General features: G+C 46.9%; 3 protein-coding genes and 2 long non-coding RNA genes across 13 annotated transcripts; 3 read left to right on the plus strand and 2 right to left on the minus strand.

Annotated features, from left to right (window-relative positions):
• Positions 1-2,956: 2,956 nt before the first annotated feature.
• On the plus strand, positions 2,957-16,341 carry Lrrc75b (leucine rich repeat containing 75B). Of its 3 annotated transcripts, XR_008219803.1 has the most exons (5): positions 2,957-3,205; positions 6,176-6,304; positions 7,768-7,868; positions 9,523-10,341; positions 12,457-16,341. XR_008219803.1 is itself a non-coding variant. In XM_052744682.1 (4 exons), exons 1-4 carry the CDS (start codon positions 2,993-2,995, stop codon positions 10,046-10,048), a joined length of 969 nt encoding a protein of 322 aa, XP_052600642.1. In that variant the 5' UTR covers positions 2,957-2,992; the 3' UTR covers positions 10,049-16,341. The 3 variants fall into 3 exon arrangements, 2 of the variants coding, with proteins under 2 accessions (XP_052600642.1, XP_052600643.1); XM_052744682.1 differs by having other exon boundaries at positions 9,523-16,341; XM_052744683.1 differs by having other exon boundaries at positions 2,963-3,169; positions 9,523-16,341.
• Positions 16,342-28,690: 12,349 nt separating this feature from the next.
• Snrpd3 (small nuclear ribonucleoprotein D3 polypeptide) lies at positions 28,691-46,598 on the minus strand. 4 transcript variants are annotated; one of them, XM_052744690.1, is made up of 5 exons: positions 46,521-46,598; positions 46,164-46,256; positions 44,674-44,820; positions 33,914-34,106; positions 28,691-30,816 (listed from the first exon to the last, which is right to left on the minus strand). In XM_052744690.1, exons 3-5 carry the CDS (start codon positions 44,797-44,799, stop codon positions 30,755-30,757), a joined length of 381 nt encoding a protein of 126 aa, XP_052600650.1. In that variant the 5' UTR covers positions 44,800-44,820; positions 46,164-46,256; positions 46,521-46,598; the 3' UTR covers positions 28,691-30,754. The 4 variants fall into 4 exon arrangements, with proteins under 4 accessions (XP_052600650.1, XP_052600651.1, XP_052600649.1 ...); XM_052744691.1 differs by lacking the exon at positions 46,164-46,256 and having other exon boundaries at positions 46,287-46,565; XM_052744689.1 differs by lacking the exon at positions 46,521-46,598 and having other exon boundaries at positions 46,164-46,272.
• On the plus strand, positions 46,283-58,645 carry Gucd1 (guanylyl cyclase domain containing 1). 3 transcript variants are annotated; one of them, XM_052744686.1, is made up of 6 exons: positions 46,283-46,398; positions 53,308-53,392; positions 54,127-54,292; positions 55,363-55,454; positions 55,655-55,896; positions 56,505-58,645. In XM_052744686.1, the coding sequence occupies exons 2-6, from the start codon at positions 53,382-53,384 to the stop codon at positions 56,594-56,596; spliced, it is 603 nt and encodes a 200-aa protein (XP_052600646.1). In that variant the 5' UTR covers positions 46,283-46,398; positions 53,308-53,381; the 3' UTR covers positions 56,597-58,645. The 3 variants fall into 3 exon arrangements, with proteins under 3 accessions (XP_052600646.1, XP_052600644.1, XP_052600647.1); XM_052744684.1 differs by lacking the exon at positions 46,283-46,398 and adding an exon at positions 46,831-46,982; XM_052744687.1 differs by lacking the exon at positions 46,283-46,398 and adding an exon at positions 47,101-47,125.
• A 5,003-nt stretch (positions 58,646-63,648) lies between these two features.
• Positions 63,649-77,246, minus strand: LOC128114582 (uncharacterized). The gene is made up of 3 exons (XR_008219806.1): positions 77,135-77,246; positions 73,125-73,208; positions 63,649-64,555 (listed from the first exon to the last, which is right to left on the minus strand). It is a non-coding gene; the product is annotated as an uncharacterized LOC128114582 (long non-coding RNA).
• On the plus strand, positions 68,522-99,863 carry LOC128114580 (uncharacterized). 2 transcript variants are annotated; one of them, XR_008219804.1, is made up of 4 exons: positions 68,522-70,452; positions 77,197-77,324; positions 79,432-79,622; positions 99,374-99,863. It is a non-coding gene; the product is annotated as an uncharacterized LOC128114580 (long non-coding RNA). The 2 variants fall into 2 exon arrangements; XR_008219805.1 differs by lacking the exon at positions 77,197-77,324 and having other exon boundaries at positions 68,523-70,452.
• Positions 99,864-110,887: the final 11,024 nt, after the last annotated feature.

Consider the following 110,887-nt stretch of genomic DNA (forward strand, 5'->3'; position numbering starts at 1 on the left):
GGCCTGTGAAGATGGAAGCTGAGGTCGGAGGGACCCAAGCACAAGCCAAACAGCCCCAAGGATTGCCAGAAAGCTCCGAAAAAGAGGAAGGGGGGAAAAAAAGATGGCCCTACAGTCTTCAAGGGAGCATGGCTTTGCTAACATTTGGATTCCAGGCTTCCAATACCAGAACTTGGCTCTTTTAAGCCGCTGAACTGGCTGCTGTGATTGGTTGTAGCGACCACAGGAAAGTAACAGTTCTTCCTCCCTTGTCTATGACTGCGCATTCAGGAAAGAGCGAGCAGGGGATCTGAATCCTGTCTGGTGCCTCCTTTACCTCCGTGGCGATTCCTGCTGAAGGCGGAGAACCCACTCCTGATAGAGTAAGACCAGGGAAAGTGTCTCTGTAGAGGACCTAGCTGCCTCCTTCCTCCCAGGGAAGGTTTCAAGACCATTCTGTGGCTGGACGTGGTGGCTCTAATCTGTAATCCCCAAGCTTCGGAGGCGGGCAGGGGAAGATCAGGAGTTCAAATCCGTCCTCAGCTGACATGACTGAGACCAGCCTAGGTTATGTGAGACTCTGTCTCAACAAACAAACAAAAACATCAAAGATTGTGTCCTTTGTCCTGGCTACCGGGAAGCTCGGCTCTGGATCACATGGTTTCTCGCTGAGATAACAGCCTTGAGTGGGCTTTGTGTGTGTGTGTGTGTGTTTGGGTTTTCTCATTGGGTGGATGGAAAAAGAGCCCAAAGGAGGGGCTGGTTCAGGTCCATGCCCTTCCGTAGCCCTCCACTCTACTTGCTGGCTCACCCAGACCTCGGACTCCTGTCCACTCCCAATGGGTTACCACACTGGTAGTTAAGGGCTTAGAACACCCAAGATGTAACTGCTGCCAACACTTATCTCCAGGCGATTCCCACTGGAGCCTTATACGTCCCATCAAGGCCTGGAGTCTGACGGAGTGTCCTCCCTTTCATACTCACTGCTTCACATTTTTTTTTTTATATCCCCGCGGGCTTTGTAAGGGTGGCCAGGCCGCCCTGAAGGACCCAGGTCAAACCCCCATGCCCTACATCATTCCTAGAGATTGATCCACTAGTCTGCCTCACCACGAGCTTGCCACAAACCCTGATGCCCAGGACGACTCCAGGGAGAAGGGCCAGCAGCCTTTAGTTCAGTATACCTGGAGACTGGTGAGGTGGAATGATGTCCCCACTCCCGAGGGGACAGCTCTGTCTACGGGGATTCTTGTCTAAGTTAGGTTAAGCCAAAAACAGCGCCCAAGGGCCAGCTCACCTAGGCACCCAGGCAGCAGGCTAAGGGAAGCTCACCCAGGGATCTGGGGCCAGATACCAAGCTTCCTCTTTTCTTGGAAAAAGTCCTTTAGGAATCCCTCAGCTAGGGAGGGCCACAGAGAAGGGGCTGGGGGCAGCTCTCTACCTGCCACAGGACTAAGGCACTGCCTAGCTTGTTCCTTTCCAGCGTGGTGCTCAGCCCACCCTCCTTTCTCCTCCCCCTTCATCTTCTCATACTCCAAGGTATGACACTTAGCCCTGGCTTAGCCTCCGGAAACAACGTGGTCAGGATCTGGGAGGCATCCAGGTCTGTCTCCAGCCCAGAGGGTGCAGGAAGGAAGAGAGAGGATGAGCGCTTACCTGGCCTCCAGCTCTGGGCAAGGGGTCTGAGACGTCCCTGGGACACTTGGACTGCTGCTCCAAGCTCTGGCTTTCACACACTGTCAATTCAGCAAGAGCCTTGGCCCTAGGGGAGGGCAGGCTGGGTAGTCATGCAGGTTTGCCAGGGAGGAAACCTGTCGTGCCAAGGTGGCCCTAGGACAATACTGCTGCAGAGGAGGGGGCGGGAGGCTGCTGGGGAAAAGGAAGCCTAGGAATCAGCCTAAAACTGGTTAGGGGGTATCAGTGAGTGATCAGAACTACCCACTCTGCTGACTTCTGGCTAGTCTTTAGGGTCTCAGCCCCAGGGGACCACAAAGCCTGGCATCCAGTCTCCCACTGCCACCTCCAGTTTCTGGTCAAGCAATGCTTGACCCAAATGAAGGATCCTGGCAGGCATCCCTCACTACATGCCCTGGAATAGGTCTTTCCCCCGCATGTTTCAACTAGGCTTGCACACTTGCCCAGCCAGGCATCCCAGCAGACTCAGGCTGGACACGTTCCTTAACTAAGGGTGGAGGTGGGAGGCTAGAGTGCAGGGCCATAAATGCCCCCTCCTACGTATTGTGAGAAGCTTAGAACTGGGACCAGGTAGGGCTTGCAGCAGGCTTCCAACAGAATCTGCTGAGGAAACCCGTCTAGAGCTAGATGGTCCTGAGCTCAAATGTGGTCTTCAGAGGAGCCAGCGACCCCCCCCCCCCCCTCACGCACTACCATCCCCTTTTGTTAGGCAGGAAAAGTAGGACCAGGAACATATGCAGGGCTGGTGCCAGGCTGCCCAGAGGTGGGCTTAGTCTAGTCATCTCTCAGACATGGGGGTCAGAGGAGGCCAACCATGCTCAACCTGTCCAGGTCTGTCTGTCCCCCTCAAAGCAGAAAGTGTCATTCGGGATTTGCCAAGGCTAGCAGTAACATCCACAGAGTGGACCAGTCAGACACACTTGCTCGCAGGGGCGATCTCTGAAAGCGGGTGCTGTCACTGCCTAAAGCACCCTCACCCGCCTGAAGCACTTTTTTGTACAGTCGGACGACTATCCCCCCCCAAAGACAGTCAGCGCTGGGGCCACATGATGGAGAGGTGCCAAATGCCACCTTGTCCTCAGCGTCTCCCCTGGCCGCCTCGGGGAAGAGCTCTAACGCCAGGTCCTTCGCGGGCGGGCGGGGCCCTCGACAGGGAAACCTCTGCCAAAGAGGAGTGATCCTGGGCTCCACGCTGGCGGCCAGTGCCTGGGCGCGCAGCCGTAGACCCGGCGCTGCCCACCCCGCGCATCCCGGGCGGGGCGCGGGCCGCAGATAGCCCGCCTCCCTTCCACCGTCTCGGCGCCCGCCCGCGGCAGCCATGGGGGCGCGGCTGGGGCGGCGGGCAAGGGCAGCGGCCGGCTCAGATGCCCCTGCGGCGACAGGGGCCGGGCCCGCGCCCTACGAGCGCCGGGTGCGCTGGCTGCGAGAGATCCAGTCCACTCTCCGCGAGCGGCGGCCGGAGCGCGCCCGGCAGCTGCTGCGCCTCCTGCGCCAGGCGAGAGAAGGAGCGGGGCGGCCCGGGATTGCGGGGGTCAGGGAGGAGCCGGGGCTGCGGGCTTCTGGGCGGGTGGGTTCCTAGCGTGCACCTCGGGGTTTTGCAGGCGTTGAGGTTCTTGCGTGGAGGGAGGGCGCGGATTAAAGTGAGGGCCAGGTGGGGCTGGGGGATTGCTTGCCAAAGATGGGGCTGGCATGTTGGGGCACTGGCATTTGAAGTCTGGTGTGCTGTGTGTGTGTGTGTTGAGGGACCACCAGTCAGGAGCTAAGAGCCCGTATTTGGACCTTCTCAAGAGTTGGAGTGGGTGAGGGTAGGGGCATCTCATGCTGAAGGACAATGGGAAGAGCACAGCTCCCCATCCTGCAGGAAGAAAGGAAGCACCAGATCCGGGAGAAAGGGTCCTGGGAGGCACAGCCCAGATGGTCGGCGGCGGGTGCGCCAGGAGACAGACATCATGACAGGACAGACAAAGCCACAGCGCGGGCACCACCCATTCTAACAGGCAGCTTGAACCCACTGAGAATACACAACCACCTTTGCACACGGCAGTGCCACATCTGGCTCTTGGGAGACACATTTGGTACCCTAGCTGGAGACCCTGAGCTCTGAGTTGCCCTGGGATGCCTGTTCCAGCACTACCCCGGGGGCAAATCACTCCCCATTCAGCCTCCTTACGCCCTGCAGTAGCTGCTGCCCCCGCCATGAAGGTAGACGGTGCTTAGAGCTGGAGAAGTGATGAGCCAGGGCACGGACAAAACACTGAGAGAAGAGGTCGAGGGAGGTAGCTCAGTGTTAGAGCATTTGAGAGTCCTGAGCTCTATGTATCTTAGCACTATTTTATAAAAAGAAAAAGAAAGAAAGAAAACAGGATAAGCTGGGCATGGTGGTCCACACCTATATTCCCAGCCCTTGGGAGATGGAGGCAGACAATCAGGGGTCCAAGGTTATCTTCAGCTACATAGTAAGTTCAGGACCAACTTATAATGGGGGGGGGGGAGACAAAGAGAGAGAGAGATAGAAAGAGAGAGAGAGAAAGAGAAAGGAGGGAGAGAGAGAGAGAGAGAGAGAGAGAGAGAGAGAGAGAGCGCCTCAGAGAGGTGGTGATCCAGGGCTGGATACTTCCAGTCCTGCTCTTCCTCCACCACTGCCCTCTCTGTAGACTCAGCAATCTGGAAAAGTGGAGCTGTCACTTTAAGAGGCACTGACCAGGCCAGTGGAAGGTAGGCTGCTGTCTGGGGCTCTGTCTGGGTCTGCCCAGACTCACCAGCCTGCTTCCTCCTGGATCCTCCCCCCTTGCTGGCATCTGTAGCTTGAACCATACTGAAAATACAAACAGGAGAGAACTGCCAAGCAGCACCCAGCCAGGCATATTGCCTAGAAATACAGATCACTATCGGTGATGGTGGAGCCCAAGGCATTGACTTGCATTTTTCCTGGAAGCATCTGGGAGGGGATCAACCTCAGAGAGCGGCTAAGTCCCCTCCTTGTATCCTAGAAGTTGAGATTGGAGGCATATTCAGGCCCCCATCCTGCCCCATACCCTGCAGAACTCTGTAACCGCAGTCCTGTAAATGCGTGCCTGCTGCCTGGCCTGACTTCCTGTGTGCTCAGGACAGCACAGGGCATACATGTCCTCTGGCTGAGGGGTTAGAGGATGGCACATGGAGGCTGGGCACTAGGAGGCTGCCTGCATATCCTCTAAAACACCCTTTGTGCACATGCCTTTAATCTCGGGATACAGGAGGCTGAGGCAGATAGATCCCTGAGTTCCAAGTCAGCCTGGTGTATAAAGCGAGTTCCAGGCCACTCAGGGCTATACAGTGAGGCCCTATCTTTCTTTCTTTCTTTCTTTCTTTCTTTCTTTCTTTCTTTCTTTCTTTCTTTCTTTCTTTATTCGTTTATAATTAATTAATTAATTTTTGGTTTTTCGAGACAGGGTTTCTCCATGTAGTTTTGGTGCCTGTCCTGGATCTTGCGCTGTAGACCAGGTTGGCCTCGAACTCACAGAGATCCACCTGGCTCTGCCTCCCAAGTGCTGGGATTAAAGGCGTGTACCACCGCCGCCTGGCCGAGGCCCTATCTTGAAAAGTAAAAACAAATCAAGATGCTCAGCCTTACATCAGGTCTATAGGTATGGACTGGAGAAGGCCAAGGGGTGAAGGGTCAGGGCCCTGACCCCGAGGTCTGGGTGAAGAGAAGAAAGCTGGTAGGCTGGGAAGGCTGTGATGGCTAAGTCCGGGGAATCATGGCTCTGCACATTCTGTGAGTCTCTGATGGCACAACTTGTAGGTGTTTCGTCTCCACCAGTGGAATGAAGGGTAAAGGTCATGTGTGTTTCATAGAGTGGCCCTGGGAACCCAGGGAGGAACGCAGAAGGCTGGGAGCCCTGAGCAAAGGTGACTAGGTCTGAGGTCTGAACCTTGGCAGCAGCAGTGGGAGAAGGGAGACCCACCTGCTGAGCTGAGGACAGAGGGAAAGGACCCTAGGTGATCCCTACAGAGGTGGACAGGGTGGGATCCCCTACTGCACTCTGGAAAGGGACATAAGGCCGGCAAATGAGCAGGCTGAGTTTGAGCTGTTTTTGGGAACACGGTCTGGGGAAGGGGCTCACTCCCAGAGGAGAAGAGGGTAGCACAATTCAAGAGACCTCAGGGACAGGGAGGAAACAAAGGACCCAAAGGGGGTGCTAGGGACATTAGCGTTCAGGGTGATTAGAGCATCAAGCAAGACATTACACAGCCAACAACTAGTGTGAGTAACCTGATTATCACACACACACACACACACACACACACACACACACACACACACACACACACAGAGAGGCCTTACTATGCCCTCTCTCTCTAGACACGTGGCTGCCACCATATGTTGAGAGATTCCAGCAAACCAAGTGTGGGGGGGAATCATTAGAAATATGTGAACCATCAGGGGGTGTATCTGTCTGGCCGGGAGAAGGAGAACCCTGACCTCTGCCTTACTCAACTATCACTTCACCAACCACAGGACCTGGGCCTTGAAGGGAACCTCCTCACTGACATCCTCTACAGGAATGTGGCTTTGCTTAACCTGGTGGACCCCATCTCCCATGACTTGCTGGTGAACCTGGCCCGGGACCTGCAGTGTCCCAAGAAGGTAAGGTCAGAGGGCATAGGCCCGGGGAACTTGGGTTCTCATGCTTGCTTAGGCCTTAGGCTAGTCACTATCCCTCTTCAGAACAGCTTCAGGAGCAGGTGTAAACTGTTTTGCTGAGCTCTAAAACCATGCTCTTAGGTAGACCTGTTTCCCCACTGGTGGTATGCACCCCACCTGAGCAGAAGACCTATAGAGGCCGGGCGGTGGTGGCACACGCCTTTGATCCCAACACTCAGGAGGCAGAGGCAGGTGGATCTCTATGAGTTCGAGGCCAGCCTGGTCTACAGAGCGAGTTCCAGGACAGGCTCCAAAAGCTGCACAGAGAAACCCTGTCTCCCAAAGAAAACCAAAACCAAAACCAAAAACACCCTATGGGGACACAGAACACAGCCTGTCTTGATACGTCCTCTGTCAGAACCACGTGTTCTTGTTCCTGGGTCAGAAGAGAGACGCCCTAGGCTGGGGCCCCTGGTCTCTATCCTGCTTGGACACCTTTGGGGAAGGGGGTCACAGTCCCTTCCACTGCTACTTGGGTCACAAACGAATCCTATGTCATGCTAACTTGGAACCTGCTACCTGCAGCTTCTACCTCCTCGGACCCTGTTCTGACAACACCTGCAGATGTCCCATTGTGAATATGGACACAGCACTGGCCTGTAGGTCTGTGGTCAGCCGAGAATCTTGGACACAATGGGCACCCCCCCACATGAAATAAGGGGGTCCACTGTAGGCCCTGTCAGCTCTGAATCCCACATCGGTACTTAGCTGGCTAGTCCACAGCCATCCCAGTAGCCGCCTAATCGACTGTCACTGTGTGTGTGTGTGTCTGTGTGTGTGTGTGTGTGTGTGTGTGTGTGTGTGTGTGTGTGTGTGTGTGTGTGTGTGTGTTGCAAGCTCTGGGGGCTGCTTATAGTATAAAAGAAGGTTCTGGGTAATGGAGCCTGCTCAGTGCCAGCTGTGTGGAAAGCATACCTCGTGTGCCCCAAGCTGGACCTCTTTGGGGATGCAATTAGGACCAATAGAGAACCGTGTGGTGTAGTAAAACATCAATCCCCGGCCCTGTCAGCCCAGACCCAGGCCCCACGGGCGCAGCGCAGCGCAGCTTGGAGAATGAGAGGAAGAATATGCTGACCTGACTCGCTCCTATTCTCTGGGACTGGCGTCTCTGGAATAGGGCTCCCTCAAGGGGCCTGGTCTGGCCTCCTCCTTGTGGCAAGTCCCCTGGGGGTGTTGAGGGTGGCAAGCTGCCGGCTGATAGCTTGAGCTACTGGCCTTAGGCCTGAGGACAGAGAACAAGGGCCCATTGTCTGGGCTTCCTCCCACCGGGCACTGCGGGCCTCAGACTAGCCTGTCCAGCTCCCAGCAGGCAGCCTCTCCTGGCTCTGTGCCAGGATACAGCCAGGGCAGAATGGAAGGGGCTCAGGCTCATCCTCACCATAACGTTCCCCTCCCCGCCCCTGTAGGACCACGAGCCCTGGAAGTCATCCGATAAGATCTGTCGGCAGCTCATCTACCACCTTACCCCTCACTCCAAGCGAAAGCCCCACAGGAAAACCCAAAACAGGTAAGGAGAGCCCAGCAACACAGCCCTTGCACACTGTCTTTCAGGGTCCCTTCTCTGAGAGCTGAGTGGGCAAAAATCTCACTCTGTTGCTCCCTTGCCTTCGTCCACATTAAGGCTCCAGCCGTGGCCACTACCCTGGTCCACAGCAACAGATGCCCCTACGCCAAGCTGAGTGCTCCCTATGAGTTGCTTCCCGTTTCTTCCAGGACAGTGACACCTCCTGCCATTCCCTGGTCCCTCCATCCCTGTCCCTTCCCAGGACCTGTGCCTCCTTGGGTCCCAGGTACATCAGGTGAAATCTTCATCAGGACAGATTCTATAAGCCTCCCATTTCACAGGGAAGAACACTGAGTTAGGAGAGGGAGAGTAGCTTGCCTAAGGCCATTCCCTCCCTGATTACCCTGCAGCCCTTTGGGAACTCATCAGCTCCAGGCGTCCTGATGCTGGAGACTTCCACAGCCTCTTGATAGCTTACTCTGCGTGGGGTCTCCTGTTTGGGGGACCTCATGACACAGTCTCAGCCCGGAACCAAGGGCCTAGCACCACAGCTGGGGGTTGACCTGAGCTCTGTGTATCCCCCACCTTATTTTATTCTTACACCTCGTGGCCCAAGACGAACTCAGAACCCATGAGACTGCTTCCTGCCACAGTAGATGGGGTCCTGGCCATGTCCTCACTGCTCTCAGTGACCTACCACCCAAAGCAGTCCTATCTTCCCACAGGGCTGTGGATAAAGAACAGGAGAGAGAGAGGGAAAGTGTGCCAAGGGCCCTGGAGGACTGACCCTCCTCCCTCAGGCTCCAAGTGCCTCTTTCAGCTTAACACAGGGAGGCCTGCCCTAGCTAGCTCTTAGCCCACACTATCCGCTTCCTTCCCCCTTTACTATCCTGGGCCCGTCCCGTCTCTAGGCCCCAAACGCTGAGAGGACCAGAATGATCCCATAGCCGCTCATGGCAAAGGTTTTCATTATCTTAAAGGACGCTGCTTCTAGAGGGGCACAGGGGTCAGCGCGTTGGGATTTAGAGCCCTGGTTCCCACTTAGTGATGGACAGCCAAGGGACCTTGTCACCTCTCTTAGTTCCTTTGTAGAATGGGCCATCACCTATACACTCCTTGGGCTGTCGTGAAAATAATATTAACAGATGCAAGAAGCACAATAATAATAGTCCACACATAGAGCCTTAATGCATGTATGTAGTCCTCACCACAACCCTGTTCCCGTTTCACCAGAAGGGAAACTGAGCTCAGAGAGATTCCTAGCATTGCCTCTGGCCATCAACTTTATAAAAAATGGCTTTAAAAAATAGTTTACTTATTTTTATTTTTTAAGTGTTATGAGTGTTTTCCCTGCATGCATGTATGCGCACTGTGCCTGTACTTGGTGCCTGAAAAGGCCAGAGGGTGTTGGAACCGCAGTCACAGACAGTTGTTAGTCATTATGTGGGTGCTAAGGACCGAACTTGGGTCCTCTGAAAGAGCAGCAAGTACTCTTGACTGCTGAGCCATCTCTCCAGTCCCAGAAATGGCATTTTTAAACCAGGCTTTGCCAGGCCAGAGGACCTAGGTTGCCCTTGGTGGGTAACTGTCTGTGGTGGGTGGGGTCCTGCCTGGGCCTGGGCCCTGGTTCAGTGCACCCACCCGCATCCTTCCATAGCCTCAAGAGCAGCCTCCAGAAGACCCCGCTGGTAGGGGAGACCGTGGACCTTTCCGGCATCCCGCTATCCGCCCGAGATGTGCAGCACATAACACGCTACCTGGGCAGCCATGGTGTGGAGCTGGTGGTTTTAGACCTGAGCTTCACGGAGCTGAGTGATGAGCTACTGCACCGCTTGCTGCCCAGCCTTTGGGCTCTGCCCCGCCTCACCCAGCTGCTGCTCAATGGCAATCGGCTGACGCGAGCGGCTGCCCGGGAACTCACCGAGGCTATCAAGGACACCACCAAATTCCCTGTGTTGGCCTGGATAGATCTGGGAAACAACGTGGACGTGTCCTCACTGCCCCAGCCGCTGCTGGTTGGCCTGCGACGGCGCCTGAGTCAGCACACCTCGCTCCCTACCATCTACGAGGGGCTGGACCTTGAGCCTGGGGGAGGCATGGCTGAGACCACTGGGGCCGTCTCCACCTGGGGCTCTGCGGCTCCTGAGCCAGGACCAGAGCCGCAGGGCTGCTGTGCTAGGTGACTAACGACTGGTCTGGTTCACTGCTACTGAGTGAGGTCTTTTAAGAACGAGGTATTGGGGGCCCTCCATGTCCCACAGAGAGACAGTGGAAATGCTCGACTTGGGGTGAAGCGGTGGAAGAAGGGGTTCACGGAAGACAGGCCAGCCAGCCCAGGCTCAGGGCTCCACCTCACCCAGCAAAGAGGGGCCCCAGCACCCATAGCCCAGACCTTCCAGGAAAGGATGGTATCCCTCGCCTCAGGCTTTATATACCACCGACTTCAGACTCACTGAGCTCCAGGCTTGCTGCAGAGGTAGGAAAACCCCACCTGCCCAGAGCGGGTGGACCTCACAGCCATACTGGTGGCCCCTTGGCGCTCACTGGCAGGACTCCGTGGAAACCAAGGTGCAGGGGTCATGGGTTCAATGGTGTGGGCTTAGGAGTCAGAGGAGACACGACATCTGGGCAGCATTTGAGTTCTATATATTTGGGGACTTTAGGGGGGGCAGGTCGGGAGTCACAGGCAGGCGGAGCTCTGCATGGAGCCCCACAGCAAGTGCCATCAGGGCCCTTCAGTGTACACTGGGCTGGGGACAAGGCTTCACACACCAAAGGCAAGGCCACAGTGGTTCTGAGGGGGTTGACACTGTGTTTGTCTTCCACAGGGCACAGCACCGCCCACTCTCCCCAGCTCCAGGCCCTAGGCTTCCTGTAGAGGGTGAGGAGATCTGGCTGGCTAGAGATGAAGAGCTACAGTGTTTTCTCTAGTTCTGGGGTCACACACGGCATGTAAGGGGTGTGGGTGGGCCTAGCTAGCAACCGGAGTTACAGACTTAAGGGTATCTCTATAGGGAGTTACTGTCTTCCTACCCCAAATCCCTCAAGGTGGATTCCTAACTAGAAGCCTCATGTCTGGTCACCCTCCTTGCCCCATTTAGGAGACTAGAGTTTTTAGCTCAACCAGGAGATAGGCAGAGCATGTGGAGAAGGGACTCAGAGAAGCCCAGGGTGGCGAAGCCAGTGGCCTAAGTCCTCTGTGTAGAGCTAAGACTTAAGGCCTGGTGACAGCAGAGAGACCCAGCAACAGAGGGCAGCCTCAGGGACAAGGTAAAGGCTGGGGTTGGGGGATTCGCCCTGGACCCGTGTGCCCAGAGCCCACCAGTTCTGACCCCCCCCCCCAACTCCCTGTCTGTCTCCAAGTGGACTATGGACAGTACATTTAGCACCCCTCCAAAAAACCATCAATTCCAGCACATCCCCAGACCAGTGGCCAAGAAGGGAGAGGGCTGGATTACATCAGCTCCTAGGCCAGGGAGAGAGGTCAGGTGAGGAAAGGGATTTCACCTCATGCCCCACTGCTTCAGACAGCTGCTTCTCAGGGGGCAGGGAGAAGAGAGCAGGGCCTCCGGCTCTGCTCTGCCCTTGCCGGGGGACCTGGCCAGGTCCTCTTCTTCTTTGGGCCTGGGACCCAACTTCCCCCTCTCTGTTAAACAGAACTTGCTATCCTGGATCCTGGCGCTCAGAGCTTCATCTAGAGGTACTAACCTCCCCCTCCCCCCCCCCCCCCCCCATCCGCCCTCCTCTCCTGCTTGTTTTAAAGACATGGCTTGGAGTTACGAACTTTCACTGTGCCTTACCCACTCAGGACAAGGATTTGGGCTTTCTGGAGCCAGACAAAGCAGAGTGGAGTACGGGCCAGCAGAGGAGGAAGGGAGGGCCAGCTTTGGGCCCAGCAGACTGATAACCCCATCACATGCTCAGGCAGTCAAGTTCTCCCTGTACCTCTTTGCTGTAGGAAAGCAGAGCTCAGGGTCTCCCCTGCCCTTCTTACTTTGTGCCCACAGCTGGCCTGAAGCCAGCCCACATACCTTTAGATATCCCCGTGCAGCGACATTCCTCCTAGGATGATGGGTGAGGACTGGAGCCAGGTGTCCCAGGCAGTTTCCAGGCAAATCCAGGTGGCAGCAGATGGTCTCAATTTCTCCACCTTTTGGAGGCATGTGATGCAATAGCTGAGCCGGATTCTGCAACGGCTTTAGGAGATGTGGGCAAAGTTGATCTTGCTGCTACGCAAGTGGTCCTGACCCTTCACGGAATTCTCACGACTACCAGCAGGGAGATTCCATGGGCAGGGACGGAGATTTCCAGAAGTGAGGGCTGTGTCTCTGTGCTACTGTAACAGAACACCACATCCTGGTAATTTATAAACAACAGAAGTTTACTTAGCTCGTGGTTCTGGAGGCTGGGAAGTCTGACAGAAGGAGTCCATCTGGTGAGGGCTTCCTTGCTCTGTCATTGTATGTATCACACGCCTAGAGAGCACGAGAGCGGCCCCACTGTGGCAATCAGGACGACTTCCATCATGAGGGCAGAGCCCTGCTGACCTAATCCCTCTTCAAATCATCTCTCTTACCTGTTGGGTTTTCAGTGCATGCATTCTGAGGGAGGCAGGCATTCAAGCCTGTAGTATGCTTCATTCAGCTTGGTGGTGAAGAGAGCATCGGCCAGGAGAGAAGGAAGCATGTGGGGCCTTGCTCCGGTGCCAACTTGGAGACCTACAAACCCATCCATCCACGGTCCAGATCCATCACTTCCTGTCAGTGTGGTCCATTTGGGAACTAAGTACAAAAATCCTCCTTGTCCTGCTGAGGTGAGGAGGGAATGAGGTTTGAAAAGAGCCTGCCATATGGGGGGTACAGGCCAGCTTACTGTAGTGTTAGTGAGTCCATCCAGGCTCTCTGTGTGGTGAGGTTTGGCAAGAGGTAGGCTGCAAACACATCTGTCTGTCTATCATTTATCTATCTATCTACTATCTATCTATCTATCTATCTGTCTATCTATCTTCATCATCATCATCATATATGTATGTATGTATGGATCGATCTGTCTACTATATCTGTGTACTGTATGTATGTATGTATGTACCTGTCTATCTATCTATCTATCTGTGGGAGCCCGTTCTCGGGTTCCTCGTGGCTTTACCCAGCAGGTCCACATAGAGGATGATTAGGACCACGGGCCTGAGTGCAGGTGTCTGGGATGGTCTGCACTTGGCTGTGCTGGGGGAGGAGGTCTTTTGTTCCACCCCTTGGCGTCTCTATAAAAACCCTGGGGCAGAGACAGTCGGGGGCCGTTGGAATAGGTTCCAGACCCTCTCAAGGCTATCCTTTATTTTCTATCTGTTCATCTCCGCAAGATTCTCCGCAATAAATCCTTCTATCTAATATTTCCTGCTGCTCGCACTCAAGAAAACCCTGGGGAACTGTGGGGGTGGTGGGTAAATGCCCCACATCTATCTATCTATCTATCTATCTATCTATCTATCTATCTATCTATCTATCTAATCTATCTTCATCATCATCATCATATATGTATGTATGTATGGATCGATCTGTCTACTATATCTGTGTACTGTATGTATGTATGTATGTATGTATGTACCTGTCTGTCTGTCTATCTATCTATCTATCTATCTATCTATCTATCTATCTATCTATCTATCTATGCACTGAAGCACACTAGGCAAGTGCTTTTTCACTGCACTCTACCCCAGCTCTCCATTGATTCACTTACTCATTTAGCCAGAGTCTTGTGATGCAGCCTACCCTGGGCTTGACCATTGAATCATCCTGCTTCCACCTTCTGAGTGCTGGAGTGACAAGCCCGTGCCACTGTGTCTAGCACAGCCTTTCTGAGAGTCCAGAATCTGGCAACTGGCCCCTGCTGCACCGAGGTCTCTCTGGGTGGCGAGGGAAAGCACACTTGTCCTGGGAGACCGTTGCCGATTGCCACCACCACGACTGTCATCTCCACCAACAGAAACCTCCAGTATTTTCTTCCCAACTGCAGATTTCTTGTTGTTGTTTGGAAACAGTCATTTATTTAAAAAGCAAGCTGTTATGAGCTGGGTGTGGTGACACATGCCTGCAGGCCAGCCTTGGCTATGTAATAAGCATCCGTAAAATTGCAACATAATAAAGCAAACACACTGTGACAAGTTTAAAGTGTGCGCCATAGTTTTGTCATATTTACACAGACATGAAAACCACGGCAGTAAATGTGTCTGTCACCCCAAGCTTGCGGTGTTCCCTACTGACTCCCTTCCACTGCTACCTCTCAGAAACCATTGGTCTGTGTTATGCCCCATAAATTAGTTTCCATTTTCTAGATTTTAGACCAGCTTATGGGATCATACAAATATACCCTCTCTCTCTCTCTCTCTCTCTCACATATATATATATTAAAAACAGCATAATTATTTTGAGACTCACCTATATTATTGTATGTATCAAGAATTGTGTTTTGAATAGTATTTCATGGGTGTACCAGAGTTTATCCATGAATCTGTTGATGGATATTTGGTTGTTTCTAGATTCTGGCTATGACGGATAAGGCTGCTATGAAAATTCATGTACTAGCTGTGGCATGAGCATTTCATTTCTCTAGTAAGCACCTAGGAATGTATATTAATTAGTCTTTCATTGCTATGAGAAAATACCTAAGAAAAACAACTTAGGAGAGGAAGAATTTGTTTGTTATTTCAAGGGTGTCTGACCATGATAACTTGGTCTCTTGGGCCTGAGCGAAGGCTGAACATGTTCAAGCAAAGCCATTCACCTTGTGGCTGCTGGAAAAGAGAGAAGAGGTTAGGGGAGGAAAAGATAGACTCTGGGTGAGCTTCTTCCTCCAATAACCCATCCGACTGTAAACCCATTGATGAGTTAGCCCACTAATAATCCAGTCACCTCTGTGGAGCATCACCAGCTGTGAAGCAAGCCATCAGTATATCAGCCTTTAGGGGCCACAGTTCATATCCCAACCACCTAGAGTAGAACGGCTAGGTCACATGGCAGGTGTCTCTAACACTTTAAGAAAGTGTCGCCAGGCGGTGGTAGCACACGCCTTTAATCCCAGCACTTGGGAGGCAGAGCCAGGCAGATCTCTGTGAGTTCGAGGCCAGCCCGGGCTACCAAGTGAGTTCCAGGAAAGGCACAAAGCTACATGGAGAAACCCTGTCTCGAAAAACCAAAGGAAAAGAAAGAAAGAAAGAAAGAAAGAAAGAAAGAAAGAAAGAAAGGAAGGAAGGAAGGAAGGAAGGAAGGAAGGAAGAAAAAGAAAGAAAGAAAGAAAGAAAGAAAGAAAGAAAGAAAGAAAGAAAGAAAGAAAGAAAGAAAGAAAGAAAGAAAGAAAGAAAGAAAGTGTCACACTGATTTGCAAGGTCTTCATATAATTTCACAGTCTTACCAGCAATGTGCAGGATTTCAGGTCCTCCCCTTTATAGTTGCTAACTGAAAACATTGATAATTATTAGTGTGGTGTGTAGGGGTGGGTGGGTACATGTTCCACAACGCACATGTCGGGGTCAGAAGACAAGTATATGGACTTAGTTTTTTCCTTCAATTCCTACATGGGCTCCAGGAATTGAACTCATTACCAGGCTTGTACAGCAAGCTGCTGGCCCTATGGTTTTTAATTTAATTTCACTATTGTCTGAGAATGCAGTATGGCTCTGTACTGTTGGAATTTTTTAATTAATTTTACAGCTCACCATATGGCCAATATTGGTAAATGCGTGTGCTTGTAAAGAATGTATATTTTATTGCTCCTGGGTAAAAGTGTTAATCAAAGTCAGGATGATGATAGTATTGTTTAAGTCTAGGCTATGCTTGCAGATTTTCTCTCTGTTTATTTTATCTGTTGAGAGGGAACACTGAAGTCTCTGACTATAATTGTGGATTTGTCTATTTCTTACTGATGTTCTACCATTTTTTTTTTCTGTGTATGTTCTGAAGATTAATTATTGGGAGCATACATGTTTAAGTCTGTCATGGACACCTTGATTAACTGCCTTGCTATCATTATGAAAGGACCTTATCATAGCCTGGTGGTATTTCTTCTTCTGAAATGTGCCTAACTGATATTAATTAGCCACATGATACTTAACAATCACAGCTAGACTGTTATTAATGGCTAGGTTTTATGTCAACTTGATACAAGCTAGAGTCATTTTGGAAGAAGGAATCGGTTGAGAAGATGTGCCCACCAGATTGGCCTATACACAAGACTGTGGTACATTTTGTTAATTCGTGATTGATGGGGGAGAGCCCAGCCCATTGTGGGTGGGGTCACCCCTGGGCTGATGGTCCTGGGTTCTATAAGAAAGCAGGCTGAGCAAGCCATGAGGAGCAAGCCAGTAAGCAGCTCCCCTCCATAGCTTCTGCTTCAGCTCCTGCCTCCAGATTCCTGTCCTGACTTTCCTCAGTGATGGACTGTGATGTCGAAGTGAAAGCTGAAATAAACCCTTTGTCTCCAAGTTGCTTTTGGTTGTGGTGTTTTATCACAGTAAGAGAAAACCTAACTAAGACAGATAGTAAATATGCTTTTTCATCTTTTTATTTTCAAGATTTATTTTTATTACTTTTAATTGTGTGTGTGTGCATGTGTGTATGTGTGTTATGGGATCCCCTTGGAGATCTAGTTACAGATGACTGTAACCCACGGAATGTGGGTGTTGGGAACTGAACTCAGATCCTCTGCAAGAGTGCTCTTAAACACTGAGGCTTCTCCAGCCTCCCCCAGCCCCCTTTCATCCTTTTTTCCCCCTTTGATATTTATTTTGTTTTTTCTTACAATATATTTTGATCATATCCTTCCCCTCCTCAACTCCTCCCAATTACTCTCTGCCTCCTTACATACTTAACTTCATGTTCTTTCTATCTTTATAAAAGCAAAAACAAAAACAAAAAATTGAAACAAAAACCAGTAAGATAAAAAAAATACCAAAATGATGCTAGACAGTGGTGGCACACGCCTTTAATTCCAGCACTGAGAGGCAGAGCCAGGCAGATCTCTGTGAGTTCAAGGCCAGCCTGGGCTACAGAGTGAGTTCCAGGACAGGCTCCAAAGCTACACAGAGAAACCCTGTCTCAAAAAACCAAAAAAAAAACAAAAAAAAAAACCCACAACCCAAAATGGAACAAAAAGCAACCCCCAAACACACACAAAATGGACTCCATTTTGTGTTGGCCAACTGCTCCTGAGCATGCAGCCTGTCCTGGGGTGTGATTGATAGACTGACTCAGTGACACTGCACTGGAGAAATCTGGTTTTCCCTTTCCCGGAAGGCATCCGCTGCAAATAACTTCCTGGTGAGGGGTGGGACTATTTATCTACCTCCTGTCTCTGTGCTGACCCTGTGCAGGTCCTATGTATGCTGTCACAGTCTCTGTGAGTGCATGTGTGTGTCAGCCCCTTGTGCTGGGCAGACACTCTTTCCTTAGGGTCATCCACCATGGCACCTACAGTCTCCCACTTCTTCTTCTGTATAGGTCCCTGAGCTTTGAGAGGAGGTGTTCGGCAAAGACATCCCACTTAGGAGTAAGTGCTCCAAAGTCTCTCAACGTCTGCACATTGATTGCCCAGTGGTGGGTCTCCGTGTTAATCACCACCCACTGAAAAAAGGAAGTTCTTGGATGAGGGTTGAGCAATGTACTGATCTATGGGCATACTAACATGTCATTAGAAGTCACTTTATTGCTATGTTCCTTTAGCAGAGGAACAGTAGTAGATTTTCTCCTGGAGCTCATGGCCTGCCTAGAAAAGCATGTCATTAGAAGTCACTTTATTGCTATGTTCCTTTAGCAGAAAAACAGTAGTAGATTTTCTCCTGGAGCTTCTTGGCTACTTCAGCAGTGTAAAGTATGGATTCCACTGAGTGGTGGGTCAATCAAAAAGTGGTTGGTTATTCCTATAACGTTTATCTACTATTGCACCAGTAGAAGGGGGTTTGTAGTTGGGTGGGTTTTGTTTTGTTTTGTTTTTTGTTTATTTTTTTGGGACAGGGTTTCTCTGTGTAGCCTTGGCCATCTTGGAACTTGCTCTGTAGACCAGGCTGGCCTCAAACTCACTGAGATCCACCTGCCTCTGCCTCCCCAGTGCTGGGACTAAAGGTGTGCGCCATCACCCCCTGGTTATGTAGCTGGGTGATATTGATGATTACTTTTCTTCTTTGGTAGCATGTAGAGTACCTTCCAGTAACATCGATGCTAATCTGTAGGGTTGAAGCTTCTATTTAGGCATCATCTTGATTTTACCATGTTTGATGACATAAGCAAGTGCCATCTTCAAGCCTTACTGTCAGGTTGTGGAGAGTAACCAACAGCTGTGACAATGCCCTGTAATGTCTGGGCAAGGGTTGGGAGGGTGTCCATGGGACCCCTTTGGCCAGGGGCTCAACAAGATGTAATCCACTCCTTTCACTGGGAGTTTTATTTGGTGGCATAAGATGTCTAGTTGGGGCATTGTCTCCTCATTATACGGTGACTTCATTCAAATACTTTCCATAGATGTATATATATTTAGGAAGCTTCTACAATAATAGGCTTTGTCTAAATTTTCAAAAGACCTTTCATGTTAGTTCTCCCTCCCCACATTCCCTCTTTCACCCTGCCCTCTCATCCCCCTCCATTTAATCCTCCTGTACTAGTTTTCTCTTTACTTCTTTATAACGCTGTACACTGGTTCCCCTTCCTTGGGAGAGGCCCCTCCCCCAAGTCCATTTCTAGATGCCTCCGTGGTTATTCAGAGTGAAGCACACATATTGAAAGCTTAAAAGTCAACATCCAAAGTGAAGAGAAAACATGCACTATTTGCTTTTTAGGTATGGGTTACCTCACTCAGGAGGATTGCTTTTCTAGCTCCATTTACCTGCAGATTTTATTTTTCTTAGCAGCTGAATAATATTACATAGTGTAACTGTACCACATTTTCACTATCCATTCATCAATTAATGGTTATGTAGGCTGTTTCCAATTTCTGGCAATTTATATTTTTGGTTGTGAGCCTAGCCTTTAACAGCTGAGCCATCTCTCCAGCCCTCTGGCAATTATGAGTAGAGAAACAATGAACATGGATGAGCAAGTAACTGTAGAAAGACATAGGGTCCTCTGGATATATGCCCAAGAGTGGTATAGCTGGATCATACAGTAGATTAATTCCCAGCTTCCTGAGAAACCATCATACTGATTTCCATAGTGGCTGTACAAGTTTGCAGTCTCATCAAGTAAATGTTCCTTTTTCTCAAAATCCTTGCCAGCATGTACTATCTTTTTTTTTTTTTTTTTTTTTTAAACTGATCTTGGCCATTCTGACCAGCCAAGACGAAATCTCAAAGAGGATCTAATTTGCATTTCCCTGGAAGCTAAAGATGTTCACCATTAAAAAAAAAAAGTTTCTCACTGGGTAGTTGTGCATGTCTTTAATCCCAGCACTCAAGAGGCAGAGGCAGGTGAATCTCTGAATTTGAGGCCATCCTGGTCTACAGAGAGAGTTCCAGAACAGCCAGGGCTACACAGAGAAACCCTGTCTTGAAAAACAAAACAAACAAACAATAACAACAAAAATGTTTCTCAGTCATTTGTATTTCATCTTTTGAGAACTTTCTGCTTAGTTGTACATACCATTTTTAAATTGGGTTGTTATCTTGATGTTTATTTTTTTTTTAGTTTTTTATATATTGTAAATATTAACCCTCTATCAGATGAATAGTTGGTAAATACTTTCTCTCCCATTCTGCGGGCTGACACTTTGCTTCAATGATGGCATTTTTTGCTATACAGAAGCTTTTCAGCTTCATGAGGCCCAATTTATTCATTGTTGGTCTTAATGTCTATGCTATCAGTGTCCTTTTCAGAAAGTCCTTTCCTATTCCCATGAGTTCAAGACCATTCTCTACATTCTCTCTATCAGATTCAGAGTATCTGGTCTGACGTTGAGGTCCTAGAATCATTTGTAGTTATGTGCAGGGTGATAGGTATGGATCTGTTTTTATTCTTGTACATGCAGCTACACAGCTTGACCAGCACCATTTGCTGAAGATGCTGTCTTTTCTCCAGTGTGTATTTTTTGCTTCTTTGTCAAAAATTATGTCTGTAGGTGTGTGGAATTGTGTCTAAATTTTCAATTCTATCCCATTGATCAACATTTTTGGGTTTTTTAAAATTATTTTTTATTTTTATTTTATGAGCATTCATGTTTTGCCTGTATGTATCTCTGTGTGAGGGTGTCAGATCTTGGATTTACAGACAGTTGTGAGCTGACACGTGGGTGCTGGGAATTGAACCTGGGTCCTCTGGAAGAGCAGTCAGTGCTCTTAACCCCTGAGCCATCACTCCAGCCCCCACATGTCTGTTTTTATGCTAATACCATATTGTTTTTAGCACTGTAATACTGTAGTACAACTTGAAACCTGGGATGGTGATACCTCAGCAGTTCCTTTATTATTCATATTTTTGTTAGTTTGTTTTTGCTATCCTGGATTATGTGTGTGTGTGTGTGTGTGTGTGTGTGTGTGTGTGTGTGTGTGTGTGTGTGTTCCCTATGAAGCTGAAGATTGTTTTGCAATTTCTGTGAAGAACTGTGTTGGAATTTTGATGAGGACTACATTGAATCTATAGATGCTTTTGGTAGGATGATCATTTTCACAATATTATTCCTACAAGTTGATGAGCACGTGTGGTCTTTCCATCTTCTGAGGTCTTCTTCAATTTCTTTCTTCAGTGTCTTAAAGTTTTATTATACAAGTCTTTTACTTGGTTAGAGTTATTTCAAGGTAGTTTTTTTCCTTCCTTCCTTCCTTCCTTCTAGAGGCTGCTATGAAAGGTTCTATTCCCTGCTTTCTTTCTGTTTGTCATTTGTATATGGGAAGGCTACTGTTTTTTGTGTGTTAATTTTGGATTCTGCTACCTAGCTGAAAGTGTTTAGAATTCTAGAAGATTCCTGGTTGTTTTTAGGGTCTTCTATACATAAAATAAAATCACACCATCTGCAAATAAAGATACGTTGACTTCTTCCTTCCTTATTTGTATCCCCTTGATCTCCTTCAGTTGTCTTATTATTCTAGCTAAGACTTCAAGTACTGTATTGAGTAGGTATGGAGAGAGTGAACAATTTTGTTCCTGATTTTAGTGGATATACTTTGGGTTTCTCCCCATTTAGAATGATGTTGGCTGTGGGCTTGCTGTAGACTGCTTTTATTATGTTGAGGTATTTGTCTTGTAATTTCTAGTCTCTCCAGGGACTTTTATCAAGAAGGGGTGTTGGATTTTGTCAAAGGCCTTTCCTCCATTTCATCTGATGATCATGCGTTTTTTTGTCTTTGAATTCTTTTATGTGGTGAATTATATTTATTGATTTATGTATGTTGAACCATTCCTGCATCTCTGAGATAAAATCAATTTTACCATGGTGGATAATGTTTTTAATGTGTTCTTGAACCCTGTTTGCCAAGAATTTTATTGAGAGTTTTTGCATGTATGTTCATAAGGGATATTGGTATACAATTTTCTTTTTTTGTTGGGTCTTGGTGGAATTTTGATATCAGGGTAATAGAACCTTATAAAAAGAATTAGGAAATGTTCCTTCAGCTTCTATTTTATAGAATCCACACTCAGCTCTTACTTCTACTATTTATATTTTTACATGTAAAGTTTATTTCTGAACTGGGCATGGTGGTGTGCCTACAATCCTAGCATTTGGGAGGCTAAGGCAGGAAGATTGAAACTTTGAGGCCAGCCTCAGCTTCACCACAAATTCCAGGCCAATCTGGGATACAGAATGAGATCCTGTCAAAAACAAATGATAAATACACTTAAAAAAAAAAAAAAAGATGGCCAGATGGTGGTGGTGGTATACACCTTTAATCCCAGCACTCCGGAGGCAGAGGCAGGTAGATCTCTGTGAGTTTGAGGTCAGCCTAGTCTACAAAGTGATTTCCAGGACAACCAGGGCTGTTACATAGAGACAACATCTCAAAAAAAAAAAAAAAAAAAAAAAAAAAAAGAAAAAAAAAAAAAAACAAAACAAAAAAACAGAAAAAAAAATGATGATGATGATGATGTATGGTGTGTGTGTGTGTGTATAGGTGGGTGGGAGTGTTAGCATGCATGCCATGGGTTTCCAGGGATCAAATTGAGGCTTCAGGTTTGCATGGCAAACTCTATTAGCCATTTTTCTTGAGACAGTATCCTCTTGTGTAGTCCAGGCTGGGTATGGAACTCAAAGTTGCAATCTTCCTGCTTCAGCCTTCCTAGTGAGTGTATGTGCCACAGTGCTTATGTGGAGATCAGAGGACATCACTGTAGAGCTGATTCTCTCCTTCCACCACGTGGGTACCGGGGGATTGAACATAGGTCGTTAGGCTTGGTGGAAATCATCTTTACATGAGCCCTCTTGCTGGCCCTACATTTCTCCTTTAATTACTAAGAATACTCCACTACCTTCTTGCTTATGTTTCAAATGAGAAAGCTGCCATCCTTATCTTTGGTCCTTGGATCTTAGCTTTTATTTCCAGGCTACTTTTAAAGATTTTTCTACTTACCACTTGTTTTGAGTTTTGGTGTCTTCTCATGTTTCTTCTGCTTGGAGTTCATTTAACTTGTTCAATCTATGGGTTTGTTTAGTTTTCATCAAGTTTGGAAAAATTCTGGCCATTATTTTTTCAAATAATTCTTTTGTTCTTCCTTTGGGTATTCCAGTTACTCCTTTGGGTCATCTGAAGTACCCCACAGTTCACTCTTTCCCCAACTTTTTTTCTCTGTTGCACAATTTCTTTTAGTTGTGTCTTTCTTTGTTACTTTGATATTGCTGTGATAAAACACCATGTCCAAGGCAACTTATAAAAGAAAGCATTTAATTTGGCTTACAGTTTCAGAGGTTTAAGAGTCCATGATAGGAAGCAAAGGAAAAACTGAGAGCTCACATCTTGATCCACAACCATGAAGCAGGGTGAGAACACTAGGAATGAGTCCTTTCCTCCCCACACAAGTTCCACCAGCTGTGGACCAAGTGTAGAAATATATGGGCCTAAGGGCTCCTTTTCATTCAAACCACCACATGCCTCAAATTCAAAATCTTTCTTTACCTGTGCTGGAGATTGAACCTGGGGCTCAATGCATGCTAGGCAAGCCTCTACCACTGAGCTGTATTCCCAGACCTTTGTTTCTCTCCATTTTTGAGATGTAGGTCTTATGTAACCTAGGCAGGTCTTGAACTCACTGTATATTGGAGGATGACCTTTAACTCCTGCTCCTTCTGCCTCTATCTTCCAAGGTCTGGGATTACAGGCATGAACCACTACACCACACCTGCCTCTGACTTTTTGGAGACAAGATGCTATTAAATTACTCAGTCTTAGAACTTTTGACCTTCCTGCTTCAGTTTCCTGGGTAAATGGGATTACAGGTCTGAGCTGCCAGGTTCAGCTTTTATTTATTGTGAAATGAGTAATCTGCTGTTAATCACATCTAGAAATTCAATTTGGATTTTTCTTCCTCTTCCTCCTTTCTCTAACCACATTCCTTTCAAAACTTTCCACTTAATATTTATTTTATGTGTATGAATGTTGTGCACCATGTGCATAGTGTCTCTGGAGACCAGAAGAAGGTGTGGATTCCCTGGAACTGGAGTTACAAATGGTTAGAAGCCACCATGTCCTGGGAACTGAACCTGGGTCCTCTGCAAGTGCAAGAAGCACTATTAACTGCTGATCCATCTCTCCAACTCCTCTATTTAACTATTTAAATATATGGAATGCAGTTGAAACAATTCTATTGAGGTCACTGTCTGCTAGTGGCACCTCCTTATCAGTTTGGACTTTTTTGGGTTACTCTCATTATTGTGCTTTCCTGTCTCCTGCAGGCCTACCAGTTTTTGAGTGGACGCCAGACATTTTACCAAGATGCTGGATATCTTTATATTCTTATAGCATCTTTTTAGTCTTATTCTGCTATATCCATTTTAAAACTGCTTTGCTTTGAGCCAGAGTCTCATTCTAGCCCAAGCAGACCTGGCAATTACTCTGTAACCCAGTCTGGCCTAGAGCTCATCTTGATGCTACAGGCATGAATCACCATACCCAGCTTAATCTAGGATATACTTAATAGGCTTGGAAAAACAATCTGATTTTTTCAAGTCTTGTTTTTGTGACTTGTTAGGCAGGTCCACCACAGTGCTTGTCCAAGCTAATTGTTCTTCACTTATGAGACAAGACCTTCATGGGTACTGATAATTAGTCTGTTTTTGTTTGTTTTTCAAATGTAACACCCTCCTTATTTTCCAATTACTGAAACCAGTCAAATATTAACTAATTTCATATCAAAGTGTTACTTATACATATAAACGACATGTAATAGTGTAACCTTTTACTTGAAAAGTAAAAGATGAAATATTATATTTACTTCCTTGCATATTGTCCATAACACTGACAGTCTTTTATGTGGGGGTGGTATGTACACGTGTGTAGGTGTGCTTATGGCTCTCTGCCATATTTCCTTGAGACAAGGTCTCTCACTGAACCTGGTGCTAGGCTGGTGCCAGCAAATCCCTGTCTACTCCCTACAATATGTCAGAGACTTACACGGCCATGCGTAGCTTTTTACATGTACTGGGTATTTGAACTCAGGTCTTCATTTGTGTGAAGTAAGCATTTTTACTCACAGTCGTCTTCCCAACTCTGCAAAGCTTTCTAAATACTTTGTTGTTTTTATGAAAGTACATTTGGAAAGAAGCATACTAGTACCACTAAAGGTCACATCACATCACCAGACATTATTATCCTTACAATTCAACTCAAATTTAAGTCTCAACTTTATCCTAAAGCATTAAACCCCAAATTTGGGGCTAGAGAGATGGCTCAGCAGTTTTTAGCACTTGTTGCTCTTCTAGAGGATACAGGTTTGGTTCCCAGAATCCACATGGTGATTCACAACCATCCCTAGCTCCAGTTCTAGATCAGATGCCCTTGTTTGACCTCAATGGGCACTGAGCATGCACACAGTGCACCTACATACATTGATGAAAAAACACTCCCATACATAAAATAACGTATGTAAATCTAAAAGAAAATCTGAGCAAATAAACTTTTCCATATTGAACCCCCCCCCCCAATTTAGCCAATTAAATATAGTAAATCGAGATTTCATAAGAGTAACTTTTAAGTTGGGTGATAGTGGTGCACGCCTTTAATCCCAGCACTTGTGAGGCAGAGCCAGGCAGTAACTGTGAGTTCGAGACCAGCCTGTCTACAGAGCGAGATCCAGGACAGGCACCAAAAACTACACAGAGAAACCCTGTCTTGAAAAACCAAGTGAGAGAGAGAGAAGCAGTAAAGATTTTTTTTTTTTTTACTTTCCCTGACAATACTGAATGTTAACTGTCAGTTTTGATGGGTTTGAGAGATAGCTCAATGGGTAAAAGGATCTTAGTTTGATCCCTGGATCCCATCCATGTGGAAGGAGAACCAACTCCTGAAAGCTGTCCTCCGACCTTCATATGTACCCCCATGGCACCCACACCTCCACACTCAATACTAAAACATTAAAATTAACAAGACTGGCCAGGCGGTGGTGTCGCACGCCTTTAATCCCAGCACTCAGGAGACAGAGCCAGGTGGATCTCTGTGAGTTCGAGGCCAGCCTAGTCTAGAGAGCAAGATCCAGGACAGGCACAAAGCTACACAGAAACCCTGTCTCAAAAAACCAAAAAAAGGGGCTGGAGAGATGGCTCAGAGGTTAAGAGCACTGCTTGCTCTTCCAAAGGTCCTGAGTTCAATTCCCAGCAACCACATGGTGGCTCACAACCATCTGTAATGAGATCTGGTGCCCTCTTCTGGCCTGAAGGGATACATGCAGACAGAACACTGTATACATAATAAATAAATCTTAAAAAAAAAATTAATAAGACTGGATTAAAAAAACCATTTCTTTGCTTATAGACATGTTTTCTTCCTAAATAACACAAAGAGCCTTGTGTTTTAGTGTTCTCTGTGACTAATCATTTTTTTTAACTTTATGAATGTATGCTTTGATATTTTGGGTTCTTGCTAATCCCAGAGTGCTGCTCTCAGGATCAGCTACTTCCTAATGACTGTAAACACTGTGCCTGCCAGTGTGTTTTTCATATACGGACCAATCAATCCTGGATCCGTCCCCTCCTTTATCTGACATGTACACAAAGCCCAGGGCCAATAGCTTGAGTGCTGAAGAGCACTCCTGTTACCCAGAGCCCATTGAAATTAAACTTGTCTCACATAGAAATCATCAAGGTTCTGAGCCACATTCTCCCCTTGTTCCCTCTGCTTCCTAACTCGACCTTAGTGAGTCTCCAGGCAAACTGACTTTTCCAGAAAAATCCCATGCCTGTTAAAGATTCAAGACTGGCTGTGGAGATCTGTTATTTGTGAGATCCAGAGCCAAATTATCTCCGTTTATCTTTGGTCCACTTAATAGCCACCTATTGTTCACCTCTGTGTCTGGCCTAATATCCTGTGATTAAACCTTCTGGAATGTATTGCTAGACTACGAGCCTTCAACAACTCAAAAGCTAACAGTGTCATCAAACAGCACTTGAGATCTACAGTAAGAGACTTTCCTGCTTACTGTGGCCTTTTCTTTTCTTTTCTTTTTTTTTTTCCTCGAGACAGGGTTTCTGTGTAGCTTTGCGCCTTTCCTGGATCTTGCTCTGTAGCCCAGGCTGGCCGCCTCTGTCTCCCGAGGGCTGGGATTAAAGGCATGCGCCACCACCGCCCTGCTTACTGTGGTCTTTTCGCAGTCCTGCGCTGATCCATGTTCTGTGAACTACTCAAGACCAACCTGCAGATATCCTGGGTTCTTCAGGCTTCTATTTCTTAACTTTGATTCTTCATGAAGGCAGGCTCCAGTAAGGCTCAGTCCCTGCTTTCTGGTCAACACGGTGGAATCTCCTTGTAAAGCGTAGCTGGACAATGGGTAACTCCCTATTTGTTAGGAATCAGTTTCTTTCAATATCTGAGGCCTGGGATTTTGAAAACGAATTTCATGTATTTTGTCTGCTTTCTTTTTTTCAGGGACAGTTGTAAATCTAATTATCTTTTGCCAATAGCAGAAAAAAAATCCTATACACTTAATTTAAATATAGAATCTCAGTAAGAAACTTGCTGGGATAGTTGGTACCACAGATTCGTGAGGAATCTAAACTTTCCTGTATCTAGGAAGGTAATAGCTGTGGTAGTCAGAACCAACGTCACATGTTGGCCTTTTGGGGGGACGAATTACTGTTTTATGGTGTCACATTTTATTCTTTTTTTTTTTTTAAAAAATTACTTTTTATTTTGAGACAGGATCTTACTATCTCTGGCTGGCTGATCTCAAGTTCATAAATCTGCCTGCCTTTGTCTCTCAAGTGTGATTAAAGGCATGTACCATCACAGCTGGTCTAAAACTGGCCATGTTCCCCAAAGAATGTCTAACTCAAGAAAGCCTTAAGACAATGGGCTGAGCACTAGCTCAATGGTAGAGCACTTCCTTAGCATGTGTAAGGCTCTGTATTCAGTTCCTAGCACTCAACCAGACCACCCTACAGATATTCCTTTTACTACTACTACTACACATATGTAATACATTTTAGTACTATATACACATATTAGCAATCATCAGTAATCTGTGGGATTACTAATGATTGTCAGGCAAGCTAAAATCTGTAACAAGGAATCCCCAAAACCAAAAAGGTAGAAAAACTTATGTAAGGAAACAAAAGCATCAGATACATTAATGTTTCCAAAGAGAAGACACTACCATCAAGGAACAGGGAACCATTACCCTCAAAACACCATTTCAGGATGTTCAGAAAACCAACTCGGGGTTATCATCTTTCCTAATGGCTGGCTAGATGATTCAGTGGGTAAAAGTGCTTGCTGCCAAACCTGATGACCCGAGTTTGACCCCCAGAATCCAAAAGTTGCCCCTAGACTATCACAGGCGTATCACGGAAGGAAATTACTAACAAATAAGGCAAGAAAGGTTTCCCAGGAAAGGGCAGGATCCCTTCCGAGTTCATCATGGCTTGCACAACACATGCACATTTGTCTCAAGGTATGTACACAGTGACATTTCCTAACACCTGCAAAATTACAAAGTATCAATGCCTTCAAAATTCTGAAGTGTTGTATAGTAATGTCCTCGGGGATAAAACATCCTGTTGATGGAAGCTCATGGGATATTCGAAGGGGAGACTGAACCCTCCATCCTTTGGGAAGCTCCTTAAGCTCAGGAACTGAACAACTCAAAAGGATTCAGGGTGTCCCTGAAACTGACTCACCATGCTCCTACCTTCCTAAGCACATGCAAGCAGTAAGGACTGCTGCCACACTTAGACAAGCTGAGTTGCCTAGAAGAGGCTCAAAGCAGTCCAGGTGAGCTGCCTGTGGGCCATGCAGTACACTCTGGGTTTCCTAAGCTGTCACCCATACTGGGGTGAGTCTTGGTGGTGCATCTGTCATTTTCTGCTCCTTTAAGTAACCCTTCATCCATACTCCTATGAACAGCCCTAATAAAATCCACTGGCTCACCAAGTTGGACTCTAATATCTGTACTTTGGTCTGTTGTTGGCTCCCTATCTGGGATGCTTGCTCATGTATCCCCAGGAATAGAGTCATTCAATATGATGGAAAACTGGTTCCAACTTTGAATACCTTCAGATAGGTAGTCTTCAAAATACAAAACAATAAATCAAGAGGAAGAAGCTGCACAGAAAACAGGAGCTAGGCTGAGGAAGGGCATGGCAGGAACTTGGGATGACACCAATGAGGCAGAGCAGCTCAGACTGGACAGATAAAGAATAACTGATACAGATAATGACTCAAGGCCTTTATTTGAGTTAGGAATATACAGAAACTAAAACCGAGAGGAGTATTGGCAAGGATATGATTACTCCTTGGGAAAGAAAGTTCTTCAGCAATCTACTCCGTGGCTCACCAGTAAGACTTTAACCAGTCACAATCTATCAACCAATATGGCAGTAGTAGAATTACAATCAGGAAGACAGGTAATGAGGAATACACACAATAACCAGGAGAAGGAATCCAAGATAATGTAGAAAAATGGGACAGCAGGAGTAAGCACATGGACACACTAGAGGGGAATCAGTTGAGTTGAAAGCAGAAAGAAAAAAATGAGGGAGACGGGCAGAATTGCTTATTGTTTGCAAGGGAAACCCTGACAACCTAAGTTTGATTCCCAAGAGGTATAGAAGAACCAACTCCCAAAAGCTGTCCTCTGACTTCCACATGTGTGCTGGCATGCATCCTCAACAAAAGTGTATTAAAAAAAACCCACAAAAACCCAAACTCACAATATCTGTAACTTTAAATATACTTAAAAAAAAAATCTTTTAGGAAAGGTATCTAACCCAGGCTGGTCTGGAACTAAGTAGCGAGCCCTGAACTCACAGACATCCACCTGCCTCTGCCTCTTGAGTGCTGGGGTTGTGTACCACACACACAACCTGAAAGAAGTGGTTTCCAACACAAAGTAGATCCTGTTAGAAAGGAAGACTCAGTCTGTCCCTTCTGAATGGAGTTCTACAGAGGCAAAGGCTAGGGTGAAATCAAGGTTTTGCTTTTAGCTGGGCATGGTGGCACACACCTTTACTCACAGCACTCGGGAAGCAGATGCAAGTGCATCTCTGAATTTGAGGCCTCTTGGTGTACAGAGCAAGTAGGATTACTTAGCCAGGAAGGACTAGAGAGAAACCGTTTCCACTGCCCTCTCCACCTCACCCCTGCTTTTTGCAACCCACAACCATGGCTGAGAGTAGAAGGCATTACTGCTGGTGTGTAAGGATGTTAGCATTTCACCACACAAGCAGCGAGTGACTACGCTCATCCATGATGGCTTACTGGGTGGAGCTTGCCTACTAATGCTGCAAGCTCATGCTTGATTCCAACCCCAAGGAGAGAGCCAATGCATGTCAAGTTGGGGGAGGTAACAAATCAATTAATTATTAAAGCTGTCATGAAACTACTGAAAAGGAAGCCTGTAAGGTGATCCATTGCAGCTGTGTGGCAAAGGAATACGGCCAAATAGATAAATAAACAAACAAACTTAGGCCGAGGATCTCAAGAGTACTACAAATCTAAGAAGTGACCAAATAAACAAAGAGTGACTGACCCCTTTCCTCTTGAGGGTTTCTGCTACAGCTCATCCCAGAATGAACCTTTGGCAACACTTTCTTTCCAATAGCTGAGTGATTCAGGCTGTTTTCCCCATTTGTGTCTATGTCAAATACTCACTCTGCATACTTTATCCTCCCTTGTTATCTTCCTCATGTTAATAATTAATGTGCTGTGTGGAGCCAGCAGAGGAGCCACAGATGGGGTCCTCCAGGAGCCTCTGGATTACTTTTTAGTATCAGAAGCCCGTCCTCCAATGCTGAGGGGCTGGGGTAACTAGAGTACCGATCAGAGTCTGAGCTATCTTCCCAGGTCAGGCTGATGGTGTTCCACAAAGGTTAACTGAGCAAAGTGCCACACTGAGTGCACGTGTCAAAGATAACACAGTTCCTGGAGCCTCTCCAAGTTAGCCTTCTCCGAGGCTCTCACTGGCCTCAACAGCACCTAACCGCTTATCAATAACTGCTATTTGAAAAGTACTGGCATTCTCCCAGTCCAAGGGTGTCAGATTTTAACCTGCTGCCAAAGCAAACTACAGAATGAACACAGAGTTCTTATTTCCTTAAAAACAAAACAAACCCTCACATAAACAAACCACAAAACAACCAGTTTTATTAAACTTAACAGTTTCTGATACAAAGAGAAATACCAAAAGAAAATCTACGACATATGCACATGTAGCCCCCCCACCCCCCAATCTCCAATAACCTAAGAGAAAGGGACAAAATTCTCTTCACAGAGAAAGTTATCTTCGCTTTTGGAAGATGTTTCCACGCCCCATGCCACGTCCTCTTCCTCTGGCAGCCACTGAAAGGAAGAAGAGAGGTCAGAGTGCTTGGGAATCTCATGACAAGCTAGAGCCTGGGCACCAGCTCTGAATCACCATCTGTCACGTGGTGGGAGGGGGAGGAGTGGCGTTGGCACCGATCCCTGGTATCAGGGTGGTAGGGGTGCTGACAGTAGTCTGAGTGCAACAGCAAAGACAAATTCTCAGGGCTGGTCCACGGCACACTAACAGGCCACTACAGATGCATTCAATTCACTCTGCATGGTGTAAGGGGAGGGCATGTGCCTGTGTGTGTGTGAACACATAGAAGACGGGAAAACCTCTAGTGTTGTTCCTCATGTACCAGCCACTCCTTTGTTTCTTGAGACAAGGTCTGTCACTGGCATGGGGCTTGCCAAGTAGACTAGACTGGCTGGCTGGGATTACAAGCAGGTGCCACCACGCCGGACTGAACTCAGGTACTCATACTGTGTGGCAAGCTCTTTACCTACTGAGCTATACTGCCCTGGCCCTCAATTCCCTCTGAAACTCTCAAACAGTATACGAAACGCTAGCATCTGTTAATTCTGGGTAAGGGGTTTTATTATTCTTTTGACTCTTTCTGCATGAAAGAAATGCTTAATAACAAAAAAAAAATAACACTACTCATAAAAAGGCAAAGTGCTGTGGGATGCTCTGTATGGCAAATGTGTTGCTGATTGGTTGGTAAATAAAACACTGATTGGCCAGTAGTCAGGCAGGAGGAAGTGTAGGCGGGACAAGGAGGAGAATAAAGCTGGGAAGTGGAAGGCTGAGTGAGAGACACTGCCAGGCACCACGATGACAAACAGCATGTGAAGATGCCGGTAAGCCACGAGCCACGTGGCAAGGTATAGATTTATAGAAATGGATTAATTTAAGCTGTAAGAACAGTTAGCAAGAAGCCTGCCACGGCCATACAGTTTGTAACCAATATAAGTCTCTGTGTTACTTGGTCGGATCTGAACGGCTGTGGGACTTTCAGGTGAGAGAGATTTGTCCTGACTGTGGGCCAGGCAGGAAAACTCTAGCTACAGCAAAGACTACCACTCTGTGACCCAATGTGCCTAGGAACCTGGAGCAGTCCTGAAGGAGGAGTTTGATGGGAACCTGTGCACCTGCTGATAGGGACCAGAGCCAGGGGTGGGAAAGGCACAGGTGGCCAGGCAGCAGTCGGTGGGGCTGGAAGACTCAATGTCTGAGGTGCACAACAATCTGACCGGAAGACTCAAAGTCTGAGGTGCACAACAATCTGACCGGAAGACTCAATGTCTGAGGTGCACAACAATCTGACCGGAGACTCAAAGTCTGAGGTGCACAACAATCTGACCGGAAGACTCAATGTCTGAGGTGCACAACAATCTGACCAGAGACTCAATGTCTGAGGTGCACAACAATCTGACCGGCAAAGACGGACAGCTAGTGTCACTATGGCAGCAAGAGCAGCCCTCCTGGAGGCAAAGGGAAAAAATTTCTCTCTCAGACTTTTTGGTGTTTATTTATTCATCTGTGTGTGTATTATGTGCATGTAGAGGTCAGAGGACAACTTCTATCAGGCTTATGTGACAACCACCTTTACCACCAAGCCATCACTGGTCCCAAGATTTTCTTGACAGCTTTTTTTAGAGGTCTTAAAACAAAAACAAAAAAACCAAAAGAGAAAAGAAAAAAAAATCAAACCATTCTATCTTTAAACACCGAAGTACCTCACATATAAAACACATGAAATATGCTGCTAAAGATACTGATGGAGGACCCATGGCCTTCCATGCCATCTAATCTTTTCCCAAACACCACTGTATTTCCTTAGGACTATGCTTTTGCACCTAACACTGTGGCAGAACTTCTCAGGGACCTAAATATAAACTGTGACTGGACTAGCCTCCAGGAGCAGCTGAGCAGTCACTGGGGACAGCATGGTTACACTCTGGTGTAAGTCACAGGAGGGTTTAATGTCAAGTTTAAGAAAATTTGAAACAAGGAATGGCAAGATGCTTCAGCAAGTAAAAGTACTTGCTGCCAACCCTGCTGACCTACGTTCAGTTCCCAGAAACCCCATGGTGGTTATCCTTTCATCTCCACGTGTCCCCTACCCCACAAATGAGCTAATTCACCCAATTTTAAAAGTTAACAAAGAAGAGCCAGATGGTGGTGGCACAAACCTTTAATCCCAGCACTCGGGAGGCAGAGACAGGTAGGTGGATCTCTGCGTTCGAGGCCAGCCTGGTCTATAAGACAGCCAAGGCTACATAGGGAAACCCTGTCGCAGAAAGGCAAACAGAAAATCAATCTGTTGCGACTATGAGGCTGAACATCTTGAGGGATCCTGCCCCAGCTGCACACTGTCTTGGGAGGTGATAAATATAGAGACAGTGGACGGTGAACTGAAGGGGGAACTCCAGCGAAGCAGCTCTCATCAACTATTACCCATGGTGAGTTCGGGTTCTCAGTGAAGCGGCAAGACCAGCCATGCTCCCGAGTAACCCTAATAAGCTCACTGGTCCATCAAGACATACTTGAGTGGAACTCTTTCTTTGGTTTGTTATTTCCCTTTCTATCTTGGGTGAATGGGGGGGGGGGGGGGCGGGGAGGAAACTTCACACAGTTCTAGGAAGGCTACGGTACTATTTCAGGTATCAACCCACATCCTCACTAGACCAGAGCAAGCTGCCTAGCTCTCTTGGCTAAAATTTTTGAAAAGGAAGGACCTTCATATTTCACTTAAGACAGGGTTCTCTCTGCCTGTCTCTCCAGGGTCTTGCTATGTAGCTCAGGCTGGCCTCTTCTGCCTTAGCCTCTGGAGTACTGGATTCTAAGTGTGAGCCACCCTTGCTTAAGGAATCTGCATTTTTTTTTTCCCTAAGGAGAGATTTGGGATTTTACTAAACTCAGTGATAGGATCAAGTAAGGCAAGAAAGATAACGGGAAAGGCCCCCATCACCAAGGATTTCTCAAGCCTGGGGGTAGGTCAGGACAGGGTACAGCAGCATGTGTGGAGAGCAGTGTGGCCAGATTCACCCCTGTCCCCATGCAACAGTAGGGCTTTTCCTACAAGAAACAGGGTAAGAAGGATTCTGAAGCCAGCCCAGAAGCACCTACCTTGGGCCTTCAGGATAGCAGCTTTCCCTCGGCCAGCCCCCGAGCCTTGGTTCTTGTTTTTCATACTCTTTAACATGGGTGCATTTTTCAGCATGTCAGGCAATATCAGAAATCGGATCTTGCTGCCGCGTATGTATACCTGTTCCAGCTGCGCCACTCGGCCATCTCTGTAGGTGACTGTGATGTTGGACATCTGGAAGAGAATCACCGCTTATTTGTAAAGGTCATATCACTGAAGCACACAAAGCCAAGGAGCCTTTAATTAGAGTAAGTTCAGAAATACAAAAGCCTGACACCAGCATAAAAGAGCCAGACAAGGGGCTGGAGAAATGGCTCAGCAGTTAAGAGCACTGGGTGCTCCTCTAGAGGACCTGGGTTCAATTCCCAGTATCCACATGGCAGTTCACAACTGTCTGTTATTCCACTTGCAGGGGACCCATGGCACCAGGCACACATGTGGTGTGTACACACATACACACACGAAGGCAAAATACCCATACACATAAAATAGAATAAATAAATCTTAAAAAAAAGCCAGCCAAAGCCGGGAAAATATCACAGCAATGGTTGGCATTTCCTGTGTGCATTTCACAGAAATGTCAGAGATAAGTGTGAGCTCTCCCGCTTTTACAGATTACAATCCAACAAAAACCCAGTCAAACAGCTGATATGCAGAGATGGCAGGCTGGAACCACTGAGCTCAGATGCAGAGCCCAGTTTGCACTGCCTCCTGGGAGCCTGTGAGTGATGGTGACAGTCTTTCTAACTTCATGTCCCAACTGCAGCCTCTCATGGACCTGCTGGCACTCGGGCTGGAAAGGTACCTTCAAGGTCGTAAGTATGCACTAGATACAGTTCTCTGAGTATACTTTAGGGAGGCAGATGACTAGGGACTGAGAAGGGACTGGGGCAGCGCCTGCACAAGGAGAGAAAAACTTGAGCATGCAAGGACCAAAGCAGCACATCCACACAGTACTGAGGACACACTGCAGACTGGGGAGATCTCTCAGGTTTGTGGATGGAGAAACGGCTAACAGGGCTAAGGCAGTACTTTGGGAGGACCAATGAGCCAACAGGAGTAGGTGTAGGATGAAGGAAAGGAGGAGTCTCTATGAACCCAGTCAGGGCACCCACAGGGTGGGGTGGAGGGACAGAAAAGTGATACCAACCTGCCAACACCAAATTCAACAGGTGCCACTTTTACCACAATTGCTTAATTGCTGTCCTCTGGGCAGAGGAGGACTACACTCTACTAGAATGGGTGAAGCCCCCATTGCAAAGATACGCTATATTTTCTCTGTGTACACTGCACACTGAACACATCTCCCCGCCTGTGTCCCCTCCCCTTTCTTCTCTTGCCTCTTCTCATCCCCAAACAACTCCACTTCTACTTTCATTTCACACACACACACACACACACACACACACACACACACACACACACACACACGGTTTTATGTGATCACAAAATTTAGGAGTCGCAAATAAGAGAAAACCCGTCTTCCCAGGACTGGGTTAATTTCCTTAGTGATCACCTCCCAGGACTCTGTCTTCTATAAATGTTGCTGTCTTACACTCCCTTGCTCTTTCTAAATGGCCAGGTGGTCCCTGCTTGAATACAAACAATGAAAAACACAACAATGCTCTGAGGCTGTCCCTGCATGATCTGAGCAACGGGAATGGTTTCTAGGATTTCAAATCACTGTTCCTGTTCTGCGTTCAAGGGCAAGAGGGCCCCAGTTTCCCACCAACCAGTTACAGGCTTCCTATTTCCTATCACCATTTCCTCAAAATCTCACAGTTTCTAAGTCCTTGCCACAGTTCCCTGGACAAGTACCAGAATAAGTCGTTATGATTAGCTTACCCAATTGAAGAACTGTATTCCACACAACCTCCTCAATTCCGGACATACTTGTGACTCTGCAGAAGACACCAAAGTGGCCTGAGATCTCCAGTGAGATCTAGCTTTGCCATCTTGCAGAGGTGTAACCCTGAGCACATCTTCAGAATTTTCTGAGCCCCAGTTCCCTCCCTCCCCTACTCGAGGAAATACAACACAACAAAAGCCAACAAACATTTCCTGAGCATGAATATAGACAGCAAGCAGATGACAATGACCCCGGATGACTGATTTTGTACCATGAAACCCTATGGGAGACAACACAACCTGTCAGAAGCAGATCTGTCCCTGAAGGTCTACACTTTTACTCACCCTGTCCTGCCCGAAGTCACACTGCCCTCATGTGTCACTCCCTACCTGAAAGTGTAAGAGACTACCTTCCTGAAACTGTTAAAAACCAAATTAAGTAAGGCAAAGTATGTCTAAATGTCGTCTCAATTACCTAGGACATAACAAACCCAGTAAAGACTATCTAATCTGAGTTATGATGTCTATTTTGGGGATGTGCGATTGCTGAGCCTAATCTCCCCCCCTACTCAGCATCTCCCCAACTGTGCCTTGAGAATCTCCGTGAGGCTGTCACACAGATCCAACAAGACTTAAACTAGGTGCTTCTACTAATGTCCTATGATGGGTTCTCCGTGTCACCTGACAAATATTCCCACAGCTACTGCTCTGATGCAGTCCTGTCCTGCTACTAAACAAATGGTGGCACCCTCCCAAGGAGGGCCCTGTGTTTGCATCATAAAGCTAAAGGCATCATCTTTTCAGCAATAGGTTTATCTTAATTACATTTAGAAATACTTAAAGGTTTATTTTATTCAAGTGTATGGCCGGGGCAGTGGGGTTAAGATCCCCTGAGTGCTAGGAACCCAACACTGGTCCTCTGGAAAAGCAGCAATTGCTCTTAACTGCTGAGTCATTTCTTCAGGCACAAGCACTTAGGTTTGACTGAAAGTCAGGCAGGAACAAAAGAGTTTATGGTTTTCCTAACAGTCATAATAAATAACATAAACTAGATATTCAACTGACATGGCATCTGTGGGCCAAGATGGAGAAATAATGATACAGGATTGTGAGGTAATGCTGGAATGTATAATACAGTATTTTGTCCATGGTTTTGACCTCATTAATTCTTTTTTAAGACAGTACACAAAAGCTAGAATTTCTCTTCCCTTAGGTTGGTAGAGAAACTCTAATTCTGAGCTGTCTGTAAGTGAATTCCCACGACCTTCATTTTAGAAAGAATGCGTGGGCTGGAGTTCAATGGTAGATCACTTGCCTGCCATGTGCAAGGCCCTCGGTTCCATTCCTAGCACTAAGGGAAACAGAAGCCCTGTCTACCGACTTAGCCTGTTAGCATGTGTCGTTCATACTCTTGTTGTCATCGTCCAAATCAATTTTTACGTGGGTATCCATATTTCAGTCCTGCTTACTCAACTAAGTTTCCACAAAACCCGAAGGGACGTGCTTCAGAGAACTTCTAGATAGCCGAACAAGTGGAAGTTCCTGGAGGGTGGCGCATCACGAAGAAGTATGGAGTCTCTGCCCCCAGGCCTTGCTTGACACATCTGCATCCTTTGACCTACGCTCTACAGTAAATGCACTTCCCTGAATTCCATGAGCTGCTTAAACAGAGGGTGGTCAAACCTAAGGAGGGGACAGTAGAACACCAACGTATAGTCAGTCAGTCAGAAGCACAGTTTAAAACTGGGGCTTTCCCTGGTGTCTAAAGGGAGGACAGTGTTGAGGACTGAAACCTCAATCAGTGAGAGCCAGGGCGTTCTCCTTGTAGCATCAGAACCGAGCTAAATGAGGGACTACCCAACTGGTCAACGCTGCACATTGACTTCTTTCTTAGCGTGTGGGGGGACTCTCCCATCCAGTGTCAGAAGTGGTCCCTGTAGTGAGAGCACAGGGACACTGAGTCTCAGAGGTGGGTCTTCCTTTTCTCCATGACCTCGAATGCCAACATGCTAAAAGTACACACACACTTGAGGATAATTTTACACATGCATGCTGGATATTCATTCAATTGCCACCCATGTTGCTGCACTATCAAATGATTGATCTATCTTTATTCTTAGGAAACATATAGGGTATGACAGTACAAAGAACACAACTCACTTGAAAGAAAGTTCAAAGAGCTTATGTAATCTATAGAACTTTAATCACACAGCCAGGAATGGTGCCTTTGTCTGAACTGGGAAGCTGAGGCAAGATGATTCTAAGTTTCAGGCTGATCTGGGCCACACAGTGTAACTCTGCCTAAAAAACCCATCACCAATGGGATGGCTGTGATGCATGCCATTAATTCCAGCACTCAGGCAGGAGGATCTCTGTGAGTTTGAGGCCAGCCTGGTCTACAGAGTGATTTCCAGGACCCTGTTTCAAAAAACCAAAGACGACAACAACAACAACAACAACAAAAACCACACTGCATTGAGAAATCTCAAACTTTCCTGGTGTTAGTTACATGCAGTGTTTTGCTTTTTCAAAATGACCTAATTCTATGTAAGTTTCTTGTAGGCTATAATTTTTGTAAGATAACAACCCCATACAGATCATCTGTTTACAGAGGGGTTTGTCACAGCCAAGCAGACAGATCAAGCAAGCAGAGTGCCCTCCCTCACAGTCCCCAAAGCACCATTTTAGCTTCTGTAAAACCCACTTACTCTACTGCTTTCTCCCACTTAAAAATTTCTAAGAATTTTTCTCTTGATGGATGATGAAATAGATTTGACTATTATTCGCTTCTTAAATTATATTTACTCGCATTATGATAATAACCAGAACACATGCTCATCATTTTCTTTTTTTAAAGTTACTGTTTTTTAAAACTCAAGAGAGTCATCACGATGCCTAGGGTAGCCTCAAATGATCTTCCTGCCTCAGCCTCCGAGAAAAATAATATTAAAAAATTAACTACATAAGCTGGTGGAGAACTTGCCTAACATGAGTGAAACCCTAGGTGTGAGCCCTAGCATCACATAAAGCCAGCCACAATGAATGTCTCCATAATTTGTTCAGGTAACTACAGGACCCAGGAAAGCTGTTGCTCCATAACATACTGATATATTTTTTTTAATAAATATAAACAAAGGCCGGGCGGTGGTGGCGCACGCCTTTAATCCCAGCACTCGGGAGGCAGAGCCAGGCGGATCTTTGTGAGTTCGAGGCCAGCCTGGTCTACAGAGCGAGATCCAGGAAAGGTGCAAAGCTACACAGAGAAACCCTGTCTCGAAAAAACCAAAAAATAAATAAATAAATAAATAAATAAATAAATAAATAAATAAATAAAAACAAAATTTGATTTTTAGAAACTTTAGCTGCTCTGTCAACTTTGGAAAAATATCCCAATTTAATGTGTTAACAGCCACACAGGTCTAGAAATGTTAAATGTTATTTTTCTCCATTTGTATAAGGGTAACATACTGTATTAACTATGTAAGGTCTTATCTATATAGATTTGATTATAGAAACTAATATTCTATAAATAATGAAAAACAAAACAGGCATGTTAGCACTCACCTGTAACCCCTGCACTTAGGACGTGGAGATGGTGTGTGTGTGTGTGTGTGTGTGTGTGTGTAGTTGCAAGTCTGCTACACTGTGAATTTAATTGTAATTCCTTTAGTTCTATTAAACACTGGTTTGCAGAGTTTTCCTTGTTAAAAACAACACTGAAAGGGACACATGACAACATAACTTTGTCTATCATTTTGAACTCGCCAACCCAGCTTTAAAATTTAAAATATCTTTAAAAACTTCGTGTGTGTGTGTGTGTGTGTGTGTGTGTGTGTGTGTGTGTGTGTGTATAAGGCGCTAAGAACTGAATCCAGGGCCTTTGGTATGTTTGGCAAGCAGTATCATTAAGCTACATTCCCAGCTCGTTATAGCTTTTTAATACTTATTAACTATCTGATTACAAGCATTTTTCCTAAGAAACCTTTTCTTCTGATTGTGAAGAAAACATTAGTTTTCCCCTGGGCATCTACTAAGACAGATGATGTTTCAGGCCATGATTACCACACAGAGCCAAAACCTGAAGACGTCTCCATTTGAGGAGCCTTTAATTCTAAGTCATCTATTCCCAAGATGGGAAAGGGACTGGGGCACTCCACCTCCACTACAAAATTAGCTTGAATAAGTAAACCACAGGGACTTCTGACCACTTCCATCTACACGGCACCATCTCCCAGCTAATGCCATTGCCTGTAGCTCTGGCCGGTACACTCACCTTGAGGTGGTAGGGTATAAGCAATAAGAGATCAAAGATCTCCATCTTTCTGTGCAAACGTCCAAACCTAAGATGCCCAAATGTGTCTGACCCACTAAGTTCCATTTCCAGGAACTTACCACAGATTTCATGTATATACATGCTATGCCTTCAAATGACACAAACACAGTACAATAAACTGTGTTAAAACAATCAAGTTCTGGGTATGTGGCTCAGTGGTATAGTGCTTCCCCAACAAGTGCCAAGGCTCCCAAGATCCTAAGAGGCAGATTTTTACATAGTGATGCTGGTAAGAACATCATTAAAAAAAAAAAAAAAAAAGGATTTATTTACTAATGTATTTAATGTGTATGTATGCATGTGCAACACAAGTGTGCAGGTGCCTTCAGAGGCCAGAAGAGGACATCAGAGTTCCTGGAACTCGAGTTACAGATGGTTCCTGCTGCCATGTGGGTCCTGAGAATTGAAGCCAGGTCTTCTTAAAGAGCAACCGGTGCTCCCAACCTCTGATCCATCCCTCTAGCACCTAAGAACATTATTTAATAGGATCTCCTATATCTGAATGCCAGAGAAATCTGTATCTCAAAATGATTTCCTTCTGCCTGGCCTCACACCTGAATGTTCCTTTATTAAAAGCACAGCCTGGCTTTCTAATCAAGCTCAGCTGCACCATAGCCTATACCTTACTTTGAAGCTACCATATAAAGGGATAGGGACATAGCTGAGAAGCGAGAACACTTGAGGGATTCTATCACTGCAAGAAGAATATCCCACTACATAATTTTTATAAGCTCTATCTATTTAAATACACACAGATTAAAGAAGTCTATGTCAACACACACAGGGAAAGAAGAGGTTTTGATGGAATCCTCTCAGGTCCCCAAATCTGTCAGGTTTGTTGTTGTTTTTTTGAGACACGGTGTCACAAAGTCCAGGCTTGCCTTGAGTTTGTGTGACTCCTCTGCCTCATTTTCCTGTGTGCTGAGATTGCAGCTGTGTACTACCCTGCCTGTCTCTGTCCTAAGCTTATAAACAGAAATATTATGCAGAAGGTGTTTGGAGGATGCCCTCATTTTTAAAGGACTGGGAAAGGAAGGAAACAGTAGGGGTACCTGCAGGAGCCATCACAATCCCAGACGATACATGAGTGAAGTGTTCAGTGCTCACCCGCTGCTGGGGTTTGCTCTACATAGCCTATTGATCTTTATGCAATGTGCTCAGGCTCTGGTCAACCTAATGAACACTCATCATCTTGATATGCGCAGTATTATGGGCTAAAGTGTGTCCCTGCAAAAATTAGGACATGATGAAGACCTAATTCCCTGTACCTCAGAGTGCGGCCATGTTTACAGACTCTACAAGTAAATCAAAATGATCTGTTATCAGTGACTTTGGAGGGAACAGTGGGCAAGGGAGGCACAAAGCTCACACACAAGACACACTACTTTCCAAGTTGCAACCTGACAATACCAAGATCCATGCACTTTGCATCACGTGGGCTGCATTTCTGAGAATACCAGTCATCTACTCAGACAACTTCGTATTACAGTTGGGCTGTCTGAGGCCCTTAAGCCTCAGTAAGTTGTTTAAGCAGCATAATAAATACATTAATAGTCACTATCCAAAATCTTTCATTCTACTCACAAAGCTAAACACCCTAAAACAAAGATATCTTAATTGACAGGAGTGGACCCACGAAAGTGGCACTTCCTGACCTGTAGGCAGACTACTACAGGTCAGGATCTTGACAGCACTAAGCAGGTCAGCTATACCTCCCAGGACCTTCCTGTGGAAGAAAACCAAGTAGTACAGGACTTCAGAGAGCCTTGACAGCTGAGTGGGGTAACACCTGCCTGTAATTGATGATAAGGCAGGAGGATCAAGTGTTTAAGGCCAACTTGGGATCTACAGAGAGACAGCTTGTCTCAAAAGCAACCCCAAACTGGCAAAGGGGTTTAGCAGGAGAGTACTTAACCTCAGGCCGCAGGCACTGGGCTCCATCCCAGCAGAGGGGAAAGAGGGCAGCACACAACACACCATCCAACTCGAAACTAAATCTTGTTTCAGTTTGCTTCTACTGCTGGAATAAACACCCCAGCCAAAAGCGACATGGGGAGGAAAGAGTCTGGCATACATATCCCGATCACAGTCAATCACTGAGAAGGCCAAGGAAGGGACTCGAGTTGGCAGGAACTGAAGCAGAGAGCACGGAGGAATGCTGCTTACTGACTTGCCCTCCAGGCTCTTGCTCAGCAAGCTACCTTTCTCTATATATGCATGCGCGCGAGCACAAACACACACACACACACACACACACACACACACTTTTTATTGCTATTGTTTTGAGGCAGTCTTTCTATGTAGCCCTGGTTGTCCTCCTGCCTCTGCCTCCCAAGTGCTGGGATTAAAGGCATGCACCACCATGCTCAGCCTTCAGCTACCTTTCTTATACCTCCCAGAAACAACTGCCTATGAGTGGCATAGCCCACTGGGCCCTTCACATCAATCACTAATCAAGAAAATGCCCCACAGACCTGCCTATAGGAGAATCTGATTGAGGCATTTTCACAACTCAGGTTCCCTTTTCCAAGACGACTATAGCTTGTGTCAAATTGACAAAAAACTAACCAGCACAATTATAATAGTTTCAATGAAAAGTATCCTCCACAGTTGTAGGCGTTTGCACACTTGGCCCCCAGTTGGTGGTGGGTTGTTTTTTTTGGGGGGTGGGCTTAGGGGATGCAGCCTTGCTGAAGGAAGACTGTCACTGGGGGCAAGCTTTGAGATTAATACTCTCCAACACTTCCAGGCTGCTCACTGCTTCCACTTTCTATTGAAAATGTAAGCACTTAGCTTCCTGCTGTTACCATTTCTCCTGCCATGATGGACACTGCCTCTGGAACTGTGAGCCAAACCAAACTCCTTCTGATGGTGTTATCACAGCCACAGAAAATAACTAACTCACACACACACTAAAGGCAATAGTCAGGCCACCTGGCCCACAGGTGGGACCCTACATAAGGCACTTTACCTCTACAAGCTTTAGTTTTCTCACGTGCAATGCAGTAACAGGCACCGTACAGTCTAACAGTTATAACATGCAAAGCACTGAGCCAGCTCCTGCAAACACACAAGCCATCTGATCTCTGTAACGACTCCAAGGTATGGATCACCTGGAGCAGTCAGGGATATCACCTTTCACCCACTCAGAAGACAGCAGGCTGGAGGAGTGTGTGGAGTCGACAGCCTCCAGCTGCCACTCTGCAGATCCACCGTGGCACTCACTCTGAGGTGGCCCTCCCCACAGGCTGCCAGTGACAGCAGAGCCAATCCACCTCTGCCTCCCGCTACTCTTACTTCGGTGAAACTTCCTCAGCATTAAGCTGAAGTCCAAGGCTCTTTTTGCTCCCTGAGATGTAAAACTCCCCTGCTATGATGGTTAGCACCATCAACTTGGTGGATTTAGAATTACTGAAGGGACAAGCATGCCTGTGAGGGATTATCTAGATCAGGTTGAGGTGAGGAGACCCAACTTCAAGTGAATAAGAAGTAGAGACTGGGCTAAGCAGGGCACTCGTCTGCTTTCTCACTGCAGACTCAATGTGACCAGCTGCCTTCTCAAATTCCCGACACCACGACTTCCTCGGCAATAGACTGTATCCTCAAACTGTGAGTCAAAAGAAAAACTTTGACAGAGAGAAACCCTGTCTCGAAAAACTAAAAGAAAAAGAAAAAAAAAAAAAAAAAAAAGACTAGGAACTAACTACTCACAGACTCCCGCTCTCTCACTGTTACCCGGCACTACCACTTCCCCAATGAATCTCTTGTGTATTTCACTGTCTTGGCATTTACAGCACAGAGGATCCAAAATAACTCCATCTTCACTTTACAGAGGAGAGAACAAGTGATTAAGATACCTAAGGCCATTAATTATGACCTGACTCAAATTTCTAATTCCAAAGCTCAAGTTATTAACTAATGGGGGGGGGGGGGGCGACGACGGGACCACAAGTCTGGTTATATCAGATGAGACTTTCTACAAGAAAAAAAAAAACCACACGTAATATATGAGCTTGAGATCCACAATTATAAATTGTGATGGAAAACGGACACTGGCTCTTGATCCTGACTCTTCTGAAAGACTCTCCACTTCTTCCAAATGGGAGAAAACAAAGTCAAATACAACTTGCAGGGCCCTGAACTCTCGATCATCTACCTCAGCCTCCCAAGTGCTGGAACATACCTGATAATATGGTTATCAGGCCGTCAAATGACTTTTCTGCCTCACGACTAAGTCTACATAGACATACGAACAATCTCAGAGACTCTAAGAGTGTCTGGCACACATTAAGCATTCAGTAAACTGTTGGATGAAAATAACTCCATCAAGACTTCCAAGTAAGCTGGGCGGTGGTGGCACACGCCTTTAATCCAGGTGGATCTCTTGTGAGTTCAAGGCCAGCCTGGACTGCAGAGTGAGTTCCAGGAAAGGCGCAAAGCTACACAGAGAAACCAAAAAAAAAAAAAAAAAAAAAAAAAAAAGAAGACTCCCAAGTATCTTTTTATCCCCCAGGATAGAAGCCACAGTTCCTTTACAGCCCCAGGTGCAAAGTAAGATACCTGGCAGTTCATGTTGTCCTCTGCTTCAATGAGCTTCCCTCGATACACCTCACCAGTGTTGGTCTCACATGTTACGATGTGGCCCTCAGCCTCATGCAAGACTTTAATCGGCACACCGATAGACATCTTGGCAGGACTCTTCCTGTGCTGCAGTGAGAGAGAGAGAGACAACAGTTACCTTTCAGAGCTTAAGACGGACTGGCATTCCACAAGCTTTGCGGATATGTCAGAGCTGCATCTTCTGTGGAAGGAGTCTGACTCTTGGTTTCAAGGAACCACCATGGCAAGTACACACAAACATGTGAAGTGAGGAAGGATGGTAAGGAGAGAGCTAGTGGGAATCCAGAGTGCCTCCTTTCTATTCCCAAACATGGGTCCCTTTATATTCACCAAAACAACTCTGATATGGACCTGATGTGTAAAGTAACCACTGCTTACATGTAGTTATTCAAACAAAACATATATATTTTTTTTAAAAAATTCCCCTAGTCACACTAGTAATATTCCAAGTGCTCAGCAACCATATTTGGCTAAAGGCCACAGTTCCTTACACTACATATAGACCCAAACCCAGAGAAATCTAGGAGAGGAGGTTTCAATTCAGCTTTGACTCTTCACTAAAAGATGGGGATAAAGTATCAAGGCGCTCACAGAGTGATACATGCTACAAACAGGAAATGCTCATCATGAGAACAATCAGGGTAAACGCTCGACTTATTCTCAGTAAAAGACAGAGACTATGCACAGGGCTTTTATAATCCTGATAAGCACATAACCTATGTTCATGAGAAAACTATAAGGATGTTAAACGCCGTCTCTCTTGGTGAGGGACCACCGATTTCAACTTTAGGAGTGTGGCTTTTATGACGAAAACGGTGGAGAAACACAGCAGGATTATAGCCAAAGGCTCAATAAGAAAAAAAAAGTAGCAGCATCTACACAGTGGATCGAACGTGGAGCTTCTGCAGCAGGGCCACTGGTTAAAACGTCTGCAGCAGCGTGGAAAGCATGAGAGGACCAGTGCCGGAATCAGAGTGGAGGCAGGGATGCAAAGGACGGTGAAAATGATGATCCAGAGGGAAAGGTGGTAATCCGTAAGAAACGAGTGCTTGCAAGCTTCGAAAACCGGTGACCCGGAAAGGCACAGAACATGCGGACCAGGCGTAAATAACTGTTTCAAGCGCTAGCGAAACGGTGTTTGGATCGGCCCGGGCTTCTTGCCTTCCGCTATGCCCCGCTGAGCTCCTCTGCAGGGTCCCTTCCTGCCCCTAACCCTCTAGGGGAGCCTCGGCCTCCTCTTACCGGTTCGCCGCCTCTCCTCACCAAGTGACTGCAGGCCCCTTTTCGGTTCTGGCACAAACGTTAGAAGGCGAAGGCGTGAAGCGAGGGAATGGCGGGCCCCGGGTACCCAGAATACCACGCGCTCCCAGAATGCCGTGCGCAGGGCTCCTCCTTTTCCTTTCCCCAGCGGTGAGAGTCCGCTTACTTACGCTTTCTCCTTAATCCGCCGGCTGGGAAACGAGAGCTCTAGCACTATTGTTCCGGCACTGGAAAGGACCCGGGGATCGCCGGAAACATCAATCCTAAAAAGGAACATGGGGACCCACACTTACAAAGTACTCCAGGGACGGATTGGGCGGGATCTAGGCGGGAGACCAACGCTCTGGAGCGACCGGAAGTGAGGCTCGGACTAGGAATTTAAGCTTTGGATCTGGTCGCCAGCAGGTAAGGGGCGCACTGAGCTGGGGGAACTTATCATTATTCATTGTGCAGTTAAGACCTAAAGGGAGTCAGAAAAGGATTCCCCGGCGTTTCGATGGGGCATTGCGAGGGGCCCGAGCTAACACCTCAGGCTGCAAAGGAGCAAGCCAAGCGGGAGGGAGTTTGTGAGGCTCCAACGTGGCTGTGGAAGGGCCTTGGGGGGCGGGGCCCGGGAGGGGGCGGGGCTTCCGGAGAAGGGCAGGACCTGCGGGGAGCTCTTTATGGGAGAGAAGTGGGCGGCAGGGAAGAGGCGTGGCCTAGGGAAAGGGCGGGTTTCCAGGTCCCAGACCTGGAAGGGACGAGGCGTGGCTTGAGCTGGCCTAGCCCCCGCCTACCGGTCTCTGAACCGCGGAGGCGGCGGCGGCGGCGGCGGCGGCGGAGGAGGAGGAGGAGGAGGAGGAGGAGGAGGAACGCTACCCGCACTGGCCGCGCTCGCTGCCCAGCAGAAGTCGCAGCTGCAATCAGCTCCAGGCCGGGGCCATGGGCGCCCTGCGCCACCCGGGTCATGAGGACGGAGGCAGAGGCAACGGGGCAGCCGCTCGAGCCCGGTCAGTGCCTCCCCAAAGGGCCTTGCCCTCACCGGGGAAACCGAGGGGGGACTCCGCCCTAGAGCTGGGCAGGGTCTGGCCGCGCGACCTTGGGCCGTCTGCGGCCTCACCCCAGACTGGAGCTTCTAGTGGACCTTAGCTAGGTGGATATTCCTTCTCATCTCCCGTCCTCCACTTCTGTTGTTTGTTACCGAGTCTCCCGGGGCTGGAAGCTCGGGGAGTTCTGAGAGCAAGCAGTCAAGTGGAAAAGTCCAAGGGGGCAAAGGCACTACCTTCCCCAGAAACGAGTAGTCCTGCTTTGCTTTTGAACCACGTTGCGGGATCCTGTTCCCAGGGGCAACTGTGGAAAGCTTGGGGCTGTGAAGGGGGGAAAGAACGGGAGGGACTTTTTCTCTGGCTTCCCAAACGCAGCGCCGAGCCCCTTTGCTTACTCAAGAAGTGGGGAAAGCTGGACGTCGTGGTGGAGCTCTGCTTAAGGCCCAAGAGTTGGTACTAATAAACTGTTATGGCGAGGTGCCATCTCATGGGAGGGGTCAAGGGGTTTGGTACCCAAACCCTTTAGTGTCAGTTGGAGAGTAACATCACGTTCAGAGAGTGGTTCCTTCTGGTGGTAGCCTGGAGCAGGACTTGGACCTATACTGGGATTTACATTTTTACTGCCCCAATTATCTAACTCTGTGAACTTTGACAAGATCATTGCCCTTTCTTAGCGTCAGCAGATAATGGCTCACTTGTGTAGGGCGCTAAGAGGTAGTAGATACAGTGATAAAATGTTTATAGACGGTGTAGAATTAATTTTCATAAATCCCAGTGAAGTAGGCTCCTGCTGTTATTTGTACTTTTTGAGGTGAGCAGACTGAGGCCGAGAGGGAGAAAGTGTCCAGGGAGAGTTGACTGCCTTCCTTCTCTAGTGACAACCGGACAACTGAGGCCAGGCCACAACCAAAGCAGACCCTAGCTGTCAGGTAGGGTCATGTCTCAGCTTCAGGCATTAATATCAACAGCAGTTTGGGGCTCTGAATGCTAACGCTGTCATCTGGACAAATACCAAGGCCTCTCCTACACTTATCACCTACTCCCAGCAAACATCTTGTCTGTGCCAAGATCAGGATAGCCAAGCAGGGATGTTTACCCTGTGAGGCCTCATGATCTAGGGGTTCTAAGGCTGAGTGAAAGAGGACAGACAGCTGAGTCTCTTAGGACGCTGAAAAGCAACTGTCCTATCCCACATTTTATAACAGAATAAGAAAAGGCATGACCCAACTAATTAGAACCAGAGTGCAGGCCACAGACTAAAGAGGGAGTCTCCAACAGAGAGTTGTGATCAGGAAGCCTAGAACTAATGGGCATTGTAGTGACAAGTAAATATTTGAAGAGGTAGAGCTTTAAAAAAACAAACTATTCAACAGCATATATGAATGCCAGGTGTGGGTGAAGGCTGGGTAGAGGCAAATGCAACCTTGGCCCTACCTGCCTATTACAGAATTCTCAGGCTGGCCAGGGAGGAAGCAGGTGCCCTCTCTGTGAGCATGTTGTGGGGGAGGAGAGAATGAAGAGTGGGGAGCAGAGCATTTAGATGTCAGAGATGAAAAAGCAACATTCCAGATCAATGGTTAGATACAAACAAAACCTGGGTGGTTATCAGCCTAAGTAGATCAGAGCAAAAAGGCCATTTACAACCTCAGTGAAGCTTCTGGAAAGGGAAGACACCCATCTTGATAGCACCACACCCTGCAGAGAGTTTTCCACTAGCATACCATGGGAGAACTGTTTTAGAGGATCGTCTCTGGAGACTGAGGTTTACGTCACCTTGGTTTGCCCAGAGCCTGTCCCACAGCCCATCATTTCTTCAGTAAGTCTGACTTTTTTCCGTCCTCTTTTTTTTTTTTTTTTTTTAATTTGTAGCACTGGGGATTGAACCTCTGTCCCTGACAATGCTCCACCACCAGCCTCAAGTATAATAATGGGTTACTTACTAAACATCAGGTACTAGGCAAGGAAGCAGCAAACAAGACCAGCAAGTTCCCTGGTGTCTTAGTCCACTTGCACAACTTATAAACAATAGGAATTTATTTGCTCAGTTCTGGAGGCTGAGAATTCTAAGATCAGGCAGCTGGTAAGTTCAGTACAAGATCCATCTGTTCCTTATAGACGACTCTCTCTAGATATGCCCACATGACAGGAAGAGAGGAAGGGGGAGAAGTACTGTGTCCTTGCACAACAGAATATCAGAAGGGTAAAAAGACAAAGGCCTATGGCTGTTAGCTTGCTTTTCTCTCCTCTCTCCCTCTCTCTCTCTTCTTTCTATGATCTCCTTTATACAGTTTTATGTGTCTTGAGTGTTCTGTCTGCATGTACGTCCATGCAGGTGCCCTCAGAGGCTGGAAGAGGGTGTCAGAGCGCCTTGAACTGGAGTTCCAAACAGCTGTAAGCCGCTGTGCGTGTGCTTGGAACTGAACTGTGCCTGGGTCCTTTGCAAAAGCATCGAGTACTTTTTAACTGCATAGCCATCTCCAGCTTTTTAGTTTTAATCGTCAACCTGATAGAATCTGTAATCATGTGGGAAAGGCGACTTCATGAGGAATTGTCTAGGTCAGATTGGCCTGTTAGTCGGCCTGTGAGAGATTTTCTTAATGGGTTCATTGAATTAGACTCACACTAAATGTGGGCAGCTCTGTTTCTTGGGCTGGGCCCCAGAGACTGGTAAAAAGGGGGAAGGGGGTGATGTATTCTTGCCACCTGTCCCTGATTGGCTGTGGTATGACTGGCTGTCCCCTATTACTGTGACTTTCCAGAAATGATGACATGACCTGGAGTTGTGAGCTAGAATAAACCCTTTCCCCATAAGTTACTTCTGTCAGGGTGTTCCATCACAGCAGCTGGAAAGGAAACAAAGACATGGCCTAAGTTCTTTTTCCTGACCCTTTATAAGACACAAATTCAGAGACCGCGTGACTGAGTTACTTCCCTAAAGACCTTCTTATTTAAAGAGTTATTTATTTTTATTTTGTGTGTATGAGTGGTTTGCTTGTGGGTTTGTCTGTGTACCGTGTGTGTGTGTGTGTGTGTGTGTGTGTGTGTGTGTGTGTGTGTGTGTGTGTAAGAGGATGTTGGAGACCCCCTGGGCCTGGAGTTATATCTGGTTGTGAGCCAACATGGTGCTAGGAACTGAACCTGGGTCCTCTGGAAGAGCAGCCAGCACTCAGAATTGCTCAGCCATCTCTCCAGCCCCTCGAGATCCAGCAACTTCTTACCACCACACTGTGGGGTTTGTTTCAACGTGAGTTTTGGTTGTGAGGGATGCAGGCTCAAGCCATCACTGTTCTTCAGGAAGCTCGGGCCTCCGTGAGGTGACAGCAGCTTTTTGTATCACTTTTGCTAAGCACCGAATGAAACAAACAGGATGTCAGAAAGGAACGCCCTCCTCACCCATCAAATGCACAGTCAGAAAAAAAAAACAAAAAAAAAAACCCTCAAGAGATTTTTGAACTGAGGCCGAAATGCTCAGAACAGTAGAGAGAAAAGAGTCCCAGACTGAGGGTGCCACGTGTGCCAAGATGGCCTCAGCACAGCTAAGACTGGTGGGTTCACGGGACAGCCGGGACAGGTGAAGGTTGCGGTGAGTCTGGTGGACCTACGCTCAGCTGGCACCTGTAGGCTAGGACCTGTACAAGGCTGGGGATGAGATGTGGCTCCACTGGGGTAGTGATTGCCCAGAGGAAGCCCTGGGTTCCACCCCCACCACCACATAAAAGTAGGCATGGTGGCACGTGCCCGTAATCCCTGAGGAGGTGGCGATAGAAGGATCAGAAGTTGAATGTCACCTTTGGCTACCTGTCAAGTTCGAGGACATCCCGTGCCTCCTAAGACCCTGTTAGAAAAAAAAAAAAAAAGTATATGTAGTGGGTGAGAGCTTCATTTATTATCTCCTTTTTATGTGTTTTGTGTATGTGCATTGTATGTATATGTATGTGCATGTGCAAGGCCAAGGCTGACATCAGGTATCATCAGAGATGGTCTTCTTGACCATCTCTGCCATATATGTTGAGGTAGGATCTCTTACTCAGCCTTGAGTTTGCCATTTCTGCTAGTCTGGCTAGCCAGCTTGCTCTGGAGATTTCCTGTCTGTCTGCTTGCTGGGATTGCAGGTGGGAGTGGGTTCTGGGGATCTGAGCTCGGATCCTCACGCTTGAGCTCTTTATCCACAGAGCCATCTGCTATTTCAAGGACTTTTGTTTGTTTGGGTTTTTGTTTGTTGAGACAGGATTCTTCTGTGTAGCCCTGGCTGTCCTGGAACTTGCTCTGGAGACCAGGCTGGCCTTGAACCAGAGAGATCTCCCTGCCTCTGCCTCCTGAGTGCTAGGATTAAAGGTGTGTGCCTAACCCCAGATCCATCTCAAGGAGTTTAAAGATTAGAAACTATAGATGACCTGCCTCTAGCTGTTGTGTGCAGGGACAGGTGATGGAATAGGATTTGGGAAGGGGACAGACAAGATTGAATTTACAAAATGGTAAAGGCCAAGGGCCTTAGAAAGACTTAGATTTAGAGGTGCCTGGGGTAAAGAGAATGAAGGGCATGAAGCCTCAGCTTTGCCTAGACCCAGCTAACTGGTAGGTCACATCATTTCCTACAGAAAGCATTATGCATATTGTTGCTCCATTTACTCACTGCATTCTGTGAGCTGTGGTTCATTTCCCAGAGGAGGAAGCAGACACAGAAATGTCAGGTGGCCTGTTTGCCGTTATGTCCCGCCTCCCACAGCCACACCTGGAGGTGAATAGCTAGGAACCATCGTGAGTCCCTGTCCAGCAGGCTACAGATAAGAGCTGCTTAAGGGCTGCATTCTATGCCCTTAAGTGTGAACTCAGGCTTAAGGGATTACACACGAGATGGGGACTGTTCTGCCTGGGGTTAGGGAAAGCCCTAGAAATAGTGGCTGTTCAACCAGTCCCTGAAGACACGGGAGAGCAGGAGGTTAAACTCAGACATCATGTCAGAAGAGCCAGGACAAATCTGGCTAGTGCATGGCCCTCCTGTTTAACACGCGCACAGGGAGTGATGGGAGAGGGCTGGCTTGGTAGGTGGGCCCCCGGGGTGACTTTGCACAGAGCTAGTCACCTGGCCCAGGGGAGATCCCACAAATCCTCAAAGGGGAATTGGAGTAGACTGGATTTTCATGTGTCAAATAAGTGGTAACCAGTATAGTGTGTGTGTGTGTGTGTGTGTGTGTGTGTGTGTGTGTACGTGTACGTACATGCATGTAGGTCTCACTCTATAGCCCAGACTGGCCTTATGCCCCTCCTGTTTGCCCGCATACCCAGCTCGACTGAACTTTGTGCATACTCACAGCTAAGCTGCTCCCGGCCCCATGCCAGCTTGTCCTCCCCTTAGGGCCTCAGCGCGTACTGTTCTTCTTCCATGTTGTGCTCTCCGAGGCACACCCATTGTTTTCCTAATCTAAGCTGTTGCTTATCTGCTGTATCTGTTTGTTCTTGCTGCGCACTGGGACAGGACCTTGCTATGCCACTCGTCACTCTACGGCAGTACATGTGCCAGGCTCTTGGAAAGTATTTTTCAATCTGTTGACCAAATCAGACCAAAGTCCCCCACTTTAGGAACAGCAAAACTCAATCCAGTGAGAGGGAGTAGATAGTTCCTCCACTCAGCCAATGGTACCAGAATGCCTAGGTATAATGGGTATTCGTTCCACCTATGACCTTGGGGTGTGGCCCTTTCTGTTCCACTTCACAGTCTGGAACAGACAGGCTGAGAGGTTTGCCTAGGGACAGTACTAGCTAGAGTTTGGAGAAGTATTCTGCTTATCTAGCTTGTGTGACATTTCCCTTTCCTAGCCACGGTCTTCCCATGTTGCTTGTCCTGGAAACTAGAGCCAGGCGGACCCGCTGGGACACTGCTGAGCGGGGCAGCACTTTAGAAGCGTTGAAGTCCAGGGGTGGGTGTTAGCTCATGGGAAGCCATCTAGGGGATTGTGTGCAAAGACCCTCTCCCCCCAGTGTGAGGGATCATGGCAGGTGCAGATGCTATCTAGAGTGGGCCCTGGTGATGTGCAAGAAACCGAACACGCTGAGGCAGCAGCTAACACTGTTCTGTGTTAAAGTGAGTTGGAGACCAACACACTGGAGGATTTAGAGTGGGAGTGGCTGATGTCTAGGGGAGAGTACTGGTGGGCTGAGAATAACAGGCTGTGGGAAGGCCCTGAGATCCTCTAGAGTTTCAGCAGAGGCTATAATGGTGTTTCCAGTGTTGGTGGCATTGGTGGGCACTGTGCAGAGAGAATGAGACCTCCCTTTTGTTTCTTTGCAGGGGACTTTGTGCAGCTGCCTGTGCCCATCATCCAGCAGCTATACCATTGGGACTGTGGCCTGGCCTGCTCCAGGATGGTGCTTCGGTGAGTGTCCACACCTGCTGTGGCTCAAGGATGAAACAGGAAGTAACCTGGATGGGATCTAGCGTCTATATGGTTTGGCTTTGTATGAAACTTAAGAGACCTGCTTTCCATTTAGGCCCTGTCATAGTTTAAACGTGAACAGAAGGTAGATCAGGCTGTTCACTCAGATAATGCCTGGGAGCTCGGGATGATTAAGGAATTCACAGATGTTCAGGTTGGGTGCCTGCTGCTTCGTCTACCCCTCTGATAGCAGGCTACCGGGATGCTACGTAAATATAAGAACTTTGACAGTCTGAGCCAGAAAGGATCATCACCATCACCTTGGACAAGAGTTTTTAATTGGTTGTCTGGAGACCCAGATCAGTTCTCCTATATCTATCTTACATACTAGAATTCTGGGAAAGATAGAACTTAATCACATGTTTAGTGCCTGAAGTTTTGAAAGCCACTTCTGTGACCCAAGGGCCTCATCTTAGATATGTAATCATGAAGCCAGAGAGAGCAGCAACATAGTCCATAAGAGATGCAAGAACCAAAATCCAGGCCCTTCACTCTGGGGCTAGCCGGTGTCCCAGGCTGCCTGAGCCCTGAAAGCCACCACGGTGCTTTCGTGATAAAGGACAGAGACTTCTGAGGATCAGAAGTGTCAGCGGTAGCTGTGGCACTCATACTGGAGGGTGACTTGATCTAGCTCTGCCTCAAGAACAAGCTGATCTCTGCCCTCTTGCCCTCAGGTACCTGGGCCAGCTAGACGATGGGGAATTTGAAAATGCCCTGCAGGAGCTGCAGCTGACCAGGAGCATCTGGACCATTGACCTGGCCTACCTGATGCGCCACTTTGGTGTAAGACACCGTTTCTGTACCCAGACTCTGGGTGTTGACAAGGGTTACAAGAACCAGGTGAGCAGCTACCCACTGGGCCTTCTGCACGTGGAAAACCAGAGGTGTAGGCCACCCAGTTATCACAGAAGAGAGGAGGGTCACTGCCCGGACACTCGAGTAAATGCACAGGTGTACAGAGACCAGTGGCAGTGGGGATGGACTACAGACAGGTGACCTTGAGGTCCGGGCTGTTGGAACATCTGCACCTTGAGTTCTGGACTTCTTCTCCACTGTGGCACAGGACAGGTCGAAGGCTGTGGAGTCATACTCAGATCTTACATGACTGTCATTGGCTTGTTTTCTTTATTCTCACCAGGGTAATTGGTATTCTGGAAGAAAAAACGTGTGTTGTCTGTCCTCTTTTTTTTCTTTCTTGAAAAATAATGCCATCGTAAATGGCTATGCCAGCACACCAGTGTATTCTGTCCCCTTACAAAGACAGACCCAGTCTTACCTGCCCTTGAGGCGATCTTGGCCCAGGAGCCAAGGCTTGGCAGAGTAGTCTCTTCTGGCCTCATTGGCAAAGGGACTGTCACATGGTAGCCAGTGGCAGTCAGCCTAATTCTTCTTTGAACCTCCCATGCCAGGTAGAGAAGGCTACTAAATCTTAAGTCAGAAAAAGGGGACCTGAGAACAGAATGTCTTTGGCCTGCCTCCTGGGGCTCTGGTCACGTGAGGTCCCAGCACCAAGCAGAGTATGTTCCGTAGTCATGCTTGGCTACACTGGGCTGTGACTGAGCCATCCTGGCGGGGTCGGAAAGGCAGCCTGGCCTTCCTTGCTCCTTTGCTTTAGGCCACTGCTCACGTCTACCGGAGAATGGCCTGACCAGTCCTCCTCAGGGAGCTAGTCCAAATCTTCTGCTTTCTCAACTCTTGAGCATCCTTTTCATCCTCTGCGTGGTCCTGTCCACTCTGCTGCCAGGGACAGACACAGCCTTCTTCCTGGGCGTGCTGGGTAGAGCCGCCTGCCTGTCAGTAGGGCTCCCGTACCCTCCTGATACTGCTTCTCTAACATGCGCTTTGCTTCATCTAAATGGAGTGTGTGCACCCGGGATGGGGACGACCCCAGCCCGCCCTTCTCGCTTCAGTCCTTCTATAGGAAGCACTTTGACACAGAGGAGACGCGGGTGAACCAGCTGTTTGCACAAGCCAAGGCCTGCAAAGTGCGGGTGGAGAAATGGTAAGCCTCCTCACCCAGCTTTCCCGGGTCCCAGTGGCAGGCCGGGACATTGCCACTTGCAGGGACCTCAGGGCAGAGGGCAGACAAGCCGAGTCCTTACGTATCAGAACACTGGGGATGCGTACAGACTGGGGGACATCGGTGTGGAAGCTGGGGACAACGGCCCACTGGCACTGGCTGACCGCCCTCCTGGCCCACAGCACAGTGAGTGTGCAGGATATCCAAGCACACCTGGCGCAGGGCCACGTGGCCATCGTGTTGGTGAACTCCGGGGTGCTGCACTGTGACCTGTGCTCCAGCCCTGTCAAGTACTGCTGCTTTACTCCCAGTGGCCACCGCTGCTTCTGCCGGACCCCTGACTACCAGGGCCACTTCATCGTCCTGCGTGGCTACAACAGGGCGACCGGCTGCATCTTCTATAACAACCCAGCCTATGCTGACCGTGAGTGCTGGGCCGGGTGGGCCAGGGTGGCTTGTGTTTACACAGCTTTCTCCCTTTGACACTGGTGCGGCTCCTGTCTCTCTGGCCGAAGCCTGGGCCTCTCCTGGGGTTTCGTCATCAGGCCTGGCCCTTCTGGTCATACAGGCAAACCTGCCATAAACCTGCTGCTATCCTGGCTTCCAGCTCCACTCACTGCTCGGGTCCCCACTGTGATAACTTAGGTTCCGCAGGCTACTGCCCCTGCTCCTAGGCTTCCTGGGATGGCCAGCACACAAGCTCGAAAGTCTGGCCAGACCTCGCCCTCATAGACTGCCCACTGTCCTCAGGCCATGTGTGGAGAAGGACCACCAGTGTGTCTTAAGACATATTAAGCATACTTTTTCTTCTCTTTGGGCTTCACTTTCTCTATGGGCTTCACTTTCTCTGCTAAACTGGGAAGGTGTCAGAAGAAAGAACTAACTCAGGAAGGACTGAATAAGCAAGAAAGTTTTCCTAGGGATGGAAGGCTTGAGCCGAGAGGTGGCGAGGCAGGTAGAACACAGACCCCATCCAGTCCCCCTGGGTACCACCGCCCACTGACCCAACTCTGTCTTTCTCACACCTGGCAGGAATGTGCAGCACCAGCATCAGTAACTTCGAGGAGGCCAGAACCAGCTATGGCACCGATGAGGACATCCTCTTTGTCTACCTGGACAGCTGACAGCAGGAGCCTGGTGTGTTAGGTCCTCAGACCCTCCCTATGTCCTACCCGAGCCAGACCCACTCAGGATGCCCCCACCCAGGGCTGCTGGGGCTGAGGTTCAGAATTGTAGTCTCAGCCTGTTTAACAAAGCTCTTGGGAACTCCGTGACTGCTCTGTCCACCAGTGTCATCCTGCCATTTACCCCAAACACCTTCTCATTGCTGGAGACAACCCAAGAGCATCTAAGGAGAGGATCTCTCAAGACCCTAAGTCTGACTCCAGCTGTGCCCAGAGGAAGTCCTCAAGTCTGAACGCAGCTATACTGAGGCAAGGGGAGAGGCAGGAAACCTGAGAGAGCAGCGTGTTTGGGGAGAGCACATCCAAAGCCAGGCCTTCAGCTCCAAGCCCCATGGTGGATGGCGTCACTGCCTTCTCCTGCCTCCAAGGGTCTCTGGTCTTTGGGACTGATCACGAGGCCTTGTTTTCATGCAGCATAAGCATACCTCATGGCCACTCAGAGGCTTTCTGACCCCTGGGATGCTGATACCTTCTTAGCTTCTAGGTACCCTCCTGTAGAATGGAAAGCCTTTAGGAGTGGGCAGGGCCAAATGGATGACAGTAGAGAGAATGTTCCAGGAAGAGGGAGCTGACAAGAGACTCCCCAGAGAGCCCCTACATCCAGGAGGCCTCCTGACACCAGGTTGACTTCCCACAGCAGTATCTGCCCTCTAAGTCTGGGAGCCTTCTGAGGATGGGTACTAGAGGGTCTGTGCGCCTAAAACAGCAGGCCGCCTCCCCTCCACCCTGGTGTTCACACCAGGAGCACTGGAACAGAATCCTGGGTCTCTTCCGTCTTGAAGAAGGCAATGCCAGTGTCAAGTCCCATCAACTAGAGCTGATTTCTTTGTCCTTTTTGTGCTCTTGCTGTTTCCCTGAGACTGGGTTTCCCTGTGTGGGGAGTAAAACAGTAATAGACACAGGTACTCTGAAACCGCTAACGTCTTTACAAGGGCAGATAGGCCAGTCCAAGTTCTTAACAAGATGACTGGCGTGGCCTGGCCAGCAGGCTGAGTCGGGAAGCTGCACCAAAGACACGAGGGAGTGGGTCCTTCCTAAGGAGACCAGGGAGCCCACTCCTCACGGTACCCCAGCAGCCTCTCACCACCCTGTGCTCCAGGGGTCTGGTCTTCAGTGCTCAAGGCATGACGTGGCAGTGGCTGCTTCCCTACCACTAGCTGGCCCTCATGGTAGTTTGAGGGTCAGAGGTGGTCTGTTTACAAGGGCAGTCAGACCAGTCACCCATATTATTCCTCAATAGGAGACGAAGCCTTGGGCTGAAGGGAGGTGCTGTTGGCTAGGCAGCCACTCTGGGTTTCAGAGACTAGCACTGCTTTCAGTCTGGTCTCATTTCCATTGCCTTAATGCTGGGTAGCCCAAGGCCCCAAGGAACTCTAGCTCCAAGCTCAGGAGTACCACATAGCAGCTATGGGTATGGGTGTCCTCAGAAGAGGTTCAGGTATAAGTGTTGAGACTGGCTGATAGGACGGGCTGATAGGTAAAGCCTTCTCAACAGCTGGATGGGATGAGACGTGGCACACAGGCTCATGGGTGCTTGTGGGAGGTGGCTTCCATAAAAGGTGGTCATCTTAACCATCTAGGACATTTAAAAATACTCAGCCCCTGGACCCAGATAATGGCTTCTCAGGGCAAATCACACGTTAGGCTCCATCTGTCTGTAAGATTAACAGGAAAGCTGCTGTCTTCAAGGACAGTCCGAGGACAGTCACAGAGGAAGTGTCACAAGGCACTCTGTTACATTGCACTAGTCATGGAAATGGGCTAGAGAAAGCCTTGGCATCACAGAGACTTGCCCACAGCATGTGATACCCACAGCGTCTCAGCTTCTCATGCAGCCCAGGGTAGGCTCTGAGGCCACATGGGGACTGTAGACTGTCTTGTTCACTCTAGCCACAGGAGGATGAAAGGGATCTTTTGCATAGCAGAGGATTTTCTACATAAATATATTTTGTTTGTAATGAGCCATTCTCAATAAATATTCTCACTGTATGGTGGTAGCGCCTTTTGTCCAGCATTGTGAAGCCGTGTTAACCTGCAGAGTCCCTGCCTCCCCAAATCGCTGGTGTGGCTGCTTGGAACCGGGTCCTTGGAAATGCTGCTCTGGTCTTGGTTGGCACTGGAATTTCCTTTTCTGCCTTGGTGCTGGACAAGGATAGACAGTACCTATACGTTTCAGAACTCAGACTGGCTCTTGAAGACAGGACATCTGACTGAGGTGAAGGAGCTGGTCATCTGTAGGAAGGGAACAAGGGGCTTTCAACAGGAGGACCCCAACCCTTTGTCTCCTTGGCTCCAGCCTGCAGCCAACACCTCTAGGCTTTTATTTGACATAATGTTGGGACACCTCCAGGCACCAGCGAAGATGACTGATAATCTCTGACAAAATTCAGTTTCTTCAGGCTGAGAGAGTCACCCCTGCAGTTCCTCAGAGCGGTCAAGGAGAAGGGCTGTCTCCTCTATCTCCCACTTTCCCGTCAGCAGGAAAAATGTAGGCCCAGTACTTTCCTGAACTCCGTGCCTTACTGCCTGTTCTATTGCGTCCTTCTCGTGGGCTTCTCTACAGATCATCTCCCTTTGATCAACGTTCAGACCAAGAGCTGTCGAGCAAGCTATAGGTCACTCCCTGAGGGTCCAACAACCCTAACACTCCCTTTAAAATGCTTTAAGTGTCTATAGTTGATAGTTTTGCTGATTGGAGCTTCCAATAGAGGGAAGCTAGAGGTGCCTCTGAGCATTTGGGGCTTACTGTGTTCCTGACGCAGTAATCAGCGATTCTCCTTCAAAGCTGATTAACAAGATTTATTGCTGGGGGGTAGTAGTGCACGCCTTTAAGCCCAGCACTTGGGAGGCAATGGCAGGTGGAACTGTGAAGTTGATCAAGTCCAGCCTGGTCTACAGAGCAAGTTCCACAACAGCCAGGGCTACACAGAGAAATCCTGTCTCAAAAAAAATAGATTTATTTTTATTTTATGTATATGAGGATTCTGCCAGCATGTCTGTCTGTTGTAGCTTGAGTTTTCCTGCCTGGCCCACAGTCAGGACAAATCTCTCTCACCTGCCAGTCCCACAGCCACTCAGACCCAACCAAGCAAACACAGAGACTTATATTGGTTACAAACTGTATGGCCATGACAGGCTTCTTGCTAACTGTTCTTACAGCTTAAATTAATCCATTTCCATTAATCTATACCTTGCCACATGGCTCATGGCTTACCGGCATCTTCACATGCTGTTTGTCATCGTGGCAGCTGGCAGTGTCTCCCTCTCCCAGCTTCCTGTTCTCTCAATTCTCCTCTCTGTTAGTCCCGCCTATACTTCCTGCCTGGCCACTGACCAATCAGTGATTTATTCATTGACCAATCAGCAACACATTTGACATACAGCACTTCCCCTTTTCTTTTCTTAAAAAAGGAAGGTTTTAACCTTTACACATCTCCAAAGTCAGCTTGGTATATTTGGGAATTTGGGCGTAGCTTCTCTTACTACTTCCTGCTGGAGGGGGGTGCTGTATCTTATGGGGACACAAAGAATATTTTAGGGTTATGGAGTAGTCCATGAGGGTGTATTGTCTGAGCCAGTTGCCTTGAAACGGTTCTGGATGTTGGATCATCTGGGCCATGGTGTCATCGGAGACCTTTCAGGGGGTCTTGGCTGGTCAAACCTGATGTGTCTTAATCTGGAACAAATCCATAGCCTCTGGCTTTCTGAGGAAACAAAAGCAGAGCCTCCTTTCCAAAGCAACATATCCTTACATCCAAATTTTGAAGTCAAGGTACCTTTAAAATATACATTTTGGCATAACTCAACAGCTTTTGTAATCAAATGCTTTTCTTTAGTTACGAATATCAAAGAGAACATAATCCAGATTCTCTGTGTGGTAGCCATCTTTACGTGGCTTATTTTTTTATATTAGCTTGAGCCTATTGCTTTGAACTGCAGCCTTCTAAGCCTGAAACGGCGCTGGCGCTGCTGGCGCTGCTGGCTCCGCCCACTTCAGCTTCCCAACATGGCGGTGATATGTTTTCCGCCAGCTCTGGGAGCCATCAACTCTCAGAAATAGTGGGTCTATGCTTTTATCCAAGCATCGTGTAGCCCAGAAACCTCTTTTTTTGTTTTGTACTAGCAAAGGCTAAATCCACCATGCAGCTTAATGTGCCACTTGCAGAGGCCTCATTCCCGCCATACTGCAGGTCGAGCGCACACACTAGGAACCCATCAGTAGCTCAAACCGGCAGCTGCCGCTAACTTGAAAGAGACAACTAGGAACTGTTTTTAGCTCCGTTTTAGAATTTTTTTTTTCAGGTTTTAGGTGGAAACTCTTGCACCACGTTGGACGCCATTTGTAGCTTATGTTTTCCTGCCTGGCCCACAGTCAGGACAAATCTCTCTCACCTGCCAGTCCTACAGCCACTCAGACCCAACCAAGCAAACACAGAGACTTATATTGGTTACAAACTGTATGGCCGTGGCAGGCTTCTTGCTAACTGTTCTTACAGCTTAAATTAATCCATTTCCATTAATCTATACCTTGCCACATGGCTCATGGCTTACCGGCATCTTCACATGCTGTTTGTCATCGTGGCAGCTGGCAGTGTCTCCCTCTCCCAGCTTCCTGTTCTCTCAATTCTCCTCTCTGTTAGTCCCGCCTATACTTCCTGCCTGGCCACTGACCAATCAGTGATTTATTCATTGACCAATCAGCAACACATTTGACATACAGACCATCCCACAGCAGTCTGTATACCATGTGTGTGCTATGTCCAAGAAGGCCAGAAGTGGGCACCGGACCCTCTATAACTCGAGTTACAGATGCTTGTAAGCCACCACATGCGGGTGCTGGGAGCTGAACCTGGGTTCTCTGGAGGAGCAACTCATGCCCTTAAAATAGAGTACTTCAGCTGGATATGGTGGCATGTGCCAGTAATCTCAGCACCGAGGTTGAGGCGAGAGGATTGTGAGGTCAAAGGCCAGCCTGAAGATGATTCTTGAAAGCCATGTTAGTAAAAGGGAAGTGCTCTATTCAGGAGTCTAGCTACCTGGGTCCAGGTGGTATCTCAACTTCACATGGAGAAAATCGGCAGCTAGCCTTTTAGGGGAGAACACGGCCATACTTAAAGCCGCAGGCTCCATGGGGGACCTTAACACAGTTTCTGCGGATTTACTGATCGCTCAACTGAGCTGAAGCGTGCTGGTGTCCAGCAGCTGTAGCTTATTCAGAAGCAGCCACACCAAACAGAAAGTGGATTAGTCACTGCCCTGTAGGCAGAACCTGTTGAGTAGCCCTGGCCATAGCATGCCACTTGGTTTTCCTTAGCGTCTCCTAAGTCTTAGCCTGTTGCCAATGCCTACTTTAGTTTGCCCCTTCAAAAACCTCAACTGGTATTTATTTTTATTTTATATTTTAAATTTTTGCTTTGTTTTGTTTTTTTGAGACAGGGTTTCTATGTGCAACTTGGCTGTCCTGGAACTTGCTTTATAGACCAGGCTGGCCTCAAACTCACAGGCTGCCTCTGCCTCCCTAGTGCTGGGATTAAAAGCGTGCGCCACCACGGCCTGGCTTATTTTTTTCTTTTTAATTGTCTATGTATGGATGTTTTGCCTGCATGTATGTCTGTGCACCACCTGTGTGCTTGCTGACTGGAGGCCAGAAGAGAGTGTCAGATCTCCTGGAACTAAGAGACAGATGTGAGCTGCCATGTGGGTGCTGGAAATCAAACTTGGGTCCTCTGGAAGAGCAGCCAGGACTCTTAACCACTGAGCCGTCTCTCCAGCCCCTCAAATGGTATTTAAAGACTCCTCTATTTGGGTCTGTGAACTGGGTAAAATGTGGCTGGGATCTGCTTGTCTGAGACACATAAATACATAGATGCCCATCCTAAGAGCATGTTTTCTTTGAACCAGCTGGAGTAAGGCTGTTGACTTAGTCTGCATGACCTGGATTCTATCCATCATTGTGTTGGACATGGTATCACATCCGTGGTTCTGAGCTAGAAAGATTGCTACCAATGCAGAGACTACCATGGCAGGCCAGGCTTGCATTTGGCCAATTCTATTGCAAGGAAAGCGTTCCCCTTGCACAGGACATGGCCCTAAACTGCTCCAATACAGCCAGTGGTTCTTGGCTCCCACTCAAAGGGTGCTGTATTGTGGAACAAAGGGTAGAAAGCACTAAGTAGAGTGTCCACCTGAGGCATGTGATATCTCCAATGCAGAGTCCATGAAAGGACTGGCCTGCCTTTTTTGGTGATGGTGGAAGATTAAAAAGGAAACAGTCTAGGGTACAGTTACAGCTCTTAGTGTGATTGGTGTTGCCTATCACTGGTGACACTTTTCCATATTATTGTACTCCAATTTGATCAGCCAACTCTGAGGTACAAATGGAGGCTACTGAATGGATTCATGATCTAATTTTGCCTTTCCAAGCCATATGTAGTCTGCAGGCGGTACACTTCTATCACAAAAGTCACTCCACAGTGGCTGACAGTCAGGGTAGCCACACTTCCTGCCATCTGTAGGCATCTGGCACTGTTGAGTACTAGAATGGCTTCCTCAAAAATCAACTCAAAAGTATGTTTGACTTTCCCAACCAAGAATGATTTAATAGACTCAGGAGACCTTATGATGCTGAGAGTCTCGTCTGGGAGAGAGACCTCAGACCTGGTCTTCCATCCATGCTTCGGGATCCTGGTTTCACGGACACATACTTGGCCATTCACACGGAGCTTAACCTCGTTTTCGCACATACTAACTTGCAAGTAAGACAAAGCCACCTAGCTCTTCAGGGTTCCCGAACGTTTGCACTCTTTAATATAGTGCAATCCATTTCCTGAAATCTATCCCGAAGATAGACTCTGAAGGAAAGAAACGGCCAGGTTTAGCCTCTGAAGTGTTCATACCTGCTTTTTGGTCTTAGCAATACAGAAGAGTGGATGAATGAATGAATAGCTTAATTCTGATGTAGGCGAAGGGTTAAATAAGGGACTATTCGCATGTGAAGTATGCAGATTGTAGAAATAGCTTTGAAACCAACTTTTTATTATGTAGGAAAATACATTATATTGTGAATATTGGAATGGCAACATTATAGACATGGATCAATTACATTAAAACAGGTATTAAAGAGACTGGAGAGAGAGATTTATGCCAAAACATTAGTTTTGAGTTATCTCCAAGGGAGTAGAGATGAATTTTTTCTTCTCATTTTTTCCTCACTTTCCAAATCCTCTATTAAATGCTCACTGCTGACAAGAGAGGCTGATTTCTCTTGGACTGCTACGGTCCCCAGTACTCTGTCACCCACAGTCCCCAGTACTCTGTCACCCAGTCCCCAGTACTCTGTCACCCACAGTCCCCAGCACTCTGTCACCCACACTCCCCAGTACTCTGTCACCCACGGTCCCCAGTACTCTGTCACCCACGGTCCCCAGTACTCTGTCACCCAGTCCCCAGTACTCTGTCACCCACGGTCCCCAGTACTCTGTCACCCACGGTCCCCAGCACTCTGTCACCCACGGTCCCCAGCACTCTGTCACCCACGGTCCCCAGCACTCTGTCACCCATGGTCCCCAGCTGTGACTCCATTTGTTCACTGCATGTTTCCTGGGGCTGACTGCACCAGGCACTAGAAGAGGAAGAATCCAGGGGTCAGAGCAGAGAGGCCCCGCTCTCAGCTGACAGGCACCATAGCACAGGACCCTTAGCTCATCCTGGACCAGTGGCCGACCAGGAAGGCCTTTCTCAGCAGGTAACTGTCCCCGCGGGCAGGTGCTAGCACTTGGCTGGAGAGCGAGCAGCTTGACCATGGACGCTCTGTGGGATGAGCATGTGTATGAAGGAGGGTGACAGGCCTGGACCAGCTCCCCTCTACACTGGGGATAAGGCCGCAGCTCTGGCTCCCGTCTGGAGGGAAGAAGAGAAGAAAATCCCTTGTGTTGCCCTGTTTATGTGGGGAAGAAGAATTAGTCCTTCCTTCAAAAACCTGTCTCCTCTGTCTCAGGTGACTCCAGGACTGGGGGGCTAGGGGGGCCCTCTGCAATGAGAAAAGAACTAGAAAGTGGCCTTGGAGCCCAGCTGCTAGGAGGCAGAGTCAGGTGAATCAGTGAGTTCGAGGCCAGCCTGGTCTATATAGCAAATTCCAAAACCACCAGGGCTACATACTGAGACTCTGTCTTTAAATTAAAAAGAAGAGGGGAAAAAGCTTAAAGGGTAAAATATTGTCAAACTCAGATAAATTGGGCCTAATTCTACCTACGAAATTGATCAAGTCTGGCCCAAAGCAGGCTCCAGTCACAGTGAACTGTACCCTAGCTTGATGTTTCAACAAATTGTAATCTAAGAGTAAATAACCCTGGTAAACAAGCAACTGTTGACCAACTGCAGTAGTCAAGCTTCAGCCAATCATGAGTTGACAACTAATCAGACCATGCCCATAAAAGGCAAATTCTGAATCATACTTTGTCCATCTATGACACACGCTGGCTGCAGCCAGTCAGGTTATTAGGAATGGGTCTTTACCCCACCCCACACCCCGTCTGGACACACACACACACACACACACACACACACACACACACACACACACACACACACACACACATTATGATGCAGGGGACTTCAGGGCTAGCTCACATTTGCTATGTAGATCAGGCTGGTCTTGAACTCAAGAGATTCACCTGCCTCAGCCTCCTGCATGCTGGAATTAAAGGTAGGTGCTGCCATGCCTGGCCATCTTTTCTGTCACTGCGGCACAAAAGAGTTAAGGACAAAAGTGCAAACGTCGTCAGGCAGTTCTATTGGGCTTTGTCACCCAAGGTGCTACCTAGGGACACCTATCCCCAACATGGGGCTGTTCATGTCATTTACCTACTGGGCAATGAGGTTGCCTGTACCAGGCCTTTTCTTTGGGATCACCAACCAGCTCCCAAATCATGACATAGACTTATTAGTTTTGAATGCTCGGCCTAGCTTAGGCATGTTTCTGGCTAGCTCTTTTAGCTTAACCTGTTTCTCTTTATCTACCTTTTGCCTCAGGGCCTTTAACCTTTTCTTTCTGTATAACTTACTTTCACCACTTCTGTGTCTGACTGGCTGGAGGCTGCCTGGCTTCTTGCCCCAGGCAAGTCCCTTGTTCTCCCCTCCTCCTCCTCCTTTTCCTCCTCTTCCTCCTCCTCCTCCTCCTCCTCCTTCTTCTTCTTTCTCTCTCTCTCTCTCTCTCTCTCTCTCTCTCTCTCTCTCTCCCCCCCCCCAGATTTCTCCTATTTATTCTCTCTGTCCACCAGCCCCGCCTATCATTTCTCCTGCCTAACTGTTGGCCATTCAGCTCTTTGTTAGACCAATCAGGTACCTTAGGCAGGCAAGGTGAAACAAATGTAACACATCTTTACATATTTAAACACACATCCTTATATTGCTAACAAATGCAGCATAAACAAATGGAACACATCTTTGCCCAGTTAAAATAATATTTCACAACAGCTGCCTTCTCTGATAAGGAACAGGAAGGGTGGGGCTACAAAGTGCCACCTCCCACCCCCGACACTCTGGTCAACTACAGGTTGAGGCTTGGCACTGTACCCCTGAGCTACACCTTCTGCACCTGTGGTTGGTGTCAGGGGCACAGCCACACAGGCACAGCACTGACAGCTGCCGAGGGGCTTCATGGGACATCTAGTCTCTCTCTCACCACCACGCTGAAACCTAAAGCAGGACAGCCACGGGGCTGCGTTATACAAACACACAGGCAGAGAACTGAGTGACCTGATTGTAAGTCAGGGTCAACCACTGAAGTGGGAACCATGAGAAAATGGATGGAAATAAAATACACAAAGACTTAGTAGAAGAAATTTTCTGACATGATGATGGGGCTGGTTAGGCAAGCCTGAGACCCACAGGGAAGGCCATCAGGAAGGGCAGGCTGGGACTCTCGGGCACTGGCTGGTGACCTGCCCCACATATAGATGTTTATGGTGGCATCCATCATGCCATGGGCAACCACGTCTGTTTTTTTCCACGGGAAAGAGAGTCATTAATGTCTTTAAACCAAGTCAAATTAACAGAGTTCCAGAAACCCAGAACCAAAGAGGAAAATTCATCCTTAAGATTCTGTTCTTTGGGATTGTTCTTGGCATCCAAGTCTGTATCAGTTAGACCCAGCCAGAGGCAGAACTCATAGGGCATATATTAGGAGATGTTATGAGGACGTGAAGGGGGTGATGGTGGGGCTGGCTGGGTGTTGTGGGATAATCTTTTTGTACACTGTAAAGATGGGGCTCTGCCTAAGGCACCTTCTGATTGGTTTAATAAAAAGCTGGGTGGTCAATAGCTAGGCAGGAGAGGATAGGCGGGATTCCCAGGGAGAGAGAGGAAAGCTGGGAAGAAGAATTAGCCATGACAGGAGACATGGAACAAGTCAGACATACAGAATGGAAGAGAGAGAAAAAGAAACAAACAAAGCCAGGGCTGGAGAGATGGTTCAGTGGTTAAGAGCACTGGCTGTTTTTCTAGAGGTCCTGAGTTGAATTCCCAGCAACCACAATCATCTGTAATGAGATCTGGCGCCCTCTTCTGGCCTGCAGGCATATGTGCAGGCAGGACACTGTATACATAATAAATAAATAAATCTTTTTTAAAAAAGCCACGTGACAAGGCCAGCCTGGTCTCCAAAGCGAGTTCCAGGAAAGGCGCAAAGCTACACAGAGAAACCCTGTCTCGAAAAACCAAAAAAAAAAAAAAAAAAAAAAAAAAAAGCCACGTGACAGAGCTAGTTGGCAACAAGCCTAAGCTAAAGCCAAGCTTTCATAATTAATAAGAAGTCCCCATGTCATTATTTGTAGGCTGGCAGTCCAAGGAAAGTCCAACTACAGCTGGGCAAAGTCTAATAGCCCCAGGGAGAGCTGTCACCGAGAATTAGAATTGCTGTCTATACACAATGCCTTCCTCCTCACAGAAGCCACAGGGATTCCCATCCAGGTTTGATGGCATGATCTCACTCAGTCAGCTGGCTATAAACTTGAATGGCACTTGTAAGATACCTTTGCACAAAGCTATCTGTGATGATTATGCTTGATTATCAACTTAGGAGATTTAGAATGACATGAAGATAAGCCTCCCTGGAAACCTATGAGAAGATTTCTAGATCAGGCAATTGGGGTGGGCAGTATCATTCCATGGGCCGGGGTCATGGACTGTCTCATTCCTTCTGCAGGCGGACGGGAGCCAGCTGCCTAAGCTTCCGCCCTCATGATATCTCTGCTATGGTGGACCTTGCCCTAGAACCATGAGAAACTCCCCACCTCCTTCCTTAAGTCTACCAGGAATTTCTGTGGCAGCAACAATAAAAGCAGCAATCACACAGAGCATGGTGGCACACGCCCATAGTCCGAGCTCAGCAAGGATGACTATGACAAGAAGTTCAAGACCAGCCTGGACAGCCTAGTGAAGGCTAGGTTGTCTCAACCTTCTGTGTCCTAAATCTTTTTTTACACTCACCTAGGGGAGCTAGCCAGTAAGTAATATTCCTCCAAGGTCTCTGCTTCAGCTCCTGCCTCCAGGTTCCTGCCTCCAGCCGCCTGTCCTGATGGGCTGTAACCTACACGCCAGATAAGCCTTTCCTCCTCATTGCTTTCGGTCAGTGTTTTCTTACTGGTTTGCATCGGCAAAACCAAACCGGAACACTGTGGTCTCTGTGAGTCTCTCATCTGTCCTCGCCCTCCACTAGCGCAGTCTCCAAAACTGACCCTCAAGAAGCTGATACTTCGTGACACAGAGAAACCCTGTCTCGAAAAACCAAAAAAAAAAAAAAAAAAAAAAAGAAGAAGAAGAAGCTGATACTTCACCACTGGAGCATCCTGTGTGTCTAATCACAAATCCACCAGCATAAGCAACATCTAGTGATTTCTTAAATTGAGGTAGAATTTATATAACAAATGAAACACTTCAAGTGTATAACACAGTTATACTTAATACATTTCCAAGGCTGTTGAGCCATCCCCAGAATATTTCTAACCCCCCCCCAGAAAAAAACAAAAAAGTACTAATTTTTAGTGACTAACTTTCCTCTTTCCCAGTCCATCTGTCTGCTGCTTGGACATTTAAAACCCCATCAATGCACCTCAAAAGTCACCCACTGGGGCCTAAGATGTCCTGTACCTGGAGCCAGGTCCTCCTTCATGATGGTGAGGCTGTAGTTGGGTTTGACAGCTTTGGCAAGCTCCCAAATACACATCTCAGATCTGCCTGTCATCTGAAACACACACACACACACACACACACACACACACACACACACACACACACTCACACTCTAGACATGGTGGTGTACACCTTTAATCCCAGAATTTGGGAGGCAAAGGCAGGCAGATCTCTTTGAGTTCGAGGCCAGCCTAGTATATAAAGCAAGTTCCAAAGCAGCCAGGGATACCCAGTTTGAGATCCTGTCTCAAAACACAAACTACAAATACAGACTACCTTACTTGGCACACATCTGGCCACTAAGGGGGCAGCCACGGGGCAGAAAATACATCAATACAATGCTGATTGGGGTTATTTCAGGGCTATTTCAGACAATAATAAAGACAAATAATTGCGTTATGACCTCAGCATAGATGCCAGTGAAGTTCAAGGATGTGAGATGACTCACACAGCCCTGCCCAGTTGACTATGACCTCTTGGTTCAGGAGATGTGGTCAGGCCTGAGGCAGGATGGACGAGAGAAGCGTGAACTCATATCCATCACCACTGGGAAGGCTTTTGTTTTGAGAAAGGGTCTAAACAGAAACCACTCATTGCTCCTGGAGATACTTGGCAGAAGAGCTGGCCACATTCTTGGCTCCAACTTCCGACTGAAATGGAATCGTGCATTAACCTCAGCTGCCCAAGAAGAGGACAGGGAGGTCAGGAGACCTTCTCATGGGCAGTATCTTATCTGTTCGATGAGAATCTGAGTCTCTGGATATGACCAAGGACTCACACTCACATAAAGTCAGGGAACAGAGTTCAGAGTCCGCATCTGGGCTCCTCCAGTCACACTTCATAAAGCCATTCAGTCACACAGAGTGGGACATTCAGCTTCTCTGTTTGTAACTGCTGGAGGTGAGTGTAACAAACCTTGCAGTCAGGAGTCCTTCTAGGGGTCCTGGCCTTGGCCACCACTGTCTCATCTGCTCTCTCAGACTGCTGACACCATAGGCAGCATTGGAGACTGCTCCTAAGGCTTAGGGACAGAAGATGTTTGCCCCAAAGGAACTGAGTAAGGTGGAGTCAGAGCCAGGCAAAGATCCACGTGACCCAATTCCCACTATTGTCTCGATGCCTAGACTCTGGAGCCTGGTCGCAGACAGAACCAGACATGCACATTTATCTTGTGACAAGTGCAAATGCCTGGAAAGAAAAAATGGATTACAGAAGCCAGCCCCCTGTATTCTCTGGACAAATGAAATTGAGATTAATTTGTGTGAAGACGCCTAGAGTCTAAATCAAATGGAAGGAGAATGTATTGAGATCTTGGGCTTGTGTATCTTTCCCTCCAGAGATTCCTTCCACAGCCAGCAGAGTCTCCACCCCATTCCCTGCCTTGCTGAGAATCTTCCTCATCCTCAAAAGGTATAAGCCATTCTAATAAATCCCCTTTTAGTATATACAGATTCATTCTATCAACTCTAGTCCTCTAGAGAACCTTGACTAATACAAAACATTCTCAAGTTTGGAGTGCCATCCGGGGCTTCACATGAAGGAATCTAGAACACAGTTATGTTCAACTTCTTATAGCCTTCTGGAGCAGTGATGAATCACCAAGCCAGGTAAGATATCTCTTTGGTAAGGGAGACAGCTCTTGGGGTGAAGGATTTCTAGCAGAGGTGTGTTGGCAGTTGCTTCAGATCACAACCCCCTGCGGACCCCAGAACCTATGACAGTCTATGCTGACTCAGGGGACACCCTCAGTACAGTTGGGTGGGTGGAGAAGAAAGAAGAAAGATGGGGACCCCTGTGAGAGTCCCCCTACTTTCTAGAGAGCTCACAAAGGGGTTCCCTATAACTTCATGGTCCAGTTTCACACAAGGCCTGGGGAGATAGTGAGATCAGTCCATTCCCATTTGATCCCCATTTGGGGAACAAGGTGGCCACCCAAGAGGATCCACACCCCAGCCATAGTCTCCCAAACTACACACAAGGAAGCAGAGGAGACTTGTCAGTGGTCCCTTCCTAGGTGCCCAATGAGCAGGCACAGACTATGGAGTGGACCCCTCCCAGAGGAAGCAGGTGGAGCAGGGGAGACAAGGCCGAGCAACGGGAATGTTCATGAACATACCTTTTTTGCCATCTCCAGAAGTGAACTCATTGGGGTAGTGTTCCTGTGAATTAAGTGCAAGGCTAAGATGAACCTCTAGGTGGCAGCACCAGGACAGTCCTTCCAGATCACCCAGCGGGAACCAAGAGCAGCAAGGGGCCCAAGCAGGAAACAAAGCATTGGTTCTCAACCTTCCTAACGCTGCGACCCTTTAATATAGTTCCTCACACTGTAGTGACTGCAACCATAAAATTATTTTCATTGCTATCTCAGAACTGTAATATGACTACTGCTAAGAATTATAATGTAAGTATCTGTGTTTTCCGATGATCTTTGGCGACCCCCGTGAAAGGGTCCTACGACCCCCAAAGGGGTCCTGACCCACAGGTTGAGAACTGCTGAAAGGGAGGTGCAAGGGTCTACATTCACCGGGTGATCAGCAAGCGTTTGGTAAATGTTCAGCAGGCCACCACTGTGCCTTAGGAAGCCAGCAAAGAATGTGACAGGCAAGGCAAGACCTGGATTTTGTATGTGGGTTTATAATCCTGGAGCAGGGAAACACCAGGCACCTGCAATTCTCAGGGCTGGGCAATGTATGTGAGGTCAGCCCGCCTTCGGAAATAACACCCCACCCTGAGTAAGTAAACCACTGGGGTTCCTTATGTTGCCCAAGATCAGATAGGCTTCGTAGAGAAACTAATGACTGATCAGATGCTCTGATGAGAGTTTAACAGATGATTAATGCAAATCAGGGAGATCAGTACTTGGGAGCTTCATGAGTTCAAATCCAGCTTGGGCTGCACAGTGAGTTCTAGGCCAGCCTGTGCTATGTAGGTAAAATTCTGTCTCAAAAAACAAGGCAAACAAACAAGACAAAACAAATACCATACAAAAGCCAAAGGAAAGAAAGTCAAGGAGAAGAGAGTTACGAAATACACGCATTGTACGTAGTCAAAGCGATTTAGTTCATTAAGCCTGTCTATAACGGAGAGGAAGTGGAAATGAGTCATGTGGGACTTGAGAGGCAGCTCAGCTGTTAAAAACGAGCGATGCAGTGGTGGCGCACGCCTTTAATCCCACCCCTTGGTAGGCAGAGGCAGGTGGATCTCTGTGAGTTCGAGGCCAGCCTGGTCTACAGAGTGAGTTTCAGAACAGCCAGGGCTACACAGAGAAACCTTGTCTTGAAAAACAAATGAAAGAAAGGAAGGAAGGAAGAAACCAGACACTTGAAAGCAAGAGATCAAGAACTGTGAAATGACAGCCTTTCAGAAGGATTTCAGTAAAATATTCAGCTTAAACAAAAACAGGAAAATCAGACCAAACCATTTTCTCTCCCGGAACCCAGGATATGTGGCATGTGCCGGGGGAATAGTAAGGAGATGAGTGAGACACCTCCACCAAGGCCAACAGTCAGTGGTTCCTTCCCTCAGGCAGATCCAGAGAGGAGTGCTCCACGGCGTTAATGGCAGTGAAGAAGTGATTGGCAATGGCTGGGTTCCTGTCCTGGACTGGCCACAGTAGCTCATTCTTAAGAGAGGATCATTAGGAAACAATGTAGAGTTCCCAGCTAGGCTCCAGTGGAAGCTCAGCCCAACTACTGCCTTCAGAGACTGGTGGCCATACCTCAAATCTGCAAGCGGAGTTAAGCATTGTGATACACGCTTGTAACCCCAATACTTGGGAGACTGAGACAGCAGGATTCCAAGTGTGAGGCCAGCCCGGGCTGTATATCAAGTTTGAGTCTATTCTAGGCTATACAGTGCAACTCTGTCTTAAAACAAAACTTGCAAGCACATCTATTTGTCCTTGCTTATGTAATAGTGTCTTTTAGGGTAGGTCATCTACAGGCAGAGGCCACACAACTGTGGTCTCCATTGAGAGTCAAACAGCCTTGGATCGATCTTCCTCTTAAGCCATGATTTTCTTCTCTAAAAACTTCCTCCAGCCTGGTCTACAAAGCGAGTTCCAGGACAGCAAGAAATGTTACACAGAGAAACCCTGTCTTGAAAAACCAAAAACCAAACCAAACCAAAAAACCAAAGTATCCTCTAAAGGGTACTAAACGGAGGAGATGACTATGCAGATCAGTCTCTGTGGGGAATGGAAGAAGTCCTGAGCAAGTGAAGTCCTGAGTGGGCCTTCCTCAACCCAACCCACCAAAGAGAGAGCAGAGGGAGACCTTACCTCAACCAGAGATCCTGCCCTTCATCCCGCCAACTCAGATGCACCATGGGATTGGTGGGCTTCTCACCACTGAGGATCTCTAGTCTGAGGAAAAACAGCATTAGGATTTGAGACAGCTGAAACAATGCCGTGGAATCTTCGATCAGTGTGTACCTGGCTTGAACTAGGGATGAGGTGGAAGTGGTGGGTGCTTGTCACAAGCCCAATTTTCAGGAGGATTCACAGGTGTAGGAAAGGGGAAACGGAAATGAATCCCAGGCTTGAGCAGGGGACTGGATTTTGCTTTTCCTCTCAGCTGCTAAACCCAGACAAGAAACATTTAAGAAAGGAGTTTGACAGAGACGCACCGTGGATGGCACTTTCAGGAATTAAATGTGCCTGTGAGGCTACTGCCAAAAAAAAAATCTTTCTTGTAATTCTCCGGGAAGGTATTGTGCATAGAGTCAAACTCAGAGCTGGAACTGTAATGTATTTTCTCCAAACCACTACAGAAAGGAAGCTGGAGGTTCACCAGAGTCCAGCATATGTGGGAATCAAGTCAGATTGTGTGTGTGTGTGTGTGTGTGTGTGTGTGTGTGTGTGTGTGTGAGAGAGAGAGAGAGAGAGAGAGAGAGAGAGAGAGAGAGAGAGAGAGAGCGCACAATTTTTCCATATTTCCAGTGTGGCGCTGTGGGATAATCTTTTTGTACATTGTAAAGATGTGTCTCTGCCTAAGGTGGCCTAATAAAAAGCTGAATGGCCAGTAGCTAGCCAGGAGAGAATAGGTGTGACTTCTGTGGAGAGAGAGGACTCTAGGAAGAAGAGAGGTGGAGATGCCAGTGAGACATGGAGCGAATCGGACATACAAAATGGAAGAGAGGTAAAAAGCCAAGTGGCACAACGTAGACTCATAAAAGCAGGTTAATTTGGGCTGTAAGAGCTAGTTGGTAACAAGTCTAAGCTAAAGACCATGCTTTCATAATTAATAATAAGTCTCCATGTCATCATTTTGCAGGCTGGCAGTCCCACAAAAGAAAGTCTGACTACAGTATGGTATATACAGACTCCTGAAAATAATCACAGTGGGAAGACAGCATGCACAGAATATAGTGCAGGATGTGACCATGCCTCTCTGATGTGAACATACAAGACTGAACAGTTCGGGGCTATGAAGATGACTTAATGAAGGAAAAACCGTGGGCATAGCATTTGCATCCCCACTCTCTACTTTCTGGCCCCAGTGACAGGAACTTAGTGCACACTCTTCCTTCCGTAGACTACTGAAACAGTTTTACACACTGTGGCAATCCGCCACATAAATCTACTCAAGTCACTGCTGTAAAAATAAGAAAGAAGGTATCCCAAAGGCAAATGGAACTTGAGTTAATAAATTTATAATTTTAAAAGCCAATCGAAATGTATATAACTATTGAATTACATTTATCATGCCCAATAGAATGAAAGATTAACTAACTGTGGTAGCTACTTTTGCTGCCAGGGCCTCCACTGTGCTAGCTGTAGTAAGCAATTATGAAATGATAATCCCAGAAACAGTAGCAGCTGTGGCCGCCACTGGTATAACAGCAACAACGGCAGCAGCAATGTCAAATTCTCTTCTGGAGTGTGTGGGCATCCACTGACATGGACACAACTCCAGGAACATGAACCGCCAAGGTCCATTTTTCTTGATCCCAGCAGGACTTAATCAGGCAGCTCTGCAAATGAACAACTAAGAACCATAAAGAAAAAACAGGCAGCTCACAAGGAGCCTAACTAATGGTCTTATAATGGCTACATTTAGGCTGATAATTAATTTTTTTTTTTTTTGGTTTTTCGAGAAAGGGTTTCTCTGTGTAGTTTTGCTTGCTTGCTGACCTTGACCTTGATATCCTCCCTATGCTAATTCCCTCCCGGGTTTCACCCTCCTGAATGCTTAAGGGAAGTTCCTTGTCTATGTATCCTGCATAATGGGCATTAACAGTTTAGATGAAAGATTGTAAAACATCTGTAGCGAACTTCTGCCCTCCAGGGTTTTCCCATTGTGCTGTAAGTCTGTATTCAAGACCTCCTCCCTCCTTCAATAAATGGTATTCGGCATTAAAAAAAAAAAAAAAGAACGTATTGTATATAATCTGGCTGTGAAATAAACTCGGAACTGTCCGGCATTGACTGGCAGTCCTCTCAAAAAAAAAAAAAATGAGAAAGAAAACAAGAAAAAAAGAAAGCAACATTGGTGAGCAGTTTTGAAAAGCGATGTCGCCATTGTTTTTGTAAAGACAGATACAGTCAAAATTGCTCTTGTGCAGGAGCCGGTGTCTATTTATGAGAAAGAGAACTCTAAGCCGTGGAGGATGACATCAAGATGGAGGATGACATCACCATAGATTAGGAGTTACAGATGGTTCTAAGTGGCCATGTGGGTGCTAGGAATCAAACCCACGTCCTATGAAGGGAAGCCAGTGCCCTTAACCACTGAGCCATCTCTCCAGCTCAGGAACTACATTTTGTGGATAGTGTAGGAAACTAATAGAGCAGTCAACTGGAACACTCAAAGCATAGTTTTGGCCAGGCGGTGGTGGCGCACTCCTTTAATCCCAGCACTCAGGAGGCAGAGTCAGGCGGATCTCTGTGAGTTCGAGACCAGTCTGGTCTACAGAGTGAGTTCCAGGAAAGGCTGGAAGGTACTTTCCCAGTCGAGGCTCCCTCCCCTCAGATGGCTTTAGCTTGTGTCAAGTAACACAAAACTATCCGACACAGTTACATTCTTCATCGATTTGCTGCTGGGTTATTTGGCTTTTTCTCTTTGATTCAGAAGACTGGGGTCCATTTCTGTGCTAACTCAGCAAATCCTTGCCTTTCCTCAGTCACGTACAGTCTCAGTATCTGTCTGCCTTAGCCCCTCCGTTTGTATGGGGCGGGGCTCAAACCAAGGACTTGGACATGGCAGGAACCCCTCCTATACTGGGCTCACCCCCCACAGCCTAATTTTATAAGACAGGGTCTCCTTATGCTGCCCAAGCTGCCCTCAACTCAGGATCACCCGTCTCTACCTCCTGATTGTTGGATTTACAGGCAAGCACCCCCACATCTGGTTCTAGGTCTATAGCCTTTTCTTTCTTTCTTTTTTAATTTCTAAGAAAATTTAGATTCAAAAATTAGGTTTCGGCCGGGCGGTGGTGGCGCACGCCTTTAATCCCAGCACTCGGGAGGCAGAGCCAGGCGGATCTCTGTGAGTTCGAGGCCAGCCTGGTCTCCAAAGCGAGTTCCAGGAAAGGCGCAAAGCTACACAGAGAAACCCTGTCTCGAAAAACCAAAAAAAAAAAAAAAAAAAAAATTAGGTTTCACTATGGCATTTTTCAAACAAAGTTTATATTTGTCTTTTCTCTCCCTCCTCCCCTTACCCCCCCTTCTGCCCTTCCACCTCCAGTAGTCTCCATTCCTCTCTCATTTTACATATGACTTTTTCGCCCGTTCCCTATTTCTCAACACCTCATTCCACTCGGGGACTCCGATCTAGTTTCAGTCTCTGCTCACCCCCACAGGCCTTTATTTATGTACAGGTTAAATGTGACAGAACCCCCAAATCATCTAGGAGACAAGTCTGTGGACACGCCCAGGAGGGATTATGGAGACTCAAATCAGCCTCTGGGAAAGTCTGTGAGGGATTATTTTGATTACGCTAATTAATGCAGAAAGACACATATTAATTATGAGCAGGACCTTCTCTGGGTAGGGTATCCTGGACTGTGTGAAAATGGGAGAAAGGGAGCTGAGGGCGAGCATGTATTCTCTTTCCTCTGATTGTAGCTGTGATGTGCAAGTCGCCCCAAACCTGAGCGGCTGTGACTTCCCTCACAATGATGGACCATGCCTCCTCCATCTGTGAGCAGAAATAAAACGTTCCTTTTCACGCTGCTTTTGTCAGGGTATTTTATCTCAGCAACAGGAAAAGAAACTAAGACACACAAACACCAAAGGTCAGGATCCACACGTGAGGGAGAAGATACGAGTTTTATCTGAGACCGACTTACCTCACGCGTGTGATGCTTTCCAGTTTGATCCATTTTCCTGCAAATTTCGTTTCTCTTTACAGATGAACAAATTCTATTGCGTACAGATGGCAGGGTTGCGTTATCCGTTCTTCTACTGATGGACATCTAGGCTGGTTCCCCGCTGTTGTAAACAAAACAGCAAGAAACACGATACGCAAGAGTCTCTGAGGTGGGATACAGAATCCTTTGGGCACCAGGAATGGCATAGCTGGGCTATTTGACAGTTCTACTTTTAGTTTCCAGGGGAATCATCACGCTGATTTTCACCTACACTGGTTCACACTCCCACCAGCAGTCAATGAGGATTCCTCTTTGCCCGGTCTCCCCACATGTGTTGACATTTGTTTCCCGGATCCTGTCCACTCTGACAGGGTGAGATGGAATCTCTAAAGGGTCTTTATTTGAATTTCCCTGATGGCTAAGGATATTGATTATTTAAAAAATTTTTGGCCATTTGTGTTTCTTCTTTTGAGAACTGTCTGTTCAGTTCATTAGCCCTCTTATTGATAGGCAGTTTTGTGGTCTTAGTTAATTTTTGCATTTTTTATATATCCTAGATATTAACTCCTTGTCTGGAGCATATACTGCAAAATTTTTTTTTCTTATTCAAGAAGTTGTCTGTTCACTACTGATGGTTTCCATTGATATGCAGAGTTTTTTAATTTCATGCACCCCCGTTTGCTGAGTTTCAAGACTTTGCCTTGTGCTGTTGGCATTCTCCAGAAAGTTCTCACCTACACCTATAATTTCAAGTGCATTCCTTATGTCTATTGTTTCCTTCCCCCTTTCTTGCTCACACCCCTGGTTCAACATTTCAGGTTTAAAATGAGGGTTTATTACTTTTAGAAGGATTGGCCTAATGGACGGCTTCATAGGTGTATTAGTATTATGTCAGCTCAGAATTAATCAACTTGCAAAAGCATTTGTAGGACACTTCAAGATGTGACAGGATCAGGTTCAGTGTCAGACTGGGTGGGGTTTGGGTTTAGTTAGGAGTCACAAAGTAGCTAACATTTCCCAAATATGGTGCCTAGTGTTGTACCAGGCAGGTGATCCCCAAAGCCCGGGAAGCAGAAGCTGTACTCATTTCTCAGGGAAGGAAGAGAAGCTGGGGTTTGCAGTCTCCTTCCAGCCGGGCTCAGGAACCGTGGTCCTGAACCTGCTCCAGAGTGAGCATGTCACAGTTGGTGAGCCCAAGCAAGCAGTAGGCGCTGCCATCAACTGTCTCCAGGGCAGGCAAGGCTCCCCGAAGACTCTCCGGTGCAAATGGATGAACTGTTATAAGGAAGACAATGATGAAATATAAAAAAAGCTGTTGAAAACAAAAAAAATGTCCTTGGTGACCATTAATTCTTGACTTTCAGAACATCAGGAGTGACTCAAGTGTCCCCAGGGAATAAAACCTCCTATGCTGATTTCATTTCTTGCTGACATGTGTTCTGATTTCTGTTTTAATGACTTCTTTCCTGTTCAAATAAATATTCCACCCTAAATTTCCAAAGGAAGGTGTAAACTGGAGGTTGGGAGAGGTTTTCAGAGTAGGATTCTGTTCTGAGCTAGTCTAGTGTGCATGATTTAGGCATGGGGAAGGTGTGTGTGTGTGTGTGTGTGTGTGTGTGTGTGTGTGTGTGTGGCCATTTCTGCTGCTCCTTGGCTGCCTCAAAGGCATATTCCTGCATTTGAAATTTTTCTGTGACAGCCTCAAAAGCTTTCTAGTCAGACTGAACTTCCTGAATGGGCAGGGGAGAAGATTTTTGAATCTTCTTCATTAAGAATCCCTGGCCGGGCGGTGGTGGCGCACACCTTTAATCCCAGCAGAGGCAGAGACAGGTGGATCTCTGTGAGTTCGAGACCAGCCTGGGCTACTGAATGAGTTCCAGGAAAGGCGCAAAGCTACACAGAGAAACCCTGTCTTGAGAAACCAAAAAACAAAACAAAACAAAACAAAAATCCCTGTCCAGGGCTGGGAGTATGACTCAGAAGTAGAATGTGTGGGCTTAGCATGTGTGAAGCCCCATTGCCGGGCCCGAAACTAGAAAGACAAACCTCTCTTCTCCTCTGCTATTTATCAGACAGAGCAGAACTGGGGGCATCCTGGCTCGAAAGCCTTCAGCACGAGGCCTTTGGCCTACAGAGAAGTCTGGGGTGTGGATGGATGCTACACTGATAGTCAACTGGGAGACTCCAGCAGGGAGGAGGCCTGCATAGGCCAGCAAAGGGAGGGAGTGTGACAAGCGAGTGAGTCGGTGTTTGTAGTTACTGAAATCTCCCGGCAGAGGTTGAAGAGCCTGCAGCCGGCACAGACAAGAGGCAACTGGTTCCGGAGATCATTTCTGAACCAGAATCCGAGGGCTGCCATGGCAAAGGCGGGCTAGAGAGATTGTGGCTCCAGAGGATGGAAACAAAGAACTAACATCAGAGGTGGGCCCTACACCCATTTACCCCTCAGGAGGTTGAATTTCTGGTGGTGAGTCCCAGAGCCTTGTCCTCTCCTGTTTCCCCCACCCAAGGGGCCAGCTTCATGCCTGGGGCTGGGTGGGTGCTGGGTGGGTGCTGGGTGGGTGCGTTTGATAGGGTGCAGGTTTAAATGCTTACCCACATTTGTGTTCATCACTAGCCGCTAGAGGATTATTTACCTTCTACCACAGAGACTATGGGTCAGGCAGCAAATACCCCCTGATGCATGTTGCATGCCCAGGCCTGGGGTAAAACCCAGGGGCACAGTTCATGTGCCATCTAAAGGCAAAATGATTATGAAATAGCAAGAACACATCAAAAATAACCTGACAGGCATTACCTAATAATACTATTTCTCTCCTACTTGAAGTCACTCTCTTAAAGACATTTCTTTCAAAATCACAGCCCTGTCAGCCCAAGCCCCCTGTCTCCACCCCCTGCCAGGAGCTTTCCCTGACAGCTCTGAGTTGGGTTCCGCCCCTGACAATCAGCCTGCTTTTCAAACAGTCAAGGCTCCTTTCCTCTGGCATGTTAGAAATAGCTGTGGTGCCCACACCTGGCCTCCCCTCACTGTGACTGCCTCAGAGAGTCCTCCCACCCTTGGGTGGAGGGGCCCCTCTTGTGGGTCTCGGTCCCTGGGAAACCTTCTCTGGTGAAAACGGTCCCACAGCTTCCTGGGAGCTACCCACTGAGGACATGTGGCCACCCACACCATGGGGAGGAAGAGGAGGAGGGCTCTGTGTGTTGGTTTCCCAAAGGCTATGGGCTCGGGAGCCAGGCTGTCCTTCCAGAGCGTCCTGTGGTCTCAGTCCAGGAAGATGGCAGGTGCAGGGAGCCTGGCTTGATGGTGGACATCTCTCTCTACCACACCCCCGAGCTCTCTGTCTTCTGAACACCACCATCTTTTTTTTTGCTAATCTCCCTTCCTTCCTGAATTCCATCTGAGTCCACTGCTGCCCCCACCTCTGCCTTCCATGAGACTTTTTTACATCAGAAAAGCAAAGCTTAGTTCCTTAAGCTGCCTCTCTAGTACCAGTCTGGTGCAACAGGCCCAGAAGATCCCTGGTGAGTCACTGGTATTCGGTCCATGTTGGAAGGCCAAAGAACTGGATTCGGACGTCCACAGAGGCCGGTGGTGGCAACAGTGATGGACATACTTGCTCTAAAAGAATAAATGAAGACAGGAAGCCAGAGGCATACATGGCCTTTTTCTTGTACCTCCGTCTAACTGGCCACCCACTGGGGTTCTCATGGACAGAGTGGGTTTCCTTTCTTCAGTCAACCGTCTCTGGAAATGCCCTCACAGACCTGCCTAGAGGTTTGTCTCCTAGATGACTCTAATCACCGCCAAGTTGACCACCAAGCCAAACACTCATCAGTACTCAGGAAAAAAAACAAAAAACAAAACAAGACAAAAAAAAAAAACCTAAGTTATTTTGAAGGGCTCCTTTACACTCTGTGGTTACGGTTTATTCTGTGGTTACAATTCCTTTGCTTTTCCAAGTTCTACATTGCCTCTTGCAACCCTCCTCTCTATTTCTAGTGCTTCTGTTCAGGCTTTCTCACATCTTCCTGCAGCCATTGCTGCAGACCAGGAGTCCTCACTGCCAGTCACTTACCCTGCTGCTTCTCATATTAATCAACTGCTATGAAACAGTCCAAGTACTGACTACATAGATAACTATTCATACCCCTAACTCCCCATTGCAATGTAAGGAACCCCCAAGTAGATGAGCTTGTCTTAATGAAGTATTGCAGCTTATTGCCTACTACTGTATATTAAATATGTGTCTTAGCTGGGGTTACTAGTGCTGTGATGAAACACCATGACCAAAAGCAACTTGGGGAAGAAAAGCTTTATTTGCCTGAGACTCCCCTATCACTATTCATCATCTAAAGAATGCAGGGCAGGAACTCAAACATGGTAGGAATCTAGAGGCAGCAACTGATGCAGAGGCCATGGAGGGGTCCTACTTACTGGCTTGCTCCTCATGGCTTGCTCAGCCTGCTTTCTTAGAGCACAAGGACCACCAGCCCAGGGATGGCACCACCCACAGTGGTCTGGTCCCTCCCTGCTCAATCACTAATTTAGAAAATGCCCTACAGGCTTGCCCAGAGCTCTGTTTTATGGAGGCACTTTCTCAGTGGAGGTTCCTTCCCTCCTCTCAGATGACTGTAGCTTGTGTCAGGTTGACATAAAACAAGCACAATATGCATAAAAGAATGTTTACTAGGGCTGGAGAGATGGCTCAGTGGTTAAGAGCACTGACTGCTCTTCCAGAGGTCCTGAGTTCAATCCCCAGCAACCACATGGTGTCTCACAGCCATCTGTAATGAGATCTGATGCCCTCTTCTGGCATGCAGGCATACATGCAGACAGAACACTATACATAATAAAGAAATCTTTTTTTTTTTCTTTTTTTTGGATTTTTCGAGACAGGGTTTCTCTGTGTAGCTTTGCGCCTTTCCTGGAACTCACTTGGTAGTCCAGGCTGGCCTCAAACTCACAGAGATCCTCCTGGCTCTGCCTCCCGAGTGCTGGGATTAAAGGCGTGCGCCACCACTGCCCGGCAAAGAAATCTTTAAAAAAAAAAAAGCATGTTTACTAAATGGATAAATAAACACCCAGGACCAAGCTATGCAGAAGAGGGGATATGAAATATGACATACGAAGGAAATACAGGACACTCACTGTCCTCTGGGAACTTACACTCTTATTGGAGAGACAAGATGAGGATGACAGTGTGTTACATACACAGAGACATAGACTCTAAATGCCAGAGGAACTCAGAGAAGACCGAGATGAGTGTGAGGGGGAACTGGTGGAGACTCCACAGAGGAGAAGTGAACCAGTCTACAAGAGTGAGTGGAATCCGAGAGATCAGCCTCGAAAAGGCGGGATGCTTCAGGTGGAAACAGCACAGTACAAAAAGCCAAGGGTGTACACTGACCTAAGGAGAAAGGGGGTTGGCCTAATGGGAACGGAAGATTATATTGGGGGATCAACCTGAAAGTTGAGAGGTGGCCAGGTAAGAGACAACTTTCCCTAAAAGTCAGAAATAAGTGAACTTTCCCCAAATAAGAAAGCAGTAACCATTTTTTTTGCATATTATAACACATCAAGCTAATATATATGAAAAAGAATACAAGAACTTTAACTTATAAAAACTACCACAATAAAACAACGATTAGATGTAGAAATAGCTAGAATGTCCCTTATCCAAAATGCTTGGGACTAGAAGTATTTCAAGTTTGAAATTTCTAATTTTTTTTTTTCATCCAAAGAGAAAAGCGATCTTGGAGTATTTTCCCAGACTCCAGTAGTTGAAAATCTCTAAGGCAGAAAAAGTCTGTGATCTGATATATTTCCAAGTATGAAATTTCCTGATTCCTGTTGCCCTGTTGTCTTGGATTGCAGATTTGTAGATTAGAGATCTCCAACATGGACTATTTTCCTTTTTAACGCATAAGGAAAATTTGCACAGAACCATTAAATAAATAAAGTCACACAGCTACCCACAAACCCCTGGGGCGCTAAGAAATGCCGACACTGGTGATTGAACCAAAGAGAAAGGTGCACACGATTCTGGGACGCGGTGGCCACTGAGGATTGAATCCAGGGCCTTGGGTCAGACAAGTGCACTACCACCGAGCTACACCCCTGGCCTTTATTTTTGTTTTTGAGACGGGTCTTGCTAGGTTTCCTAGGCTGAATTTCAGTTCATCATGTAGCCCAGGTTGGCTTGGAACTTACAGCCCTTCTTCTACCCTAGCCTCCCAAATAACTGCGGTTACTTGCCTATGCCACCAGCTATCTACCAATAGTTTGTTTAAAAATCAGTGTGTCTGACGTTACAACAAATATAGGACCACGGTGGGAGTGTTTTAGTAGGAAAATTAACTGGAGGACCAAGTTAAAGAGGAGCGATTGCTTCCCAGCGAATGCAGCCTCCTAGTTAACACAACGGTGCAGACAGGATGCAGTGAGGAGGTCGACCACGCTAGACACAGAGAGAGCTAGGAAGGGACAGAATGTAGGATGCTTCAAAAGCAGAGTGACAGCACCAGGGTGAAAGGAAGAACAAAGAAAATGACTGTAGTTTTTGAATGTGGGCAAGTCAAGAAGTGTATCGTAGGAGGAAGACAAATTCATTTTCAAGTACACCGGGTTAAATATGAACTCTATTCCAGGAGAATATAATAGGCCTCGATATGGGAAGATTCAGAAATGAGTCTTTTAAAACTGTCAGCTGGTTGAGTTGTATATAAAGAAAAAACTTGAAAATACTTTAATTACACCTTGTGCCAATTGGATGGTATTTTTCTATATTTTTACTTTCTTCTCACTGCCTCCTAATCTCTGTTAGCAATTCTGATTTACATATGCCTTTCCACAGAAAAGAGATATGCTTATAAAGTAACAAACCAAAGTTTAAACATGCAAGAATTTATCCAAGAGTGATTCCCAAAATGCATTTTGGCTTTTCTGGAACTTTGAGTTGCTTTAGAGTTGACCTACAGTCAAACAAGAAATCCAATTCTAAGGCCTGCGACATGGCCCAGTGGCTAAAGGTACTTGCCCCCAAGCCTGAGGACCTGAGTTTGAGTGCATGCGCACACACACACTAAACAAACAAACAAACAAACAAATATTAACAAAATATAGGGTTCATCTTGGGGCATCAGAAGTCATCCCTAGGGCTCAACTTGGCTGGGTGATATTTCTAAACCTGGAAGCTGACCTTCTGTACCATTAGGGGATTCTCACGGCCAATCCCCAGGAGTCTGGAAGAGGTGGTCAGGAGTTCTCACACAGTGGTGGGTGGGTGTAGTGCCTGTGGGACCAGGGTCCCTACCTGTGATGATGGCATGAGTAAGTATGGGACATAGGGTCCTCATGCAGGCCACATGGGTGGGTGGAATTAGTGGGAAGGGAATGGGGTCTCAATATGGAGAGGAAGGGCCTGCCAGTAGGTAAGGGATATGTGGTCCTTAGGCAGGCCATGGGATGCAAGGGTGGCATTAGCAGTGTGAGTCTGGTGTCCCTTGCCTGGAGAGAAGGGGACAAAGGGGAAATGGAGGGGGTTCAGGACATGTGCTCCTCAGTAGGGGTTGGGGGAGCACAAGGCAAGAGATCCTCAAGCAAGCACAGGGTGGGTGGAGTTGGTAGTTCGAGTCTAGGGTCCCTTCCAGGAGAGGGGATCCGAAGGGTGGAGCACAGGGGTGGGTGTGGTTGGTGGCAGGAGGCTAGGGTCCTTACCTGTTGATGGGACACTGGGAGCAGTAAGGTGGAGGACTTGACAGCCAGGCAGGGCTGTAGATAGCACAAGATCTCCAAGTGAATTTGTCACTGCCCTGCGACTCTGCTTCTTCCTGGACTATGGCTGGTCAGTGCCGGCTGTAGTACTTATACTTGCTAGCTCTCTGCCTCCTGACCAGCCTGGAGTGAGCGAGCTGCTTTGCATTGTCATCATCACAGACAGGAGCCAGCCCTGCCACCCTGCCTCTCCCGTTCCTTCTCAAGTTGTTCCCCTGAGCAATTCTATTACAGCAACAATAAAATGCATATGAGTGTACGCAATGCTACTCAACTGTATACCTGAAAATGGTTAAAATGGTAGATTTTATGAAATGTACTTCTGTATCTACACAAACCCAAACTATTTCATTGGGCAAAGGGGTAAAAAATGAAACAGAATAGCATAGATTGGACTTTTAAACCACAGAAATGTATTCCTCAGAGTTCCACAAGCTCGAAAATCTAAGATCTTTAATCAGACGAGATCGGGCATGTTCAGGGTGGTGTGGCCGTAGATGTAAAATCTAAGATCTAATGATCAGTGCCCATTTTCTGGTTGAGGGATGAGGCTTTTTGTCCTCTTATTATGGCATAAACAGCCTCCGTATGACTTCTTTTGTAAGGGTACTAATGTCGCTGGAGTCTCAGCCACCTAGACTTAGCCACTCAGCTCCCAAAGATAAGTGGGTAGCGAAGTCAACGATAAAACAAGAAAAAGAAGTTTAATTTGACAGTAGCCACCCTGGGAGGACAAGCAGGTGACGGCAGTGGCTTTCTAGTGACGTAGGAGGGAAGGGACAAAGGCAAGCCTGGAGGGATTTCCCTTAGCTTGTAGAGTCCCACAGTACGGAGGAATGCATCTCTGGAGGCAAGTTTCGTGTGGTGCCAAAGAAATTTCTGCTACTTCAGAGCTAATTTCCATTGGGTTTTCCTGGGGTTTATTGACCCAAACCAGCTGGTGGTTCTTCAATGAGAGAGTGGGCCAGGGGTTTCGGAGATAGGAAAGCTGGGGTCGGGAGGTTTCACACAAGCTGTGCCTTGTGCTGAACAAGTTTATTGAGATGTACAACATTGTATAGACTATTTGCAGAGGGGAAATGGGCCATAGGCAACAGAAAGCTAAACAATGTTGGCCAAGAAAACACAGGATACCTCAGACACAACTGCCTCAGGACTGATAACTCCAGTCTCTTCACGGGGAAAGCCAGGTTCCCAGGAGCTGAAACCTTAATGCCTTTGATGCCCTGGCTCCAGCCCCAAACTGGACCCTGCCACATCTGCCTCACGGGCAAGGACACAGAGCTAGCGTTCTCTTTGTCTTTTCATCAGGCCTCTGAGAAAGCCTTGGAGGGGCCTGGCTCACAACAGTTTATCTCTCAGACATATAATCCTGGAATTTCAGATAAGAGGAAAGAAAGAGCAATTTAGAGGACAGGCCAGAGAGATACAAAATGGAACCAGGTTAAGCACCGGGTCCCTTTCAGTTCTCCGATGTCAAATTTCCACTCCATTTCTATGAGATGGGGCAGACCTTTATCTCCTCCGTTAACTGCTACTTGCTGATGGGGGAGGTATGAGGAATGGAATTTAGGAACGGAAGACTCTCATAGGCTAAGAAAACTGTTTCTTTTGCCCTTTCTGTGCAGTACCGTAGAAACATCTCCAGGCAGATGACTAGCAAGAACATCAATGTTCTAGATGCAGCAAGCAAACCAGCACTAATGAGAAAGAGAAAAGGGGAATGATACCCCAAGCATCGGATATTCCCACTGAGCCCAGGACCTCAAGAATGCCAGGCAAATGCATTGCCACTGAGCTATATCCCCAGCGAGAGGTAGTCCCATTTATGTAGAACTTTTAAAGCCAATTACTAAAAGGGTTTATCTCCAAGGCATCCGTGACAGCAGTGTCTTCCCGTGTCTTTACCGCTTCAGTTGTTTTCCGGGGAAAAAAAAATTAGGAATATAAATACAACATTCTGTTTAACAGCAGCACATCTACTCCTTTGGGCTGCAGTCAAAATGCGTAAGGCCATCTGATGATAATAGTGATGATGGTGATGGTGATGGTGATGATGATGATGATGATGAATGCAACCTTGAGTACAGAATGCAACCTTGACTAACAGAATGCAACCTTGGGTATAGAATGCTTCCTTGAATAACAGAATGCAACCTTGAGTATAGAATGCAAACTTAAGCACAGGTACTGAGTTCAGGAAAATGCTGACTCAGCAGAGATTCTTGCCAAATGACATTGTGTTAGTTAGGGTTCTCTATATTAACAGAACTTATAGAATGAATCTCTTTATATATATAGAGAAAGGAGATTTGTTAGAATGACTTACAGGCTGTGGTCCAGTTAATCCAATGATGGCTTCCTATGAACAGAAGGTCCAAGAATCTAGTAGTTGTTCAGTCCATGAGGCTGAATGTCTCAACTGGGCTTCAGTACTCCCCAGAATCCTGAAGAAGTAGGTTCTAATGCCGGACTTGCTAGCCGAGAGGAGAGGAGGCAGGCAAAGAGCAAAAGCTTTCATCTTCTATGTCCTTATATAGGTTTCTGGCAGAAGGCATGGCTGAGATTAGAGGTGTGTCTTCCTGCCTCAAAAATGAGGATTAGACAGCGAGAAAGAGGAGGGATTGTATGAGCGAGAATTGTTGAGACCATGATTAGAAAAAGCACAGAGACAAATAGCCAAATTAGTGGAAACACATGAACTGTGAACCAATAGCTGAGGAGCCCCCAACTGGATCAGGCCCTCTGGATAAGTGAGACAGTGGATTAGCTTGAACTGTTTGGGAGGCACCCAGGCAGTGGGACCAGGACCTGTCCTTAATACAAGAGTTGGCTGTTTGGAGCCTGGGGCATATGCAGGGACACTTTGCTCAGCCTGGGTGAAGGGAGGAGGGGACTGGACCTGCGTCAACTGAATCTACCAGGCTGAGCTGAATCCCCAAGGGAGTCCTTGCCCTGGAGGAGATGGGAATGGGGGGGGGTGGGTTGGGGAGAGGGCTGGGGGGGGGCAGGAGGAGGGAGGACAGGGGAATCCGTGGCTGATATGTAAAATTAAATTAAATTATAAATTATAAAATAAAAATAAAAGATCAGGATTGGAAATGGATCATCCCACTTCAGATTAAGCAAAAGTCCCTCACAGGTGTGCCATTGCATTTTTGGGTTTTAGTTAATCCCAGATGTAATCAAGTTGACAACCAAGAATAACCATCACAGCCATTTTCTTTTAAAATGGTGCTTGCTTTACCTTATTTTTACCATTTTTTGATAGAAAAGACAATATTATCTCTTTTACATTTCCCACACAGCCTAGCCAGCCTACCTCCAGGTTCCAAGAGAAAGATTCTCTTTCAAGGAAATAAGATGGAGAGTGATGGAGCTGTACACACACACACACACACACACACACACACACACAAAGACAAGAAAATCTCAGCTGATTAGTCTAGGTCCTGAAAAGCACAATACTTTAGTTTTGTACTAAATGGACTTCAGAGGACCCTGCAACCATCTCCATTTTGACCAGAGGCAAAGCACATCCCTTGATCTAACAGAGGGATGCTCTGAGTGGTGCTAAGACTGTGATTGGTCCAAAGGCAAGTCTTGATGACTCTGGTTGGCACTAAGAAGCAAGGTCCAGATTGGTTCAAAACACAAGCCTCAGTGACTGACTGGTACTAAGAGATGAGGCTGTGACTGGTCCAAACAAACAAATGGTCGTATTGACCTGGACATCCCTTCCTGAGCTATAATTAGCCTGCTTGGGCTATCTCAGTGAGTCACCTGGGAGATACTCGTGTCACCGAATGACAGGCTTCTCTCCAGAGGCCATTTCTTGTCTCTTTTCGGTGGTGTGAGCTGAACTGGTGACACCAGAGAGCTGTAACAGACACAGATGACTTGTGGCAGCAGAGAGGCAGGCTCCTGGTCATGGCAGACACATTGTATCCAATTGATCCCGGCAAACACCCTGAAGAGTCCCGACTACCGGAGCGGTCATCTGGCCAGATGCCTGACAGCTGAAGAAACAGATTGAGAGTTCCGGAGCAGTCAGGCCAGGAAGAAGATGGGCAACGGGAGTAGAGAAATGGAAGAGAAGGCAGAGAATCGAGCCTATGGAAAGATAAAAAGTTGGAAGGAGCCAGAGAAATGAAACTGTAGTCATTTGTCACTGGAAGAGTTCCAGTGAGCTGTTACATTTCCACGGCCAAAGGTTTCAAAGAGCCAGGCGGTGGTGACACACACCTTTAATCCCAGCCCTCGGGAGGCAGAGCCAGGCAGATCTCTGTGAGTTCGAGGCCAGGATCAACTCACCATAGCCACCTCTTCATGCATGAGGACAGCCTCCAAGAGTTTATATACCTCCTAAATGTTTTCATGTCTTTATTATTTAGGGATTGGAGCCCTGTCTTTCTTCATATGGTTCCATGGTATGGACCATCAGAAATGATATTTTGAATCAATATAAATGTTAGCTCATTTCTCTTTTGAAGGCTCCAGAGTTTAGGTGAGAACTATTGGTCCAGTCTCTTGAGCAAATATATCTAGTATCCATGCGGAAGGTTGGATCCAATGACCTCTGCACAGTCACTATTGCATTCCCAGCATTGTGTCTTCTGAGGTCTAGAAAGTCATTTCTGGATGGTCTGTCAGATCCGATTTGCTGGGGGAAAAAAATCGGCATCAGGTACTTGTACATAATTCTGGTGTGGGACCAGAGACTTGGCGCTTGCAGGCAGTCGTCAGAGCGGTGGGGATTTAAATCCAATGTTCTTTAAAGAGTTACATGGGGGTTGCCAAATTATATGGTCTGATGTCTACCTAGCCCCCTAGCAGTCAGCCAGTATCTGCCTTTTTGTTCCATCAGGATTCAAGACGTACTATTGTACAAATATGGTGATTCGTTGCTCAAATACAGTACCTTCAGCTCCTCTTAGCAACTCATAACTGGCTGCCAATGGCAGGACATTCATCCGGGAGGGCCATTGACTGTTTGTGTGATCTAATTATACTGAATCATAAACTCTGGGTGAGAGGAGCTCTCCTAGTCACTGCCAGGAACTCCAGCAGTTCCCTCTTGTTAATGCAGACACCATCTAAATGGGTTTTACAGGGCAAGAGTGGACATTCACTGATCTTTAAGAGCTTTAAAAGCGGTTTGATGTTCCGTGATCCAGATTGGGCACTCCAGATCTGTTCCTAATTAGAGCCTTTGTTTCAAGTCTGTAATTATGCACCCGTATTCACAGCAGTCCTAACTAGCTACTGGTGGGTCTTAGGCTCTTGGACACTGGGATTGCCTGTTTTCAGTGAGCTTCTAGGCTCGCCTTGCTGTGATTGAAACCCCAGGTCAGCCGCTTGTCCCTTACAAATGCGTGCTTTAGGGGATTTAATATTTTAGATCTATATTCAGTGAGGGGTTTAAAAGTTTGGATGGTATTTCCCAGGGGAAATGCTTAAGTCAAACTGGTAATTAGCACGTTGCGGTGGGTCAGAGTCACAGGTGGTAAAAGAATTCACCCAAGTTCAATAGAATAAAGTAAGTTTACCGAGTACATAGCAATAAGGGCAATGACAGAAAAGTGGCCCGCATGTAGAGAGTGGGCTGTGGTGGGTTTAATTTAAGAGCAGTCATCTTTTCAGTGTGAATCTCCCTTCCCCCATGTAATTCCCACCATGCAAACGAAGGCAGTCCCGACTGGCCAATGTTTGACTCTGGGTGAGGTATGAATTTCCAGGGCTACAGCTCTGTGGTACTAGCTTATGGTTAATTTAATTGTCCATGCTCAGTCATGTGACCCTCTCCTCATGCTTTGTACACAGAGGAACCAGTATTTTCTTTCATGGTGTCATTGGGAGCGCTCCCTGGACCAGGCTGTACTGTGGAAAGTCCTTAATAGGCCCCCCTTTCTTTTTCGGTCTCTCCATCATGGTTTTTTTTCTACACAAGTGATCTGCATGTTCTAGTAGAGTTTCCTGTTTCAGTCGTAACATTTAAAAACCGTTAGCCAATATGTCTCAAAAAATGGTGGGCAAGTTTCTAAATACCCAGAGAAGAATTTTCCAGAAGTAGCGGAAGGTGAGTTTTTTAAATTTTACTTTGAGGAGTGAAAGGTCTGTTCATTTGAACTAATTGTTGGGGGGCCGGGACAGCGCAGTGTCAAGAGCACTGGCTACTCTTCCAGAGGACCTTAGCTTGAGCTCTATTTCCCCAGCACCCATAAGGCGGCTCACCACCCCTGTGACTCCACTCCCAGGGGATCAGACATCCTCTCTGGCCTCTGCAGATACTGCACACAAGTAATGCACAGAGACACACATGCAAGCAAAACACCCGTACACACAAAAAATGAAGGAAAAAATTTAGAGTAATTTAGGTTCATTTTTAAGTGGCGTGTCAAAGAAGGCACCTTTTTCATCAAGCACAGTGCCAACTATTTGAATTTTGGAGTCAAGCCTTTTTAAAACCTTTAATTTTATTTATTTATTTATTTTTTTATGGGAGCAGGGGGCACCTATACCACTGCCTGCATGTGGAGGGTCAGAACATAACTCTGTGGAGTGAGTTCTCTCCTTCTACCTTTATGTAGGTTCTGGGGATCGAACACAGGTCATCTGATTTGTCAGCAAGCACCCTTTCCCCACTGAGCCATCTCAGCAACCCCAGACAAGGCATTTACTAGGAAGTAAAGGTTAGGCACTGTAGGGCGAGTATCTTGGGCAATTGTGTTAAGTTCAAGTCTAGAATAAGCCAAATATTCTTCAGATACAGTTTTTCTTGTGTGCTTGGTTTTTTAAGTAATATTTTTATTAATTCATTGAGAATTTTTTTTTCTTTAGACAGGGTTTCTCTGTGTACCCCCTGGCTGTCCTGGAACTCGCTCTGTAGACCATGCATGACAGCCAAAGTAACATTTTAAGTTTTAATTACTATGCCTTAGAGATCCATGAAACAAAAATGTCTCTGATTTGCAAGCCCTTTGCCCAAGGACAGATAGTTCCTGAAATGTTGGAGGCTATTGTTTATGGGAGATAACAAGCCATATGTTTTCACTCCCCTAAACAAGTTTGTTTGACCCATCTGTACCAGATGTGCTTGATCACACGTGGGCAGGAGGTATGTAGGCAGGAGGTATGTCAGGATATTTGCCTATCCTGACTGGACCTGATGGGAAATGCGATGAATTATGGGTTTTCTTCTTAAGCCCTTGCCATACTTGATTCTGGGCCATTTCCTGGGAACCTGGGTATGGACCTGGCCAGAACCCATCTACCTGGCCAATATTTAATTAAAACTTGCTTCAAATTTGGCTTTAAATTGTGGTAGTGGTCTTATTCTCGATCAGTGGGATTAACACAAGTGGGCCTCAAACTCAGAGATCCACCTACCTCTGTCTCCTGAGTGCTGAGATTAAAGGCATGCACCGCCACTACCCAGCTAATTCATTGAGGATTTTACAGAATTTATTTTAATCATATTCACACCCTCCCTAACTCCTCCCAGGCCCACAACCCCTACCCGTGAAATTTCTTTTATTATTGAAAAAAGTTAATATATTTTATTGTGATTTTCCCTTCCCCAAATTCCTCCAAATGCTCTCCACCTCCCTAGTCACTCAACTTTATGTTCTTTCTCTCTCTTAAAAAACAAAGAACAAAACAAGAAACAAAAAAAATACCCACAAAAATTAAAAAAAACTAAGCAAACAAGCAAACAATTGATAAGACCAAATTAAAAGAGGGGGGGAAAAAGCCCAAACAAAGCAAAGTGAAACAGTAAGTCCACAAAAATACCACTGAGTTCATCCTGTATCGGCCAATGCTCCCTCACTGGCGCAGGAAATGACTTTCCGAACAGAACATTGATAGCGCAGGCGCTAAGACCGACAATTAATAAACGGGACCTCAAAAAGCAGGAAAGCTTCCGTAATACAATGGGAGAAGGTCTTTACCAGTTCTACATCTGAGAAAGGGTTAGTATCTAAAATACGTAAACAAAAACCCTGAGCAGCAAGAAAACAAAGAACCCAACTGGAAAATGGGGCGCAGAGGTAAGCGGAGGGTTCTCAAAGGATGAAACATTCATGTGAAAAACAAATGCTCAACATCTTTAGCCCTTAGGGAAACACAAATCACAACTGCTTTGAGAGGGCATCTTACCCCAGTCAGGATGGTCAGAGTCAGTCCATTAAATGACAGTGTGTATGGTGGCTTCCGTGTCAAAATCAGGTGTCCATTGGTGTATGAGCTTACGATGGTCTTCAATTAGATTCCGTTGATTAACCTACTTGTTTTTATGACATTCCCATGCTGTTTTTATTACTGTAACTTGAAATCTGGGTTAGCGATACCTCCAATGGGTTATTATTGTTATTCAGTATTGTTTTAGCCAGGCTGGTTGTGTGTGTTTCCATATGAATGAAAATGTTTTGTTTGCCATTTTGGTGAGGAATTACACTGGAATTTTGATGAGGATCGTATCAATCTGCAGATTGCTTTTTGTTTGTGGTCCTTCCACAAAGTTAATCCTACTAACTCATGAGCATGGGAGATCCTTCCATCTTCAATTTCTTTCTTAGATGTCTTAGAGTTTTTATTATACAAGTTTCTCACCTGCTTGATTAGAGTTATACAAAGATTTTTTTTTTGAGGCTATTTTGAAAGGTATTGTTTCCCTAATCTTTTCCTCAGTATGTTTGCCATTTGTATATAGGAAGGCTACTGACTTTTGTCTGTTAATTTTGTATCCTGTTACTTTGCTGAAGTATGGGAGATTCTTGGTTGATTTTATTTTTAGGATCTTTTGTGTTTAAAATCATATGATCTACAGATAAAGATACTTTTGACTTCTTCCCTTCCTGTTTGTATAATCAAATATAATTTGATCTTCAGTTGTCTTATGGCTCTAGCTAAGACTTCACCTACTATATTGGATAGGTATGGAGAGAGTGGACAACCTTGTCTTATTCTTGATTTTGGTAAAAATACTTTGAGTTTCTCTCCATTTAGGTTGATTCTTGCAGTGGGCTTGCTGTAGATTGCCTTTATGATGTTGAGGTATGTCTCTTGTATCCCTTGTTTCACCAATACTTTTATCATGGAGGGGTCTGGATTTTGTCAAAGACCTTTTCTGCATCTCATGAGATGATCTTGTGTTTTTTGTCTTTTAGTCTATTTATGTGAAGCATTACATATATTGATTTACATATGTTGAACCATCCCTACATCTCTGGGATGATGAAACCAACTTGATCATGGTGGATAATATTTTTGATGTGCTCTTAAATTCTGTTTGCAAATATGTTATGATTTTTTAAAATATTTATTTATTTATTATGTATACAGTGTTCTGTTTGCATGTATCCTTGCAGGCCAAAAGAGGGAGCCAGATCTCATTACAGATGGTTGTGAGCCACCATATGGGTGCTGGGAATTGAACTCAGGATCTCTGGAAGAACAGCCAGTGTTCTTAACCTCTGAGCTATCTCTCCAGCCCTGTTATGATTTTTTTTTGCATCTATGTTCATAATATTGGTCCTCTCGAAAGCAGTGCTGACTGGAGGTGTGACAAAATGGTGTTCTGTTAGATTACCTTTTTCCCCCCAACTAAGATGCTGAGCGTCTCCAACTGCTTGTTTGCTTGCTTGCTTTATTTGTTTGTTTATTCATCTACCTATTACTTTTTATGTTGCCATGCCTGTGATGCACTAAGACTCGAGTCTGTTGTCAGCCTAACAATCAATTGAAGAAGAAAAATTTAGACTTCATACTGTTTTTCCAACAGGGGCAATGATGCAGTCAGTCATTGTCACAGATTAGTCTCAAGTCCCTGATCTCACCTGTGGGTGCCCTAGGCTCCAGTCAGTAGGGATAAGGTTAATGGACACGGATTCTAGAGGTGTTGTGGTCACAGATCTTGGTTGGTTGAGTCAGGAGGAGTCAAATTTCAGGACAGTCTGGGCTAAAGAACAAGAGATCTTGTCTCAAATAAAAACAGAAAAGGATATGAGTGCCTCCTGGAAAGATTATATATAACTTGGGTTTTAAAGTTCGGGAGAGGCTGATACCAGCAAAAGGTTCATCTGTTAATGTAGCTGCCCAAAGTTGAAACAGAAATGGGAACAGGAAAAATACAAATATTAGACATAGCTTTAACATCTTTTGTTCTTCTGAGGGCGAGTTCTCCAGTTTGAATCACAAGCTGGGCATGGTGGCACACGTCTTTAATCCCAGGACTTGGAAGGCAGAGGCAGGCAGATCTCTGTGAATTCAAGGATGGTTTGGTCTACATAGCCAGTGAGACCCTGTCTCAAAACAAAACAAAACAAAAAAATTGTTTTGAATCACTTTTCTTAGATCAGACACTATTATAACACACCCATTTTTTGTTTTATAAGAAAATTTTCTTTATAAGAACATTTATTGTGTTTATGTATGTGCGTATATATTGTATTTTAAATTTAATTGACACAATAGAATAGTACATATATATGGGGCACCAGGTGATATTTTGGTTCATGTGTGTATTACATAACATTCAACTCAGGGCTAAGATATTTCTCTTTTTATTTACCACTTCTTGGTAATAAAAACATTGGAGTTAAGTACAAAGAGTAAAAGGAAGGGGGTCTCTCATTGAAGGAGGGTTAGAACCCAGGCAAGGACAGGGCTCTGGGGAGCAGAAGAAGAGAGAAGTAGGGATCTCACTGTGGACAAAAGAGGAGGTGTCACCGGGTGAGACAAGGACACACAGGAAGTTGAGGGGCAATGTCCGCCATACCCTCGGCCCACTTGAGAGTCTCGCCCAGGCAAACAGATGCATGTGCTCCTCTGGGCCTGTGTATTTCTACAGCTGCGACTCAAGAGCTGCTTATCTTCCCTCCAAGAGATTCTTTGGACTGAACCCAATGGGAGTCCAGGCTTTGGGAGAGTCTCATCGGAGCAGATGGGCCAGGGCAGCCAGCAAGCTTGTTGCCTTTGGCTGAGAGCACCATCCTGGAAGTGGACATCTTGTGAGCAAGCTCCAGCAGGCTCGGCCATAGGCCTGAGTCAGGCAGCCTGCTTCTAGAAGTTTCCCCCTCTTCTCTGCCTTCTTGTGCTTGTGAGAGCTTAGTGCTTTTGAGTTCCTTGGAGTCTTCACGAGTGCATGGCGTGCAGGCTCAGGGGCCTGGGTTCTGGTTGCTCTGCAGTTGCTGATTTCCCCAGGCTCTTGCTCCCTTGTGGCCAAACTGTCCTTCCCTGGGCCACGGTGCTGTCCACTATAAGGTTGTTTATAACAAATTACATAATCTCTCTGGATTCTTTCAACAGTCTCTGGTGTGTGTGCTATTATTGTCTGACTTCACAGATGAGAAGGTAGAAACTTAGATCTTTCATACCCTAACTACCCAGTTAGACCTTGACCTTATCTGTCATGGTGAGGTACATTTGTAATCCCTGCTATTCAGAGGCTTAAGCAGAGGACCACATGAGCCCAGAGTTCAACACCAACCCAGAGAACCTAGCAGGACCGTGTTTCAGGTTGTTTTTTCCTCATCATTTATTTACTTATTGGAGGAGGGAGGGGTGCTTGCTCCACAGTGCTCAGACGGAGGTGCCAGGACAGCCGGCTGGACTTGTTCTCATCTTTTATCATGAAGGTCTTGGAGATCCATCTCCGATGGTCAGGCTCTGTGCTAAGCACTTATTGTGCGCTTTCTCTGCTTTATTTTGGTCCTAGAATTTGGTGCCTCTTAGTAAGCTACATATATTACTTTTCTCTCTGCTCTCTCGCCCACAAGACAAAGGTTCCAGTAGGAAAGGTCTTTGTTGTTTAAACATTGTGTCCACCAAGGCCTAGAATTATGTATGACTCAAATATTGGTTGAATTAAACAATGATTGAATAAACTTCTGGTAGGAGTATAAATTCTGGTAGGTATAGATTCTATGGAAATCCATTCAACAGTTGTAACACCTGATATAACCTAACTTTGGACCTTGCACCATGTAACTATGAATTCATCCCATCCATGAAAGTTCATGCTTATGCATAAGATTGTAAGTGAGTGGATGTTTACTACTTCTGGTAAAAGACTTGAAGCAATCAGCTTGTTCATCAATATGGGGACTCATCAAAGAAGTCCCTAGGTTCTTAGGTGGATTCTAGATAGGGTGAGAAAAAAGATGTAAATGTAAACATGCTGTTAACATACCATCTAAGAGGCATACTATTAAGTAAGAAAAAAGAGCAAAGAACAGCATAGCACTTCTTTCTATTTGCATTAAAATAAAAATATATTATAGATTTTAAGAGGTATTTGCTCTATCCAGACTATTTTCAGAAGGCAAGAAAAAATAGGTGTCTTTAGAGGAGGCCAGAAGTTCTCAGTTGGGGTGGGAATATATTAAAATTACAATATGTTTCATGGCTGAGTGGGGTGGCAATACCTTCTATCATAAATCTTGAGCAAAGACAGGAGCATCATGAATTTGGGGAGGGGGGGTTTAGGCTATATAACCAGATGTCACATCAAAAAATCAAACCAAACAAATAAAAAACAAACAGAAATACAAAACAACACAACAAAAGATATGTTCATGCACCACATGACTGATGCATCGAAAGTGTAAACTTCAATGCTTTTTAGTATATTACATTAGTTTTTAACATTATGATAGTTTAGATATAACAAAACTATCTATTTTACCCTTTCAAAATGTAAGTTTGAGTGGCATTAATTAAAGTCATGATATCGTACAAACATGTCTTCAGTAGTCAAAACTTTTTCATACACTCTGTAAGCAATTATTATGTGGTATTATGAAGTGCTTTACTTCTAAAAATTATGTACTGACATTAGTTTTTTTGTAAATATTTTTTTAAAAGAACATAGCAGGTTTAGAAATGTCTAGAAAATGAGCATGCCTAAGGTCTCACTGCTCATACTTCATAGTAGTCAACATCAAGTTTATTATAAAACAAATTCTTTTTTTTTTTTTTGAGACAGGGTTTTTCTGTGTAGCTTTGCGCCTTTCCTGGAACTCGCTTTGTAGACCAGGCTGGCCTCGAACTCACAGAGATCTGCCTGCCTCTGCCTCCCGAGCGCTGGGACTAAAGGTGTGCACCACCGCCACCCGGCAAAACATAAATTCTTACAGAGCATCAACTTTTGGCCATACTTGCGGGCATTCAGTGGGATGTCTGGGATCATCTAATGCCCCCATTTTGTTTGTTTGTTTGTTTGTTTGTTTGTTTGTTTTTTTGGTTTTTCGAGACAGGGTTTCTCAGTGTAGCTTTGCGCCTTTCCTGGAACTCACTTGGTAGTCCAGGCTGGCCTCGAACTCACAGAGATTCACCTGGCTCTGCCTCCCGAGTGCTGGGATTAAAGGCGTGCGCCACCACCGCCCGGCTGCCCCCATTTTGTAAGTTACAAAACCAGCTCTTGGGAGCAAGGTGGATGTCTGAATTCAGAAAGCATATTATTAAGCAGGCCTCTCAATCCAAGGGATTCAGAGCCAGTCATCAAGAAAAGTTTTGTTCCCTGACGGTAAGTGGGGCTCGCATTGCTCCCTGCAGCCTGGACTTAGTCACCTCTGGTTTGAGCTATCTCCTACAAGTCCCAAGGACCTGCTGGGTCTAGTAGTAGAGAATGGGACTTTGCATCCTGATGTCCTTGCTCATGTTTATCTATCTAAAGCCATGCCGTAAACTTTCAGAGACATTCTCAGTGTCTATTTCTAAGAAAATCTCTTTGGTTGCCCCTCTAAACCCAAATTTCTATGTATGAACTTATGCATACACATGAACCTATCATGTATAGGATGAATTCATAGTTACACATTACAAGGTCCAAAATTAGGGTGTTACCATTGTTGAATAGACCCAGGTTGGGTTCCCAGCACTCATATAGTTCTTAACTTATAAACATGGGCTTTTGGAACACAAAAGTTGCAATCACAGAATGGTATTTTTTTTTTTTTTTTTTTTTGAGACAGGGTTTCACTATGTATCCCTGGATGTCTTGGAACTCCCTAAATAGACCAGGCAGCCTTGAACTCACAGAGCTCCACCTGCCTCTGCCTCCTGCATGCTGGGATTAAATGTGTACACCCCCTTGCCCCACCCAGTATAAAATGTTTTATTGCCATGACAAATGATGAGTCCCTTTGCACACTAGCATAAGCTCTAGGGGAAATGCTTGACCCACGTAGTACATCGCCAATGGGCTGGTGGGTGCTTGGTTTAGATGTGCCATTCGAGGGAAGGTCGATGAGAGAAACTGGATTCAGATGTGTTTCTCTCTGCCTCCTAAGATTGATCATAGACTTGGAAATTGATGGAGACTATGGCAATTCCTCCTTCACTGAGGACATGTAATTCTCCCCTCATTGTACCTAGCCTGGCATCAACTACATCTTCACCTAATGACTGACTACAGCTTGTCTTCTCTTTCTCCCTTCCAGGTCCAACCAACTGGACGCTGCATGAACACAGCTTCCTGACTCACCATGGTGTCTCTAGCATCAAGCCAGGCTTATGGTTGATTGAAGGATCAGAGGAACAAGCACACGGCTTATGTTATACACGAGGCAGTCAAAGTCAAAGGAAGCTGGCTTTTAAGAGAAATAGTTGGGTGAGAAGGCAGGGTGCTCCACCCTGGCCCAGGCAGCATTCATTCTGTGTTCCTCTGTTTCTTCTCCGGATTGGTTAAAAGTCTTGTCTAGGGACTGGAGAGATAGCTCAGCAGTTAAGAGCCTTGGCTGTTCTTCCAGGGGACACAAATTGGGTTCCCAGCACTCACGTGGCAGCTTAGGATTTTCTGTAACCCAAGTTCCAGGGCATCTGATGCCCTCTTCTGGCCTCCAGAGGCACTGCATGCACATAGTGAATATAAGCAGGCAGGCAGAACACCCACACCCATAAAATAAAAATAAATAAATGGTTTTAAAAATCGTGGAGCCTAGTCCAACCCCTTCATTTTACAATCAAGGAAGTGAGGCCTAGAAAGAAGGACATACCCAAGGTCACAGAGAGAGGCCTGTCAGAGCCCAGCCTGGTACCTAGTCTCCTGCCTCCCAGGCCAGCTCTTTCTTTGTAAAAGCCTAGAAAAAACAAAGCTGCCCTGGCCTCTTGCCAAGTCCCCGCAGGACGTCCCACAGCCAAGAAGCTCTCAGAGTTCCTCTCTATTCTTAGCCTGAACTCTCAGTGACTCTGTTCTTCAGCCCTTCCTTCCTCTTCCCTTTACACTTGGTCTGTGTGATTTGTGTTTTAATAAGTGGGGCTACGTGTAGGAAACGGGCTTCAGCCAGGCCCACTGCAGAGGCCCAGAAAGATTAACCGTGAGACCAGGGGGCCTGAGAAAATAATTGGCTTCCTTCCCTCTCAAGTGACCCCCAAGTGTCCAAGGGCTGCTCTGTCTGTCGCCGGTCACGATTGCCAACAAGGCTAGACTGCCCACAAGGGGGGTGAAATCACCAGAAACCAGTTCCAAGGAGGAATGGCTGCTGGTGTTTGCCACGGAAGCCTCATTTTGATACAGACAAAACCCAGTTCTTCCCAAACTGAACATCCGCTTCCATTTTGTTCCTCAAGCCTTCATCAGCAAGCGAGCTTCCAAACACGAGCGAAGAGCCCATGTCTGGCACAATTCTCACCTCTCAAAACCAGTTTCTTCCTCTATTTGTCCAAACACCTGCTCTGTCCAAACACAGGGCCAAAAGGAATTTAATGACTGAATGACCCTCCGATGACTGAAGGGACAAACAGAAGAGAGGAAGGAAGAGATGGCACCAGTGTGCAAAATGACCAACGAGAACAGCTCTGTCACATTTAGACAGGCAAAGGTTGCTCTAGGCAAGAAGTCACGGAAAAGTCATTAACCATTTGAGCTGGGTCTTGTGGATTGGAGGTTTATTGCTCTGCCACGTGTTACCCTCCATTGGGTGTCACTGTCTATTACCGCACAACAAATTACTGTAATATTTGTGGCCTCAGACAGCAAACATGTATTATCCAGCTGTTTCTGTGGTTCAGGATCAGGTACAGGAACTGGCTGCCTCTGGCTGAGAGTGTCTCATGGGGTCATAGCTGAGCTCTCGGCCTAAAGGTTAACTGTGGTTGCAGGGAATCCAATGTCAAGTTCACCGAAGTGGTGCTTTGTAGGTCTTGGTCCCCTGAGACAGGCCTCCATGTAGGACTGCTCTAGAACTTTCTTAGGGTGAGGGAAACAGTTGAATGACCAGGATAGAAGCCCTGGGCCTTTGCCTGCCTCACCTCAGGGGTACTCCCTACCTCTGCTGCTCTCCAGATACTCCCCAGCTACAGGTGTGAGAATGTTCATCTTCGTGGCGGCATTGAGAACACATACACACACCCATTGTATTACATGAGCTATTGAACATTTTTTTTATCATAAAATGCATTTTGTGTTGGATTATTTCTCTGCTCTGTAGGCCAATACAATTGTTCTGAGCTATGACATTCAATAGGATGGGTGTTTTCAATGCATTTCAGCTCCATGCTATTCCCAACTTGCAATGAGTTTATCGTTATAAATCAAGGAACCATCTGTGCTTTTTATTCAAAGAAAGTCACTAGATCAATCCCTGGATGGGAGTGTGACTACCAAGAGGCAGCGATCATTGAGGGTCTGTCTTAGAGACTGTACCCACCTTGCTGGATGATTCAGGTTTAAATATACACATAGATGACAGATTTGAACGAGATGTCCTTTTGTAATGAGGCAACTGAGGTTTCTTTTTTGTGTGCCATGGCTGTTTTTTACTGTGTGTTCACGTGGCCACTTCTCTGTGCACATATGTCCCCTGTGTCTCTACCTCCTTCTAAGGGTACATGTAGTTAGATCCGACCTTAGAACCTTATTTACTTTCTTTACCTCTTCAAAGGCACTATCTTGAAATATCATCACACCGAGGCTCGGGGCTTAAAGATGTGAGTTTTCCGGCACACGCTAATCAGGCCTCGACAGTAGCTTCTAAGTGAGCATCCTGTTCCCTCATTCATTATCCCACAAGGGTATGATGAGTTCCCATTTCTGCAGATGGGGTCATTGCTTTGTCTTTTCATTAATGGCATTCTCCTTTGATTTCCTTTTTCTTTTTTGTTTATTTTTGAGGATGTATTTTAATTACATCTCTCCCTTTCCTTTCCTCCCTCCAAACCCTCCCACAGACCCCTCCCCACTCTCCTCCAAAGTCATGACCTCTTTGTTTATCAGTTACTATTGTCTGCATACATGTGTTTGTCTATACATAAATATTCCCAAACGTAACCTGTTGAGTCCATATAGTGTTACTTGTATCTGTGTTTTCAGGACTGTTGGCACTGGACCACCAGTTGGTATACTCTCTTCCCTGGGGAGGGCCACGTCGCCTGCTGTGTGTAGGGCTAGGGCTAGGGTTATCACACACATACACCCACACTCCCATACACATGGGGGGGGGAAGCAGAGAGAGAGAGAGGAGAGAGAACAAAATCCTTCGTATCATGATGTTGTGGGACTATTCCATAGCCTTCAAGAGCAGAGATAGGTTTGCCATCTCTCCTCTAGAGAGGGAGCAATAGACCAGGCAGGTTCCCAGGCCCTCCAAGCCTCTGGCCCCTTGACCAAGCCTTTCATGCTCATCCTTGGCATTACCTGCCCTTGACTTGTTGAGATACATCCCAGCACCCTGGCCTCCTTTGATCCTAAAAGCACGCTTTTTCCTCCTCTACTCTATCAAAACTTAGTAACCCTTCCAGGTTCTTACATTTGATTTTCAAGGCTATAAGGATCCAACTAGGTCAGCTGTCAACGAGTTATGTGGATGGGTCAACGAACATATTAGTTAACAGACAGGCTAACAGTCTATGGCATTTTAAAGCCTGGGAAATATTCTTTTGACACGCAACACCTAACGTATTTTCACCGTAACAGAAATTGCATAAGCATCTCTTCCCATACAATGGAAGAGAATCTGGGGCTAGCTCGGGATCACAGCACAGGGCAGCCGCGGTGGGACTCGAACCTGTGAACCTGCGAACCTGCTGTTGTGCTATTCATTTTTGTTTCTTGCAGTGCTAGGGATTGACTTTGGGGGCTCTGAGCATGCCAGGCGAGCAGTGTACCTTTGCATTACTTCCTTGACCTTGCTTTTTTTAACACAGAGTCTCACTGTATAGCTCAGGCTAGCCTTGAGCTTGCTATGTAGATCGGGGTAGCCTTGGACTCCTGTCTTAGTTTGCCTCTTTGTTGTTGGGATAAACAGCATGATCAAAATCAAATTGGGGGGCAGGGCAAAGGGTTTATTTGGCTGACACTTCAACATTACAGTCCAGCATTAAGGGAAGTCAAGGCAGGAAGTCAAGGTAGGAACTCAGGTAGGAACCTGGAGGCAGGAACTGAAGCAGAGTTCACGGAGGAACACTGTTTCCTGGCTTGCTTCCCATGGCTTGCTCGGCTTGCTTTCTTTTAAGAAAAAAAAATGTTTTCCATTAAAATAGAATTATGTCGCTGCCCTCCTCCATTTCCTCTCTCCAGCCATCCTCCCTCAAACCTCTCCTATGACCTCACTCTCTCAAGTGGATAGCCTCTTCTTCTTGGATAATCTGTTACATATGCAGCCTGCTGAGTCTGTTTCTGTTGTTTGTGTGGAACGGTTTCCAGGCTGACCACTCTGCACTGGCCAGCCAATACTGGATCTCATCCCTGGGAGAAGCTAATACTCCTTCCCCAGTAGTCAACGGCTGCCTGTAGTTCTTCGTCTCGGACTGAGAGCCTGTGAACTCTCCCCGCTTTCGTGTTCACATGTTCATTGATACTTCTATTGTTCCAGTCTTGTTTATGTAGCCATTGTAGGAGAGACTGTTTCACAGCAGACTTCCTGGTATTTTGGCTCCCATAATCCTTCCCCGCTTCTTCCACCAGGTTCCTTAAGCCATCGACGCAGGAGCTGTGATGTAGCCCCGTTGGGGCTGGGCTCCCATGATCTGTCAGTCTCTGCATTGAGTCCAGTTGAGGTTTTCTGTGATGGTCTCCATTTGCTGTAAAGAGAAGGTTCTTTGATGGGGAGAGGTAACCACACTTACCTATGGGTATCAGGATAAGATTCCCATGGGTCGGAAGCACGGGTCCTTGACATGGCTGTGCCCCGTGCCAACAACGCCTATTTACTCAGGACTTCACTTGCTCTTTCTACATGCACTCAAGGCATCTTTGGCTCCCCATACCTGCTGCTCGCACACTGGGCAGCACCCGAATGGGGACATCAGCTGCAGTCACCACTCTTCACGACACTTATGGTTTTCATTTTAGATGGATTTCACAGTTATGCAGTTATATAATTTCAAAAGGACATCATTCCTACAACGTTCCTTAAAACGAAGAGCATGATTGGTGAAATAGTTCAGTGGGTAAAGGTGCTTGCCATTCAACATTCGAAAACCTTAGTCTTGTCCTCCTGACCACGAAAATATCAAAGGGAACCAACTTTACATTGTCCTTTTACCTCTACACACCTGCCATGGCATGCAAGTGCTCTTAACCACTGAGCCGGGTCTCCAGCCCTCTCCACCCCCACTTTTGAGACAAGGTTTCCCACTAAACTTGCCAAGGAGCTGGCTTGTGAACTGGCTAGTTGTGCAAGTCCCTGAAATTCTGTCTCTACCTCTTTGGCCCTGGGATGACAGGCGCATGCAATCCCAACCAGCTTTGTGCATAGGTAATGTTGAGGCCAAACTCAGGTCCTCATGCTTTTGGAGCAAGCACGTTAGCAGCTGAGCCGTCTCCTTAGCCTATTGTGAGATTCTGACAATAAAATGCCAGCTGCAGTGAAGCGGTGTAGAGACTACATGGCTTTCCCTCTCTAAGATGTCCTTGTTTTGATGATCTTGTTTTTCCATGCATTTCTGTTTCTAGGGTCTTATCAGCAGTCGTCCTACCATCTGATCTTGATCTCTTTCCAATGTGTTGCTCTTAGGACGTGTCTTGGAACCTGTGCTCCTACTCTGATGTGGGAGCCCACAGATGTTTCCTCGTGAGAACTTACTCAGGGTCAGAGAATCTGAGCTTGCTTTACCCAGCAGGGCTGCATAAGGAGATGATTTGTTCATGGGCGTGGTTACCAGGTGTTTGGAAGGGTCTATACTTGGCTGTGCAGTGTGCTTTGATCTTGCAAGGGGGAGGTCTTTTGCCTTTACTCTTGGCATATTATAAAAAGCCCTTTTGAATAAATGAAGAGGCTGTTGGGTATTGACTCAGGCCCTCCCGAAGCTACCCTGTGTTTCTGTCTTTCTTCTCATCGTCTAGGTCTCTCTTTCTGATATTTTTTTATCCCTCTCTCCTCCACCTAAGAACCTTCAAAAGGTGGGAGCATGTCGGAACTGGTCTCCCCACAGTCTCTCCTGCTCTGAGGACCTGCTGTGTGGCTGCCATGCTGGACTCTTCTGCCAGCATCACCAGGGCAATTCCTCTGCCTCCTTCCTCTGATGGAGGTCTGCTTCCTGGACCCCGTGTCTTCTCATTTTGTGTGCTCTCCTCCTCCTCCTGGATGACATGTATACTGTAGGAGCTTCCTGAGAAGACATGTGAGACACTGTCCCCTTCAAAGTCTTGCCTGTCCGGAGGTATCTAAGGCTTGGTGACAAGTACAGTTCCAGATGAGAAGCCACCCTGCCTCGGAATAGCACAGTCATTATCTCCCAGCACAGCCCATGGTCTTTGAGCCTCCAGAGCTGCTGTGGAGGAGGCCTAAACCCATCTGATCCCTGACTGTGTGAGGGACCCTGCAGGATTCCTTTGTCTTGGCATTAGAAAACGTCACTGTAAGATGCCTATCATGTTGGCCACACAGTGTCCCCGTCATACTGAAAACTCATGTCCTTTGGCTCTGGGATGTTTTCTTCCATTGTTTCATTTCCTTTGTTGAACTTCTACAATTCCTGTTCTTCTGACATTTGTGATGAATTTTGCATCTGTTCCTTCCCAGTTCTGCCCCTGCCCTTTTGTCTGACTTTCCAGGAAATCTTCTTATTTCGTCCTCCACACAGGTGTTCTGTATGGTCTAGATAATGATCTGTAACAGCCGTACTTTCAGTTTCAAATGAGCGAGTTTGTTAGGCATATAGAAAACAAAGCAAAGGAACAAACAGCAGACAGCACATGGGCAGAGGCAGTAGATGGACGGCCAAGTAGCATCAAGTCAGGTGTGAGATCTCACGGAAACCCGTGACAATGGCTAACCAGGATGCCCGCTAACATATCCAAGTGGGATGCTGGCCACCTGGCTGGCATACCCAGCCCCCTGCCCTAAACCTCTTCAGCCCCTGGGCTTCCCTTCCCTTCCCCCAGCCTCTCTGATTCCTATATAACCCAGCCATTTTGGCTATGTGTCCGTCCTCCTGGTTCTTGGCCCTTCTCTTGGTTCCCGGTTCCTCTCTTGGCCTCCTCCTCTCCTCTCCTCTCTTCCTCACTCATTCTCCCCGCTTCTCTCTCCTCTCACGGCCTGGTTCAGTCTGGACTCTTCCAGCCGCCCCTGGTTGTGATCTCCCTCCTCTCCACAACAAAACCATGCGCTTCAACCGTACCCAGGAATGGTCATGTCCTCATTTTTCATTGACTTGTGACGTTCAACAGATATTACTGGAGCAGCCTGACTCAAAGAGCAAACCAAGACAGCATCGCCAAACCCAGGCTCACAGCATCCAACAGGACAGCCGCATTAAGCCAATCAGCTAGGGTTCTCAACTCAGAGTTTTCTCCGTGGCTGAGTTTCTGCCTTCCGGTTCCCACTGCAGACATTTTTACACATGAAATCGACAATAGTGACCTCCAGGAATGGTTTACCTTACTTCTAGCTCTTCTAAAGGATGTAATGTTTCCACTGCTCTTAGCTGGTTTCATAGTGGTCCCAATCATAATGGAGGCCTGCAGGAAGGGACCATTTATTGCTTCCATCATTTAAGTAGACTGAGGTCCAGAGAGCTCACATCATGAACTATGGGACCTGGCAAAGCCAAGACTAGAAGCCAGGTTTCTGACCCCTACATCAGGCCTCTCCCCAAAATGTGTTTTGCCCTGTGCCCAATGCAGACCTGAAATAGAGGGACTCCCTGAGCCCTGGGTCCAAAATCACCATTTTACAAGAGTCCAGCAATATTTCACAGGCATGTCAAACAGAAACCCCATTTGTAGTACTCCCTAATGAACAGGCATGGGGCCTCATGGTGTCTACAAGTCTTTGGTGGCCAGGACACTCTTGAGTCCATGGGCTCTGTCTGGTACAGAAAGGGATTCAGGGTCCCTAACTGTCACTTTAGTTAACAGGATCAGGATACAAGCACCCCAAGAGCCTGTCCTCAGTGTCCTCTCAGGACTTGTTTCCCTTCACCCCCCTACCCCCCCCCTGCCCCCACCAACCCTCTGGCTCTCGACGCCCCTCCCCCATGCTCACCCCTCCCCCACGCCTCAGCAAGCTGCTTCCTGCACCAGCACCCTGTTCTGCTTGTGCTATCTGTGTCTGCTTCTCACAGCTGGCCCCAGCCTGGCAGCCCCCAGCACTGAGGATGATCCAATTATCCCATTAGGCCAGCATGCCCTTCCTTCCTCTGGGCTTCTAGCTCCCCCATCTCCCTCTCCCTTTCCCAGGGCTTCTCATAGCCTCCCTTACTGTTTCCTCAGCCAGCCCTAAAGCTGAGTCAATCCCCAGACATAAGGGACACACACATCCACCCATCTGCTTTACTGTGCAAGGAAGGAACGCTCCTCTGAAAGCCAGCGTCCCATGACCAGTTCATGGCAGCAGAGAGTAACACCTAGACCTCTTGACATCATGGCTGTGCTTTCCGCTTTCTCAGACATGTGTGTCGGGTCTCGGCATGTGCTCGTTAAGGCGGCCCCTTGGAGGGAGGAGACCCTGACATGAATAAAGTAGCTCAGAGCCGCAGAAGAGGTGAAAACAAGGAGCTGCAGAACTGTGGGAGTTGCAGGCAGCTGTGACCGTGCGCAGAAATGAAGCCCCAAGAAAAGCACTCCCTGGACCTAACAATGGGGGGGGTACGAGCTTCCACATCAGCAGCCACAAGCAACACTCAAAATAAGCCTCAAACCAGGAGGCGGCGGTGGTGGGGTGTAGACAAAGGATGTGTCCCAGTTAGCTCACTGCCTACTCGTAGCCAGAAAAGGAATGTTCGCACCAATTGCTTTTATGCATAGGAAGGGCTGTGCTTATGCCAATCACCGTTATTGGTCCCTTCTGCCCCAGTCCCCACAGTCCTGCTAGGCCCCCAGGGGAAATGAGCTTCTTCTGGTCAGGGTGAAAAAAGCTTGGGGGATGTCTCTAGAGTTCACTGGGACTTGAGATGGCAAAAAGGACAGTCTAGACGGAAACAGTTGAGGCTGGGCTTTCCCTTTTGGGGGCTGAGTTGTGTTTTAGCTGTCAGCAGCCCTTTGTGCTGGCCTACGGGGAATCTGGTTGGCTGCTTGGCTGAGTGTGCCTTGCATGAGGCAGCTAGGACACCAGGGGGAAACAGCCGTCCAGTGGGGAGTGAAACTGCCCCACCCTTCAATATCTCTGCTCTTTTAAAGGACAAATCAATTTCAGGGGGAATGCTCAAAGGACTTCTCCCTACGTGACTTTTAACATGCATAATAGCGCTTTGTAAAAACAGGACTAGCTCGTTCTGATCTTTTGGTTTCTGGAGTGTGTTGCTGTTGAGGTGCAGCTCAGTAACCGGCACTTGTCTCTCTCATCCATGTGACTGCTTTTACCTTTGCCATAGGTTCTCTCTCTCTCTCTCTCTCTCTCTCTCTCTCTCTCTCTCTCTCTCGGTTTATTAAGACTTATTTTAGGGGGTGTAATTCAGCTGGAGGACTGCTTACCTGAATGTAGGAAGTCCCTGGTTCAATCCCAGCACCATAAAGATTTTTTTGTAACATACCATCCACTTTGGGGGATGCTGTTTTTGTTGTTTGTACTGTATAATTTGGCCAGCCTAACTCCACCACAGATGCCAAGAATTAAGTTGCCGGGCAAGAGCTTTACCTCACCTGCACAGCGTGTTTAACGGAGACAGAACTATGGGTCTGATTCCCCAGCATGGAAACAAAGGAATCTGTAGTCTGGGAGAAAAGCTGCTTGCCAGAGACTCAGAGCCTGTGATGGTAAGGTGGGAAACTGAGGATCAATAGGCTTCATCCAAGATGGTAGAGGCACCTGCAGGGCTAGAGGTGATGGACACTGGACCAATGCAGTTCTTGTCTGAGAGTCTGCCCAGTGACATCAGCAATGGTCACAAAAAAATCTCCATCCCCAGGCTCATTCAACGGAAGTTTGCTGAGCATCCACATGTCCCAGGCATGAGCCCAGCCCTGAAACCCCACCTCTGCAGGGGCTGCCTCCCTGAAGACAGGCCTGACTATTCTTTTCCAGACAATGACAGGAGTGGAAAATCAAATAATGCCTGGCGTCTCAACTCAGCATTTCTGTATTAGGCTGTTTATATGCTTCTTCCAGAAACCACAGGCATACTGGCTATAGATGCTGAAGGGCCATATCAGAAAATTCACCACATCTACAGGGGCAGAATTAACACATACTGAGGTCCAATGGCCACTGTTCCTGCAGCACAAAAGGGTTAAGGATGACAGCGCAAACATCGCCAGGCAATTCCACTGGACTTTGTCATCCAAGGTGCTACCTAGGGACACCTATCCCCAACATGGGGTTGTTCCTGTAATTTAGCTACTGGGCAACAAGGCTGCCTTCTCTGATAAGGAACAGGAAGGGTGGGGCTACAAAGTGCCCCCTCCCATCCCCGACACTCTGGTCAACTACAGGTTGAGGCTCAGCACTGTACCCCTGAGCTACACCTTCTGCACCTGTGGTTGGTGTCAGGGGCACAGCCACACAGGCACAGCACTGACAGCTGCCGAGGGGCTTCATGGGACATCTAGTCTCTCTCTCACCACCACGCTGAAACCTAAAGCAGGACAGCCACGGGGCTGCATTATACAAACACACAGGCAGAGAACTGAGTGACCTGATCATAAGTCAGGGTCACCCACTGAAGTGGGAACCATGAGAAAATGGATGGAAATAAAAATACACAAAGACTTAGTAGAAGAAATTTTCTGACATGATGATGGGGCTGGTTAGGCAAGCCTGAGACCCACAGGGAAGGCCATCAGGAAGGGCAGGCTGGGACTCTCGGGCACTGGCTGGTGACCTGCCCCACATATAGATGTTTATGGTGGCATCCATCATGCCATGGGCAACCACGTCTGGTCCCCCCCCCCAATAGGAAAGAGAGTCATTAATGTCTTTAAACCAAGTCAAATGAACAGAGCTCCAGAAACCCAGAACCAAAGAGGAAAACTCATCCTTAAGATTCTGTTCTTTGGGATTGTTCTTGGCATCCAAGTCTGTATCAGTTAGACCCAGCCAGAGGCAGAACTCATAGGACATATATTAGGAAATGTTATGAGGACGTGAAGGGGGTGATGGTGGGGCTGGGTAAGTCTAATTAGCTCCATGGAGGACTGTCAGGGAGGCAGGGACTGCTGTCTATACACAATGTCTTCCTCCCCACAGAAGGCTCAAGGATGCTCTTTAGCACTGTAAACAGATTGAGTGAGGTCCGCCTTGGTTTTATGGCATGATCTCACTCAGTCAACAGGCTATAAACTTTATAATCACATTTGTAAGATACCTTTACACAATGTGGGACTTGGTGGCACATTCTGGGAGTCCTAGCTACTCAGAAGGCTATGACAGGATGATGGTTTGAAAATTAGAGTTCAAGACCAGCCAGGGAAACACAGTGGGACCATGCCTCCCACGTCAAACCCTTTACATATGCTAGGTTTGTGCCTGCCTGAAGAATTAGGATGAGTTGAGTTTACTCAGCGATGGCCCATCTATTCACAGTCATGCTGTAGCCTCTGTGACTCTCATCTGCCCTGACCCTCTTCCTATCAGCAC

The sequence above is a fragment of the Peromyscus californicus genome, unplaced genomic scaffold (genome assembly GCF_007827085.1).
Source record: "Peromyscus californicus insignis strain IS unplaced genomic scaffold, ASM782708v3 Scaffold_19__1_contigs__length_69161282, whole genome shotgun sequence".
Lineage (NCBI taxonomy): Eukaryota > Metazoa > Chordata > Mammalia > Rodentia > Cricetidae > Peromyscus > Peromyscus californicus.

Coding starts and splice junctions, on each gene's coding strand:
- Lrrc75b (XM_052744682.1), top strand. CDS start 2,993: ATGGGGGCGCGGCTGGGGCGGCGGGCAAGGGCAGCGGCCGGCTCAGAT. Junction 6,305..7,767: donor ACCTGCAGTGTCCCAAGAAG/GTAAGGTCAGAG, acceptor CCGCCCCTGTAG/GACCACGAGCCCTGGAAGTC. Junction 7,869..9,522: donor CACAGGAAAACCCAAAACAG/GTAAGGAGAGCC, acceptor ATCCTTCCATAG/CCTCAAGAGCAGCCTCCAGA.
- Snrpd3 (XM_052744690.1), bottom strand. CDS start 44,799: ATGTCTATCGGTGTGCCGATTAAAGTCTTGCATGAGGCTGAGGGCCAC. Junction 34,107..44,673: donor AGGACAACATGAACTGCCAG/GTATCTTACTTT, acceptor ATTCTCTTCCAG/ATGTCCAACATCACAGTCAC. Junction 30,817..33,913: donor TGCTATCCTGAAGGCCCAAG/GTAGGTGCTTCT, acceptor TCTTCCTTTCAG/TGGCTGCCAGAGGAAGAGGA.
- Gucd1 (XM_052744684.1), top strand. CDS start 46,940: ATGAGGACGGAGGCAGAGGCAACGGGGCAGCCGCTCGAGCCCG. Junction 53,393..54,126: donor TGCTCCAGGATGGTGCTTCG/GTGAGTGTCCAC, acceptor TCTTGCCCTCAG/GTACCTGGGCCAGCTAGACG. Junction 55,455..55,654: donor AAAGTGCGGGTGGAGAAATG/GTAAGCCTCCTC, acceptor CCTGGCCCACAG/CACAGTGAGTGTGCAGGATA.